A 144,179-nucleotide genomic window follows, 5' to 3' on the forward strand; every position below is an offset into this window, starting at 1 on the left:
CAGTGAGCAAGGGACTCATGTCTGAGCATACCCTTCCACACTTATGGTTGCCAAAATAATTTCAAAAAGGGGGTGGTGATGGACAGAGTATCTGAGTTAATCAGAACACTCCTACCCAGTCAACAGATCAGGGCTTGATCCATCACCGTTTTTTAGCTCACTGCACCATCCCAGTTCAGAACCTGGCTATATGCAAATTAGTATGTCCCTGGCCCAGTGCATCATGGGAACAGGGCAGACCAAACTACCAAGCCAATTCTTCACTGGAAAGGAAACAAGCTTCCGGGGACCGGTTTCTGGCATTACAGCCGTCTTCGGCCCGGCTTGCTTGAATCCTGATGGTGCAGTGAGCAAGGGACTCATGTCTGAGCATACCCTTCCACACTTATGGTGGCCAAAATAATTTCAAAAAGGGGGTGGTGATGGACAGAGTATCTGAGTTAATCACAACACTCCTACCCAGTCAACAGATCAGGGCTTGATCCATCACCGTTTTTTAGCTCACTGCACCATCCCAGTTCAGAACCTGGCTATATGCAAATGAGTCTGTCCCTGGCCCAGTGCATCATGGGAACAGGGCAGACCAAACTACCAAGCCAATTCTTCACTGGAAAGGAAACAAGCTTCCGGGGACCGGTTTCTGGCATTACAGCCGTCTTCGGCCCGGCTTGCTTGAATCCTGATGGTGCAGTGAGCAAGGGACTCATGTCTGAGCATACCCTTCCACACTTATGGTGGCCAAAATAATTTCAAAAAGGGGGTGGTGATGGACAGAGTATCTGAGTTAATCAGAATACTCCTACCCAGTCAACAGATCAGGGCTTGATCCATCACCTTTTTTTAGCTCACTGCACCATCCCAGTTCAGAACCTGGCTATATGCAAATTAGTCTGTCCCTGGCCCAGTGCATCAAGGGAACAGGGCAGACCAAACTACCAAGCCAATTCTTCACTGGAAAGGAAACAAGCTTCCGGGGACCGGTTTCTGGCATTACAGCCGTCTTCGGCCCGGCTTGCTTGAATCCTGATAGTGCAGTGAGCAAGGGACTCATGTCTGAGCATACCCTTCCACACTTATGGTGGCCAAGATAATTTCAAAAAGGGGGTGGTGATGGACAGAGTATCTGAGTTAATCAGAACACTCCTACCCAGTCAACAGATCAGGGCTTGATCCATCAACGTTTTTTAGCTCACTGCACCATCCCAGTTCAGAACCTGGCTGTATGCAAATTAGTCTGTCCCTGGCCCAGTGCATCATGGGAACAGGGCAGACCAAACTACCAAGCCAATTCTTCACTGGAAAGGAAACAAGCTTCCGGGGACCGGTTTCTGCCATTACAGCCGTCTTCGGCCCGGCTTGCTTGAATCCTGATGGTGCAGTGAGCAAGGGACTCATGTCTGAGCATACCCTTCCACACTTATGGTGGTCAAAATAATTTCAAAAAGGGGGTGGTGATGGACAGAGTATCTGAGTTAATCAGAACACTCCTACCCAGTCAACAGATCAGGGCTTGATCCATCACCGTTTTTTAGCTCACTGCACCATCCCAGTTCAGAACCTGGCTATATGCAAATTAGTCTGTCCCTGGCCCAGTGCATCATGGGAACAGGGCAGACCAAACTACCAAGCCAATTCTTCACTGGAAAGGAAACAAGCTTCCGGGGACCGGTTTCTGGCATTACAGCCGTCTTCGGCCCGGCTTGCTTGAATCCTGATGGTGCAGTGAGCAAGGGACTCATGTCTGAGCATACCCTTCCACACTTATGGTGGCCAAAATAATTTCAAAAAGGGGGTGGTGAAGGACAGAGTATCTGAGTTAATCAGAACACTCCTACCCAGTCAACAGATCAGGGTTTGATCCATCACCGTTTTTTAGCTCACTGCACCATCCCAGTTCAGAACCTGGCTATATGCAAATTAGTCTGTCCCTGGCCCAGTGCATCTTGGGAACAGGGCAGACCAAACTACCAAGCCAATTCTTCACTGGAAAGGAAACAAGCTTCCGGGGACCGGTTTCTGGCATTACAGCCGTCTTCGGCCCGGTTTGCTTGAATCCTGATGGTGCAGTGAGCAAGGGACTCATGTCTGAGCATACCCTTCCCCACTTATGGTGGCAAAGATAATTTCAAAAAGGGGGTGGTGATGGACGGAGTATCTGAGTTAATCAGAACACTCCTACCCAGTCAACAGATCAGGGCTTGATCCATCAACGTTTTTTAGCTCACTGCACCATCCCAGTTCAGAACCTGGCTATATGCAAATTAGTCTGTCCCTGGCCCAGTGCATCATGGGAACAGGGCAGACCAAACTACCAAGCCAATTCTTCACTGGAAAGGAAACAAGCTTCCGGGGACCGGTTTCTGGCATTACAGCCGTCTTCGGCCCGGCTTGCTTGAATCCTGATGGTGCAGTGAGCAGGGGACTCATGTCTGAGCATACCCTTCCACACTTATGGTGGCCAAAATAATTTCAAAAAGGGGGTGGTGATGGACAGAGTATCTGAGTTAATCAGAACACTCCTACCCAGTCAACAGATCAGGGCTTGATCCATCACCGTTTTTTAGCTCACTGCACCATCCCAGTTCAGAACCTGGCTATATGCAAATTAGTCTGTCCCTGGCCCAGTGCATCATGGGAACAGGGCAGACCAAACTACCAAGTCAATTCTTCACTGGAAAGGAAACAAGCTTCCGGGGACCGGTTTCTGGCATTACAGCCGTCTTCGGCCCGGCTTGCTTGAATCCTGATGGTGCAGTGAGCAAGGGACTCATGTCTGAGCATACCCTTCCACACTTATGGTGGCCAAAATAATTTCAAAAAGGGGGTGGTGATGGACAGAGAATCTGAGTTAATCAGAACACTCCTACCCAGTCAACAGATCAGGGCTTGATCCATCACCGTTTTTTAGCTCACTGCACCATCCCAGTTCAGAACCTGGCTATATGCAAATTAGTCTGTCCCTGGCCCAGTGCATCATGGGAACAGGGCAGACCAAACTACCAAGCCAATTCTTCACTGGAAAGGAAACAAGCTTCCGGTGACCGGTTTCTGGCATTACAGCCGTCTTCGGCCCGGCTTGCTTGAATCCTGATGGTGCAGTGAGCAAGGGACTCATGTCTGAGCATACCCTTCCACACTTATGGTGGCCAAAATAATTTCAAAAAGGGGGTGGTGATGGACAGAGTATCTGAGTTAATCAGAACACTCCTACCCAGTCAACAGATCAGGACTTGATCCATCACCGTTTTTTAGCTCACTGCACCATCCCAGTTCAGAACCTGGCTATATGCAAATTAGTCTGTCCCTGGCCCAGTGCATCATGGGAACAGGGCAGACCAAACTACCAAGCCAATTCTTCACTGGAAAGGAAACAAGCTTCCGGGGACTGGTTTCTGGCATTACAGCCGTCTTCGGCCCGGTTTGCTTGAATCCTGATGGTGCAGTGAGCAAGGGACTCATGCCTGAGCATACCCTTCCACACTTATGGTGGCCAAAATAATTTCAAAAAGGGGGTGGTGATGGACAGAGTATCTGAGTTAATCAGAACACTCCTACCCAGTCAACAGATCAGGGTTTGATCCATCACCGTTTTTTAGCTCACTGCACCATCCCAGTTCAGAACCTGGCTATATGCAAATTAGTCTGTCCCTGGCCCAGTGCATCTTGGGAACAGGGCAGACCAAACTACCAAGCCAATTCTTCACTGGAAAGGAAACAAGCTTCCGGGGACCGGTTTCTGGCATTACAGCCGTCTTCGGCCCGGTTTGCTTGAATCCTGATGGTGCAGTGAGCAAGGGACTCATGTCTGAGCATACCCTTCCACACTTATGGTGGCCAAAATAATTTCAAAAAGGGGGTGGTGATGGACAGAGAATCTGAGTTAATCAGAACACTCCTACCCAGTCAACAGATCAGGGCTTGATCCATCACCGTTTTTTTAGCTCACTGCACCATCCCAGTTCAGAACCTGGCTATTTGCAAATTAGTCTGTCCCTGGCCCAGTGCATCATGGGAACAGGGCAGACCAAACTACCAAGCCAATTCTTCACTGGAAAGGAAACAAGCTTCCGGGGACCGGTTTCTGGCATTACAGCCGTCTTCGGCCCGGCTTGCTTGAATCCTGATAGTGCAGTGAGCAAGGGACTCATGTCTGAGCATACCCTTCCCCACTTATGGTGGCAAAAATAATTTCAAAAAGGGGGTGGTGATGGACGGAGTATCTGAGTTAATCAGAACACTCCTACCCAGTCAACAGATCAGGGCTTGATCCATCAACGTTTTTTAGCTCACTGCACCATCCCAGTTCAGAACCTGGCTATATGCAAATTAGTCTGTCCCTGGCCCAGTGCATCATGGGAACAGGGCAGACCAAACTACCAAGCCAATTCTTCACTGGAAAGGAAACAAGCTTCCGGGGACCGGTTTCTGGCATTACAGCCGTCTTCGGCCCGGCTTGCTTGAATCCTGATGGTGCAGTGAGCAGGGGACTCATGTCTGAGCATACCCTTCCACACTTATGGTGGCCAAAATAATTTCAAAAAGGGGGTGGTGATGGACAGAGTATCTGAGTTAATCAGAACACTCCTACCCAGTCAACAGATCAGGGCTTGATCCATCACCGTTTTTTAGCTCACTGCACCATCCCAGTTCAGAACCTGGCTATATGCAAATTAGTCTGTCCCTGGCCCAGTGCATCATGGGAACAGGGCAGACCAAACTACCAAGTCAATTCTTCACTGGAAAGGAAACAAGCTTCCGGGGACCGGATTCTGGCATTACAGCCGTCTTCGGCCCGGCTTGCTTGAATCCTGATGGTGCAGTGAGCAAGGGACTCATGTCTGAGCATACCCTTCCACTTATGGTGGCCAAAATAATTTCAAAAAGGGGGTGGTGATGGACAGAGTATCTGAGTTAATCAGAACACTCCTACCCAGTCAACAGATCAGGGCTTGATCCATCACCGTTTTTTAGCTCACTGCACCATCCCAGTTCAGAACCTGGCTATATGCAAATTAGTCTGTCCCTGGCCCAGTGCATCATGGGAACAGGGCAGACCAAACTACCAAGCCAATTCTTCACTGGAAAGGAAACAAGCTTCCGGGGACCGGTTTCTGGCATTACAGCCGTCTTCGGCCCGGCTTGCTTGAATCCTGATAGTGCAGTGAGCAAGGGACTCATGTCTGAGCATACCCTTCCACACTTATGGTGGCCAAAATAATTTCAAAAAGGGGGTGGTGATGGACAGAGTATCTGAGTTAATCAGAACACTCCTACCCAGTCAACAGATCAGGGCTTGATCCATCAACGTTTTTTAGCTCACTGCACCATCCCAGTTCAGAACCTGGCTATATTCAAATTAGTCTGTCCCTGGCCCAGTGCATCATGGGAACAGGGCAGACCAAACTACCAAGTCAATTCTTCGCTGGAAAGGAAACAAGCTTCCGGGGACCGGTTTCTGGCATTACAGCCGTCTTCGGCCCGGCTTGCTTGAATCCTGATGGTGCAGTGAGCAAGGGACTCATGTCTGAGCATACCCTTCCACACTTATGGTGGCCAAAATAATTTCAAAAAGGGGGTGGTGATGGACAGAGTATCTGAGTTAATCAGAACACTCCTACCCAGTCAACAGATCAGGGCTTGATCCATCACCGTTTTTTAGCTCACTGCACCATCCCAGTTCAGAACCTGGCTATATGCAAATTAGTATGTCCCTGGCCCAGTGCATCATGGGAACAGGGCAGACCAAACTACCAAGCCAATTCTTCACTGGAAAGGAAACAAGCTTCCGGGGACCGGTTTCTGGCATTACAGCCGTCTTCGGCCCGGCTTGCTTGAATCCTGATGGTGCAGTGAGCAAGGGACTCATGTCTGAGCATACCCTTCCACACTTATGGTGGCCAAAATAATTTCAAAAAGGGGGTGGTGATGGACAGAGTATCTGAGTTAATCACAACACTCCTACCCAGTCAACAGATCAGGGCTTGATCCATCACCGTTTTTTAGCTCACTGCACCATCCCAGTTCAGAACCTGGCTATATGCAAATGAGTCTGTCCCTGGCCCAGTGCATCATGGGAACAGGGCAGACCAAACTACCAAGCCAATTCTTCACTGGAAAGGAAACAAGCTTCCGGGGACCGGTTTCTGGCATTACAGCCGTCTTCGGCCCGGCTTGCTTGAATCCTGATGGTGCAGTGAGCAAGGGACTCATGTCTGAGCATACCCTTCCACACTTATGGTGGCCAAAATAATTTCAAAAAGGGGGTGGTGATGGACAGAGTATCTGAGTTAATCAGAATACTCCTACCCAGTCAACAGATCAGGGCTTGATCCATCACCTTTTTTTAGCTCACTGCACCATCCCAGTTCAGAACCTGGCTATATGCAAATTAGTCTGTCCCTGGCCCAGTGCATCAAGGGAACAGGGCAGACCAAACTACCAAGCCAATTCTTCACTGGAAAGGAAACAAGCTTCCGGGGACCGGTTTCTGGCATTACAGCCGTCTTCGGCCCGGCTTGCTTGAATCCTGATAGTGCAGTGAGCAAGGGACTCATGTCTGAGCATACCCTTCCACACTTATGGTGGCCAAGATAATTTCAAAAAGGGGGTGGTGATGGACAGAGTATCTGAGTTAATCAGAACACTCCTACCCAGTCAACAGATCAGGGCTTGATCCATCAACGTTTTTTAGCTCACTGCACCATCCCAGTTCAGAACCTGGCTGTATGCAAATTAGTCTGTCCCTGGCCCAGTGCATCATGGGAACAGGGCAGACCAAACTACCAAGCCAATTCTTCACTGGAAAGGAAACAAGCTTCCGGGGACCGGTTTCTGGCATTACAGCCGTCTTCGGCCCGGCTTGCTTGAATCCTGATGGTGCAGTGAGCAAGGGACTCATGTCTGAGCATACCCTTCCACACTTATGGTGGTCAAAATAATTTCAAAAAGGGGGTGGTGATGGACAGAGTATCTGAGTTAATCAGAACACTCCTACCCAGTCAACAGATCAGGGCTTGATCCATCACCGTTTTTTAGCTCACTGCACCATCCCAGTTCAGAACCTGGCTATATGCAAATTAGTCTGTCCCTGGCCCAGTGCATCATGGGAACAGGGCAGACCAAACTACCAAGCCAATTCTTCACTGGAAAGGAAACAAGCTTCCGGGGACCGGTTTCTGGCATTACAGCCGTCTTCGGCCCGGCTTGCTTGAATCCTGATGGTGCAGTGAGCAAGGGACTCATGTCTGAGCATACCCTTCCACACTTATGGTGGCCAAAATAATTTCAAAAAGGGGGTGGTGAAGGACAGAGTATCTGAGTTAATCAGAACTCTCCTACCCAGTCAACAGATCAGGGCTTGATCCATCACCGTTTTGTAGCTCACTGCACCATCCCAGTTCAGAACCTGGCTATATGCAAATTAGTCTGTCCCTGGCCCAGTGCATCATGGGAACAGGGCAGACCAAACTACCAAGCCAATTCTTCACTGGAAAGGAAACAAGCTTCCGGGGACCGATTTCTGGCATTACAGCCGTCTTCGGCCCGGCTTGCTTGAATCCTGATGGTGCAGTGAGCAAGGGACTCATGTCCGAGCATACCCTTCCACATTTATGGTGGCCAAAATAATTTCAAAAAGGGGGTGGTGATGGACAGAGTATCTGAGTTAATCAGAACACTCCTACCCAGTCAACAGATCAGGGCTTGTTCAATCACCATTTTTTAGCTCACTGCACCATCCCAGTTCAGAACCTGGCTATATGCAAATTAGTCTGTCCTTGGCCCAGTGCATCATGGGAACAGGGCAGACCAAACTACCAAGCCAATTCTTCACTGGAAAGGAAACAAGCTTCCGGGGACCGGTTTCTGGCATAACAGCCATCTTCGGCCCGGCTTGCTTGAATCCTGATGGTGCAGTGAGCAAGGGACTCATGTCTGAGCATACCCTTCCACACTTATGGTGGCCAAAATAATTTCAAAAAGGGGGTGGTGATGGACAGAGTATCTGAGTTAATCAGAACACTCCTACCCAGTCAACAGATCAGGGCTTGATCCATCACCGTTTTTTAGCTCACTGCACCATCCCAGTTCAGAACCTGGCTATATGCAAATTAGTCTGTCCCTGGCCCAGTGCATCATGGGAACAGGGCAGACCAAACTACCAAGCCAATTCTTCACTGGAAAGGAAACAAGCTTCCGGGGACCGGTTTCTGGCATTACAGCCGTCTTCGGCCCAGCTTGCTTGAATCCTGATGGTGCAGTGAGCAAGGGACTCATGTCTGAGCATACCCTTCCACACTTATGGTGGCCAAAATAATTTCAAAAAGGGGGTGGTGATGGACAGAGTATCTGAGTTAATCAGAACACTCCTACCCAGTCAACAGATCAGGGCTTGATCCATCACCGTTTTTTAGCTCACTGCACCATCCCAGTTCAGAACCTGGCTATATGCAAATTATTCTGTCCCTGGCCCAGTGCATCATGGGAACAGGGCAGACCAAACTACCAAGCCAATTCTTCACTGGAAAGGAAACAAGCTTCCGGGGACCGGTTTCTGACATTACAGCCGTCTTTGGCCCGGCTTGCTTGAATCCTGATGGAGCAGTGAGCAAGGGACTCATGTCTGAGCATACCCTTCCACACTTATGGTGGCCAAAATGATTTCAAAAAGGGGGTGGTGATGGACGGAGTAGCTGAGTTAATCAGAACACTCCTACCCAGTCAACAGATCAGGGCTTGATCAATCACCGTTTTTTAGCTCACTGCACCATCCATGTTCAGAACCTGGCTATATGCAAATTAGTCTGTCCCTGGCCCAGTGCATCATGGGAACAGGGCAGACCAAACTACCAAGCCAATTCTTCACTGGAAAGGAAACAAGCTTCCGGGGACCGGTTTCTGGCATCACAGCCGTCTTCGGCCCGGCTTGCTTGAATCCTGATGGTGCAGTGAGCAAGGGACTCATGTCTGAGCATACCCTTCCACACTTATGGTGGCCAAAATAATTTGAAAAAGGGGGTGGTGATGAACAGAGTATCTGAGTTAATCAGAACACTCCTACCCAGTCAACAGATCAGGGCTTGATCCATCACCGTTTTTTAGCTCACTGCACCATCCCAGTTCAGAACCTGGCTATATGAAAATTAGTCTGTCCCTGGCCCAGTGCATCATGGGAACAGGGCAGACCAAACTATCAAAGCCAATTCTTCACTGGAAAGGAAACAAGCTTCCGGGGACCGGTTTCTGGCATTACAGCCATCTTCGGCCCGGCTTGCTTGAATCCTGATGGTGCAGTGAGCAAGGGACTCATGTCTGAGCATACCCTTCAACACTTATGGTGGCCAAAATAATTTCAAAAAGGGGGTGGTGATGGACAGAGTGTCTGAGTTATTCAGAACACTCCTACCCAGTCAACAGATCAGGGCTTGATCCATTACCGTTTTTTAGCTCACTGCACCATCCCAGTTCAGAACCTGGCTATATGCAAATTAGTCTGTCCCTGGCCCAGTGCATCATGGGAACAGGGCAGACCAAACTACCAAGCCAATTCTTCACTGGAAAGGAAACAAGCTTCCGGGGACCGGTTTCTGGCATTACAGCCGTCTTCGGCCCGGCTTGCTTGAATCCTGATAGTGCAGTGAGCAAGGGACTCATGTCTGAGCATACCCTTCCACACTTATGGTGGCCAAGATAATTTCAAAAAGGGGGTGGTGATGGACAGAGTATCTGAGTTAATCAGAACACTCCTACCCAGTCAACAGATCAGGGCTTGATCCATCAACGTTTTTTAGCTCACTGCACCATCCCAGTTCAGAACCTGGCTGTATGCAAATTAGTCTGTCCCTGGCCCAGTGCATCATGGGAACAGGGCAGACCAAACTACCAAGCCAATTCTTCACTGGAAAGGAAACAAGCTTCCGGGGACCGGTTTCTGGCATTACAGCCGTCTTCGGCCCGGCTTGCTTGAATCCTGATGGTGCAGTGAGCAAGGGACTCATGTCTGAGCACACCCTTCCACACTTATGGTGGCCAAAATAATTTCAAAAAGGGGGTGGTGATGGACAGAGTATCTGAGTTAATCAGAACACTCCTACCCAGTCAACAGATCAGGGCTTGATCCATCACCGTTTTTTAGCTCACTGCACCATCCCAGTTCAGAACCTGGCTATATGCAAATTAGTCTGTCCCTGGCCCAGTGCATCATGGGAACAGGGCAGACCAAACTACCAAGCCAATTCTTCACTGGAAAGGAAACAAGCTTCCGGGGACCGGTTTCTGGCATTACAGCCGTCTTCGGCCCGGCTTGCTTGAATCCTGATGGTGCAGTGAGCAAGGGACTCATGTCTGAGCATACCCTTCCACACTTATGGTGGCCAAAATAATTTCAAAAAGGGGGTGGTGAAGGACAGAGTATCTGAGTTAATCAGAACACTCCTACCCAGTCAACAGATCAGGGCTTGATCCATCACCGTTTTGTAGCTCACTGCACCATCCCAGTTCAGAACCTGGCTATATGCAAATTAGTCTGTCCCTGGCCCAGTGCATCATGGGAACAGGGCAGACCAAACTACCAAGCCAATTCTTCACTGGAAAGGAAACAAGCTTCCGGGGACCAATTTCTGGCATTACAGCCGTCTTCGGCCCGGCTTGCTTGAATCCTGATGGTGCAGTGAGCAAGGGACTCATGTCCGAGCATACCCTTCCACACTTATGGTGGCCAAAATAATTTCAAAAAGGGGGTGGTGATGGACAGAGTATCTGAGTTAATCAGAACACTCCTACCCAGTCAACAGATCAGGGCTTGTTCAATCACCATTTTTTAGCTCACTGCACCATCCCAGTTCAGAACCTGGCTATATGCAAATTAGTCTGTCCCTGGCCCAGTGCATCATGGGAACAGGGCAGACCAAACTACCAAGCCAATTCTTCACTGGAAAGGAAACAAGCTTCCGGGGACCGGTTTCTGGCATAACAGCCATCTTCGGCCCGGCTTGCTTGAATCCTGATGGTGCAGTGAGCAAGGGACTCATGTCTGAGCATACCCTTCCACACTTATGGTGGCCAAAATAATTTCAAAAAGGGGGTGGTGATGGACAGAGTATCTGAGTTAATCAGAACACTCCTACCCAGTCAACAGATCAGGGCTTGATCCATCACCGTTTTTTAGCTCACTGCACCATCCCAGTTCAGAACCTGGCTATATGCAAATTAGTCTGTCCCTGGCCCAGTGCATCATGGGAACAGGGCAGACCAAACTACCAAGCCAATTCTTCACTGGAAAGGAAACAAGCTTCCGGGGACCGGTTTCTGGCATTACAGCCGTCTTCAGCCCAGCTTGCTTGAATCCTGATGGTGCAGTGAGCAAGGGACTCATGTCTGAGCATACCCTTCCACACTTATGGTGGCCAAAATAATTTCAAAAAGGGGGTGGTGATGGACAGAGTATCTGAGTTAATCAGAACACTCCTACCCAGTCAACAGATCAGGGCTTGATCCATCACCGTTTTTTAGCTCACTGCACCATCCCAGTTCAGAACCTGGCTATATGCAAATTAGTCTGTCCCTGGCCCAGTGCATCATGGGAACAGGGCAGACCAAACTACCAAGCCAATTCTTCACTGGAAAGGAAACAAGCTTCCGGGGACCGGTTTCTGACATTACAGCCGTCTTTGGCCCGGCTTGCTTGAATCCTGATGGTGCAGTGAGCAAGGGACTCATGTCTGAGCATACCCTTCCACACTTATGGTGGCCAAAATGATTTCAAAAAGGGGGTGGTGATGGACAGAGTAGCTGAGTTAATCAGAACACTCCTACCCAGTCAACAGATCAGGGCTTGATCAATCACCGTTTTTTAGCTCACTGCACCATCCATGTTCAGAACCTGGCTATATGCAAATTAGTCTGTCCCTGGCCCAGTGCATCATGGGAACAGGGCAGACCAAACTACCAAGCCAATTCTTCACTGGAAAGGAAACAAGCTTCCGGGGACCGGTTTCTGGCATTACAGCCGTCTTCAGCCCGGCTTGCTTGAATCCTGATGGTGCAGTGAGCAAGGGACTCATGTCTGAGCATACCCTTCCACACTTATGGTGGCCAAAATAATTTGAAAAAGGGGGTGGTGATGAACAGAGTATCTGAGTTAATCAGAACACTCCTACCCAGTCAACAGATGAGGGCTTGATCCATCACCGTTTTTTAGCTCACTGCACCATCCCAGTTCAGAACCTGGCTATATGAAAATTAGTCTGTCCCTGGCCCAGTGCATCATGGGAACAGGGCAGACCAAACTATCAAAGCCAATTCTTCACTGGAAAGGAAACAAGCTTCCGGGGACCGGTTTCTGGCATTGCAGCCATCTTCGGCCCGGCTTGCTTGAATCCTGATGGTGCAGTGAGCAAGGGACTCATGTCTGAGCATACCCTTCAACACTTATGGTGGCCAAAATAATTTCAAAAAGGGGGTGGTGATGGACAGAGTGTCTGAGTTATTCAGAACACTCCTACCCAGTCAACAGATCAGGGCTTGATCCATTACCGTTTTTTTAGCTCACTGCACCATCCCAGTTCAGAACCTGGCTATATGCAAATTAGTCTGTCCCTGGCCCAGTGCATCATGGGAACAGGGCAGACCAAACTACCAAGCAAATTCTTCACTGGAAAGGAAACAAGCTTCCGGGGACCGGTTTCTGGCATTACAGCCGTCTTTGGCCCGGCTTGCTTGAATCCTGATAGTGCAGTGAGCAAGGGACTCATGTCTGAGCATACCCTTCCACACTTATGGTGGCCAAAATAATTTCAAAAAGGGGGTGGTGATGGACAGAGTATCTGAGTTAATCAGAACACTCCTACCCAGTCAACAGATCAGGTCTTGATCCATCAACGTTTTTTAGCTCACTGCACCATCCCAGTTCAGAACCTGGCTATCTGCAAATGAGTCTGTCCCTGGCCCAGTGCATCATGGGAACAGGGCAGACCAAACTACCAAGCCAATTCTTCACTGGAAAGGAAACAAGCTTCCGGGGACCGGTTTCTGGCATTACAGCCGTCTTCGGCCCGGCTTGCTTGAATCCTGATGGTGCAGTGAGCAGGGGACTCATGTCTGAGCATACCCTTCCACACTTATGGTGGCCAAAATAATTTCAAAAAGGGGGTGGTGATGGACAGAGTATCTGAGTTAATCAGAACACTCCTACCCAGTCAACAGATCAGGGCTTGATCCATCACCGTTTTTTAGCTCACTGCACCATCCCAGTTCAGAACCTGGCTATATGCAAATTAGTCTGTCCCTGGCCCAGTGCATCATGGGAACAGGGCAGACCAAACTACCAAGCCAATTCTTCACTGGAAAGGAAACAAGCTTCCGGGGACCGGTTTCTGGCATTACAGCCGTCTTCGGCCCGGCTTGCTTGAATCCTGATGGTGCAGTGAGCAAGGGACTCATGTCTGAGCATACCCTTCCACACTTATGGTGGCCAAAATAATTTCAAAAAGGGGGTGGTGAAGGACAGAGTATCTGAGTTAATCAGAACACTCCTACCCAGTCAACAGATCAGGGCTTGATCCATCACCGTTTTGTAGCTCACTGCACCATCCCAGTTCAGAACCTGGCTATATGCAAATTAGTCTGTCCCTGGCCCAGTGCATCATGGGAACAGGGCAGACCAAACTACCAAGCCAATTCTTCACTGGAAAGGAAACAAGCTTCCGGGGACCGATTTCTGGCATTACAGCCGTCTTCGGCCCGGCTTGCTTGAATCCTGATGGTGCAGTGAGCAAGGGACTCATGTCCGAGCATACCCTTCCACACTTATGGTGGCCAAAATAATTTCAAAAAGGGGGTGGTGATGGACAGAGTATCTGAGTTAATCAGAACACTCCTACCCAGTCAACAGATCAGGGCTTGTTCAATCACCATTTTTTAGCTCACTGCACCATCCCAGTTCAGAACCTGGCTATATGCAAATTAGTCTGTCCCTGGCCCAGTGCATCATGGGAACAGGGCAGACCAAACTACCAAGCCAATTCTTCACTGGAAAGGAAACAAGCTTCCGGGGACCGGTTTCTGGCATAACAGCCATCTTCGGCCCGGCTTGCTTGAATCCTGATGGTGCAGTGAGCAAGGGACTCATGTCTGAGCATACCCTTCCACACTTATGGTGGCCAAAATAATTTCAAAAAGGGGGTGGTGATGGACAGAGTATCTGAGTTAATCAGAACACTCCTACCCAGTCAACAGATCAGGGCTTGATCCATCACCGTTTTTTAGCTCACTGCACCATCCCAGTTCAGAACCTGGCTATATGCAAATTAGTCTGTCCCTGGCCCAGTGCATCATGGGAACAGGGCAGACCAAACTACCAAGCCAATTCTTCACTGGAAAGGAAACAAGCTTCCGGGGACCGGTTTCTGGCATTACAGCCGTCTTCAGCCCAGCTTGCTTGAATCCTGATGGTGCAGTGAGCAAGGGACTCATGTCTGAGCATACCCTTCCACACTTATGGTGGCCAAAATAATTTCAAAAAGGGGGTGGTGATGGACAGAGTATCTGAGTTAATCAGAACACTCCTACCCAGTCAACAGATCAGGGCTTGATCCATCACCGTTTTTTAGCTCACTGCACCATCCCAGTTCAGAACCTGGCTATATGCAAATTAGTCTGTCCCTGGCCCAGTGCATCATGGGAACAGGGCAGACCAAACTACCAAGCCAATTCTTCACTGGAAAGGAAACAAGCTTCCGGGGACCGGTTTCTGACATTACAGCCGTCTTTGGCCCGGCTTGCTTGAATCCTGATGGTGCAGTGAGCAAGGGACTCATGTCTGAGCATACCCTTCCACACTTATGGTGGCCAAAATGATTTCAAAAAGGGGGTGGTGATGGACAGAGTAGCTGAGTTAATCAGAACACTCCTACCCAGTCAACAGATCAGGGCTTGATCAATCACCGTTTTTTAGCTCACTGCACCATCCATGTTCAGAACCTGGCTATATGCAAATTAGTCTGTCCCTGGCCCAGTGCATCATGGGAACAGGGCAGACCAAACTACCAAGCCAATTCTTCACTGGAAAGGAAACAAGCTTCCGGAGACCGGTTTCTGGCATTACAGCCGTCTTCGGCCCGGCTTGCTTGAATCCTGATGGTGCAGTGAGCAAGGGACTCATGTCTGAGCATACCCTTCCACACTTATGGTGGCCAAAATAATTTGAAAAAGGGGGTGGTGATGAACAGAGTATCTGAGTTAATCAGAACACTCCTACCCAGTCAACAGATGAGGGCTTGATCCATCACCGTTTTTTAGCTCACTGCACCATCCCAGTTCAGAACCTGGCTATATGAAAATTAGTCTGTCCCTGGCCCAGTGCATCATGGGAACAGGGCAGACCAAACTATCAAAGCCAATTCTTCACTGGAAAGGAAACAAGCTTCCGGGGACCGGTTTCTGGCATTGCAGCCATCTTCGGCCCGGCTTGCTTGAATCCTGATGGTGCAGTGAGCAAGGGACTCATGTCTGAGCATACCCTTCAACACTTATGGTGGCCAAAATAATTTCAAAAAGGGGGTGGTGATGGACAGAGTGTCTGAGTTATTCAGAACACTCCTACCCAGTCAACAGATCAGGGCTTGATCCATTACCGTTTTTTTAGCTCACTGCACCATCCCAGTTCAGAACCTGGCTATATGCAAATTAGTCTGTCCCTGGCCCAGTGCATCATGGGAACAGGGCAGACCAAACTACCAAGCCAATTCTTCACTGGAAAGGAAACAAGCTTCCGGGGACCGGTTTCTGGCATTACAGCCGTCTTTGGCCCGGCTTGCTTGAATCCTGATAGTGCAGTGAGCAAGGGACTCATGTCTGAGCATACCCTTCCACACTTATGGTGGCCAAAATAATTTCAAAAAGGGGGTGGTGATGGACAGAGTATCTGAGTTAATCAGAACACTCCTACCCAGTCAACAGATCAGGTCTTGATCCATCAACGTTTTTTAGCTCACTGCACCATCCCAGTTCAGAACCTGGCTATCTGCAAATGAGTCTGTCCCTGGCCCAGTGCATCATGGGAACAGGGCAGACCAAACTACCAAGCCAATTCTTCACTGGAAAGGAAACAAGCTTCCGGGGACCGGTTTCTGGCATTACAGCCGTCTTCGGCCCGGCTTGCTTGAATCCTGATGGTGCAGTGAGCAGGGGACTCATGTCTGAGCATACCCTTCCACACTTATGGTGGCCAAAATAATTTCAAAAAGGGGGTGGTGATGGACAGAGTATCTGAGTTAATCAGAACACTCCTACCCAGTCAACAGATCAGGGCTTGATCCATCACCGTTTTTTAGCTCACTGCACCATCCCAGTTCAGAACCTGGCTATATGCAAATTAGTCTGTCCCTGGCCCAGTGCATCATGGGAACAGGGCAGACCAAACTACCAAGCCAATTCTTTACTGGAAAGGAAACAAGCTTCCGGGGACCGGTTTCTGGCATTACAGCCGTCTTCGGCCCAGCTTGCTTGAATCCTGATGGTGCAGTGAGCAAGGGACTCATGTCTGAGCATACCCTTCCACACTTATGGTGGCCAAAATAATTTCAAAAAGGGGGTGGTGATGGACAGAGTATCTGAGTTAATCAGAACACTCCTACCCAGTCAACAGATCAGGGCTTGATCCATCACCGTTTTTTAGCTCACTGCACCATCCCAGTTCAGAACCTGGCTGTATGCAAATTAGTCTGTCCCTGGCCCAGTGCATCATGGGAACAGGGCAGACCAAACTACCAAGCCAATTCTTCACTGGAAAGGAAACAAGCTTCCGGGGACCGGTTTCTGGCATTACAGCCGTCTTCGGCCCGGCTTGCTTGAATCCTGATGGTGCAGTGAGCAAGGGACTCATGTCTGAGCACACCCTTCCACACTTATGGTGGCCAAAATAATTTCAAAAAGGGGGTGGTGATGGACAGAGTATCTGAGTTAATCAGAACACTCCTACCCAGTCAACAGATCAGGGCTTGATCCATCACCGTTTTTTAGCTCACTGCACCATCCCAGTTCAGAACCTGGCTATATGCAAATTAGTCTGTCCCTGGCCCAGTGCATCATGGGAACAGGGCAGACCAAACTACCAAGCCAATTCTTCACTGGAAAGGAAACAAGCTTCCGGGGACCGGTTTCTGGCATTACAGCCGTCTTCGGCCCGGCTTGCTTGAATCCTGATGGTGCAGTGAGCAAGGGACTCATGTCTGAGCATACCCTTCCACACTTATGGTGGCCAAAATAATTTCAAAAAGGGGGTGGTGAAGGACAGAGTATCTGAGTTAATCAGAACACTTCTACCCAGTCAACAGATCAGGGCTTGATCCATCACCGTTTTGTAGCTCACTGCACCATCCCAGTTCAGAACCTGGCTATATGCAAATTAGTCTGTCCCTGGCCCAGTGCATCATGGGAACAGGGCAGACCAAACTACCAAGCCAATTCTTCACTGGAAAGGAAACAAGCTTCCGGGGACCGATTTCTGGCATTACAGCCGTCTTCGGCCCGGCTTGCTTGAATCCTGATGGTGCAGTGAGCAAGGGACTCATGTCCGAGCATACCCTTCCACACTTATGGTGGCCAAAATAATTTCAAAAAGGGGGTGGTGATGGACAGAGTATCTGAGTTAATCAGAACACTCCTACCCAGTCAACAGATCAGGGCTTGTTCAATCACCATTTTTTAGCTCACTGCACCATCCCAGTTCAGAACCTGGCTATATGCAAATTAGTCTGTCCCTGGCCCAGTGCATCATGGGAACAGGGCAGACCAAACTACGAAGCCAATTCTTCACTGGAAAGGAAACAAGCTTCCGGGGACCGGTTTCTGGCATAACAGCCATCTTCGGCCCGGCTTGCTTGAATCCTGATGGTGCAGTGAGCAAGGGACTCATGTCTGAGCATACCCTTCCACACTTATGGTGGCCAAAATAATTTCAAAAAGGGGGTGGTGATGGACAGAGTATCTGAGTTAATCAGAACACTCCTACCCAGTCAACAGATCAGTGCTTGATCCATCACCGTTTTTTAGCTCACTGCACCATCCCAGTTCAGAACCTGGCTATATGCAAATTAGTCTGTCCCTGGCCCAGTGCATCATGGGAACAGGGCAGACCAAACTACCAAGCCAATTCTTCACTGGAAAGGAAACAAGCTTCCGGGGACCGGTTTCTGGCATTACAGCCGTCTTCGGCCCAGCTTGCTTGAATCCTGATGGTGCAGTGAGCAAGGGACTCATGTCTGAGCATACCCTTCCACACTTATGGTGGCCAAAATAATTTCAAAAAGGGGGTGGTGATGGACAGAGTATCTGAGTTAATCAGAACACTCATACCCAGTCAACAGATCAGGGCTTGATCCATCACCGTTTTTTAGCTCACTGCACCATCCCAGTTCAGAACCTGGCTATATGCAAATTAGTCTGTCCCTGGCCCAGTGCATCATGGGAACAGGGCAGACCAAACTACCAAGCCAATTCTTCACTGGAAAGGAAACAAGCTTTCGGGGACCGGTTTCTGACATTACAGCCATCTTTGGCCCGGCTTGCTTGAATCCTGATGGTGCAGTGAGCAAGGGACTCATGTCTGAGCATACCCTTCCACACTTATGGTGGCCAAAATGATTTCAAAAAGGGGGTGGTGATGGACAGAGTAGCTGAGTTAATCAGAACACTCCTACCCAGTCAACAGATCAGGGCTTGATCAATCACAGTTTTTTAGCTCACTGCACCATCCATGTTCAGAACCTGGCTATATGCAAATTAGTCTGTCCCTGGCCCAGTGCATCATGGGAACAGGGCAGACCAAACTACCAAGCCAATTCTTCACTGGAAAGGAAACAAGCTTCCGGGGACCGGTTTCTGGCATTACAGCCGTCTTCGGCCCGGCTTGCTTGAATCCTGATGGTGCAGTGAGCAAGGGACTCATGTCTGAGCATACCCTTCCACACTTATGGTGGCCAAAATAATTTGAAAAAGGGGGTGGTGATGAACAGAGTATCTGAGTTAATCAGAACACTCCTACCCAGTCAACAGATCAGGGCTTGATCCATCACCGTTTTTTAGCTCACTGCACCATCCCAGTTCAGAACCTGGCTATATGAAAATTAGTCTGTCCCTGGCCCAGTGCATCATGGGAACAGGGCAGACCAAACTATCAAAGCCAATTCTTCACTGGAAAGGAAACAAGCTTCCGGGGACCGGTTTCTGGCATTGCAGCCATCTTCGGCCCGGCTTGCTTGAATCCTCATGGTGCAGTGAGCAAGGGACTCATGTCTTAGCATACCCTTCAACACTTATGGTGGCCAAAATAATTTCAAAAAGGGGGTGGTGATGGACAGAGTGTCTGAGTTATACAGAACACTCCTACCCAGTCAACAGATCAGGGCTTGATCCATTACCGTTTTTTAGCTCACTGCACCATCCCAGTTCAGAACCTGGCTATATGCAAATTAGTCTGTCCCTGGCCCAGTGCATCATGGGAACAGGGCAGACCAAACTACCAAGCCAATTCTTCACTGGAAAGGAAACAAGCTTCCGGGGACCGGTTTCTGGCATTACAGCCGTCTTCGGCCCGGCTTGCTTGAATCCTGATAGTGCAGTGAGCAAGGGACTCATGTCTGAGCATACCCTTCCACACTTATGGTGGCCAAAATAATTTCAAAAAGGGGGTGGTGATGGACAGAGTATCTGAGTTAATCAGAACACTCCTACCCAGTCAACAGATCAGGTCTTGATCCATCAACGTTTTTTAGCTCACTGCACCATCCCAGTTCAGAACCTGGCTATCTGCAAATGAGTCTGTCCCTGGCCCAGTGCATCATGGGAACAGGGCAGACCAAACTACCAAGCCAATTCTTCACTGGAAAGGAAACAAGCTTCCGGGGACCGGTTTCTGGCATTACAGCCGTCTTCGGCCCGGCTTGCTTGAATCCTGATGGTGCAGTGAGCAGGGGACTCATGTCTGAGCATACCCTTCCACACTTATGGTGGCCAAAATAATTTCAAAAAGGGGGTGGTGATGGACAGAGTATCTGAGTTAATCAGAACACTCCTACCCAGTCAACAGATCAGGGCTTGATCCATCACCGTTTTTTAGCTCACTGCACCATCCCAGTTCAGAACCTGGCTATATGCAAATTAGTCTGTCCCTGGCCCAGTGCATCATGGGAACAGGGCAGACCAAACTACCAAGCCAATTCTTTACTGGAAAGAAAACAAGCTTCCGGGGACCGGTTTCTGGCATTACAGCCGTCTTCGGCCCGGCTTGCTTGAATCCTGATGGTGCAGTGAGCAAGGGACTCATGTCTGAGCATACCCTTCCACACTTATGGTGGCCAAAATAATTTCAAAAAGGGGGTGGTGATGGACAGAGTATCTGAGTTAATCAGAACACTCCTACCCAGTCAACAGATCAGGGCATGATCCATCACCGTTTTTCAGCTCACTGCACCATCCCAGTTCAGAACCTGGCTATATGCAAATTAGTCTGTCCCTGGCCCAGTGCATCATGGGAACAGGGCAGACCAAACTACCAAGCCAATTCTTCACTGGAAAGGAAACAAGCTTCCGGGGACCGGTTTCTGGCATTACAGCCGTCTTCGGCCCGGCTTGCTTGAATCCTGATGGTGCAGTGAGCAAGGGACTCATGTCTCAGCATACCCTTCCACACTTATGGTGGCCAAAATAATTTCAAAAAGGGGGTGGTGATGGACAGAGTATCTGAGTTAATCAGAACACTCCTACCCAGTCAACAGATCAGGACTTGATCCATCACCGTTTTTTAGCTCACTGCACCATCCCAGTTCAGAACCTGGCTATATGCAAATTAGTCTGTCCCTGGCCCAGTGCATCATGGGAACAGGGCAGACCAAACTACCAAGCCAATTCTTCACTGGAAAGGAAACAAGCTTCCGGGGAATGGTTTCTGGCATTACAGCCGTCTTCGGCCCGGCTTGCTTGAATCCTGATGGTGCAGTGAGCAAGGGACTCATGTCTGAGCATACCCTTCAACACTTATGGTGGCCAAAATAATTTCAAAAAGGGGGTGGTGATGGACAGAGTGTCTGAGTTATTCAGAACACTCCTACCCAGTCAACAGATCAGGGCTTGATCCATTACCGTTTTTTAGCTCACTGCACCATCCCAGTTCAGAACCTGGCTATATGCAAATTAGTCTGTCCCTGGCCCAGTGCATCATGGGAACAGGGCAGACCAAACTACCAAGCCAATTCTTCACTGGAAAGGAAACAAGCTTCCGGGGACCGGTTTCTGGCATTACAGCCGTCTTCGGCCCGGCTTGCTTGAATCCTGATGGTGCAGTGAGCAAGGGACTCATGTCTGAGCATACCCTTCCACACTTATGGTGGGCAAGATAATTTCAAAAAGGGGGTGGTGATGGACAGAGTATCTGAGTTAATCAGAACACTCCTACCCAGTCAACAGATCAGGGCTTGATCCATCAACGTTTTTTAGCTCACTGCACCATCCCAGTTCAGAACCTGGCTGTATGCAAATTAGTCTGTCCCTGGCCCAGTGCATCATGGGAACAGGGCAGACCAAACTACCAAGCCAATTCTTCACTGGAAAGGAAACAAGCTTCCGGGGACCGGTTTCTGGCATTACAGCCGTCTTCGGCCCGGCTTGCTTGAATCCTGATGGTGCAGTGAGCAAGGGACTCATGTCTGAGCACACCCTTCCACACTTATGGTGGCCAAAATAATTTCAAAAAGGGGGTGGTGATGGACAGAGTATCTGAGTTAATCAGAACACTCCTACCCAGTCAACAGATCAGGGCTTGATCCATCACCGTTTTTTAGCTCACTGCACCATCCCAGTTCAGAACCTGGCTATATGCAAATTAGTCTGTCCCTGGCCCAGTGCATCATGGGAACAGGGCAGACCAAACTACCAAGCCAATTCTTCACTGGAAAGGAAACAAGCTTCCGGGGACCGGTTTCTGGCATTACAGCCGTCTTCGGCCCGGCTTGCTTGAATCCTGATGGTGCAGTGAGCAAGGGACTCATGTCTGAGCATACCCTTCCACACTTATGGTGGCCAAAATAATTTCAAAAAGGGGGTGGTGATGGACAGAGTATCTGAGTTAATCAGAACACTCCTACCCAGTCAACAGATCAGGGCTTGATCCATCACCGTTTTTTAGCTCACTGCACCATCCCAGTTCAGAACCTGGCTATATGCAAATTAGTCTGTCCCTGGCCCAGTGCATCATGGGAACAGGGCAGACCAAACTACCAAGCCAATTCTTTACTGGAAAGAAAACAAGCTTCCGGGGACCGGTTTCTGGCATTACAGCCGTCTTCGGCCCGGCTTGCTTGAATCCTGATGGTGCAGTGAGCAAGGGACTCATGTCTGAGCATACCCTTCCACACTTATGGTGGCCAAAATAATTTCAAAAAGGGGGTGGTGATGGACAGAGTATCTGAGTTAATCAGAACACTCCTACCCAGTCAACAGATCAGGGCATGATCCATCACCGTTTTTCAGCTCACTGCACCATCCCAGTTCAGAACCTGGCTATATGCAAATTAGTCTGTCCCTGGCCCAGTGCATCATGGGAACAGGGCAGACCAAACTACCAAGCCAATTCTTCACTGGAAAGGAAACAAGCTTCCGGGGACCGGTTTCTGGCATTACAGCCGTCTTCGGCCCGGCTTGCTTGAATCCTGATGGTGCAGTGAGCAAGGGACTCATGTCTCAGCATACCCTTCCACACTTATGGTGGCCAAAATAATTTCAAAAAGGGGGTGGTGATGGACAGAGTATCTGAGTTAATCAGAACACTCCTACCCAGTCAACAGATCAGGACTTGATCCATCACCGTTTTTTAGCTCACTGCACCATCCCAGTTCAGAACCTGGCTATATGCAAATTAGTCTGTCCCTGGCCCAGTGCATCATGGGAACAGGGCAGACCAAACTACCAAGCCAATTCTTCACTGGAAAGGAAACAAGCTTCCGGGGAATGGTTTCTGGCATTACAGCCGTCTTCGGCCCGGCTTGCTTGAATCCTGATGGTGCAGTGAGCAAGGGACTCATGTCTGAGCATACCCTTCAACACTTATGGTGGCCAAAATAATTTCAAAAAGGGGGTGGTGATGGACAGAGTGTCTGAGTTATTCAGAACACTCCTACCCAGTCAACAGATCAGGGCTTGATCCATTACCGTTTTTTAGCTCACTGCACCATCCCAGTTCAGAACCTGGCTATATGCAAATTAGTCTGTCCCTGGCCCAGTGCATCATGGGAACAGGGCAGACCAAACTACCAAGCCAATTCTTCACTGGAAAGGAAACAAGCTTCCGGGGACCGGTTTCTGGCATTACAGCCGTCTTCGGCCCGGCTTGCTTGAATCCTGATAGTGCAGTGAGCAAGGGACTCATGTCTGAGCATACCCTTCCACACTTATGGTGGGCAAGATAATTTCAAAAAGGGGGTGGTGATGGACAGAGTATCTGAGTTAATCAGAACACTCCTACCCAGTCAACAGATCAGGGCTTGATCCATCAACGTTTTTTAGCTCACTGCACCATCCCAGTTCAGAACCTGGCTGTATGCAAATTAGTCTGTCCCTGGCCCAGTGCATCATGGGAACAGGGCAGACCAAACTACCAAGCCAATTCTTCACTGGAAAGGAAACAAGCTTCCGGGGACCGGTTTCTGGCATTACAGCCGTCTTCGGCCCGGCTTGCTTGAATCCTGATGGTGCAGTGAGCAAGGGACTCATGTCTGAGCACACCCTTCCACACTTATGGTGGCCAAAATAATTTCAAAAAGGGGGTGGTGATGGACAGAGTATCTGAGTTAATCAGAACACTCCTACCCAGTCAACAGATCAGGGCTTGATCCATCACCGTTTTTTAGCTCACTGCACCATCCCAGTTCAGAACCTGGCTATATGCAAATTAGTCTGTCCCTGGCCCAGTGCATCATGGGAACAGGGCAGACCAAACTACCAAGCCAATTCTTCACTGGAAAGGAAACAAGCTTCCGGGGACCGGTTTCTGGCATTACAGCCGTCTTCGGCCCGGCTTGCTTGAATCCTGATGGTGCAGTGAGCAAGGGACTCATGTCTGAGCATACCCTTCCACACTTATGGTGGCCAAAATAATTTCAAAAAGGGGGTGGTGATGGACAGAGTATCTGAGTTAATCAGAACACTCCTACCCAGTCAACAGATCAGGGCTTGTTCAATCACCATTTTTTAGCTCACTGCACCATCCCAGTTCAGAACCTGGCTATATGCAAATTAGTCTGTCCCTGGCCCAGTGCATCATGGGAACAGGGCAGACCAAACTACCAAGCCAATTCTTCACTGGAAAGGAAACAAGCTTCCGGGGACCGGTTTCTGGCATAACAGCCATCTTCGGCCCGGCTTGCTTGAATCCTGATGGTGCAGTGAGCAAGGGACTCATGTCTGAGCATACCCTTCCACACTTATGGTGGCCAAAATAATTTCAAAAAGGGGGTGGTGATGGACAGAGTATCTGAGTTAATCAGAACACTCATACCCAGTCAACAGATCAGGGCTTGATCCATCACCGTTTTTTAGCTCACTGCACCATCCCAGTTCAGAACCTGGCTATATGCAAATTAGTCTGTCCCTGGCCCAGTGCATCATGGGAACAGGGCAGACCAAACTACCAAGCCAATTCTTCACTGGAAAGGAAACAAGCTTCCGGGGACCGGTTTCTGACATTACAGCCATCTTTGGCCCGGCTTGCTTGAATCCTGATGGTGCAGTGAGCAAGGGACTCATGTCTGAGCATACCCTTCCACACTTATGGTGGCCAAAATGATTTCAAAAAGGGGGTGGTGATGGACAGAGTAGCTGAGTTAATCAGAACACTCCTACCCAGTCAACAGATCAGGGCTTGATCAATCACAGTTTTTTAGCTCACTGCACCATCCATGTTCAGAACCTGGCTATATGCAAATTAGTCTGTCCCTGGCCCAGTGCATCATGGGAACAGGGCAGACCAAACTACCAAGCCAATTCTTCACTGGAAAGGAAACAAGCTTCCGGGGACCGGTTTCTGGCATTACAGCCGTCTTCGGCCCGGCTTGCTTGAATCCTGATGGTGCAGTGAGCAAGGGACTCATGTCTGAGCATACCCTTCCACACTTATGGTGGCCAAAATAATTTGAAAAAGGGGGTGGTGATGAACAGAGTATCTGAGTTAATCAGAACACTCCTACCCAGTCAACAGATCAGGGCTTGATCCATCACCGTTTTTTAGCTCACTGCACCATCCCAGTTCAGAACCTGGCTATATGAAAATTAGTCTGTCCCTGGCCCAGTGCATCATGGGAACAGGGCAGACCAAACTATCAAAGCCAATTCTTCACTGGAAAGGAAACAAGCTTCCGGGGACCGGTTTCTGGCATTGCAGCCATCTTCGGCCCGGCTTGCTTGAATCCTCATGGTGCAGTGAGCAAGGGACTCATGTCTTAGCATACCCTTCAACACTTATGGTGGCCAAAATAATTTCAAAAAGGGGGTGGTGATGGACAGAGTGTCTGAGTTATTCAGAACACTCCTACCCAGTCAACAGATCAGGGCTTGATCCATTACCGTTTTTTAGCTCACTGCACCATCCCAGTTCAGAACCTGGCTATATGCAAATTAGTCTGTCCCTGGCCCAGTGCATCATGGGAACAGGGCAGACCAAACTACCAAGCCAATTCTTCACTGGAAAGGAAACAAGCTTCCGGGGACCGGTTTCTGGCATTACAGCCGTCTTCGGCCCGGCTTGCTTGAATCCTGATAGTGCAGTGAGCAAGGGACTCATGTCTGAGCATACCCTTCCACACTTATGGTGGCCAAAATAATTTCAAAAAGGGGGTGGTGATGGACAGAGTATCTGAGTTAATCAGAACACTCCTACCCAGTCAACAGATCAGGTCTTGATCCATCAACGTTTTTTAGCTCACTGCACCATCCCAGTTCAGAACCTGGCTATCTGCAAATGAGTCTGTCCCTGGCCCAGTGCATCATGGGAACAGGGCAGACCAAACTACCAAGCCAATTCTTCACTGGAAAGGAAACAAGCTTCCGGGGACCGGTTTCTGGCATTACAGCCGTCTTCGGCCCGGCTTGCTTGAATCCTGATGGTGCAGTGAGCAGGGGACTCATGTCTGAGCATACCCTTCCACACTTATGGTGGCCAAAATAATTTCAAAAAGGGGGTGGTGATGGACAGAGTATCTGAGTTAATCAGAACACTCCTACCCAGTCAACAGATCAGGGCTTGATCCATCACCGTTTTTTAGCTCACTGCACCATCCCAGTTCAGAACCTGGCTATATGCAAATTAGTCTGTCCCTGGCCCAGTGCATCATGGGAACAGGGCAGACCAAACTACCAAGCCAATTCTTTACTGGAAAGAAAACAAGCTTCCGGGGACCGGTTTCTGGCATTACAGCCGTCTTCGGCCCGGCTTGCTTGAATCCTGATGGTGCAGTGAGCAAGGGACTCATGTCTGAGCATACCCTTCCACACTTATGGTGGCCAAAATAATTTCAAAAAGGGGGTGGTGATGGACAGAGTATCTGAGTTAATCAGAACACTCCTACCCAGTCAACAGATCAGGGCATGATCCATCACCGTTTTTCAGCTCACTGCACCATCCCAGTTCAGAACCTGGCTATATGCAAATTAGTCTGTCCCTGGCCCAGTGCATCATGGGAACAGGGCAGACCAAACTACCAAGCCAATTCTTCACTGGAAAGGAAACAAGCTTCCGGGGACCGGTTTCTGGCATTACAGCCGTCTTCGGCCCGGCTTGCTTGAATCCTGATGGTGCAGTGAGCAAGGGACTCATGTCTCAGCATACCCTTCCACACTTATGGTGGCCAAAATAATTTCAAAAAGGGGGTGGTGATGGACAGAGTATCTGAGTTAATCAGAACACTCCTACCCAGTCAACAGATCAGGACTTGATCCATCACCGTTTTTTAGCTCACTGCACCATCCCAGTTCAGAACCTGGCTATATGCAAATTAGTCTGTCCCTGGCCCAGTGCATCATGGGAACAGGGCAGACCAAACTACCAAGCCAATTCTTCACTGGAAAGGAAACAAGCTTCCGGGGAATGGTTTCTGGCATTACAGCCGTCTTCGGCCCGGCTTGCTTGAATCCTGATGGTGCAGTGAGCAAGGGACTCATGTCTGAGCATACCCTTCAACACTTATGGTGGCCAAAATAATTTCAAAAAGGGGGTGGTGATGGACAGAGTGTCTGAGTTATTCAGAACACTCCTACCCAGTCAACAGATCAGGGCTTGATCCATTACCGTTTTTTAGCTCACTGCACCATCCCAGTTCAGAACCTGGCTATATGCAAATTAGTCTGTCCCTGGCCCAGTGCATCATGGGAACAGGGCAGACCAAACTACCAAGCCAATTCTTCACTGGAAAGGAAACAAGCTTCCGGGGACCGGTTTCTGGCATTACAGCCGTCTTCGGCCCGGCTTGCTTGAATCCTGATGGTGCAGTGAGCAAGGGACTCATGTCTGAGCATACCCTTCCACACTTATGGTGGGCAAGATAATTTCAAAAAGGGGGTGGTGATGGACAGAGTATCTGAGTTAATCAGAACACTCCTACCCAGTCAACAGATCAGGGCTTGATCCATCAACGTTTTTTAGCTCACTGCACCATCCCAGTTCAGAACCTGGCTGTATGCAAATTAGTCTGTCCCTGGCCCAGTGCATCATGGGAACAGGGCAGACCAAACTACCAAGCCAATTCTTCACTGGAAAGGAAACAAGCTTCCGGGGACCGGTTTCTGGCATTACAGCCGTCTTCGGCCCGGCTTGCTTGAATCCTGATGGTGCAGTGAGCAAGGGACTCATGTCTGAGCACACCCTTCCACACTTATGGTGGCCAAAATAATTTCAAAAAGGGGGTGGTGATGGACAGAGTATCTGAGTTAATCAGAACACTCCTACCCAGTCAACAGATCAGGGCTTGATCCATCACCGTTTTTTAGCTCACTGCACCATCCCAGTTCAGAACCTGGCTATATGCAAATTAGTCTGTCCCTGGCCCAGTGCATCATGGGAACAGGGCAGACCAAACTACCAAGCCAATTCTTCACTGGAAAGGAAACAAGCTTCCGGGGACCGGTTTCTGGCATTACAGCCGTCTTCGGCCCGGCTTGCTTGAATCCTGATGGTGCAGTGAGCAAGGGACTCATGTCTGAGCATACCCTTCCACACTTATGGTGGCCAAAATAATTTCAAAAAGGGGGTGGTGATGGACAGAGTATCTGAGTTAATCAGAACACTCCTACCCAGTCAACAGATCAGGGCTTGTTCAATCACCATTTTTTAGCTCACTGCACCATCCCAGTTCAGAACCTGGCTATATGCAAATTAGTCTGTCCCTGGCCCAGTGCATCATGGGAACAGGGCAGACCAAACTACCAAGCCAATTCTTCACTGGAAAGGAAACAAGCTTCCGGGGACCGGTTTCTGGCATAACAGCCATCTTCGGCCCGGCTTGCTTGAATCCTGATGGTGCAGTGAGCAAGGGACTCATGTCTGAGCATACCCTTCCACACTTATGGTGGCCAAAATAATTTCAAAAAGGGGGTGGTGATGGACAGAGTATCTGAGTTAATCAGAACACTCCTACCCAGTCAACAGATCAGGGCTTGATCCATCACCGTTTTTTAGCTCACTGCACCATCCCAGTTCAGAACCTGGCTATATGCAAATTAGTCTGTCCCTGGCCCAGTGCATCATGGGAACAGGGCAGACCAAACTACCAAGCCAATTCTTCACTGGAAAGGAAACAAGCTTCCGGGGACCGGTTTCTGGCATTACAGCCGTCTTCGGCCCAGCTTGCTTGAATCCTGATGGTGCAGTGAGCAAGGGACTCATGTCTGAGCATACCCTTCCACACTTATGGTGGCCAAAATAATTTCAAAAAGGGGGTGGTGATGGACAGAGTATCTGAGTTAATCAGAACACTCCTACCCAGTCAACAGATCAGGGCTTGATCCATCACCGTTTTTTAGCTCACTGCACCATCCCAGTTCAGAACCTGGCTATATGCAAATTAGTCTGTCCCTGGCCCAGTGCATCATGGGAACAGGGCAGACCAAACTACCAAGCCAATTCTTCACTGGAAAGGAAACAAGCTTCCGGGGACCGGTTTCTGACATTACAGCCGTCTTTGGCCCGGCTTGCTTGAATCCTGATGGTGCAGTGAGCAAGGGACTCATGTCTGAGCATACCCTTCCACACTTATGGTGGCCAAAATGATTTCAAAAAGGGGGTGGTGATGGACAGAGTAGCTGAGTTAATCAGAACACTCCTACCCAGTCAACAGATCAGGGCTTGATCAATCACCGTTTTTTAGCTCACTGCACCATCCATGTTCAGAACCTGGCTATATGCAAATTAGTCTGTCCCTGGCCCAGTGCATCATGGGAACAGGGCAGACCAAACTACCAAGCCAATTCTTCACTGGAAAGGAAACAAGCTTCCGGGGACCGGTTTCTGGCATTACAGCCGTCTTCGGCCCGGCTTGCTTGAATCCTGATGGTGCAGTGAGCAAGGGACTCATGTCTGAGCATACCCTTCCACACTTATGGTGGCCAAAATAATTTGAAAAAGGGGGTGGTGTTGAACAGAGTATCTGAGTTAATCAGAACACTCCTACCCAGTCAACAGATGAGGGCTTGATCCATCACCGTTTTTTAGCTCACTGCACCATCCCAGTTCAGAACCTGGCTATATGAAAATTAGTCTGTCCCTGGCCCAGTGCATCATGGGAACAGGGCAGACCAAACTATCAAAGCCAATTCTTCACTGGAAAGGAAACAAGCTTCCGGGGACCGGTTTCTGGCATTGCAGCCATCTTCGGCCCGGCTTGCTTGAATCCTGATGGTGCAGTGAGCAAGGGACTCATGTCTGAGCATACCCTTCAACACTTATGGTGGCCAAAATAATTTCAAAAAGGGGGTGGTGATGGACAGAGTGTCTGAGTTATTCAGAACACTCCTACCCAGTCAACAGATCAGGGCTTGATCCATTACCGTTTTTTAGCTCACTGCACCATCCCAGTTCAGAACCTGGCTATATGCAAATTAGTCTGTCCCTGGCCCAGTGCATCATGGGAACAGGGCAGACCAAACTACCAAGCCAATTCTTCACTGGAAAGGAAACAAGCTTCCGGGGACCGGTTTCTGGCATTACAGCCGTCTTCGGCCCGGCTTGCTTGAATCCTGATAGTGCAGTGAGCAAGGGACTCATGTCTGAGCATACCCTTCCACACTTATGGTGGCCAAAATAATTTCAAAAAGGGGGTGGTGATGGACAGAGTATCTGAGTTAATCAGAACACTCCTACCCAGTCAACAGATCAGGTCTTGATCCATCAACGTTTTTTAGCTCACTGCACCATCCCAGTTCAGAACCTGGCTATCTGCAAATGAGTCTGTCCCTGGCCCAGTGCATCATGGGAACAGGGCAGACCAAACTACCAAGCCAATTCTTCACTGGAAAGGAAACAAGCTTCCGGGGACCGGTTTCTGGCATTACAGCCGTCTTCGGCCCGGCTTGCTTGAATCCTGATGGTGCAGTGAGCAGGGGACTCATGTCTGAGCATACCCTTCCACACTTATGGTGGCCAAAATAATTTCAAAAAGGGGGTGGTGATGGACAGAGTATCTGAGTTAATCAGAACACTCCTACCCAGTCAACAGATCAGGGCTTGATCCATCACCGTTTTTTAGCTCACTGCACCATCCCAGTTCAGAACCTGGCTATATGCAAATTAGTCTGTCCCTGGCCCAGTGCATCATGGGAACAGGGCAGACCAAACTACCAAGCCAATTCTTTACTGGAAAGGAAACAAGCTTCCGGGGACCGGTTTCTGGCATTACAGCCGTCTTCGGCCCAGCTTGCTTGAATCCTGATGGTGCAGTGAGCAAGGGACTCATGTCTGAGCATACCCTTCCACACTTATGGTGGCCAAAATAATTTCAAAAAGGGGGTGGTGATGGACAGAGTATCTGAGTTAATCAGAACACTCCTACCCAGTCAACAGATCAGGGCTTGATCCATCACCGTTTTTTAGCTCACTGCACCATCCCAGTTCAGAACCTGGCTGTATGCAAATTAGTCTGTCCCTGGCCCAGTGCATCATGGGAACAGGGCAGACCAAACTACCAAGCCAATTCTTCACTGGAAAGGAAACAAGCTCCTGGGGACCGGTTTCTGGCATTACAGCCGTCTTCGGCCCGGCTTGCTTGAATCCTGATGGTGCAGTGAGCAAGGGACTCATGTCTGAGCACACCCTTCCACACTTATGGTGGCCAAAATAATTTCAAAAAGGGGGTGGTGATGGACAGAGTATCTGAGTTAATCAGAACACTCCTACCCAGTCAACAGATCAGGGCTTGATCCATCACCGTTTTTTAGCTCACTGCACCATCCCAGTTCAGAACCTGGCTATATGCAAATTAGTCTGTCCCTGGCCCAGTGTATCATGGGAACAGGGCAGACCAAACTACCAAGCCAATTCTTCACTGGAAAGGAAACAAGGTTCCGGGGACCGATTTCTGGCATTACAGCCGTCTTCGGCCCGGCTTGCTTGAATCCTGATGGTGCAGTGAGCAAGGGACTCATGTCCGAGCATACCCTTCCACACTTATGGTGGCCAAAATAATTTCAAAAAGGGGGTGGTGATGGACAGAGTATCTGAGTTAATCAGAACACTCCTACCCAGTCAACAGATCAGGGCTTGTTCAATCACCATTTTTTAGCTCACTGCACCATCCCAGTTCAGAACCTGGCTATATGCAAATTAGTCTGTCCCTGGCCCAGTGCATCATGGGAACAGGGCAGACCAAACTACGAAGCCAATTCTTCACTGGAAAGGAAACAAGCTTCCGGGGACCGGTTTCTGGCATAACAGCCATCTTCGGCCCGGCTTGCTTGAATCCTGATGGTGCAGTGAGCAAGGGACTCATGTCTGAGCATACCCTTCCACACTTATGGTGGCCAAAATAATTTCAAAAAGGGGGTGGTGATGGACAGAGTATCTGAGTTAATCAGAACACTCCTACCCAGTCAACAGATCAGGGCTTGATCCATCACCGTTTTTTAGCTCACTGCACCATCCCAGTTCAGAACCTGGCTATATGCAAATTAGTCTGTCCCTGGCCCAGTGCATCATGGGAACAGGGCAGACCAAACTACCAAGCCAATTCTTCACTGGAAAGGAAACAAGCTTCCGGGGACCGGTTTCTGGCATTACAGCCGTCTTCGGCCCAGCTTGCTTGAATCCTGATGGTGCAGTGAGCAAGGGACTCATGTCTGAGCATACCCTTCCACACTTATGGTGGCCAAAATAATTTCAAAAAGGGGGTGGTGATGGACAGAGTATCTGAGTTAATCAGAACACTCCTACCCAGTCAACAGATCAGGGCTTGATCCATCACCGTTTTTTAGCTCACTGCACCATCCCAGTTCAGAACCTGGCTATATGCAAATTAGTCTGTCCCTGGCCCAGTGCATCATGGGAACAGGGCAGACCAAACTACCAAGCCAATTCTTCACTGGAAAGGAAACAAGCTTCCGGGGACCGGTTTCTGACATTACAGCCATCTTTGGCCCGGCTTGCTTGAATCCTGATGGTGCAGTGAGCAAGGGACTCATGTCTGAGCATACCCTTCCACACTTATGGTGGCCAAAATGATTTCAAAAAGGGGGTGGTGATGGACAGAGTAGCTGAGTTAATCAGAACACTCCTACCCAGTCAACAGATCAGGGCTTGATCAATCACAGTTTTTTAGCTCACTGCACCATCCATGTTCAGAACCTGGCTATATGCAAATTAGTCTGTCCCTGGCTCAGTGCATCATGGGAACAGGGCAGACCAAACTACCAAGCCAATTCTTCACTGGAAAGGAAACAAGCTTCCGGGGACCGGTTTCTGGCATTACAGCCGTCTTCGGCCCGGCTTGCTTGAATCCTGATGGTGCAGTGAGCAAGGGACTCATGTCTGAGCATACCCTTCCACACTTATGGTGGCCAAAATAATTTGAAAAAGGGGGTGGTGATGAACAGAGTATCTGAGTTAATCAGAACACTCCTACCCAGTCAACAGATCAGGGCTTGATCCATCACCGTTTTTTAGCTCACTGCACCATCCCAGTTCAGAACCTGGCTATATGAAAATTAGTCTGTCCCTGGCCCAGTGCATCATGGGAACAGGGCAGACCAAACTATCAAAGCCAATTCTTCACTGGAAAGGAAACAAGCTTCCGGGGACCGGTTTCTGGCATTGCAGCCATCTTCGGCCCGGCTTGCTTGAATCCTCATGGTGCAGTGAGCAAGGGACTCATGTCTGAGCATACCCTTCAACACTTATGGTGGCCAAAATAATTTCAAAAAGGGGGTGGTGATGGACAGAGTGTCTGAGTTATTCAGAACACTCCTACCCAGTCAACAGATCAGGGCTTGATCCATTACCGTTTTTTAGCTCACTGCACCATCCCAGTTCAGAACCTGGCTATATGCAAATTAGTCTGTCCCTGGCCCAGTGCATCATGGGAACAGGGCAGACCAAACTACCAAGCCAATTCTTCACTGGAAAGGAAACAAGCTTCCGGGGACCGGTTTCTGGCATTACAGCCGTCTTCGGCCCGGCTTGCTTGAATCCTGATAGTGCAGTGAGCAAGGGACTCATGTCTGAGCATACCCTTCCACACTTATGGTGGCCAAAATAATTTCAAAAAGGGGGTGGTGATGGACAGAGTATCTGAGTTAATCAGAACACTCCTACCCAGTCAACAGATCAGGTCTTGATCCATCAACGTTTTTTAGCTCACTGCACCATCCCAGTTCAGAACCTGGCTATCTGCAAATGAGTCTGTCCCTGGCCCAGTGCATCATGGGAACAGGGCAGACCAAACTACCAAGCCAATTCTTCACTGGAAAGGAAACAAGCTTCCGGGGACCGGTTTCTGGCATTACAGCCGTCTTCGGCCCGGCTTGCTTGAATCCTGATGGTGCAGTGAGCAGGGGACTCATGTCTGAGCATACCCTTCCACACTTATGGTGGCCAAAATAATTTCAAAAAGGGGGTGGTGATGGACAGAGTATCTGAGTTAATCAGAACACTCCTACCCAGTCAACAGATCAGGGCTTGATCCATCACCGTTTTTTAGCTCACTGCACCATCCCAGTTCAGAACCTGGCTATATGCAAATTAGTCTGTCCCTGGCCCAGTGCATCATGGGAACAGGGCAGACCAAACTACCAAGCCAATTCTTCACTGGAAAGGAAACAAGCTTCCGGGGACCGGTTTCTGACATTACAGCCGTCTTTGGCCCGGCTTGCTTGAATCCTGATGGTGCAGTGAGCAAGGGACTCATGTCTGAGCATACCCTTCCACACTTATGGTGGCCAAAATGATTTCAAAAAGGGGGTGGTGATGGACAGAGTAGCTGAGTTAATCAGAACACTCCTACCCAGTCAACAGATCAGGGCTTGATCCATCACCGTTTTTTAGCTCACTGCACCATCCCAGTTCAGAACCTGGCTATATGCAAATTAGTCTGTCCCTAGCCCAGTGCATCATGGGAACAGGGCAGACCAAACTACCAAGCCAATTCTTCACTGGAAAGGAAACAAGCTTCCGGGGACCGGTTTCTGGCATTACAGCCGTCTTCGGCCCGGCTTGCTTGAATCCTGATGGTGCAGTGAGCAAGGGACTCATGTCTGAGCATACCCTTCCACACTTATGGTGGCCAAAATAATTTCAAAAAGGGGGTGGTGATGGACAGAGTATCTGAGTTAATCAGAACACTCCTACCCAGTCAACAGATCAGGGCATGATCCATCACCGTTTTTCAGCTCACTGCACCATCCCAGTTCAGAACCTGGCTATATGCAAATTAGTCTGTCCCTGGCCCAGTGCATCATGGGAACAGGGCAGACCAAACTACCAAGCCAATTCTTCACTGGAAAGGAAACAAGCTTCCGGGGACCGGTTTCTGGCATTACAGCCGTCTTCGGCCCGGCTTGCTTGAATCCTGATGGTGCAGTGAGAAAGGGACTCATGTCTGAGCATACCCTTCCACACTTATGGTGGCCAAAATAATTTCAAAAAGGGGGTGGTGATGGACAGAGTATCTGAGTTAATCAGAACACTCCTACCCAGTCAACAGATCAGGACTTGATCCATCACCGTTTTTTAGCTCACTGCACCATCCCAGTTCAGAACCTGGCTATATGCAAATTAGTCTGTCCCTGGCCCAGTGCATCATGGGAACAGGGCAGACCAAACTACCAAGCCAATTCTTCACTGGAAAGGAAACAAGCTTCCGGGGAATGGTTTCTGGCATTACAGCCGTCTTCGGCCCGGCTTGCTTGAATCCTGATGGTGCAGTGAGCAAGGGACTCATGTCTGAGCATACCCTTCCACACTTATGGTGGCCAAAATAATTTCAAAAAGGGGGTGGTGATGGACAGAGTATCTGAGTTAATCAGAACACTCCTACCCAGTCAACAGATCAGGGCTTGATCCATCACCGTTTTTTAGCTCACTGCACCATCCCAGTTCAGAACCTGGCTATATGCAAATTAGTCTGTCCCTGGCCCAGTGCATCATGGGAACAGGGCAGACCAAACTACCAAGCCAATTCTTCACTGGAAAGGAAACAAGCTTCCGGGGACCGGTTTCTGGCATTACAGCCGTCTTCGGCCCGGCTTGCTTGAATCCTGATGGTGCAGTGAGCAAGGGACTCATGTCTGAGCATACCCTTCCACACTTATGGTGGCCAAAATAATTTCAAAAAGGGGGTGGTGATGGACAGAGTATCTGAGTTAATCAGAACACTCCTACCCAGTCAACAGATCAGGGTTTGATCCATCACCGTTTTTTAGCTCACTGCACCATCTCAGTTCAGAACCTGGCTATATGCAAATTAGTCTGTCCCTGGCCCAGTGCATCATGGGAACAGGGCAGACCAAACTACCAAGCCAATTCTTCACTGGAAAGGAAACAAGCTTCCGGGGACCGGTTTCTGGCATTACAGCCGTCTTCGGCCCGGCTTGCTTGAATCCTGATGGTGCAGTGAGCAAGGGACTCATGTCTGAGCATACCCTTCCACACTTATGGTGGCCAAAATAATTTCAAAAAGGGGGTGGTGATGGACAGAGAATCTGAGTTAATCAGAACACTCCTACCTAGTCAACAAACCAGGGCTTGATCCATCACGTTTTTTAGCTCACTGCACCATCCCAGTTCAGAACCTGGCTGTATGCAAATTAGTCTGTCCCTGGCCCAGTGCATCATGGGAACAGGGCAGACCAAACTACCAAGCCAATTCTTCACTGGAAAGGAAACAAGCTTCTGGGGACCGGTTTCTGGCAATACAGCCGTCTTCGGCCCGGCTTGCTTGAATCCTGATAGTGCAGTGAGCAAGGGACTCATGTCTGAGCATGCCCTTCCCCACTTATGGTGGCAAAGATAATTTCAAAAAGGGGGTGGTGATGGACGGAGTATCTGAGTTAATCAGAACACTCCTACCCAGTCAACAGATCAGGGCTTGATCCATCAACTTTTTTTAGCTCACTGCACCATCCCAGTTCAGAACCTGGCTATATGCAAATTAGTCTGTCCCTGGCCCAGTGCATCATGGGAACAGGGCAGACCAAACTACCAAGCCAATTCTTCACTGGAAAGGAAACAAGCTTCCGGGGACCGGTTTCTGGCATTACAGCCGTCTTCGGCCCGGCTTGCTTGAATCCTGATGGTGCAGTGAGCAAGGGACTCATGTCTGAGCATACCCTTCCACACTTATGGTGGCCAAAATAATTTGAAAAAGGGGGTGGTGATGAACAGAGTATCTGAGTTAATCAGAACACTCCTACCCAGTCAACAGATCAGGGCTTGATCCATCACCGTTTTTTAGCTCACTGCACCATCCCAGTTCAGAACCTGGCTATATGAAAATTAGTCTGTCCCTGGCCCAGTGCATCATGGGAACAGGGCAGACCAAACTATCAAAGCCAATTCTTCACTGGAAAGGAAACAAGCTTCCGGGGACCGGTTTCTGGCATTGCAGCCATCTTCGGCCCGGCTTGCTTGAATCCTCATGGTGCAGTGAGCAAGGGACTCATGTCTGAGCATACCCTTCAACACTTATGGTGGCCAAAATAATTTCAAAAAGGGGGTGGTGATGGACAGAGTGTCTGAGTTATTCAGAACACTCCTACCCAGTCAACAGATCAGGGCTTGATCCATTACCGTTTTTTAGCTCACTGCACCATCCCAGTTCAGAACCTGGCTATATGCAAATTAGTCTGTCCCTGGCCCAGTGCATCATGGGAACAGGGCAGACCAAACTACCAAGCCAATTCTTCACTGGAAAGGAAACAAGCTTCCGGGGACCGGTTTCTGGCATTACAGCCGTCTTCGGCCCGGCTTGCTTGAATCCTGATAGTGCAGTGAGCAAGGGACTCATGTCTGAGCATACCCTTCCACACTTATGGTGGCCAAAATAATTTCAAAAAGGGGGTGGTGATGGACAGAGTATCTGAGTTAATCAGAACACTCCTACCCAGTCAACAGATCAGGTCTTGATCCATCAACGTTTTTTAGCTCACTGCACCATCCCAGTTCAGAACCTGGCTATCTGCAAATGAGTCTGTCCCTGGCCCAGTGCATCATGGGAACAGGGCAGACCAAACTACCAAGCCAATTCTTCACTGGAAAGGAAACAAGCTTCCGGGGACCGGTTTCTGGCATTACAGCCGTCTTCGGCCCGGCTTGCTTGAATCCTGATGGTGCAGTGAGCAGGGGACTCATGTCTGAGCATACCCTTCCACACTTATGGTGGCCAAAATAATTTCAAAAAGGGGGTGGTGATGGACAGAGTATCTGAGTTAATCAGAACACTCCTACCCAGTCAACAGATCAGGGCTTGATCCATCACCGTTTTTTAGCTCACTGCACCATCCCAGTTCAGAACCTGGCTATATGCAAATTAGTCTGTCCCTGGCCCAGTGCATCATGGGAACAGGGCAGACCAAACTACCAAGCCAATTCTTCACTGGAAAGGAAACAAGCTTCCGGGGACCGGTTTCTGACATTACAGCCGTCTTTGGCCCGGCTTGCTTGAATCCTGATGGTGCAGTGAGCAAGGGACTCATGTCTGAGCATACCCTTCCACACTTATGGTGGCCAAAATGATTTCAAAAAGGGGGTGGTGATGGACAGAGTAGCTGAGTTAATCAGAACACTCCTACCCAGTCAACAGATCAGGGCTTGATCCATCACCGTTTTTTAGCTCACTGCACCATCCCAGTTCAGAACCTGGCTATATGCAAATTAGTCTGTCCCTAGCCCAGTGCATCATGGGAACAGGGCAGACCAAACTACCAAGCCAATTCTTCACTGGAAAGGAAACAAGCTTCCGGGGACCGGTTTCTGGCATTACAGCCGTCTTCGGCCCGGCTTGCTTGAATCCTGATGGTGCAGTGAGCAAGGGACTCATGTCTGAGCATACCCTTCCACACTTATGGTGGCCAAAATAATTTCAAAAAGGGGGTGGTGATGGACAGAGTATCTGAGTTAATCAGAACACTCCTACCCAGTCAACAGATCAGGGCATGATCCATCACCGTTTTTCAGCTCACTGCACCATCCCAGTTCAGAACCTGGCTATATGCAAATTAGTCTGTCCCTGGCCCAGTGCATCATGGGAACAGGGCAGACCAAACTACCAAGCCAATTCTTCACTGGAAAGGAAACAAGCTTCCGGGGACCGGTTTCTGGCATTACAGCCGTCTTCGGCCCGGCTTGCTTGAATCCTGATGGTGCAGTGAGAAAGGGACTCATGTCTGAGCATACCCTTCCACACTTATGGTGGCCAAAATAATTTCAAAAAGGGGGTGGTGATGGACAGAGTATCTGAGTTAATCAGAACACTCCTACCCAGTCAACAGATCAGGACTTGATCCATCACCGTTTTTTAGCTCACTGCACCATCCCAGTTCAGAACCTGGCTATATGCAAATTAGTCTGTCCCTGGCCCAGTGCATCATGGGAACAGGGCAGACCAAACTACCAAGCCAATTCTTCACTGGAAAGGAAACAAGCTTCCGGGGAATGGTTTCTGGCATTACAGCCGTCTTCGGCCCGGCTTGCTTGAATCCTGATGGTGCAGTGAGCAAGGGACTCATGTCTGAGCATACCCTTCCACACTTATGGTGGCCAAAATAATTTCAAAAAGGGGGTGGTGATGGACAGAGTATCTGAGTTAATCAGAACACTCCTACCCAGTCAACAGATCAGGGCTTGATCCATCACCGTTTTTTAGCTCACTGCACCATCCCAGTTCAGAACCTGGCTATATGCAAATTAGTCTGTCCCTGGCCCAGTGCATCATGGGAACAGGGCAGACCAAACTACCAAGCCAATTCTTCACTGGAAAGGAAACAAGCTTCCGGGGACCGGTTTCTGGCATTACAGCCGTCTTCGGCCCGGCTTGCTTGAATCCTGATGGTGCAGTGAGCAAGGGACTCATGTCTGAGCATACCCTTCCACACTTATGGTGGCCAAAATAATTTCAAAAAGGGGGTGGTGATGGACAGAGTATCTGAGTTAATCAGAACACTCCTACCCAGTCAACAGATCAGGGTTTGATCCATCACCGTTTTTTAGCTCACTGCACCATCTCAGTTCAGAACCTGGCTATATGCAAATTAGTCTGTCCCTGGCCCAGTGCATCATGGGAACAGGGCAGACCAAACTACCAAGCCAATTCTTCACTGGAAAGGAAACAAGCTTCCGGGGACCGGTTTCTGGCATTACAGCCGTCTTCGGCCCGGCTTGCTTGAATCCTGATGGTGCAGTGAGCAAGGGACTCATGTCTGAGCATACCCTTCCACACTTATGGTGGCCAAAATAATTTCAAAAAGGGGGTGGTGATGGACAGAGAATCTGAGTTAATCAGAACACTCCTACCTAGTCAACAAACCAGGGCTTGATCCATCACCGTTTTTTAGCTCACTGCACCATCCCAGTTCAGAACCTGGCTGTATGCAAATTAGTCTGTCCCTGGCCCAGTGCATCATGGGAACAGGGCAGACCAAACTACCAAGCCAATTCTTCACTGGAAAGGAAACAAGCTTCTGGGGACCGGTTTCTGGCAATACAGCCGTCTTCGGCCCGGCTTGCTTGAATCCTGATAGTGCAGTGAGCAAGGGACTCATGTCTGAGCATGCCCTTCCCCACTTATGGTGGCAAAGATAATTTCAAAAAGGGGGTGGTGATGGACGGAGTATCTGAGTTAATCAGAACACTCCTACCCAGTCAACAGATCAGGGCTTGATCCATCAACTTTTTTTAGCTCACTGCACCATCCCAGTTCAGAACCTGGCTATATGCAAATTAGTCTGTCCCTGGCCCAGTGCATCATGGGAACAGGGCAGACCAAACTACCAAGCCAATTCTTCACTGGAAAGGAAACAAGCTTCCGGGGACCGGTTTCTGGCATTACAGCCGTCTTCGGCCCGGCTTGCTTGAATCCTGATGGTGCAGTGAGCAGGGGACTCATGTCTGAGCATACCCTTCCACACTTATGGTGGCCAAAATAATTTCAAAAAGGGGGTGGTGATGGACAGAGTATCTGAGTTAATCAGAACACTCCTACCCAGTCAACAGATCAGGGCTTGATCCATCACCGTTTTTTAGCTCACTGCACCATCCCAGTTCAGAACCTGGCTATATGCAAATTAGTCTGTCCCTGGCCCAGTGCATCATGGGAACAGGGCAGACCAAACTACCAAGTCAATTCTTCACTGGAAAGGAAACAAGCTTCCGGGGACCGGTTTCTGGCATTACAGCCGTCTTCGGCCCGGCTTGCTTGAATCCTGATGGTGCAGTGAGCAAGGGACTCATGTCTGAGCATACCCTTCCACAATTATGGTGGCCAAAATAATTTCAAAAAGGGGGTGGTGATGGACAGAGAATCTGAGTTAATCAGAACACTCCTACCCAGTCAACAGATCAGGGCTTGATCCATCACCGTTTTTTAGCTCACTGCACCATCCCAGTTCAGAACCTGGCTATATGCAAATTAGTCTGTCCCTGGCCCAGTGCATCATGGGAACAGGGCAGACCAAACTACCAAGCCAATTCTTTACTGGAAAGGAAACAAGCTTCCGGGGACCGGTTTCTGGCATTACAGCCGTCTTCGGCCCGGCTTGCTTGAATCCTGATGGTGCAGTGAGCAAGGGACTCATGTCTGAGCATACCCTTCCACACTTATGGTGGCCAAAATAATTTCAAAAAGGGGGTGGTGATGGACAGAGTATCTGAGTTAATCAGAACACTCCTACCCAGTCAACAGATCAGGGTTTGATCCATCACCGTTTTTTAGCTCACTGCACCATCCCAGTTCAGAACCTGGCTATATGCAAATTAGTCTGTCCCTGGCCCAGTGCATCTTGGGAACAGGGCAGACCAAACTAGCAAGCCAATTCTTCACTGGAAAGGAAACAAGCTTCCGGGGACCGGTTTCTGGCATTACAGCCGTCTTCGGCCCGGTTTGCTTGAATCCTGATGGTGCAGTGAGCAAGGGACTCATGTCTGAGCATACCCTTCCACACTTATGGTGGCCAAAATAATTTCAAAAAGGGGGTGGTGATGGACAGAGAATCTGAGTTAATCAGAACACTCCTACCCAGTCAACAGATCAGGGCTTGATCCATCACCGTTTTTTTAGCTCACTGCACCATCCCAGTTCAGAACCTGGCTATTTGCAAATTAGTCTGTCCCTGGCCCAGTGCATCATGGGAACAGGGCAGACCAAACTACCAAGCCAATTCTTCACTGGAAAGGAAACAAGCTTCCGGGGACCGGTTTCTGGCATTACAGCCGTCTTCGGCCCGGCTTGCTTGAATCCTGATAGTGCAGTGAGCAAGGGACTCATGTCTGAGCATACCCTTCCCCACTTATGGTGGCAAAAATAATTTCAAAAAGGGGGTGGTGATGGACGGAGTATCTGAGTTAATCAGAACACTCCTACCCAGTCAACAGATCAGGGCTTGATCCATCAACTTTTTTTAGCTCACTGCACCATCCCAGTTCAGAACCTGGCTATATGCAAATTAGTCTTTCCCTGGCCCAGTGCATCATGGGATCAGGGCAGACCAAACTACCAAGCCAATTCTTCACTGGAAAGGAAACAAGCTTCCGGGGACCGGTTTCTGGCATTACAGCCGTCTTCGGCCCGGCTTGCTTGAATCCTGATGGTGCAGTGAGCAGGGGACTCATGTCTGAGCATACCCTTCCACACTTATGGTGGCCAAAATAATTTCAAAAAGGGGGTGGTGATGGACAGAGTATCTGAGTTAATCAGAACACTCCTACCCAGTCAACAGATCAGGGCTTGATCCATCACCGTTTTTTAGCTCACTGCACCATCCCAGTTCAGAACCTGGCTATATGCAAATTAGTCTGTCCCTGGCCCAGTGCATCATGGGAACAGGGCAGACCAAACTACCAAGTCAATTCTTCACTGGAAAGGAAACAAGCTTCCGGGGACCGGTTTCTGGCATTACAGCCGTCTTCGGCCCGGCTTGCTTGAATCCTGATGGTGCAGTGAGCAAGGGACTCATGTCTGAGCATACCCTTCCACTTATGGTGGCCAAAATAATTTCAAAAAGGGGGTGGTGATGGACAGAGTATCTGAGTTAATCAGAACACTCCTACCCAGTCAACAGATCAGGGCTTGATCCATCACCGTTTTTTAGCTCACTGCACCATCCCAGTTCAGAACCTGGCTATATGCAAATTAGTCTGTCCCTGGCCCAGTGCATCATGGGAACAGGGCAGACCAAACTACCAAGCCAATTCTTCACTGGAAAGGAAACAAGCTTCCGGGGACCGGTTTCTGGCATTACAGCCGTCTTCGGCCCGGCTTGCTTGAATCCTGATAGTGCAGTGAGCAAGGGACTCATGTCTGAGCATACCCTTCCACACTTATGGTGGCCAAAATAATTTCAAAAAGGGGGTGGTGATGGACAGAGTATCTGAGTTAATCAGAACACTCCTACCCAGTCAACAGATCAGGTCTTGATCCATCAACTTTTTTTAGCTCACTGCACCATCCCAGTTCAGAACCTGGCTATCTGCAAATGAGTCTGTCCCTGGCCCAGTGCATCATGGGAACAGGGCAGACCAAACTACCAAGCCAATTCTTCACTGGAAAGGAAACAAGCTTCCGGGGACCGGTTTCTGGCATTACAGCCGTCTTCGGCCCGGCTTGCTTGAATCCTGATGGTGCAGTGAGCAGGGGACTCATGTCTGAGCATACCCTTCCACACTTATGGTGGCCAAAATAATTTCAAAAAGGGGGTGGTGATGGACAGAGTATCTGAGTTAATCAGAACACTCCTACCCAGTCAACAGATCAGGGCTTGATCCATCACCGTTTTTTAGCTCACTGCACCATCCCAGTTCAGAACCTGGCTATATGCAAATTAGTCTGTCCCTGGCCCAGTGCATCATGGGAACAGGGCAGACCAAACTACCAAGCCAATTCTTCACTGGAAAGGAAACAAGCTTCTGGGGACCGGTTTCTGGCAATACAGCCGTCTTCGGCCCGGCTTGCTTGAATCCTGATAGTGCAGTGAGCAAGGGACTCATGTCTGAGCATGCCCTTCCCCACTTATGGTGGCAAAGATAATTTCAAAAAGGGGGTGGTGATGGACGGAGTATCTGAGTTAATCAGAACACTCCTACCCAGTCAACAGATCAGGGCTTGATCCATCAACTTTTTTTAGCTCACTGCACCATCCCAGTTCAGAACCTGGCTATATGCAAATTAGTCTGTCCCTGGCCCAGTGCATCATGGGAACAGGGCAGACCAAACTACCAAGCCAATTCTTCACTGGAAAGGAAACAAGCTTCCGGGGACCGGTTTCTGGCATTACAGCCGTCTTCGGCCCGGCTTGCTTGAATCCTGATGGTGCAGTGAGCAGGGGACTCATGTCTGAGCATACCCTTCCACACTTATGGTGGCCAAAATAATTTCAAAAAGGGGGTGGTGATGGACAGAGTATCTGAGTTAATCAGAACACTCCTACCCAGTCAACAGATCAGGGCTTGATCCATCACCGTTTTTTAGCTCACTGCACCATCCCAGTTCAGAACCTGGCTATATGCAAATTAGTCTGTCCCTGGCCCAGTGCATCATGGGAACAGGGCAGACCAAACTACCAAGTCAATTCTTCACTGGAAAGGAAACAAGCTTCCGGGGACCGGTTTCTGGCATTACAGCCGTCTTCGGCCCGGCTTGCTTGAATCCTGATGGTGCAGTGAGCAAGGGACTCATGTCTGAGCATACCCTTCCACAATTATGGTGGCCAAAATAATTTCAAAAAGGGGGTGGTGATGGACAGAGAATCTGAGTTAATCAGAACACTCCTACCCAGTCAACAGATCAGGGCTTGATCCATCACCGTTTTTTAGCTCACTGCACCATCCCAGTTCAGAACCTGGCTATATGCAAATTAGTCTGTCCCTGGCCCAGTGCATCATGGGAACAGGGCAGACCAAACTACCAAGCCAATTCTTTACTGGAAAGGAAACAAGCTTCCGGGGACCGGTTTCTGGCATTACAGCCGTCTTCGGCCCGGCTTGCTTGAATCCTGATGGTGCAGTGAGCAAGGGACTCATGTCTGAGCATACCCTTCCACACTTATGGTGGCCAAAATAATTTCAAAAAGGGGGTGGTGATGGACAGAGTATCTGAGTTAATCAGAACACTCCTACCCAGTCAACAGATCAGGGTTTGATCCATCACCGTTTTTTAGCTCACTGCACCATCCCAGTTCAGAACCTGGCTATATGCAAATTAGTCTGTCCCTGGCCCAGTGCATCTTGGGAACAGGGCAGACCAAACTAGCAAGCCAATTCTTCACTGGAAAGGAAACAAGCTTCCGGGGACCGGTTTCTGGCATTACAGCCGTCTTCGGCCCGGTTTGCTTGAATCCTGATGGTGCAGTGAGCAAGGGACTCATGTCTGAGCATACCCTTCCACACTTATGGTGGCCAAAATATTTCAAAAAGGGGGTGGTGATGGACAGAGAATCTGAGTTAATCAGAACACTCCTACCCAGTCAACAGATCAGGGCTTGATCCATCACCGTTTTTTTAGCTCACTGCACCATCCCAGTTCAGAACCTGGCTATTTGCAAATTAGTCTGTCCCTGGCCCAGTGCATCATGGGAACAGGGCAGACCAAACTACCAAGCCAATTCTTCACTGGAAAGGAAACAAGCTTCCGGGGACCGGTTTCTGGCATTACAGCCGTCTTCGGCCCGGCTTGCTTGAATCCTGATAGTGCAGTGAGCAAGGGACTCATGTCTGAGCATACCCTTCCCCACTTATGGTGGCAAAAATAATTTCAAAAAGGGGGTGGTGATGGACGGAGTATCTGAGTTAATCAGAACACTCCTACCCAGTCAACAGATCAGGGCTTGATCCATCAACTTTTTTTAGCTCACTGCACCATCCCAGTTCAGAACCTGGCTATATGCAAATTAGTCTTTCCCTGGCCCAGTGCATCATGGGATCAGGGCAGACCAAACTACCAAGCCAATTCTTCACTGGAAAGGAAACAAGCTTCCGGGGACCGGTTTCTGGCATTACAGCCGTCTTCGGCCCGGCTTGCTTGAATCCTGATGGTGCAGTGAGCAGGGGACTCATGTCTGAGCATACCCTTCCACACTTATGGTGGCCAAAATAATTTCAAAAAGGGGGTGGTGATGGACAGAGTATCTGAGTTAATCAGAACACTCCTACCCAGTCAACAGATCAGGGCTTGATCCATCACCGTTTTTTAGCTCACTGCACCATCCCAGTTCAGAACCTGGCTATATGCAAATTAGTCTGTCCCTGGCCCAGTGCATCATGGGAACAGGGCAGACCAAACTACCAAGTCAATTCTTCACTGGAAAGGAAACAAGCTTCCGGGGACCGGTTTCTGGCATTACAGCCGTCTTCGGCCCGGCTTGCTTGAATCCTGATGGTGCAGTGAGCAAGGGACTCATGTCTGAGCATACCCTTCCACTTATGGTGGCCAAAATAATTTCAAAAAGGGGGTGGTGATGGACAGAGTATCTGAGTTAATCAGAACACTCCTACCCAGTCAACAGATCAGGGCTTGATCCATCACCGTTTTTTAGCTCACTGCACCATCCCAGTTCAGAACCTGGCTATATGCAAATTAGTCTGTCCCTGGCCCAGTGCATCATGGGAACAGGGCAGACCAAACTACCAAGCCAATTCTTCACTGGAAAGGAAACAAGCTTCCGGGGACCGGTTTCTGGCATTACAGCCGTCTTCGGCCCGGCTTGCTTGAATCCTGATAGTGCAGTGAGCAAGGGACTCATGTCTGAGCATACCCTTCCACACTTATGGTGGCCAAAATAATTTCAAAAAGGGGGTGGTGATGGACAGAGTATCTGAGTTAATCAGAACACTCCTACCCAGTCAACAGATCAGGTCTTGATCCATCAACTTTTTTTAGCTCACTGCACCATCCCAGTTCAGAACCTGGCTATCTGCAAATGAGTCTGTCCCTGGCCCAGTGCATCATGGGAACAGGGCAGACCAAACTACCAAGCCAATTCTTCACTGGAAAGGAAACAAGCTTCCGGGGACCGGTTTCTGGCATTACAGCCGTCTTCGGCCCGGCTTGCTTGAATCCTGATGGTGCAGTGAGCAGGGGACTCATGTCTGAGCATACCCTTCCACACTTATGGTGGCCAAAATAATTTCAAAAAGGGGGTGGTGATGGACAGAGTATCTGAGTTAATCAGAACACTCCTACCCAGTCAACAGATCAGGGCTTGATCCATCACCGTTTTTTAGCTCACTGCACCATCCCAGTTCAGAACCTGGCTATATGCAAATTAGTCTGTCCCTGGCCCAGTGCATCATGGGAACAGGGCAGACCAAACTACCAAGCCAATTCTTTACTGGAAAGGAAACAAGCTTCCGGGGACCGGTTTCTGGCATTACAGCCGTCTTCGGCCCAGCTTGCTTGAATCCTGATGGTGCAGTGAGCAAGGGACTCATGTCTGAGCATACCCTTCCACACTTATGGTGGCCAAAATAATTTCAAAAAGGGGGTGGTGATGGACAGAGTATCTGAGTTAATCAGAACACTCCTACCCAGTCAACAGATCAGGGCTTGATCCATCACCGTTTTTTAGCTCACTGCACCATCCCAGTTCAGAACCTGGCTGTATGCAAATTAGTCTGTCCCTGGCCCAGTGCATCATGGGAACAGGGCAGACCAAACTACCAAGCCAATTCTTCACTGGAAAGGAAACAAGCTTCCGGGGACCGGTTTCTGGCATTACAGCCGTCTTCGGCCCGGCTTGCTTGAATCCTGATGGTGCAGTGAGCAAGGGACTCATGTCTGAGCACACCCTTCCACACTTATGGTGGCCAAAATAATTTCAAAAAGGGGGTGGTGATGGACAGAGTATCTGAGTTAATCAGAACACTCCTACCCAGTCAACAGATCAGGGCTTGATCCATCACCGTTTTTTAGCTCACTGCACCATCCCAGTTCAGAACCTGGCTATATGCAAATTAGTCTGTCCCTGGCCCAGTGCATCATGGGAACAGGGCAGACCAAACTACCAAGCCAATTCTTCACTGGAAAGGAAACAAGCTTCCGGGGACCGGTTTCTGGCATTACAGCCGTCTTCGGCCCGGCTTGCTTGAATCCTGATGGTGCAGTGAGCAAGGGACTCATGTCTGAGCATACCCTTCCACACTTATGGTGGCCAAAATAATTTCAAAAAGGGGGTGGTGAAGGACAGAGTATCTGAGTTAATCAGAACACTCCTACCCAGTCAACAGATCAGGGCTTGATCCATCACCGTTTTGTAGCTCACTGCACCATCCCAGTTCAGAACCTGGCTATATGCAAATTAGTCTGTCCCTGGCCCAGTGCATCATGGGAACAGGGCAGACCAAACTACCAAGCCAATTCTTCACTGGAAAGGAAACAAGCTTCCGGGGACCGATTTCTGGCATTACAGCCGTCTTCGGCCCGGCTTGCTTGAATCCTGATGGTGCAGTGAGCAAGGGACTCATGTCCGAGCATACCCTTCCACACTTATGGTGGCCAAAATAATTTCAAAAAGGGGGTGGTGATGGACAGAGTATCTGAGTTAATCAGAACACTCCTACCCAGTCAACAGATCAGGGCTTGTTCAATCACCATTTTTTAGCTCACTGCACCATCCCAGTTCAGAACCTGGCTATATGCAAATTAGTCTGTCCCTGGCCCAGTGCATCATGGGAACAGGGCAGACCAAACTACGAAGCCAATTCTTCACTGGAAAGGAAACAAGCTTCCGGGGACCGGTTTCTGGCATAACAGCCATCTTCGGCCCGGCTTGCTTGAATCCTGATGGTGCAGTGAGCAAGGGACTCATGTCTGAGCATACCCTTCCACACTTATGGTGGCCAAAATAATTTCAAAAAGGGGGTGGTGATGGACAGAGTATCTGAGTTAATCAGAACACTCCTACCCAGTCAACAGATCAGGGCTTGATCCATCACCGTTTTTTAGCTCACTGCACCATCCCAGTTCAGAACCTGGCTATATGCAAATTAGTCTGTCCCTGGCCCAGTGCATCATGGGAACAGGGCAGACCAAACTACCAAGCCAATTCTTCACTGGAAAGGAAACAAGCTTCCGGGGACCGGTTTCTGGCATTACAGCCGTCTTCGGCCCAGCTTGCTTGAATCCTGATGGTGCAGTGAGCAAGGGACTCATGTCTGAGCATACCCTTCCACACTTATGGTGGCCAAAATAATTTCAAAAAGGGGGTGGTGATGGACAGAGTATCTGAGTTAATCAGAACACTCCTACCCAGTCAACAGATCAGGGCTTGATCCATCACCGTTTTTTAGCTCACTGCACCATCCCAGTTCAGAACCTGGCTATATGCAAATTAGTCTGTCCCTGGCCCAGTGCATCATGGGAACAGGGCAGACCAAACTAGAAAGCCAAATCTTCACTGGAAAGGAAACAAGCTTCCGGGGACCGGTTTCTGACATTACAGCCATCTTTGGCCCGGCTTGCTTGAATCCTGATGGTGCAGTGAGCAAGGGACTCATGTCTGAGCATACCCTTCCACACTTATGGTGGCCAAAATGATTTCAAAAAGGGGGTGGTGATGGACAGAGTAGCTGAGTTAATCAGAACACTCCTACCCAGTCAACAGATCAGGGCTTGATCAATCACAGTTTTTTAGCTCACTGCACCATCCATGTTCAGAACCTGGCTATATGCAAATTAGTCTGTCCCTGGCCCAGTGCATCATGGGAACAGGGCAGACCAAACTACCAAGCCAATTCTTCACTGGAAAGGAAACAAGCTTCCGGGGACCGGTTTCTGGCATTACAGCCGTCTTCGGCCCGGCTTGCTTGAATCCTGATGGTGCAGTGAGCAAGGGACTCATGTCTGAGCATACCCTTCCACACTTATGGTGGCCAAAATAATTTGAAAAAGGGGGTGGTGATGAACAGAGTATCTGAGTTAATCAGAACACTCCTACCCAGTCAACAGATCAGGGCTTGATCCATCACCGTTTTTTAGCTCACTGCACCATCCCAGTTCAGAACCTGGCTATATGAAAATTAGTCTGTCCCTGGCCCAGTGCATCATGGGAACAGGGCAGACCAAACTATCAAAGCCAATTCTTCACTGGAAAGGAAACAAGCTTCCGGGGACCGGTTTCTGGCATTGCAGCCATCTTCGGCCCGGCTTGCTTGAATCCTCATTGTGCAGTGAGCAAGGGACTCATGTCTGAGCATACCCTTCAACACTTATGGTGGCCAAAATAATTTCAAAAAGGGGGTGGTGATGGACAGAGTGTCTGAGTTATTCAGAACACTCCTACCCAGTCAACAGATCAGGGCTTGATCCATTACCGTTTTTTAGCTCACTGCACCATCCCAGTTCAGAACCTGGCTATATGCAAATTAGTCTGTCCCTGGCCCAGTGCATCATGGGAACAGGGCAGACCAAACTACCAAGCCAATTCTTCACTGGAAAGGAAACAAGCTTCCGGGGACCGGTTTCTGGCATTACAGCCGTCTTCGGCCCGGCTTGCTTGAATCCTGATAGTGCAGTGAGCAAGGGACTCATGTCTGAGCATACCCTTCCACACTTATGGTGGCCAAAATAATTTCAAAAAGGGGGTGGTGATGGACAGAGTATCTGAGTTAATCAGAACACTCCTACCCAGTCAACAGATCAGGTCTTGATCCATCAACGTTTTTTAGCTCACTGCACCATCCCAGTTCAGAACCTGGCTATCTACAAATGAGTCTGTCCCTGGCCCAGTGCATCATGGGAACAGGGCAGACCAAACTACCAAGCCAATTCTTCACTGGAAAGGAAACAAGCTTCCGGGGACCGGTTTCTGGCATTACAGCCGTCTTCGGCCCGGCTTGCTTGAATCCTGATGGTGCAGTGAGCAGGGGACTCATGTCTGAGCATACCCTTCCACACTTATGGTGGCCAAAATAATTTCAAAAAGGGGGTGGTGATGGACAGAGTATCTGAGTTAATCAGAACACTCCTACCCAGTCAACAGATCAGGGCTTGATCCATCACCGTTTTTTAGCTCACTGCACCATCCCAGTTCAGAACCTGGCTATATGCAAATTAGTCTGTCCCTGGCCCAGTGCATCATGGGAACAGGGCAGACCAAACTACCAAGCCAATTCTTTACTGGAAAGAAAACAAGCTTCCGGGGACCGGTTTCTGGCATTACAGCCGTCTTCGGCCCGGCTTGCTTGAATCCTGATGGTGCAGTGAGCAGGGGACTCATGTCTGAGCATACCCTTCCACACTTATGGTGGCCAAAATAATTTCAAAAAGGGGGTGGTGATGGACAGAGTATCTGAGTTAATCAGAACACTCCTACCCAGTCAACAGATCAGGGCATGATCCATCACCGTTTTTCAGCTCACTGCACCATCCCAGTTCAGAACCTGGCTATATGCAAATTAGTCTGTCCCTGGCCCAGTGCATCATGGGAACAGGGCAGACCAAACTACCAAGCCAATTCTTCACTGGAAAGGAAACAAGCTTCCGGGGACCGGTTTCTGGCATTACAGCCGTCTTCGGCCCGGCTTGCTTGAATCCTGATGGTGCAGTGAGCAAGGGACTCATGTCTGAGCATACCCTTCCACACTTATGGTGGCCAAAATAATTTCAAAAAGGGGGTGGTGATGGACAGAGAATCTGAGTTAATCAGAACACTCCTACCCAGTCAACAGATCAGGGCTTGATCCATCACCGTTTTTTAGCTCACTGCACCATCCCAGTTCAGAACCTGGCTATATGCAAATTAGTCTGTCCCTGGCCCAGTGCATCATGGGAACAGGGCAGACCAAACTACCAAGCCAATTCTTTACTGGAAAGGAAACAAGCTTCCGGGGACCGGTTTCTGGCATTACAGCCGTCTTCGGCCCGGCTTGCTTGAATCCTGATGGTGCAGTGAGCAAGGGACTCATGTCTGAGCATACCCTTCCACACTTATGGTGGCCAAAATAATTTCAAAAAGGGGGTGGTGATGGACAGAGTATCTGAGTTAATCAGAACACTCCTACCCAGTCAACAGATCAGGGCTTGATCCATCACCGTTTTTCAGCTCACTGCACCATCCCAGTTCAGAACCTGGCTATATGCAAATTAGTCTGTCCCTGGCCCAGTGCATCATGGGAACAGGGCAGACCAAACTACCAAGCCAATTCTTCACTGGAAAGGAAACAAGCTTCCGGGGACCAGTTTCTGGCATTACAGCCGTCTTCGGCCCGGCTTGCTTGAATCCTGATGGTGCAGTGAGCAAGGGACTCATGTCTGAGCATACCCTTCCACACTTATGGTGGCCAAAATAATTTCAAAAAGGGGGTGGTGATGGACAGAGTATCTGAGTTAATCAGAAATCTCCTACCCAGTCAACAGATCAGGACTTGATCCATCACCGTTTTTTAGCTCACTGCACCATCCCAGTTCAGAACATGGCTATATGCAAATTAGTCTGTCCCTGGCCCAGTGCATCATGGGAACAGGGCAGACCAAACTACCAAGCCAATTCTTCACTGGAAAGGAAACAAGCTTCCGGGGACTGGTTTCTGGCATTACAGCCGTCTTCGGCCCGGTTTGCTTGAATCCTGATGGTGCAGTGAGCAAGGGACTCATGTCTGAGCATACCCTTCCACACTTATGGTGGCCAAAATAATTTCAAAAAGGGGGTGGTGATGGACAGAGTATCTGAGTTAATCAGAACACTCCTACCCAGTCAACAGATCAGGGTTTGATCCATCACCGTTTTTTATCTCACTGCACCATCCCAGTTCAGAACCTGGCTATATGCAAATTAGTCTGTCCCTGGCCCAGTGCATCTTGGGAACAGGGCAGACCAAACTACCAAGCCAATTCTTCACTGGAAAGGAAACAAGCTTCCGGGGACCGGTTTCTGGCATTACAGCCGTCTTCGGCCCGGTTTGCTTGAATCCTGATGGTGCAGTGAGCAAGGGACTCATGTCTGAGCATACCCTTCCACACTTATGGTGGCCAAAATAATTTCAAAAAGGGGGTGGTGATGGACAGAGAATCTGAGTTAATCAGAACACTCCTACCAAGTCAACAGATCAGGGCTTGATCCATCACCGTTTTTTTAGCTCACTGCACCATCCCAGTTCAGAACCTGGCTATTTGCAAATTATTCTGTCCCTGGCCCAGTGCATCATGGGAACAGGGCAGACCAAACTACCAAGCCAATTCTTCACTGGAAAGGAAACAAGCTTCCGGGGACCGGTTTCTGGCATTACAGCCGTCTTCGGCCCGGCTTGCTTGAATCCTGATAGTGCAGTGAGCAAGGGACTCATGTCTGAGCATACCCTTCCCCACTTATGGTGGCAAAAATAATTTCAAAAAGGGGGTGGTGATGGACGGAGTATCTGAGTTAATCAGAACACTCCTACCCAGTCAACAGATCAGGGCTTGATCCATCAACGTTTTTTAGCTCACTGCACCATCCCAGTTCAGAACCTGGCTATATGCAAATTAGTCTTTCCCTGGCCCAGTGCATCATGGGATCAGGGCAGACCAAACTACCAAGCCAATTCTTCACTGGAAAGGAAACAAGCTTCCGGGGACCGGTTTCTGGCATTACAGCCGTCTTCGGCCCGGCTTGCTTGAATCCTGATGGTGCAGTGAGCAGGGGACTCATGTCTGAGCATACCCTTCCACACTTATGGTGGCCAAAATAATTTCAAAAAGGGGGTGGTGATGGACAGAGTATCTGAGTTAATCAGAACACTCCTACCCAGTCAACAGATCAGGGCTTGATCCATCACCGTTTTTTAGCTCACTGCACCATCCCAGTTCAGAACCTGGCTATATGCAAATTAGTCTGTCCCTGGCCCAGTGCATCATGGGAACAGGGCAGACCAAACTACCAAGTCAATTCTTCACTGGAAAGGAAACAAGCTTCCGGGGACCGGTTTCTGGCATTACAGCCGTCTTCGGCCCGACTTGCTTGAATCCTGATGGTGCAGTGAGCAAGGGACTCATGTCTGAGCATACCCTTCCACTTATGGTGGCCAAAATAATTTCAAAAAGGGGGTGGTGATGGACAGAGTATCTGAGTTAATCAGAACACTCCTACCCAGTCAACAGATCAGGGCTTGATCCATCACCGTTTTTTAGCTCACTGCACCATCCCAGTTCAGAACCTGGCTATATGCAAATTAGTCTGTCCCTGGCCCAGTGCATCATGGGAACAGGGCAGACCAAACTACCAAGCCAATTCTTCACTGGAAAGGAAACAAGCTTCCGGGGACCGGTTTCTGGCATTACAGCCGTCTTCGGCCCGGCTTGCTTGAATCCTGATAGTGCAGTGAGCAAGGGACTCATGTCTGAGCATACCCTTCCACACTTATGGTGGCCAAAATAATTTCAAAAAGGGGGTGGTGATGGACAGAGTATCTGAGTTAATCAGAACACTCCTACCCAGTCAACAGATCAGGGCTTGATCCATCAACGTTTTTTAGCTCACTGCACCATCCCAGTTCAGAACCTGGCTATATTCAAATTAGTCTGTCCCTGGCCCAGTGCATCATGGGAACAGGGCAGACCAAACTACCAAGCCAATTCTTCACTGGAAAGGAAACAAGCTTCCGGGGACCCGTTTCTGGCATTACAGCCGTCTTCGGCCCGGCTTGCTTGAATCCTGATGGTGCAGTGAGCAAGGGACTCATGTCTGAGCATACCCTTCCACACTTATGGTGGCCAAAATAATTTCAAAAAGGGGGTGGTGATGGACAGAGAATCTGAGTTAATCAGAACACTCCTACCCAGTCAACAGATCAGGGCTTGATCCATCACCGTTTTTTGGCTCACTGCACCATCCCAGTTCAGAACCTGGCTATATGCAAATTAGTCTGTCCCTGGCCCAGTGCATCATGGGAACAGGGCAGACCAAACTACCAAGTCAATTCTTCGCTGGAAAGGAAACAAGCTTCCGGGGACCGGTTTCTGGCATTACAGCCGTCTTCGGCCCGGCTTGCTTGAATCCTGATGGTGCAGTGAGCAAGGGACTCATGTCTGAGCATACCCTTCCACACTTATGGTGGCCAAAATAATTTCAAAAAGGGGGTGGTGATGGACAGAGTATCTGAGTTAATCAGAACACTCCTACCCAGTCAACAGATCAGGGCTTGATCCATCACCGTTTTTTAGCTCACTGCACCATCCCAGTTCAGAACCTGGCTATATGCAAATTAGTCTGTCCCTGGCCCAGTGCATCATGGGAACAGGGCAGACCAAACTACCAAGCCAATTCTTCACTGGAAAGGAAACAAGCTTCCGGGGACCGGTTTCTGGCATTACAGCCGTCTTCGGCCCGGCTTGCTTGAATCCTGATAGTGCAGTGAGCAAGGGACTCATGTCTGAGCATACCCTTCCACACTTATGGTGGCCAAAATAATTTCAAAAAGGGGGTGGTGATGGACAGAGTATCTGAGTTAATCAGAACACTCCTACCCAGTCAACAGATCAGGGCTTGATCCATCAACGTTTTTTAGCTCACTGCACCATCCCAGTTCAGAACCTGGCTATATTCAAATTAGTCTGTCCCTGGCCCAGTGCATCATGGGAACAGGGCAGACCAAACTACCAAGCCAATTCTTCACTGGAAAGGAAACAAGCTTCCGGGGACCCGTTTCTGGCATTACAGCCGTCTTCGGCCCGGCTTGCTTGAATCCTGATGGTGCAGTGAGCAAGGGACTCATGTCTGAGCATACCCTTCCACACTTATGGTGGCCAAAATAATTTCAAAAAGGGGGTGGTGATGGACAGAGAATCTGAGTTAATCAGAACACTCCTACCCAGTCAACAGATCAGGGCTTGATCCATCACCGTTTTTTGGCTCACTGCACCATCCCAGTTCAGAACCTGGCTATATGCAAATTAGTCTGTCCCTGGCCCAGTGCATCATGGGAACAGGGCAGACCAAACTACCAAGTCAATTCTTCGCTGGAAAGGAAACAAGCTTCCAGGGACCGGTTTCTGGCTTTACAGCCGTCTTCGGCCCGGCTTGCTTGAATCCTGATGGTGCAGTGAGCAAGGGACTCATGTCTGAGCATACCCTTCCACACTTATGGTGGCCAAAATAATTTCAAAAAGGGGGTGGTGATGGACAGAGTATCTGAGTTAATCAGAACACTCCTACCCAGTCAACAGATCAGGGCTTGATCCATCACCGTTTTTTAGCTCACTGCACCATCCCAGTTCAGAACCTGGCTATATGCAAATTAGTCTGTCCCTGGCCCAGTGCATCATGGGAACAGGGCAGACCAAACTACCAAGCCAATTCTTCACTGGAAAGGAAACAAGCTTCCGGGGACCGGTTTCTGGCATTACAGCCGTCTTCGGCCCGGCTTGCTTGAATCCTGATGGTGCAGTGAGCAAGGGACTCATGTCTGAGCATACCCTTCCACACTTATGGTGGCCAAAATAATTTCAAAAAGGGGGTGGTGATGGACAGAGTATCTGAGTTAATCAGAACACTCCTACCCAGTCAACAGATCAGGGCTTGATCCATCACCGTTTTTTAGCTCACTGCACCATCCCAGTTCAGAACCTGGCTATATGCAAATTAGTCTGTCCCTGGCCCAGTGCATCATGGGAACAGGGCAGACCAAACTACCAAGCCAATTCTTCACTGGAAAGGAAACAAGCTTCCGGGGACCGGTTTCTGGCATTACAGCCGTCTTCGGCCCGGCTTGCTTGAATCCTGATGGTGCAGTGAGCAAGGGACTCATGTCTGAGCATACCCTTCCACACTTATGGTGGCCAAAATAATTTCAAAAAGGGGGTGGTGATGGACAGAGTATCTGAGTTAATCAGAACACTCCTACCCAGTCAACAGATCAGGGCTTGATCCATCACCGTTTTTTAGCTCACTGCACCATCCCAGTTCAGAACCTGGCTATATGCAAATGAGTCTGTCCCTGGCCCAGTGCATCATGGGAACAGGGCAGACCAAACTACCAAGCCAATTCTTCACTGGAAAGGAAACAAGCTTCCGGGGACCGGTTTCTGGCATTACAGCCGTCTTCGGCCCGGCTTGCTTGAATCCTGATGGTGCAGTGAGCAAGGGACTCATGTCTGAGCATACCCTTCCACACTTATGGTGGCCAAAATAATTTCAAAAAGGGGGTGGTGATGGACAGAGTATCTGAGTTAATCAGAACACTCCTACCCAGTCAACAGATCAGGGCTTGATCCATCAACGTTTTTTAGCTCACTGCACCATCCCAGTTCAGAACCTGGCTGTATGCAAATTAGTCTGTCCCTGGCCCAGTGCATCATGGGAACAGGGCAGACCAAACTACCAAGCCAATTCTTCACTGGAAAGGAAACAAGCTTCCGGGGACCGGTTTCTGGCATTACAGCCGTCTTCGGCCCGGCTTGCTTGAATCCTGATGGTGCAGTGAGCAAGGGACTCATGTCTGAGCATACCCTTCCACACTTATGGTGGCCAAAATAATTCCAAAAAGGGGGTGGTGATGGACAGAGTATCTGAGTTAATCAGAACACTCCTACCCAGTCAACAGATCAGGGCTTGATCCATCACCGTTTTTTAGCTCACTGCACCATCCCAGTTCAGAACCTGGCTATATGCAAATTAGTCTGTCCCTGGCCCAGTGCATCATGGGAACAGGGCAGACCAAACTACCAAGCCAATTCTTCACTGGAAAGGAAACAAGCTTCCGGGGACCGGTTTCTGGCATTACAGCCGTCTTCGGCCCGGCTTGCTTGAATCCTGATGGTGCAGTGAGCAAGGGACTCATGTCTGAGCATACCCTTCCACACTTATGGTGGCCAAAATAATTTCAAAAAGGGGGTGGTGAAGGACAGAGTATCTGAGTTAATCAGAACACTCCTACCCAGTCAACAGATCAGGGCTTGATCCATCACCGTTTTGTAGCTCACTGCACCATCCCAGTTCAGAACCTGGCTATATGCAAATTAGTCTGTCCCCGGCCCAGTGCATCATGGGAACAGGGCAGACCAAACTACCAAGCCAATTCTTCACTGGAAAGGAAACAAGCTTCCGGGGACCGATTTCTGGCATTACAGCCGTCTTCGGCCCGGCTTGCTTGAATCCTGATGGTGCAGTGAGCAAGGGACTCATGTCCGAGCATACCCTTCCACACTTATGGTGGCCAAAATAATTTCAAAAAGGGGGTGGTGATGGACAGAGTATCTGAGTTAATCAGAACACTCCAACCCAGTCAACAGATCAGGGCTTGTTCAATCACCATTTTTTAGCTCACTGCACCATCCCAGTTCAGAACCTGGCTATATGCAAATTAGTCTGTCCCTGGCCCAGTGCATCATGGGAACAGGGCAGACCAAACTACCAAGCCAATTCTTCACTGTAAAGGAAACAAGCTTCCGGGGACCGGTTTCTGGCATAACAGCCATCTTCGGCCCGGCTTGCTTGACTCCTGATGGTGCAGTGAGCAAGGGACTCATGTCTGAGCATACCCTTCCACACTTATGGTGGCCAAAATAATTTCAAAAAGGGGGTGGTGATGGACAGAGTATCTGAGTTAATCAGAACACTCCTACCCAGTCAACAGATCAGGGCTTGATCCATCACCGTTTTTTAGCTCACTGCACCATCCCAGTTCAGAACCTGGCTATATGCAAATTAGTCTGTCCCTGGCCCAGTGCATCATGGGAACAGGGCAGACCAAACTACCAACCCAATTCTTCACTGGAAAGGAAACAAGCTTCCGGGGACCGGTTTCTGACATTACAGCCGTCTTTGGCCCGGCTTGCTTGAATCCTGATGGTGCAGTGAGCAAGGGACTCATGTCTGAGCATACCCTTCCACACTTATGGTGGCCAAAATGATTTCAAAAAGGGGGTGGTGATGGACAGAGTAGCTGAGTTAATCAGAACACTCCTACCCAGTCAACAGATCAGAGCTTGATCAATCACCGTTTTTTAGCTCACTGCACCATCCATGTTCAGAACCTGGCTATATGCAAATTAGTCTGTCCCTGGCCCAGTGCATCATGGGAACAGGGCAGACCAAACTACCAAGCCAATTCTTCACTGGAATGGAAACAAGCTTCCGGGGACCAGTTTCTGGCATTACAGCCGTCTTCGGCCCGGCTTGCTTGAATCCTGATGGTGCAGTGAGCAAGGGACTCATGTCTGAGCATTCCCTTCCACACTTATGGTGGCCAAAATAATTTGAAAAAGGGGGTGGTGATGAACAGAGTATCTGAGTTAATCAGAACACTCCTACCCAGTCAACAGATCAGGGCTTGATCCATCACCGTTTTTTAGCTCACTGCACCATCGCAGTTCAGAACCTGGCTATATGAAAATTAGTCTGTCCCTGGCCCAGTGCATCATGGGAACAGGGCAGACCAAACTATCAAAGCCAATTCTTCACTGGAAAGGAAACAAGCTTCCGGGGACCGGTTTCTGGCATTACAGCCATCTTCGGCCCGGCTTGCTTGAATCCTGATGGTGCAGTGAGCAAGGGACTCATGTCTGAGCATACCCTTCAACACTTATGGTGGCCAAAATAATTTCAAAAAGGGGGTGGTGATGGACAGAGTATATGAGTTATTCAGAACACTCCTACCCAGTCAACAGATCAGGGCTTGATCCATTACCGTTTTTTAGCTCACTGCACCATCCCAGTTCAGAACCTGGCTATATGCAAATTAGTCTGTCCCTGGCCCAGTGCATCATGGGAACAGGGCAGACCAAACTACCAAGCCAATTCTTCACTGGAAAGGAAACAAGCTTCCGGGGACCGGTTTCTGGCATTACAGCCGTCTTCGGCCCGGCTTGCTTGAATCCTGATGGTGCAGTGAGCAAGGGACTCATGTCTGAGCATACCCTTCCACACTTATGGTGGCCAAAATAATTTCAAAAAGGGGGTGGTGATGGACAGAGTATATGAGTTAATCAGAACACTCCTACCCAGTCAACAGATCAGGGCTTGATCCATCACCGTTTTTTAGCTCACTGCACCATCCCAGTTCAGAACCTGGCTATATGCAAATTAGTCTGTCCCTGGCCCAGTGCATCATGGGAACAGGGCAGACCAAACTACCAAGCCAATTCTTCACTGGAAAGGAAACAAGCTTCCGGGGACCGGTTTCTGGCATTACAGCCGTCTTCGGCCCAGCTTGCTTGAATCCTGATGGTGCAGTGAGCAAGGGACTCATGTCTGAGCATACCCTTCCACACTTATGGTGGCCAAAATAATTTCAAAAAGGGGGTGGTGATGGACAGAGTATCTGAGTTAATCAGAACACTCCTACCCAGTCAACAGATCAGGGCTTGATCCATCACCGTTTTTTAGCTCACTGCACCATCCCAGTTCAGAACCTGGCTATATGCAAATTAGTCTGTCCCTGGCCCAGTGCATCATGGGAACAGGGCAGACCAAACTACCAACCCAATTCTTCACTGGAAAGGAAACAAGCTTCCGGGGACCGGTTTCTGACATTACAGCCGTCTTTGGCCCGGCTTGCTTGAATCCTGATGGTGCAGTGAGCAAGGGACTCATGTCTGAGCATACCCTTCCACACTTATGGTGGCCAAAATGATTTCAAAAAGGGGGTGGTGATGGACAGAGTAGCTGAGTTAATCAGAACACTCCTACCCAGTCAACAGATCAGAGCTTGATCAATCACCGTTTTTTAGCTCACTGCACCATCCATGTTCAGAACCTGGCTATATGCAAATTAGTCTGTCCCTGGCCCAGTGCATCATGGGAACAGGGCAGACCAAACTACCAAGCCAATTCTTCACTGGAATGGAAACAAGCTTCCGGGGACCAGTTTCTGGCATTACAGCCGTCTTCGGCCCGGCTTGCTTGAATCCTGATGGTGCAGTGAGCAAGGGACTCATGTCTGAGCATACCCTTCCACACTTATGGTGGCCAAAATAATTTGAAAAAGGGGGTGGTGATGAACAGAGTATCTGAGTTAATCAGAACACTCCTACCCAGTCAACAGATCAGGGCTTGATCCATCACCGTTTTTTAGCTCACTGCACCATCGCAGTTCAGAACCTGGCTATATGAAAATTAGTCTGTCCCTGGCCCAGTGCATCATGGGAACAGGGCAGACCAAACTATCAAAGCCAATTCTTCACTGGCATTACAGCCATCTTCGGCCCGGCTTGCTTGAATCCTGATGGTGCAGTGAGCAAGGGACTCATGTCTGAGCATACCCTTCAACACTTATGGTGGCCAAAATAATTTCAAAAAGGGGGTGGTGATGGACAGAGTATATGAGTTATTCAGAACACTCCTACCCAGTCAACAGATCAGGGCTTGATCCATTACCGTTTTTTAGCTCACTGCACCATCCCAGTTCAGAACCTGGCTATATGCAAATTAGTCTGTCCCTGGCCCAGTGCATCATGGGAACAGGGCAGACCAAACTACCAAGCCAATTCTTCACTGGAAAGGAAACAAGCTTCTGGGGACCGGTTTCTGGCATTACAGCCGTCTTCGGCCCGGCTTGCTTGAATCCTGATGGTGCAGTGAGCAAGGGACTCATGTCTGAGCATACCCTTCCACACTTATGGTGGCCAAAATAATTTCAAAAAGGGGGTGGTGATGGACAGAGTATATGAGTTAATCAGAACACTCCTACCCAGTCAACAGATCAGGGCTTGATCCATCACCGTTTTTTAGCTCACTGCACCATCCCAGTTCAGAACCTGGCTATATGCAAATTAGTCTGTCCCTGGCCCAGTGCATCATGGGAACAGGGCAGACCAAACTACCAAGCAAATTCTTCACTGGAAAGGAAACAAGCTTCCGGGGACCGGTTTCTGGCATTACAGCCGTCTTCGGCCCGGCTTGCTTGAATCCTGATGGTGCAGTGAGCAAGGGACTCATGTCTGAGCATACCCTTCCACACTTATGGTGGCCAAAATAATTTCAAAAAGGTGGTTGTGATGAACAGAGTATCTGAGTTAATCAGAACACTCCTACCCAGTCAACAGATCAGGGCTTGATCCATCACCGTTTTTTAGCTCACTGCACCATCCCAGTTCAGACCCTGGCTATATGCAAATTAGTCTGTCCCTGGCCCAGTGCATCATGGGAACAGGGCAGACCAAACTACCAAGCCAATTCTTCACTGGAAAGGAAACAAGCTTCTGGGGACCGGTTTCAGGCATTACAGCCATCTTCGGCCCGGCTTGCTTGAATCCTGATGGTGCAGTGAGCAAGGGACTCATGTCTGAGCATACCCTTCCACACTTATGGTGGCCAAAATAATTTCAAAAAGGGGGTGGTGATGGACAGAGTGTCTGAGTTAATCAGAACACTCCTACCCAGTCAACAGATCAGGGCTTGATCCATTATCGTTTTTTAGCTCACTGCACCATCCCAGTTCAGAACCTGGCTATATGCAAATTAGTCTGTCCTTGGCCCAGTGCATCATGGGAACAGGGCAGACCAAACTACCAAGCCAATTCTTCACTGGAAAGGAAACAAGCTTCCGGGGACCGGTTTCTGGCATTACAGCCGTCTTCGGCCCGGCTTGCTTGAATCCTGATGGTGCAGTGAGCAAGGGACTCATGTCTGAGCATACCCTTCCACACTTATGGTGGCCAAAATAATTTCAAAAAGGGGGTGGTGATGGACAGAGTATCTGAGTTAATCAGAACACTCCTACCCAGTCAACAGATCAGGGCTTGATCCATCACCGTTTTTTAGCTCACTGCACCATCCCAGTTCAGAACCTGGCTATATGCAAATTAGTCTGTCCCTGGGCCAGTGCAACATGGGAACAGGGCAGACCAAACTACCAAGCCAATTCTTCACTGGAAAGGAAACAAGCTTCCGGGGACCGGTTTCTGGCATTACAGCCATCTTCGGCCCGGCTTGCTTGAATCCTGATGGTGCAGTGAGCAAGGGACTCATGTCTGAGCATACACTTCCACACTTATGGTGGCCAAAATAATTTCAAAAAGGGGGTGGTGATGGACAGAGTATCTGAGTTCATCAGAACACTCCTACCCAGTCAACAGATCAGGGCTTGATCCATCACCATTTTTTAGCTCACTGCACCATCCCAATTCAGAACCTGGCTATATGCAAATTAGTCTGTCCCTGGCCCAGTGCATCATGGGAACAGGGCAGACCAAACTACCAAGCCAATTCTTCACTGGAAAGGAAACAAGCTTCCGGGGACCGGTTTCCGGCATTACAGCCGTCTTCGGCCCGGCTTGCTTGAATTCTGATGGTGCAGTGAGCAAGGGACTCATGTCTGAGCATACCCTTCCACACTTATGGTGGCCAAAATAATTTCAAAAAGGGGGTGGTGATGGACAGAGTATCTGAGTTAATCAGAACACTCCTACCCAGTCAACAGATCAGGGCTTTATCCATCACCGTTTTTTAGCTCACTGCACCATCCCAGTTTAGAACCTGGCTATATGCAAATTAGTCTGTCCCTGGCCCAGTGCATCATGGGAACAGGGCAGACCAAACTACCAAGCCAATTCTTCGCTGGAAAGGAAACAAGCTTCCGGGGACCGGTTTCTGGCACTACAGCCATCTTCGGCCCGGCTTGCTTGAATCCTGATGGTGCAGTGAGCAAGGGACTCATGTCTTAGCATACCCTTCCACACTTATGGTGGCCAAAATAATTTCAAAAAGGGGGTGGTGATGGAAAGAGTATGTGAGTTAATCAGAACACTCCTACCCAGTCAACAGATCAGGGCTTGATCCATCACCGTTTTTTAGCTCACTGCACCATCCCAGTTCAGAACCTGGCTATATGCAAATTAGTCTGTCCCTGGCCCAGTGCATCATGGGAACAGGGCAGACCAAACTACCAAGCCAATTCTTCACTGGAAAGGAAACAAGCTTCCGGGGACCGGTTTCTGGCATTACAGCCGTCTTCGGCCCGGCTTGCTTGAATCCTGATGGTGCAGTGAGCAAGGGACTCATGTCTGAGCATACCCTTCCACACTTATGGTGGCCAAAATAATTTCAAAAAGGGGGTGGTGATGAACAGAGTATCTGAGTTAATCAGAACACTCCTACCCAGTCAACAGATCAGGGCTTGATCCATCACCGTTTTTTAGCTCACTGCACCATCCCAGTTCAGAAACTGGCTATATGCAAATTAGTCTGTCCCTGGCCCAGTGCATCATGGTAACAGGGCAGACCAAACTACCAAGCCAATTCTTCACTGGAAAGGAAACAAGCTTCTGGGGACCGGTTTCTGGCATTACAGCCATCTTCGGCCCGGCTTGCTTGAATCCTGATGGTGCAGTGAGCAAGGGACTCATGTCTGAGCATACCCTTCCACACTTATGGTGGCCAAAATAATTTCAAAAAGGGGGTGGTGATGGACAGAGTGTCTGAGTTAATCAGAACACTCCTACCCAGTCAACAGATCAGGGCTTGATCCATTACCGTTTTTTAGCTCACTGCACCATCCCAGTTCAGAACCTGGCTATATGCAAATTAGTCTGTCCCTGGCCCAGTGCATCATGGGAACAGGGCAGACCAAACTACCAAGCCAATTCTTCACTGGAAAGGAAACAAGCTTCCGGGGACCGGTTTCTGGCATTACAGCCGTCTTCGGCCCGGCTTGCTTGAATCCTGATGGTGCAGTGAGCAAGGGACTCATGTCTGAGCATACCCTTCCACACTTATGGTGGCCAAAATAATTTCAAAAAGGGGGTGGTGATGGACAGAGTATCTGAGTTAATCAGAACACTCCTACCCAGTCAACAGATCAGGGCTTGATCCATCCCAGTTCAGAACCTGGCTATATGCAAATTAGTCTGTCCCTGGCCCAGTGCATCATGGGAACAGGGCAGACCAAACTACCAAGCCAATTCTTCACTGGAAAGGAAACAAGCTTCCGGGGACCGGTTTCTGGCATTACAGCCATCTTCGGCCCGGCTTGCTTGAATCCTGATGGTGCAGTGAGCAAGGGACTCATGTCTGAGCATACCCTTCCACACTTATGGTGGCCAAAATAATTTCAAAAAGGGGGTGGTGATGCACAGAGTATCTGAGTTAATCAGAACACTCCTACCCAGTCAACAGATCAGGGCTTGATCCTTCACCGTTTTTTAGCTCACTGCACCATCCCAATTCAGAACCTGGCTATATGCAAATTAGTCTGTCCCTGGCCCAGTGCATCATGGGAACAGAGCAGACCAAACTACCAAGCCAATTTTTCACTGGAAAGGAAACAAGCTTCCGGGGACCGGTTTCTGGCATTACAGCCGTCTTCGGCCCGGCTTGCTTGAATTCTGATGGTGCAGTGAGCAAGGGACTCATGTCTGAGCATACCCTTCCACACTTATGGTGGCCAAAATAATTTCAAAAAGGGGGTGGTGATGCACAGAGTATCTGAGTTAATCAGAACACTCCTACCCAGTCAACAGATCAGGGCTTGATCCATCACCGTTTTTTAGCTCACTGCACCATCCCAGTTCAGAACGTGGCTATATGCAAATTAGTCTGTCCCTGGCCCAGTGCATCATGGGAACAGGGCAGACCAAACTACCAAGCCAATTCTTCATTGGAAAGGAAACAAGCTTCCGGGGACCGGTTTCTGGCATTACAGCCGTCTTTGACCCCGCTTGCTTGAATCCAGATGGTGCAGTGAGCAAGGGACTCATGTCTGAGCATACCCTTCCACACTTATGGTGGCCAAAATAATTTCAAAAAGGGGGTGGTGATGGACAGAGTATCTGAGTTTATCAGAACACTCCTACCCAGTCAACAGATCAGGGCTTGATCGATCACCGTTTTTTAGCTCACTGCACCATCCCAGTTCAGAACCTGGCTATATGCAAATTAGTCTGTCCTTGGTCCAGTGCATCATAGGAACAGGGCAGACCAAACTACCAAGCCAATTCTTCACTGGAAAGGAAACAAGCTTCCGGGGACCGGTTTCTGGCATTACAGCCGTCTTTGGCCCGGCTTGCTTGAATCCTGATGGTGCAGTGAGCAAGGGACTCATGTCTAAGCATACCCTTCCACACTTATGGTGGCCAAAATAATTTCAAAAAGGGGGTGGTGATGGACAGAGTATCTGAGTTAATCAGAACACTCCTACCCAGTCAACAGATCAGGGCTTGATCCATCACCGTTTTTTAGCTCACTGCACCATCCCAGTTCAGAACCTGGCTATATGCAAATTAGTCTGTCCCTGGCCCAGTGCATCATGGGAACAGGGCAGACCAAACTACCAAGCCAATTCTTCACTGGAAAGGAAACAAGCTTCCGGGGACCGGTTTCTGGCATTACAGCCGTCTTCGGCCCGGCTTGCTTGAATCCTGATAGTGCAGTGAGCAAGGGACTCATGTCTGAGCATACCCTTCCACACTTATGGTGGCCAAAATAATTTCAAAAAGGGGGTGGTGATGGACAGAGTATCTGAGTTAATCAGAACACTCCTACCCAGTCAACAGATCAGGGCTTGATCCATCAACGTTTTTTAGCTCACTGCACCATCCCAGTTCAGAACCTGGCTATATTCAAATTAGTCTGTCCCTGGCCCAGTGCATCATGGGAACAGGGCAGACCAAACTACCAAGCCAATTCTTCACTGGAAAGGAAACAAGCTTCCGGGGACCCGTTTCTGGCATTACAGCCGTCTTCGGCCCGGCTTGCTTGAATCCTGATGGTGCAGTGAGCAAGGGACTCATGTCTGAGCATACCCTTCCACACTTATGGTGGCCAAAATAATTTCAAAAAGGGGGTGGTGATGGACAGAGAATCTGAGTTAATCAGAACACTCCTACCCAGTCAACAGATCAGGGCTTGATCCATCACCGTTTTTTGGCTCACTGCACCATCCCAGTTCAGAACCTGGCTATATGCAAATTAGTCTGTCCCTGGCCCAGTGCATCATGGGAACAGGGCAGACCAAACTACCAAGTCAATTCTTCGCTGGAAAGGAAACAAGCTTCCGGGGACCGGTTTCTGGCATTACAGCCGTCTTCGGCCCGGCTTGCTTGAATCCTGATGGTGCAGTGAGCAAGGGACTCATGTCTGAGCATACCCTTCCACACTTATGGTGGCCAAAATAATTTCAAAAAGGGGGTGGTGATGGACAGAGTATCTGAGTTAATCAGAACACTCCTACCCAGTCAACAGATCAGGGCTTGATCCATCACCGTTTTTTAGCTCACTGCACCATCCCAGTTCAGAACCTGGCTATATGCAAATTAGTCTGTCCCTGGCCCAGTGCATCATGGGAACAGGGCAGACCAAACTACCAAGCCAATTCTTCACTGGAAAGGAAACAAGCTTCCGGGGACCGGTTTCTGGCATTACAGCCGTCTTCGGCCCGGCTTGCTTGAATCCTGATAGTGCAGTGAGCAAGGGACTCATGTCTGAGCATACCCTTCCACACTTATGGTGGCCAAAATAATTTCAAAAAGGGGGTGGTGATGGACAGAGTATCTGAGTTAATCAGAACACTCCTACCCAGTCAACAGATCAGGGCTTGATCCATCAACGTTTTTTAGCTCACTGCACCATCCCAGTTCAGAACCTGGCTATATTCAAATTAGTCTGTCCCTGGCCCAGTGCATCATGGGAACAGGGCAGACCAAACTACCAAGCCAATTCTTCACTGGAAAGGAAACAAGCTTCCGGGGACCCGTTTCTGGCATTACAGCCGTCTTCGGCCCGGCTTGCTTGAATCCTGATGGTGCAGTGAGCAAGGGACTCATGTCTGAGCATACCCTTCCACACTTATGGTGGCCAAAATAATTTCAAAAAGGGGGTGGTGATGGACAGAGAATCTGAGTTAATCAGAACACTCCTACCCAGTCAACAGATCAGGGCTTGATCCATCACCGTTTTTTGGCTCACTGCACCATCCCAGTTCAGAACCTGGCTATATGCAAATTAGTCTGTCCCTGGCCCAGTGCATCATGGGAACAGGGCAGACCAAACTACCAAGTCAATTCTTCGCTGGAAAGGAAACAAGCTTCCGGGGACCGGTTTCTGGCATTACAGCCGTCTTCGGCCCGGCTTGCTTGAATCCTGATGGTGCAGTGAGCAAGGGACTCATGTCTGAGCATACCCTTCCACACTTATGGTGGCCAAAATAATTTCAAAAAGGGGGTGGTGATGGACAGAGTATCTGAGTTAATCAGAACACTCCTACCCAGTCAACAGATCAGGGCTTGATCCATCACCGTTTTTTAGCTCACTGCACCATCCCAGTTCAGAACCTGGCTATATGCAAATTAGTCTGTCCCTGGCCCAGTGCATCATGGGAACAGGGCAGACCAAACTACCAAGCCAATTCTTCACTGGAAAGGAAACAAGCTTCCGGGGACCGGTTTCTGGCATTACAGCCGTCTTCGGCCCGGCTTGCTTGAATCCTGATGGTGCAGTGAGCAAGGGACTCATGTCTGAGCATACCCTTCCACACTTATGGTGGCCAAAATAATTTCAAAAAGGGGGTGGTGATGGACAGAGTATCTGAGTTAATCAGAACACTCCTACCCAGTCAACAGATCAGGGCTTGATCCATCACCGTTTTTTAGCTCACTGCACCATCCCAGTTCAGAACCTGGCTATATGCAAATTAGTCTGTCCCTGGCCCAGTGCATCATGGGAACAGGGCAGACCAAACTACCAAGCCAATTCTTCACTGGAAAGGAAACAAGCTTCCGGGGACCGGTTTCTGGCATTACAGCCGTCTTCGGCCCGGCTTGCTTGAATCCTGATGGTGCAGTGAGCAAGGGACTCATGTCTGAGCATACCCTTCCACACTTATGGTGGCCAAAATAATTTCAAAAAGGGGGTGGTGATGGACAGAGTATCTGAGTTAATCAGAACACTCCTACCCAGTCAACAGATCAGGGCTTGATCCATCACCGTTTTTTAGCTCACTGCACCATCCCAGTTCAGAACCTGGCTATATGCAAATGAGTCTGTCCCTGGCCCAGTGCATCATGGGAACAGGGCAGACCAAACTACCAAGCCAATTCTTCACTGGAAAGGAAACAAGCTTCCGGGGACCGGTTTCTGGCATTACAGCCGTCTTCGGCCCGGCTTGCTTGAATCCTGATGGTGCAGTGAGCAAGGGACTCATGTCTGAGCATACCCTTCCACACTTATGGTGGCCAAAATAATTTCAAAAAGGGGGTGGTGATGGACAGAGTATCTGAGTTAATCAGAACACTCCTACCCAGTCAACAGATCAGGGCTTGATCCATCACCTTTTTTTAGCTCACTGCACCATCCCAGTTCAGAACCTGGCTATATGCAAATTAGTCTGTCCCTGGCCCAGTGCATCATGGGAACAGGGCAGACCAAACTACCAAGCCAATTCTTCACTGGAAAGGAAACAAGCTTCCGGGGACCGGTTTCTGGCATTACAGCCGTCTTCGGCCCGGCTTGCTTGAATCCTGATAGTGCAGTGAGCAAGGGACTCATGTCTGAGCATACCCTTCCACACTTATGGTGGCCAAGATAATTTCAAAAAGGGGGTGGTGATGGACAGAGTATCTGAGTTAATCAGAACACTCCAACCCAGTCAACAGATCAGGGCTTGATCCATCAACGTTTTTTAGCTCACTGCACCATCCCAGTTCAGAACCTGGCTGTATGCAAATTAGTCTGTCCCTGGCCCAGTGCATCATGGGAACAGGGCAGACCAAACTACCAAGCCAATTCTTCACTGGAAAGGAAACAAGCTTCCGGGGACTGGTTTCTGGCATTACAGCCATCTTCGGCCCGGCTTGCTTGAATCCTGATGGTGCAGTGAGCAAGGGACTCATGTCTGAGCATACCCTTCCACACTTATGGTGGCCAAAATAATTCCAAAAAGGGGGTGGTGATGGACAGAGTATCTGAGTTAATCAGAACACTCCTACCCAGTCAACAGATCAGGGCTTGATCCATCACCGTTTTTTAGCTCACTGCACCATCCCAGTTCAGAACCTGGCTATATGCAAATTAGTCTGTCCCTGGCCCAGTGCATCATGGGAACAGGGCAGACCAAACTACCAAGCCAATTCTTCACTGGAAAGGAAACAAGCTTCCGGGGACCGGTTTCTGGCATTACAGCCGTCTTCGGCCCGGCTTGCTTGAATCCTGATGGTGCAGTGAGCAAGGGACTCATGTCTGAGCATACCCTTCCACACTTATGGTGGCCAAAATAATTTCAAAAAGGGGGTGGTGAAGGACAGAGTATCTGAGTTAATCAGAACACTCCTACCCAGTCAACAGATCAGGGCTTGATCCATCACCGTTTTGTAGCTCACTGCACCATCCCAGTTCAGAACCTGGCTATATGCAAATTAGTCTGTCCCTGGCCCAGTGCATCATGGGAACAGGGCAGACCAAACTACCAAGCCAATTCTTCACTGGAAAGGAAACAAGCTTCCGGGGACCGATTTCTGGCATTACAGCCGTCTTCGGCCCGGCTTGCTTGAATCCTGATGGTGCAGTGAGCAAGGGACTCATGTCCGAGCATACCCTTCCACACTTATGGTGGCCAAAATAATTTCAAAAAGGGGGTGGTGATGGACAGAGTATCTGAGTTAATCAGAACACTCCAACCCAGTCAACAGATCAGGGCTTGTTCAATCACCATTTTTTAGCTCACTGCACCATCCCAGTTCAGAACCTGGCTATATGCAAATTAGTCTGTCCCTGGCCCAGTGCATCATGGGAACAGGGCAGACCAAACTACCAAGCCAATTCTTCACTGTAAAGGAAACAAGCTTCCGGGGACCGGTTTCTGGCATAACAGCCATCTTCGGCCCGGCTTGCTTGACTCCTGATGGTGCAGTGAGCAAGGGACTCATGTCTGAGCATACCCTTCCACACTTATGGTGGCCAAAATAATTTCAAAAAGGGGGTGGTGATGGACAGAGTATATGAGTTAATCAGAACACTCCTACCCAGTCAACAGATCAGGGCTTGATCCATCACCGTTTTTTAGCTCACTGCACCATCCCAGTTCAGAACCTGGCTATATGCAAATTAGTCTGTCCCTGGCCCAGTGCATCATGGGAACAGGGCAGACCAAACTACCAAGCCAATTCTTCACTGGAAAGGAAACAAGCTTCCGGGGACCGGTTTCTGGCATTACAGCCGTCTTCGGCCCAGCTTGCTTGAATCCTGATGGTGCAGTGAGCAAGGGACTCATGTCTGAGCATACCCTTCCACACTTATGGTGGCCAAAATAATTTCAAAAAGGGGGTGGTGATGGACAGAGTATCTGAGTTAATCAGAACACTCCTACCCAGTCAACAGATCAGGGCTTGATCCATCACCGTTTTTTAGCTCACTGCACCATCCCAGTTCAGAACCTGGCTATATGCAAATTAGTCTGTCCCTGGCCCAGTGCATCATGGGAACAGGGCAGACCAAACTACCAACCCAATTCTTCACTGGAAAGGAAACAAGCTTCCGGGGACCGGTTTCTGACATTACAGCCGTCTTTGGCCCGGCTTGCTTGAATCCTGATGGTGCAGTGAGCAAGGGACTCATGTCTGAGCATACCCTTCCACACTTATGGTGGCCAAAATGATTTCAAAAAGGGGGTGGTGATGGACAGAGTAGCTGAGTTAATCAGAACACTCCTACCCAGTCAACAGATCAGAGCTTGATCAATCACCGTTTTTTAGCTCACTGCACCATCCATGTTCAGAACCTGGCTATATGCAAATTAGTCTGTCCCTGGCCCAGTGCATCATGGGAACAGGGCAGACCAAACTACCAAGCCAATTCTTCACTGGAATGGAAACAAGCTTCCGGGGACCAGTTTCTGGCATTACAGCCGTCTTCGGCCCGGCTTGCTTGAATCCTGATGGTGCAGTGAGCAAGGGACTCATGTCTGAGCATACCCTTCCACACTTATGGTGGCCAAAATAATTTGAAAAAGGGGGTGGTGATGAACAGAGTATCTGAGTTAATCAGAACACTCCTACCCAGTCAACAGATCAGGGCTTGATCCATCACCGTTTTTTAGCTCACTGCACCATCCCAGTTCAGAACCTGGCTATATGAAAATTAGTCTGTCCCTGGCCCAGTGCATCATGGGAACAGGGCAGACCAAACTATCAAAGCCAATTCTTCACTGGAAAGGAAACAAGCTTCCGGGGACCGGTTTCTGGCATTACAGCCATCTTCGGCCCGGCTTGCTTGAATCCTGATGGTGCAGTGAGCAAGGGACTCATGTCTGAGCATACCCTTCAACACTTATGGTGGCCAAAATAATTTCAAAAAGGGGGTGGTGATGGACAGAGTATATGAGTTATTCAGAACACTCCTACCCAGTCAACAGATCAGGGCTTGATCCATTACCGTTTTTTAGCTCACTGCACCATCCCAGTTCAGAACCTGGCTATATGCAAATTAGTCTGTCCCTGGCCCAGTGCATCATGGGAACAGGGCAGACCAAACTACCAAGCCAATTCTTCACTGGAAAGGAAACAAGCTTCCGGGGACCGGTTTCTGGCATTACAGCCGTCTTCGGCCCGGCTTGCTTGAATCCTGATGGTGCAGTGAGCAAGGGACTCATGTCTGAGCATACCCTTCCACACTTATGGTGGCCAAAATATTTTCAAAAAGGGGGTGGTGATGGACAGAGTATATGAGTTAATCAGAACACTCCTACCCAGTCAACAGATCAGGGCTTGATCCATCACCGTTTTTTAGCTCACTGCACCATCCCAGTTCAGAACCTGGCTATATGCAAATTAGTCTGTCCCTGGCCCAGTGCATCATGGGAACAGGGCAGACCAAACTACCAAGCAAATTCTTCACTGGAAAGGAAACAAGCTTCCGGGGACCGGTTTCTGGCATTACAGCCGTCTTCGGCCCGGCTTGCTTGAATCCTGATGGTGCAGTGAGCAAGGGACTCATGTCTGAGCATACCCTTCCACACTTATGGTGGCCAAAATAATTTCAAAAAGGTGGTTGTGATGAACAGAGTATCTGAGTTAATCAGAACACTCCTACCCAGTCAACAGATCAGGGCTTGATCCATCACCGTTTTTTAGCTCACTGCACCATCCCAGTTCAGACCCTGGCTATATGCAAATTAGTCTGTCCCTGGCCCAGTGCATCATGGGAACAGGGCAGACCAAACTACCAAGCCAATTCTTCACTGGAAAGGAAACAAGCTTCTGGGGACCGGTTTCAGGCATTACAGCCATCTTCGGCCCGGCTTGCTTGAATCCTGATGGTGCAGTGAGCAAGGGACTCATGTCTGAGCATACCCTTCCACACTTATGGTGGCCAAAATAATTTCAAAAAGGGGGTGGTGATGGACAGAGTGTCTGAGTTAATCAGAACACTCCTACCCAGTCAACAGATCAGGGCTTGATCCATTATCGTTTTTTAGCTCACTGCACCATCCCAGTTCAGAACCTGGCTATATGCAAATTAGTCTGTCCTTGGCCCAGTGCATCATGGGAACAGGGCAGACCAAACTACCAAGCCAATTCTTCACTGGAAAGGAAACAAGCTTCCGGGGACCGGTTTCTGGCATTACAGCCGTCTTCGGCCCGGCTTGCTTGAATCCTGATGGTGCAGTGAGCAAGGGACTCATGTCTGAGCATACCCTTCCACACTTATGGTGGCCAAAATAATTTCAAAAAGGGGGTGGTGATGGACAGAGTATCTGAGTTAATCAGAACACTCCTACCCAGTCAACAGATCAGGGCTTGATCCATCACCGTTTTTTAGCTCACTGCACCATCCCAGTTCAGAACCTGGCTATATGCAAATTAGTCTGTCCCTGGGCCAGTGCAACATGGGAACAGGGCAGACCAAACTACCAAGCCAATTCTTCACTGGAAAGGAAACAAGCTTCCGGGGACCGGTTTCTGGCATTACAGCCATCTTCGGCCCGGCTTGCTTGAATCCTGATGGTGCAGTGAGCAAGGGACTCATGTCTGAGCATACCCTTCCACACTTATGGTGGCCAAAATAATTTCAAAAAGGGGGTGGTGATGGACAGAGTGTCTGAGTTAATCAGAACACTCCTACCCAGTGAACAGATCAGGGCTTGATCCATTACCGTTTTTTAGCTCACTGCACCATGCCAGTTCAGAACCTGGCTATATGCAAATTAGTCTGTCCCTGGCCCAGTGCATCATGGGAACAGGGCAGACCAAACTACCAAGCCAATTCTTCACTGGAAAGGAAACAAGCTTCCGGGGACCGGTTTCTGGCATTACAGCCATCTTCGGCCCGGCTTGCTTGAATCCTGATGGTGCAGTGAGCAAGGGACTCATGTCTGAGCATACACTTCCACACTTATGGTGGCCAAAATAATTTCAAAAAGGGGGTGGTGATGGACAGAGTATCTGAGTTCATCAGAACACTCCTACCCAGTCAACAGATCAGGGCTTGATCCATCACCATTTTTTAGCTCACTGCACCATCCCAATTCAGAACCTGGCTATATGCAAATTAGTCTGTCCCTGGCCCAGTGCATCATGGGAACAGGGCAGACCAAACTACCAAGCCAATTCTTCACTGGAAAGGAAACAAGCTTCCGGGGACCGGTTTCCGGCATTACAGCCGTCTTCGGCCCGGCTTGCTTGAATTCTGATGGTGCAGTGATCAAGGGACTCATGTCTGAGCATACCCTTCCACACTTATGGTGGCCAAAATAATTTCAAAAAGGGGGTGGTGATGGACAGAGTATCTGAGTTAATCAGAACACTCCTACCCAGTCAACAGATCAGGGCTTTATCCATCAGCGTTTTTTAGCTCACTGCACCATCCCAGTTTAGAACCTGGCTGTATGCAAATTAGTCTGTCCCTGGCCCAGTGCATCATGGGAACAGGGCAGACCAAACTACCAAGCCAATTCTTCGCTGGAAAGGAAACAAGCTTCCGGGGACCGGTTTCTGGCACTACAGCCATCTTCGGCCCGGCTTGCTTGAATCCTGATGGTGCAGTGAGCAAGGGACTCATGTCTTAGCATACCCTTCCACACTTATGGTGGCCAAAATAATTTCAAAAAGGGGGTGGTGATGGAAAGAGTATGTGAGTTAATCAGAACACTCCTACCCAGTCAACAGATCAGGGCTTGATCCATCACCGTTTTTTAGCTCACTGCACCATCCCAGTTCAGAACCTGGCTATATGCAAATTAGTCTGTCCCTGGCCCAGTGCATCATGGGAACAGGGCAGACCAAACTACCAAGCCAATTCTTCACTGGAAAGGAAACAAGCTTCCGGGGACCGGTTTCTGGCATTACAGCCGTCTTCGGCCCGGCTTGCTTGAATCCTGATGGTGCAGTGAGCAAGGGACTCATGTCTGAGCATACCCTTCCACACTTATGGTGGCCAAAATAATTTCAAAAAGGGGGTGGTGATGAACAGAGTATCTGAGTTAATCAGAACACTCCTACCCAGTCAACAGATCAGGGCTTGATCCATCACCGTTTTTTAGCTCACTGCACCATCCCAGTTCAGAAACTGGCTATATGCAAATTAGTCTGTCCCTGGCCCAGTGCATCATGGTAACAGGGCAGACCAAACTACCAAGCCAATTCTTCACTGGAAAGGAAACAAGCTTCTGGGGACCGGTTTCTGGCATTACAGCCATCTTCGGCCCGGCTTGCTTGAATCCTGATGGTGCAGTGAGCAAGGGACTCATGTCTGAGCATACCCTTCCACACTTATGGTGGCCAAAATAATTTCAAAAAGGGGGTGGTGATGGACAGAGTGTCTGAGTTAATCAGAACACTCCTACCCAGTCAACAGATCAGGGCTTGATCGATCACCGTTTTTTAGCTCACTGCACCATCCCAGTTCAGAACCTGGCTATATGCAAATTAGTCTGTCCTTGGTCCAGTGCATCATAGGAACAGGGCAGACCAAACTACCAAGCCAATTCTTCACTGGAAAGGAAACAAGCTTCCGGGGACTGGTTTCTGGCATTACAGCCGTCTTTGGCCCGGCTTGCTTGAATCCTGATGGTGCAGTGAGCAAGGGACTCATGTCTAAGCATACCCTTCCACACTTATGGTGGCCAAAATAATTTCAAAAAGGGGGTGGTGATGGACAGAGTATCTGAGTTAATCAGAACACTCCTACCCAGTCAACAGATCAGGGCTTGATCCATCACCGTTTTTTAGCTCACTGCACCATCCCAGTTCAGAACCTGGCTATATGCAAATTAGTCTGTCCCTGGCCCAGTGCATCATGGGAACAGGGCAGACCAAACTACCAAGCCAATTCTTCACTGGAAAGGAAACAAGCTTCCGGGGACCGGTTTCTGGCATTACAGCCGTCTTCGGCCCGGCTTGCTTGAATCCTGATGGTGCAGTGAGCAAGGGACTCATGTCTGAGCATACCCTTCCACACTTATGGTGGCCAAAATAATTTCAAAAAGGGGTTGGTGATGGACAGAGTATCTGAGTTAATCAGAACACTCCTACCCAGTCAACAGATCAGGGCTTGATCAATCACCGTTTTTTAGCTAACTGCACCATCCCAGTTCCGAACCTGGCTATATGCAAATTAGTCTGTCCCTGGCCCAGTGCATCATGGGAACAGGGCAGACCAAACTACCAAGCCAATTCTTCACTGGAAAGGAAACAAGCTTCCGGGGACCGGTTTCTGGCATTACAGCCGTCTTCGGCCCGGCTTGCTTGAATCCTGATGGTGCAGTGAGCAAGGGACTCATGTCTGAGCATACCCTTCCACACTTATGGTGGCCAAAATAATTTCAAAAAGGGGGTGGTGATGGACAGAGTATCTGAGTTAATCAGAACACTCCTACCCAGTCAACAGATCAGGGCTTGATCAATCATCGTTTTTTAGCTCACAGCACCATCCAAGTTCAGAACCTGGCTATTTGCAAATTAGTCTGTCCCTGGCCCAGTGCATCATGGGAACAGGGCAGACCAAACTACCTAGCCAATTCTTCACTGGAAAGGAAACAAGCTTCCGGGGACCGGTTTCTGGCATTACAGCCGTCTTCGGCCCGGCTTGCTTGAATCCTGATGGTGCAGTGAGCAAGGGACTCATGTCTGAGCATACCCTTCCACACTTATGGTGGCCAAAATAATTTCAAAAAGGGGGTGGTGATGGACAGAGTATCTGAGTTAATCAGAACACTCCTACCCAGTCAACAGATCAGGGCTTGATCCATCACCGTTTTTTAGCTCACTGCACCATCTCAGTTCAGAACCTGGCTATATGCAAATTAGTCTGTCCCTGGGCCAGTGCAACATGGGAACAGGGCAGACCAAACTACCAAGCCAATTCTTCACTGGAAAGGAAACAAGCTTCCGGGGACCGGTTTCTGGCATTACAGCCATCTTCGGCCCGGCTTGCTTGAATCCTGATGGTGCAGTGAGCAAGGGACTCATGTCTGAGCATACACTTCCACACTTATGGTGGCCAAAATAATTTCAAAAAGGGGGTGGTGATGGACAGAGTATCTGAGTTCATCAGAACACTCCTACCCAGTCAACAGATCAGGGCTTGATCCATCACCATTTTTTAGCTCACTGCACCATCCCAATTCAGAACCTGGCTATATGCAAATTAGTCTGTCCCTGGCCCAGTGCATCATGGGAACAGGGCAGACCAAACTACCAAGCCAATTCTTCACTGGAAAGGAAACAAGCTTCCGGGGACCGGTTTCCGGCATTACAGCCGTCTTCGGCCCGGCTTGCTTGAATCCTGATGGTGCAGTGAGCAAGGGACTCATGTCTGAGCATACACTTCCACACTTATGGTGGCCAAAATAATTTCAAAAAGGGGGTGGTGATGGACAGAGTGTCTGAGTTAATCAGAACACTCCTACCCAGTCAACAGATCAGGGCTTGATCCATTATCGTTTTTTAGCTCACTGCACCATCCCAGTTCAGAACCTGGCTATATGCAAATTAGTCTGTCCTTGGCCCAGTGCATCATGGGAACAGGGCAGACCAAACTACCAAGCCAATTCTTCACTGGAAAGGAAACAAGCTTCCGGGGACCGGTTTCTGGCATTACAGCCGTCTTCGGCCCGGCTTGCTTGAATCCTGATGGTGCAGTGAGCAAGGGACTCATGTCTGAGCATACCCTTCCACACTTATGGTGGCCAAAATAATTTCAAAAAGGGGGTGGTGATGGACAGAGTATCTGAGTTAATCAGAACACTCCTACCCAGTCAACAGATCAGGGCTTGATCCATCACCGTTTTTTAGCTCACTGCACCATCCCAGTTCAGAACCTGGCTATATGCAAATTAGTCTGTCCCTGGGCCAGTGCAACATGGGAACAGGGCAGACCAAACTACCAAGCCAATTCTTCACTGGAAAGGAAACAAGCTTCCGGGGACCGGTTTCTGGCATTACAGCCATCTTCGGCCCAGCTTGCTTGAATCCTGATGGTGCAGTGAGCAAGGGACTCATGTCTGAGCATACACTTCCACACTTATGGTGGCCAAAATAATTTCAAAAAGGGGGTGGTGATGGACAGAGTATCTGAGTTCATCAGAACACTCCTACCCAGTCAACAGATCAGGGCTTGATCCATCACCATTTTTTAGCTCACTGCACCATCCCAATTCAGAACCTGGCTATATGCAAATTAGTCTGTCCCTGGCCCAGTGCATCATGGGAACAGGGCAGACCAAACTACCAAGCCAATTCTTCACTGGAAAGGAAACAAGCTTCCGGGGACCGGTTTCCGGCATTACAGCCGTCTTCGGCCCGGCTTGCTTGAATTCTGATGGTGCAGTGAGCAAGGGACTCATGTCTGAGCATACCCTTCCACACTTATGGTGGCCAAAATAATTTCAAAAAGGGGGTGGTGATGGACAGAGTATCTGAGTTAATCAGAACACTCCTACCCAGTCAACAGATCAGGGCTTTATCCATCAGCGTTTTTTAGCTCACTGCACCATCCCAGTTCAGAACCTGGCTATATGCAAATTAGTCTGTCCCTGGCCCAGTGCATCATGGGAACAGGGCAGACCAAACTACCAAGCCAATTCTTCACTGGAAAGGAAACAAGCTTCCGGGGACCGGTTTCTGGCATTACAGCCGTCTTCGGCCCGGCTTGCTTGAATCCTGATGGTGCAGTGAGCAAGGGACTCATGTCTGAGCATACCCTTCCACACTTATGGTGGCCAAAATAATTTCAAAAAGGGGGTGGTGATGAACAGAGTATCTGAGTTAATCAGAACACTCCTACCCAGTCAACAGATCAGGGCTTGATCCATCACCGTTTTTTAGCTCACTGCACCATCCCAGTTCAGAAACTGGCTATATGCAAATTAGTCTGTCCCTGGCCCAGTGCATCATGGGAACAGGGCAGACCAAACTACCAAGCAAATTCTTCACTGGAAAGGAAACAAGCTTCCGGGGACCGGTTTCTGGCATTACAGCCGTCTTCGGCCCGGCTTGCTTGAATCCTGATGGTGCAGTGAGCAAGGGACTCATGTCTGAGCATACCCTTCCACACTTATGGTGGCCAAAATAATTTCAAAAAGGTGGTTGTGATGAACAGAGTATCTGAGTTAATCAGAACACTCCTACCCAGTCAACAGATCAGGGCTTGATCCATCACCGTTTTTTAGCTCACTGCACCATCCCAGTTCAGACCCTGGCTATATGCAAATTAGTCTGTCCCTGGCCCAGTGCATCATGGGAACAGGGCAGACCAAACTACCAAGCCAATTCTTCACTGGAAAGGAAACAAGCTTCTGGGGACCGGTTTCAGGCATTACAGCCATCTTCGGCCCGGCTTGCTTGAATCCTGATGGTGCAGTGAGCAAGGGACTCATGTCTGAGCATACCCTTCCACACTTATGGTGGCCAAAATAATTTCAAAAAGGGGGTGGTGATGGACAGAGTGTCTGAGTTAATCAGAACACTCCTACCCAGTCAACAGATCAGGGCTTGATCCATTATCGTTTTTTAGCTCACTGCACCATCCCAGTTCAGAACCTGGCTATATGCAAATTAGTCTGTCCTTGGCCCAGTGCATCATGGGAACAGGGCAGACCAAACTACCAAGCCAATTCTTCACTGGAAAGGAAACAAGCTTCCGGGGACCGGTTTCTGGCATTACAGCCGTCTTCGGCCCGGCTTGCTTGAATCCTGATGGTGCAGTGAGCAAGGGACTCATGTCTGAGCATACCCTTCCACACTTATGGTGGCCAAAATAATTTCAAAAAGGGGGTGGTGATGGACAGAGTATCTGAGTTAATCAGAACACTCCTACCCAGTCAACAGATCAGGGCTTGATCCATCACCGTTTTTTAGCTCACTGCACCATCCCAGTTCAGAACCTGGCTATATGCAAATTAGTCTGTCCCTGGGCCAGTGCAACATGGGAACAGGGCAGACCAAACTACCAAGCCAATTCTTCACTGGAAAGGAAACAAGCTTCCGGGGACCGGTTTCTGGCATTACAGCCATCTTCGGCCCGGCTTGCTTGAATCCTGATGGTGCAGTGAGCAAGGGACTCATGTCTGAGCATACACTTCCACACTTATGGTGGCCAAAATAATTTCAAAAAGGGGGTGGTGATGGACAGAGTATCTGAGTTCATCAGAACACTCCTACCCAGTCAACAGATCAGGGCTTGATCCATCACCATTTTTTAGCTCACTGCACCATCCCAATTCAGAACCTGGCTATATGCAAATTAGTCTGTCCCTGGCCCAGTGCATCATGGGAACAGGGCAGACCAAACTACCAAGCCAATTCTTCACTGGAAAGGAAACAAGCTTCCGGGGACCGGTTTCTGGCATTACAGCCATCTTCGGCCCGGCTTGCTTGAATTCTGATGGTGCAGTGAGCAAGGGACTCATGTCTGAGCATACCCTTCCACACTTATGGTGGCCAAAATAATTTCAAAAAGGGGGTGGTGATGGACAGAGTATCTGAGTTAATCAGAACACTCCTACCCAGTCAACAGATCAGGGCTTGATCCATCACCATTTTTTAGCTCACTGCACCATCCCAATTCAGAACCTGGCTATATGCAAATTAGTCTGTCCCTGGCCCAGTGCATCATGGGAACAGGGCAGACCAAACTACCAAGCCAATTCTTCACTGGAAAGGAAACAAGCTTCCGGGGACCGGTTTCCGGCATTACAGCCGTCTTCGGCCCGGCTTGCTTGAATTCTGATGGTGCAGTGAGCAAGGGACTCATGTCTGAGCATACCCTTCCACACTTATGGTGGCCAAAATAATTTCAAAAAGGGGGTGGTGATGGACAGAGTATCTGAGTTAATCAGAACACTCCTACCCAGTCAACAGATCAGGGCTTTATCCATCAGCGTTTTTTAGCTCACTGCACCATCCCAGTTTAGAACCTGGCTATATGCAAATTAGTCTGTCCCTGGCCCAGTGCATCATGGGAACAGGGCAGACCAAACTACCAAGCCAATTCTTCGCTGGAAAGGAAACAAGCTTCCGGGGACCGGTTTCTGGCACTACAGCCATCTTCGGCCCGGCTTGCTTGAATCCTGATGGTGCAGTGAGCAAGGGACTCATGTCTTAGCATACCCTTCCACACTTATGGTGGCCAAAATAATTTCAAAAAGGGGGTGGTGATGGAAAGAGTATGTGAGTTAATCAGAACACTCCTACCCAGTCAACAGATCAGGGCTTGATCCATCACCGTTTTTTAGCTCACTGCACCATCCCAGTTCAGAACCTGGCTATATGCAAATTAGTCTGTCCCTGGCCCAGTGCATCATGGGAACAGGGCAGACCAAACTACCAAGCCAATTCTTCACTGGAAAGGAAACAAGCTTCCGGGGACCGGTTTCTGGCATTACAGCCGTCTTCGGCCCGGCTTGCTTGAATCCTGATGGTGCAGTGAGCAAGGGACTCATGTCTGAGCATACCCTTCCACACTTATGGTGGCCAAAATAATTTCAAAAAGGGGGTGGTGATGAACAGAGTATCTGAGTTAATCAGAACACTCCTACCCAGTCAACAGATCAGGGCTTGATCCATCACCGTTTTTTAGCTCACTGCACCATCCCAGTTCAGAAACTGGCTATATGCAAATTAGTCTGTCCCTGGCCCAGTGCATCATGGTAACAGGGCAGACCAAACTACCAAGCCAATTCTTCACTGGAAAGGAAACAAGCTTCTGGGGACCGGTTTCTGGCATTACAGCCATCTTCGGCCCGGCTTGCTTGAATCCTGATGGTGCAGTGAGCAAGGGACTCATGTCTGAGCATACCCTTCCACACTTATGGTGGCCAAAATAATTTCAAAAAGGGGGTGGTGATGGACAGAGTGTCTGAGTTAATCAGAACACTCCTACCCAGTCAACAGATCAGGGCTTGATCCATTACCGTTTTTTAGCTCACTGCACCATCCCAGTTCAGAACCTGGCTATATGCAAATTAGTCTGTCCCTGGCCCAGTGCATCATGGGAACAGGGCAGACCAAACTACCAAGCCAATTCTTCACTGGAAAGGAAACAAGCTTCCGGGGACCGGTTTCTGGCATTACAGCCGTCTTCGGCCCGGCTTGCTTGAATCCTGATGGTGCAGTGAGCAAGGGACTCATGTCTGAGCATACCCTTCCACACTTATGGTGGCCAAAATAATTTCAAAAAGGGGGTGGTGATGGACAGAGTATCTGAGTTAATCAGAACACTCCTACCCAGTCAACAGATCAGGGCTTGATCCATCCCAGTTCAGAACCTGGCTATATGCAAATTAGTCTGTCCCTGGCCCAGTGCATCATGGGAACAGGGCAGACCAAACTACCAAGCCAATTCTTCACTGGAAAGGAAACAAGCTTCCGGGGACCGGTTTCTGGCATTACAGCCATCTTCGGCCCGGCTTGCTTGAATCCTGATGGTGCAGTGAGCAAGGGACTCATGTCTGAGCATACCCTTCCACACTTATGGTGGCCAAAATAATTTCAAAAAGGGGGTGGTGATGGACAGAGTATCTGAGTTAATCAGAACACTCCTACCCAGTCAACAGATCAGGGCTTGATCCATCACCGTTTTTTAGCTCACTGCACCATCCCAATTCAGAACCTGGCTATATGCAAATTAGTCTGTCCCTGGCCCAGTGCATCATGGGAACAGGGCAGACCAAACTACCAAGCCAATTCTTCACAGGAAAGGAAACAAGCTTCCGGGGACCGGTTTCTGGCATTACAGCCGTCTTCGGCCCGGCTTGCTTGAATCCTGATGGTGCAGTGAGCAAGGGACTCATGTCTGAGCATACCCTTCCACACTTATGGTGGCCAAAATAATTTCAAAAAGGGGTTGGTGATGGACAGAGTATCTGAGTTAATCAGAACACTCCTACCCAGTCAACAGATCAGGGCTTGATCAATCACTGTTTTTTAGCTCACTGCACCATCCCAGTTCAGAACCTGGCTATATGCAAATTAGTCTGTCCTTGGTCCAGTGCATCATGGGAACAGGGCAGACCAAACTACCAAGCCAATTCTTCACTGGAAAGGAAACAAGCTTCCGGGGACCGGTTTCTGGCATTACAGCCGTCTTCGGCCCGGCTTGCTTGAATCCTGATGGTGCAGTGAGCAAGGGACTCATGTCTGAGCATACCCTTCCACACTTATGGTGGCCAAAATAATTTCAAAAAGGGGGTGGTGATGGACAGAGTATCTGAGTTAATCAGAACACTCCTACCCAGTCAACAGATCAGGGCTTGATCAATCATCGTTTTTTAGCTCACAGCACCATCCAAGTTCAGAACCTGGCTATTTGCAAATTAGTCTGTCCCTGGCCCAGTGCATCATGGGAACAGGGCAGACCAAACTACCTAGCCAATTCTTCACTGGAAAGGAAACAAGCTTCCGGGGACCGGTTTCTGGCATTACAGCCGTCTTCGGCCCAGCTTGCTTGAATCCTGATGGTGCAGTGAGCAAGGGACTCATGTCTGAGCATACCCTTCCACACTTATGGTGGCCAAAATAATTTCAAAAAGGGGGTGGTGATGAACAGAGTATCTGAGTTAATCAGAACACTCCTACCCAGTCAACAGATCAGGGCTTGATCCATCACCGTTTTTTAGCTCACTGCACCATCCCAGTTCAGAACCTGGCTATTTGCAAATTAGTCTGTCCCTAGCCCAGTGCATCATGGGAACAGGGCAGACCAAACTACCTAGCCAATTCTTCACTGGAAAGGAAACAAGCTTCCGGGGACCGGTTTCTGGCATTACAGCCGTCTTCGGCCCAGCTTGCTTGAATCCTGATGGTGCAGTGAGCAAGGGACTCATGTCTGAGCATACCCTTCCACACTTATGGTGGCCAAAATTATTTCAAAAAGGGGGTGGTGATGAACAGAGTATCTGAGTTAATCAGAACACTCCTACCCAGTCAACAGATCAGGGCTTGATCCATCACCGTTTTTTAGCTCACTGCACCATCCCAGTTCAGAACCTGGCTATATGCAAATTAGTCTGTTCCTGGCCCAGTGCATCATGGTAACAGGGCAGACCAAACTACCAAGCCAATTCTTCACTGGAAAGGAAACAAGCTTCCGGGGACCGGTTTCTGGCATTACAGCCATCTTCGGCCCGGCTTGCTTGAATCCTGATGGTGCAGTGAGCAAGGGACTCATGTCTGAGCATACCCTTCCACACTTATGGTGGCCAAAATAATTTCAAAAACGGGGTGGTGATGGACAGAGTGTCTGAGTTAATCAGAACACTCCTACCCAGTCAACAGATCAGGGCTTGATCCATTACCGTTTTTTAGCTCACTGCACCATCCCAGTTCAGAACCTGGCTATATGCAAATTAGTCTGTACCTGGCCCAGTGCATCATGGGAACAGGGCAGACCAAACTACCAAGCCAATTCTTCACTGGAAAGGAAACAAGCTTCCGGGGACCGGTTTCTGGCATTACAGCCATCTTCGGCCCGGCTTGCTTGAATCCTGATGGTGCAGTGAGCAAGGGACTCATGTCTGAGCATACCCTTCCACACTTATGGTTGCCAAAATAATTTCAAAAAGGGGGTGGTGATGGACAGAGTATCTGAGTTAATCAGAACACTCCTACCCAGTCAACAGATCAGGGCTTGATCCATCACCGTTTTTTAGCTCACTGCACCATCCCAATTCAGAACCTGGCTATATGCAAATTAGTCTGTCCCTGGCCCAGTGCATCATGAGAACAGGGCAGACCAAACTACCAAGCCAATTCTTCACTGGAAAGGAAACAAGCTTCCGGGGACCGGTTTCTGGCATTACAGCCGTCTTCGGCCCGGCTTGCTTGAATTCTGATGGTGCAGTGAGCAAGGGACTCATGTCTGAGCATACCCTTCCACACTTATGGTGGCCAAAATAATTTCAAAAAGGGGGTGGTGATGCACAGAGTATCTGAGTTAATCAGAACACTCCTACCCAGTCAACAGATCAGGGCTTGATCCATCACCGTTTTTTAGCTCACTGCACCATCCCAGTTCAGAACGTGGCTATATGCAAATTAGTCTGTCCCTGGCCCAGTGCATCATGGGAACAGGGCAGACCAAACTACCAAGCCAATTCTTCATTGGAAAGGAAACAAGCTTCCGGGGACCGGTTTCTGGCATTACAGCCGTCTTTGACCCCGCTTGCTTGAATCCAGATGGTGCAGTGAGCAAGGGACTCATGTCTGAGCATACCCTTCCACACTTATGGTGGCCAAAATAATTTCAAAAAGGGGGTGGTGATGGACAGAGTATCTGAGTTTATCAGAACACTCCTACCCAGTCAACAGATCAGGGCTTGATCCATCACCGTTTTTTAGCTCACTGCACCATCCCAGTTCAGAACCTGGCTATATGCAAATTAGTCTGTCCTTGGCCCAGTGCATCATGGGAACAGGGCAGACCAAACTACCAAGCCAATTCTTCACTGGAAAGGAAACAAGCTTCCGGGGACCGGTTTCTGGCATTACAGCCGTCTTTGGCCCGGCTTGCTTGAATCCTGATGGTGCAGTGAGCAAGGGACTCATGTCTGAGCATACCCTTCCACACTTATGGTGGCCAAAATAATTTCAAAAAGGGGGTGGTGAGGGACAGAGTATCTGAGTTAATCAGAACACTCCTACCCAGTCAACAGATCAGGGCTTGATCCATCACCGTTTTTTAGCTCACTGCACCATCCCAGTTCAGAACCTGGCTATATGCAAATTAGTCTGTCCCTGGCCCAGTGCATCATGGAAACAGGGCAGACCAAACTACCAAGCCAATTCTTCACTGGAAAGGAAACAAGCTTCCGGGGACCGGTTTCTGGCATTACAGCCGTCTTCGGCCCGGCTTGCTTGAATCCTGATGGTGCAGTGAGCAAGGGACTCATGTCTGAGCATACCCTTCCACACTTATGGTGGCCAAAATAATTTCAAAAAGGGGTTGGTGATGGACAGAGTATCTGAGTTAATCAGAACACTCCTACCCAGTCAACAGATCAGGGCTTGATCAATCACCGTTTTTTAGCTAACTGCACCATCCCTGTTCCGAACCTGGCTATATGCAAATTAGTCTGTCCCTGGCCCAGTGCATCATGGGAACAGGGCAGACCAAACTACCAAGCCAATTCTTCACTGGAAAGGAAACAAGCTTCCGGGGACCGGTTTCTGGCATTACAGCCGTCTTCGGCCCGGCTTGCTTGAATCCTGATGGTGCAGTGAGCAAGGGACTCATGTCTGAGCATACCCTTCCACACTTATGGTGGCCAAAATAATTTCAAAAAGGGGGTGGTGATGGACAGAGTATCTGAGTTAATCAGAACACTCCTACCCAGTCAACAGATCAGGGCTTGATCAATCATCTTTTTTTAGCTCACTGCACCATCCCAGTTCAGAACCTGGCTATATGCAAATTAGTCTGTCCCTGGCCCAGTACATCATGGGAACAGGGCAGACCAAACTACCAAGCCAATTCTTCACTGGAAAGGAAACAAGCTTCCGGGGACCGGTTTCTGGCATTACAGCCATCTTCGGCCCGGCTTGCTTGAATCCTGATGGTGCAGTGAGCAAGGGACTCATGTCTGAGCATACCCTTCCACACTTATGGTGGCCAAAATAATTTCAAAAAGGGGGTGGTGATGGACAGAGTATCTGAGTTAATCAGAACACTCCTACCCAGTCAACAGATCAGGGCTTGATCCATCACCGTTTTTTAGCTCACTGCACCATCCCAGTTCAGAACCTGGCTATATGCAAATTAGTCTGTCCCTGGCCCAGTGCATCATGGGAACAGGGCAGACCAAACTACCAAGCCAATTCTTCGCTGGAAAGGAAACAAGCTTCCGGGGACCGGTTTCTGGCATTACAGCCGTCTTCGGCCCGGCTTGCTTGAATCCTGATGGTGCAGTGAGCAAGAGACTCATGTCAGAGCATACCCTTCCACACTTATGGTGGCCAAAATAATTTCTAAAAGGGGGTGGTGATGGATAGAGTATCTGAGTTAATCAGAACACTCCTACCCAGTCAACAGATCAGGGCTTGATCCATCACCGTTTTTTAGCTCACTGCACCATCCCAGTTCAGAACCTGGCTATATGCAAATTAGTCTGTCCCTGGCCCAGTGCATCATGGGAACAGGGCAGACCAAACTACCAAGCCAATTCTTCACTGGAAAGGAAACAAGCTTCCGGGACCGGTTTCTGGCATTACAGCCGTCTTCGGCCCGGCTTGCTTGAATCCTGATGGTGCAGTGAGCAAGGGACTCATGTCTGAGCATACCCTTCCACACTTATGGTGGCCAAAATATTTTCAAAAAGGGGGTGGTGATGAACAGAGTATCTGAGTTAATCAGAACACTCCTACCCAGTCAACAGATCAGGGCTTGATCCATCACGGTTTTTTAGCTCACTGCACCATCCCAGTTCAGAACCTGGCTATATGCAAATTAATCTGTCCCTGGCCCAGTGCATCATGGGAACAGGGGAGACCAAACTACCAAGCCAATTCTTCACTGGAAAGGAAACAAGCTTCCGGGGACCGGTTTCTGGCATTACAGCCATCTTCGGCCCAGCTTGCTTAAATCCTGATGGTGCAGTGAGCAAGGGACTCATGTCTGAGCATATCCTTCCACACTTATGGTGGCCAAAATAATTTCAAAAAGGGGGTGGTGATGGACAGAGTGTCTGAGTTAATCAGAACACTCCTACCCAGTGAACAAATCAGGGCTTGATCCATTACCGTTTTTTAGCTCACTGCACCATGCCAGTTCAGAACCTGGCTATATGCAAATTAGTCTGTCCCTGGCCCAGTGCATCATGGGAACAGGGCAGACCAAACTACCAAGCCAATTCTTCACTGGAAAGGAAACAAGCTTCCGGGGACCGGTTTCTGGCATTACAGCCATCTTCGGCCCGGCTTGCTTGAATCCTGATGGTGCAGTGAGCAAGAACTCATGTCTGAGCATACCCTTCCACACTTATGGTGGCCAAAATAATTTCAAAAAGGGGGTGGTGATGGACAGTGTATCTGAGTTAATCAGAACACTCCTACCCAGTAAACAGATCAGGGCTTGATCCATCACCGTTTTTTAGCTCACTGCACCATCCCAGTTCAGAACCTGGCTATATGCAAATTAGTCTGTCCCTGGCCCAGTGCATCATGGGAACAGGGCAGACCAAACTACCAAGCCAATTCTTCACTGGAAAGGAAACAAGCTTCCGGGGACCGGTTTCTGGCATTACAGCCATCTTCGGCCCGGCTTGCTTGAATCCTGATGGTGCAGTGAGCAAGGGACTCATGTCTGAGCATACCCTTCCACACTTATGGTGGCCAAAATAAATTCAAAAAGGGGGTGGTGATGAACAGAGTATCTGAGTTAATCAGAACACTCCTACCCAGTCAACAGATCAGGGCTTGATCCATCACGGTTTTTTAGCTCACTGCACCATCCCAGTTCAGAACCTGGCTATATGCAAATTAATCTGTCCCTGGCCCAGTGCATCATGGGAACAGGGGAGACCAAACTACCAAGCCAATTCTTCACTGGAAAGGAAACAAGCTTCCGGGGACCAGTTTCTGGCATTACAGCCATCTTCGGCCCGGCTTGCCTAAATCCTGACGGTGCAGTGAGCAAGGGACTCATGTCTGAGCATACCCTTCCACACTTATGGTGGCCAAAATAATTTCTAAAAGGGGGTGGTGATGGACAGAGTGTCTGAGTTAATCAGAACACTCCTACCCAGTGAACAGATCAGGGCTTGATCCATTACCGTTTTTTAGCTCACTGCACCATCCCAGTTCAGAACCTGGCTATATGCAAATTAGTCTGTCCCTGGCCCAGTGCATCATGGGAACAGGGCAGACCAAACTACCAAGCCAATTCTTCACTGGAAAGGAAACAAGCTTCCGGGGACCGGTTTCTGGCATTACAGCCATCTTCGGCCCGGCTTGCTTGAATCCTGATGGTGCAGTGAGCAAGAACTCATGTCTGAGCATACCCTTCCACACTTATGGTGGCCAAAATAATTTCAAAAAGGGGGTGGTGATGGACAGTGTATCTGAGTTAATCAGAACACTCCTACCCAGTCAACAGATCAGGGCTTGATCCATCACCGTTTTTTAGCTCACTGCACCATCCCAGTTCAGAACCTGGCTATATGCAAATTAGTCTGTCCCTGGCCCAGTGCATCATGGGAACAGGGCAGACCAAACTACCAAGCCAATTCTTCACTGGAAAGGAAACAAGCTTCCGGGGACCGGTTTCTGGCATTACAGCCATCTTCGGCCCGGCTTGCTTGAATCCTGATGGTGCAGTGAGCAAGGGACTCATGTCTGAGCATACTCTTCCACACTTATGGTGGCCAAAATAATTTCAAAAAGGGGGTGGTGATAGACAGAGTATCTGAGTTAATCAGAACACTCCTACCCAGTCAACAGATCAGGGCTTGATCCATCACCGTTTTTTAGCTCACTGCACCATCCCAGTTCAGAACCTGGCTATATGCAAATTAGTCTGTCCCTGGCCCAGTCCATCATGGGAACAGGGCAGACCAAACTACCAAGCCAATTCTTCACTGGAAAGGAAACAAGCTTCCGGGGACCGGTTTCTGGCATTACAGCCGTCTTCCGCCCAGCTTGCTTGAATCCTGATGGTGCAGTGAGCAAGGGACTGATGTCTGAGCATACCCTTCCACACTTATGGTGGCCAAAATAATTTCAAAAAGGGGGTGGTGATGGACAGAGTATCTGAGTTTATCAGAACACTCCTACCCAGTCAACAGATCAGGGCTTGATCCATCACCGTTTTTTAGCTCACTGCACCATCCCGGTTCAGAATCTGGCTATATGCAAATTAGTCTGTCCTTGGCCCAGTGCATCATGGGAACAGGGCAGACCAAACTACCAAGCCAATTCTTCGCTGGAAAGGAAACAAGCTTCCGGGGACCGGTTTCTGGCATTACAGCGGTCTTCGGCCCGGCTTGCTTGAATCCTGATGGTGCAGTGAGCAAGGGACTCATGTCTGAGCATACCCTTCCACACTTATGGTGGCCAAAATAATTTCAAAAAGGGGGTGGTGATGGACAGAGTATCTGAGTTAATCAGAACACTCCTACCCAGTCAACAGATCAGGGCTTGGTCCATCACCGTTTTTTAGCTCACTGCACCATCCCAGTTCAGAACCTGGCTATATGCAAATTAGTCTGTCCCTGGCCCAGTGCATCATGGGAACAGGGCAGACCAAACTACCAAGCCAATTCTTCACTGGAAAGGAAACAAGCTTCCGGGGACTGGTTTCTGGCATTACAGCCATCTTCGGCCCGGCTTGCTTGAATCCTGATGGTGCAGTGAGCAAGGGACTCATGTCTGAGCCTACCCTTCCACACTTATGGTGGCCAAAATAATTTCAAAAAGGGGGTGGTGATGAACAGAGTATCTGAGTTAATCAGAACACTCCTACCCAGTCAACAGATCAGGGCTTGATCCATCACCGTTTTTTAGCTCACTGCACCATCCCAGTTCAGAACCTGGCTATATGCAAATTAGTCTGTCCCTGGCCCAGTGCATCATGGGAACAGGGCAGACCAAACTACCAAGCCAATTCTTCACTGGAAAGGAAACAAGCTTCCGGGGACCGGTTTCTGGCATTACAGCCATCTTCGGCCCGGCTTGCTTGAATCCTGATGGTGCAGTGAGCAAGGGACTCATGTCTGAGCATACCCTTCCACACTTATGGTGGCCAAAATAATTTCAAAAAGGGGGTGGTGATGGACAGAGTGTCTGAGTTAATCAGAACACTCCTACCCAGTGAACAGATCAGGGCTTGATCCATCACCGTTTTTTAGCTCACTGCACCATGCCAGTTCAGAACCTGGCTATATGCAAATTAGTCTGTCCCTGGCCCAGTGCATCATGGGAACAGGGCAGACCAAACTACCAAGCCAATTCTTCACTGGAAAGGAAACAAGCTTCCGGGGACCGGTTTCTGGCATTACAGCCATCTTCGGCCCGGCTTGCTTGAATCCTGATGGTGCAGTGAGCAAGAACTCATGTCTGAGCATACCCTTCCACACTTATGGTGGCCAAAATAATTTCAAAAAGGGGGTGGTGATGGACAGTGTATCTGAGTTAATCAGAACACTCCTACCCAGTCAACAGATCAGGGCTTGATCCATCACCGTTTTTTAGCTCACTGCACCATCCCAGTTCAGAACCTGGCTATATGCAAATTAGTCTGTCCCTGGCCCAGTGCATCATGGGAACAGGGCAGACCAAACTACCAAGCCAATTCTTCACTGGAAAGGAAACAAGCTTCCGGGGACCGGTTTCTGGCATTACAGCCATCTTCGGCCCGGCTTGCTTGAATCCTGATGGTGCAGTGAGCAAGGGACTCATGTCTGAGCATACCCTTCCACACTTATGGTGGCCAAAATAAATTCAAAAAGGGGGTGGTGATGAACAGAGTATCTGAGTTAATCAGAACACTCCTACCCAGTCAACAGATCAGGGCTTGATCCATCACGGTTTTTTAGCTCACTGCACCATCCCAGTTCAGAACCTGGCTATATGCAAATTAATCTGTCCCTGGCCCAGTGCATCATGGGAACAGGGGAGACCAAACTACCAAGCCAATTCTTCACTGGAAAGGAAACAAGCTTCCGGGGACCAGTTTCTGGCATTACAGCCATCTTCGGCCCGGCTTGCCTAAATCCTGACGGTGCAGTGAGCAAGGGACTCATGTCTGAGCATACCCTTCCACACTTATGGTGGCCAAAATAATTTCAAAAAGGGGGTGGTGATGGACAGAGTGTCTGAGTTAATCAGAACACTCCTACCCAGTGAACAGATCAGGGCTTGATCCATTACCGTTTTTTAGCTCACTGCACCATCCCAGTTCAGAACCTGGCTATATGCAAATTAGTCTGTCCCTGGCCCAGTGCATCATGGGAACAGGGCAGACCAAACTACCAAGCCAATTCTTCACTGGAAAGGAAACAAGCTTCCGGGGACCGGTTTCTGGCATTACAGCCATCTTCGGCCCGGCTTGCTTGAATCCTGATGGTGCAGTGAGCAAGAACTCATGTCTGAGCATACCCTTCCACACTTATGGTGGCCAAAATAATTTCAAAAAGGGGGTGGTGATGGACAGTGTATCTGAGTTAATCAGAACACTCCTACCCAGTCAACAGATCAGGGCTTGATCCATCACCGTTTTTTAGCTCACTGCACCATCCCAGTTCAGAACCTGGCTATATGCAAATTAGTCTGTCCCTGGCCCAGTGCATCATGGGAACAGGGCAGACCAAACTACCAAGCCAATTCTTCACTGGAAAGGAAACAAGCTTCCGGGGACCGGTTTCTGGCATTACAGCCATCTTCGGCCCGGCTTGCTTGAATCCTGATGGTGCAGTGAGCAAGGGACTCATGTCTGAGCATACTCTTCCACACTTATGGTGGCCAAAATAATTTCAAAAAGGGGGTGGTGATAGACAGAGTATCTGAGTTAATCAGAACACTCCTACCCAGTCAACAGATCAGGGCTTGATCCATCACCGTTTTTTAGCTCACTGCACCATCCCAGTTCAGGACCTGGCTATATGCAAATTAGTCTGTCCCTGGCCCAGTGCATCATGGGAACAGGGCAGACCAAACTACCAAGCCAATTCTTCACTGGAAAGGAAACAAGCTTCCGGGACCGGTTTCTGGCATTACAGCCGTCTTCGGCCCGGCTTGCTTGAATCCTGATGGTGCAGTGAGCAAGGGACTCATGTCTGAGCATACCCTTCCACACTTATGGTGGCCAAAATATTTTCAAAAAGGGGGTGGTGATGAACAGAGTATCTGAGTTAATCAGAACACTCCTACCCAGTCAACAGATCAGGGCTTGATCCATCACGGTTTTTTAGCTCACTGCACCATCCCAGTTCAGAACCTGGCTATATGCAAATTAATCTGTCCCTGGCCCAGTGCATCATGGGAACAGGGGAGACCAAACTACCAAGCCAATTCTTCACTGGAAAGGAAACAAGCTTCCGGGGACCGGTTTCTGGCATTACAGCCATCTTCGGCCCAGCTTTCTTAAATCCTGATGGTGCAGTGAGCAAGGGACTCATGTCTGAGCATATCCTTCCACACTTATGGTGGCCAAAATAATTTCAAAAAGGGGGTGGTGATGGACAGAGTGTCTGAGTTAATCAGAACACTCCTACCCAGTGAACAAATCAGGGCTTGATCCATTACCGTTTTTTAGCTCACTGCACCATGCCAGTTCAGAACCTGGCTATATGCAAATTAGTCTGTCCCTGGCCCAGTGCATCATGGGAACAGGGCAGACCAAACTACCAAGCCAATTCTTCACTGGAAAGGAAACAAGCTTCCGGGGACCGGTTTCTGGCATTACAGCCATCTTCGGCCCGGCTTGCTTGAATCCTGATGGTGCAGTGAGCAAGAACTCATGTCTGAGCATACCCTTCCACACTTATGGTGGCCAAAATAATTTCAAAAAGGGGGTGGTGATGGACAGTGTATCTGAGTTAATCAGAACACTCCTACCCAGTAAACAGATCAGGGCTTGATCCATCACCGTTTTTTAGCTCACTGCACCATCCCAGATCAGAACCTGGCTATATGCAAATTAGTCTGTCCCTGGCCCAGTGCATCATGGGAACAGGGCAGACCAAACTACCAAGCCAATTCTTCACTGGAAAGGAAACAAGCTTCCGGGGACCGGTTTCTGGCATTACAGCCATCTTCGGCCCGGCTTGCTTGAATCCTGATGGTGCAGTGAGCAAGGGACTCATGTCTGAGCATACCCTTCCACACTTATGGTGGCCAAAATAAATTCAAAAAGGGGGTGGTGATGAACAGAGTATCTGAGTTAATCAGAACACTCCTACCCAGTCAACAGATCAGGGCTTGATCCATCACGGTTTTTTAGCTCACTGCACCATCCCAGTTCAGAACCTGGCTATATGCAAATTAATCTGTCCCTGGCCCAGTGCATCATGGGAACAGGGGAGACCAAACTACCAAGCCAATTCTTCACTGGAAAGGAAACAAGCTTCCGGGGACCAGTTTCTGGCATTACAGCCATCTTCGGCCCGGCTTGCCTAAATCCTGACGGTGCAGTGAGCAAGGGACTCATGTCTGAGCATACCCTTCCACACTTATGGTGGCCAAAATAATTTCTAAAAGGGGGTGGTGATGGACAGAGTGTCTGAGTTAATCAGAACACTCCTACCCAGTGAACAGATCAGGGCTTGATCCATTACCGTTTTTTAGCTCACTGCACCATCCCAGTTCAGAACCTGGCTATATGCAAATTAGTCTGTCCCTGGCCCAGTGCATCATGGGAACAGGGCAGACCAAACTACCAAGCCAATTCTTCACTGGAAAGGAAACAAGCTTCCGGGGACCGGTTTCTGGCATTACAGCCATCTTCGGCCCGGCTTGCTTGAATCCTGATGGTGCAGTGAGCAAGAACTCATGTCTGAGCATACCCTTCCACACTTATGGTGGCCAAAATAATTTCAAAAAGGGGGTGGTGATGGACAGTGTATCTGAGTTAATCAGAACACTCCTACCCAGTCAACAGATCAGGGCTTGATCCATCACCGTTTTTTAGCTCACTGCACCATCCCAGTTCAGAACCTGGCTATATGCAAATTAGTCTGTCCCTGGCCCAGTGCATCATGGGAACAGGGCAGACCAAACTACCAAGCCAATTCTTCACTGGAAAGGAAACAAGCTTCCGGGGACCGGTTTCTGGCATTACAGCCATCTTCGGCCCGGCTTGCTTGAATCCTGATGGTGCAGTGAGCAAGGGACTCATGTCTGAGCATACTCTTCCACACTTATGGTGGCCAAAATAATTTCAAAAAGGGGGTGGTGATAGACAGAGTATCTGAGTTAATCAGAACACTCCTACCCAGTCAACAGATCAGGGCTTGATCCATCACCGTTTTTTAGCTCACTGCACCATCCCAGTTCAGAACCTGGCTATATGCAAATTAGTCTGTCCCTGGCCCAGTCCATCATGGGAACAGGGCAGACCAAACTACCAAGCCAATTCTTCACTGGAAAGGAAACAAGCTTCCGGGGACCGGTTTCTGGCATTACAGCCGTCTTCCGCCCAGCTTGCTTGAATCCTGATGGTGCAGTGAGCAAGGGACTGATGTCTGAGCATACCCTTCCACACTTATGGTGGCCAAAATAATTTCAAAAAGGGGGTGGTGATGGACAGAGTATCTGAGTTTATCAGAACACTCCTACCCAGTCAACAGATCAGGGCTTGATCCATCACCGTTTTTTAGCTCACTGCACCATCCCGGTTCAGAACCTGGCTATATGCAAATTAGTCTGTCCTTGGCCCAGTGCATCATGGGAACAGGGCAGACCAAACTACCAAGCCAATTCTTCGCTGGAAAGGAAACAAGCTTCCGGGGACCGGTTTCTGGCATTACAGCGGTCTTCGGCCCGGCTTGCTTGAATCCTGATGGTGCAGTGAGCAAGGGACTCATGTCTGAGCATACCCTTCCACACTTATGGTGGCCAAAATAATTTCAAAAAGGGGGTGGTGATGGACAGAGTATCTGAGTTAATCAGAACACTCCTACCCAGTCAACAGATCAGGGCTTGGTCCATCACCGTTTTTTAGCTCACTGCACCATCCCAGTTCAGAACCTGGCTATATGCAAATTAGTCTGTCCCTGGCCCAGTGCATCATGGGAACAGGGCAGACCAAACTACCAAGCCAATTCTTCACTGGAAAGGAAACAAGCTTCCGGGGACTGGTTTCTGGCATTACAGCCATCTTCGGCCCGGCTTGCTTGAATCCTGATGGTGCAGTGAGCAAGGGACTCATGTCTGAGCCTACCCTTCCACACTTATGGTGGCCAAAATAATTTCAAAAAGGGGGTGGTGATGAACAGAGTATCTGAGTTAATCAGAACACTCCTACCCAGTCAACAGATCAGGGCTTGATCCATCACCGTTTTTTAGCTCACTGCACCATCCCAGTTCAGAACCTGGCTATATGCAAATTAGTCTGTCCCTGGCCCAGTGCATCATGGGAACAGGGCAGACCAAACTACCAAGCCAATTCTTCACTGGAAAGGAAACAAGCTTCCGGGGACCGGTTTCTGGCATTACAGCCATCTTCGGCCCGGCTTGCTTGAATCCTGATGGTGCAGTGAGCAAGGGACTCATGTCTGAGCATACCCTTCCACACTTATGGTGGCCAAAATAATTTCAAAAAGGGGGTGGTGATGGACAGAGTGTCTGAGTTAATCAGAACACTCCTACCCAGTGAACAGATCAGGGCTTGATCCATCACCGTTTTTTAGCTCACTGCACCATGCCAGTTCAGAACCTGGCTATATGCAAATTAGTCTGTCCCTGGCCCAGTGCATCATGGGAACAGGGCAGACCAAACTACCAAGCCAATTCTTCACTGGAAAGGAAACAAGCTTCCGGGGACCGGTTTCTGGCATTACAGCCATCTTCGGCCCGGCTTGCTTGAATCCTGATGGTGCAGTGAGCAAGAACTCATGTCTGAGCATACCCTTCCACACTTATGGTGGCCAAAATAATTTCAAAAAGGGGGTGGTGATGGACAGTGTATCTGAGTTAATCAGAACACTCCTACCCAGTCAACAGATCAGGGCTTGATCCATCACCGTTTTTTAGCTCACTGCACCATCCCAGTTCAGAACCTGGCTATATGCAAATTAGTCTGTCCCTGGCCCAGTGCATCATGGGAACAGGGCAGACCAAACTACCAAGCCAATTCTTCACTGGAAAGGAAACAAGCTTCCGGGGACCGGTTTCTGGCATTACAGCCATCTTCGGCCCGGCTTGCTTGAATCCTGATGGTGCAGTGAGCAAGGGACTCATGTCTGAGCATACCCTTCCACACTTATGGTGGCCAAAATAAATTCAAAAAGGGGGTGGTGATGAACAGAGTATCTGAGTTAATCAGAACACTCCTACCCAGTCAACAGATCAGGGCTTGATCCATCACGGTTTTTTAGCTCACTGCACCATCCCAGTTCAGAACCTGGCTATATGCAAATTAATCTGTCCCTGGCCCAGTGCATCATGGGAACAGGGGAGACCAAACTACCAAGCCAATTCTTCACTGGAAAGGAAACAAGCTTCCGGGGACCAGTTTCTGGCATTACAGCCATCTTCGGCCCGGCTTGCCTAAATCCTGACGGTGCAGTGAGCAAGGGACTCATGTCTGAGCATACCCTTCCACACTTATGGTGGCCAAAATAATTTCAAAAAGGGGGTGGTGATGGACAGAGTGTCTGAGTTAATCAGAACACTCCTACCCAGTGAACAGATCAGGGCTTGATCCATTACCGTTTTTTAGCTCACTGCACCATCCCAGTTCAGAACCTGGCTATATGCAAATTAGTCTGTCCCTGGCCCAGTGCATCATGGGAACAGGGCAGACCAAACTACCAAGCCAATTCTTCACTGGAAAGGAAACAAGCTTCCGGGGACCGGTTTCTGGCATTACAGCCATCTTCGGCCCGGCTTGCTTGAATCCTGATGGTGCAGTGAGCAAGAACTCATGTCTGAGCATACCCTTCCACACTTATGGTGGCCAAAATAATTTCAAAAAGGGGGTGGTGATGGACAGTGTATCTGAGTTAATCAGAACATTCCTACCCAGTCAACAGATCAGGGCTTGATCCATCACCGTTTTTTAGCTCACTGCACCATCCCAGTTCAGAACCTGGCTATATGCAAATTAGTCTGTCCCTGGCCCAGTGCATCATGGGAACAGGGCAGACCAAACTACCAAGCCAATTCTTCACTGGAAAGGAAACAAGCTTCCGGGGACCGGTTTCTGGCATTACAGCCATCTTCGGCCCGGCTTGCTTGAATCCTGATGGTGCAGTGAGCAAGGGACTCATGTCTGAGCATACTCTTCCACACTTATGGTGGCCAAAATAATTTCAAAAAGGGGGTGGTGATAGACAGAGTATCTGAGTTAATCAGAACACTCCTACCCAGTCAACAGATCAGGGCTTGATCCATCACCGTTTTTTAGCTCACTGCACCATCCCAGTTCAGAACCTGGCTATATGCAAATTAGTCTGTCCCTGGCCCAGTCCATCATGGGAACAGGGAAGACCAAACTACCAAGCCAATTCTTCACTGGAAAGGAAACAAGCTTCCGGGGACCGGTTTCTGGCATTACAGCCGTCTTCGGCCCAGCTTGCTTGAATCCTGATGGTGCAGTGAGCAAGGGACTGATGTCTGAGCATACCCTTCCACACTTATGGTGGCCAAAATAATTTCAAAAAGGGGGTGGTGATGGACAGAGTATCTGAGTTTATCAGAACACTCCTACCCAGTCAACAGATCAGGGCTTGATCCATCACCGTTTTTTAGCTCACTGCACCATCCCAGTTCAGAACCTGGCTATATGCAAATTAGTCTGTCCTTGGCCCAGTGCATCATGGGAACAGGGCAGACCAAACTACCAAGCCAATTCTTCGCTGGAAAGGAAACAAGCTTCCGGGGACCGGTTTCTGGCATTACAGCGGTCTTCGGCCCGGCTTGCTTGAATCCTGATGGTGCAGTGAGCAAGGGACTCATGTCTGAGCATACCCTTCCACACTTATGGTGGCCAAAATAATTTCAAAAAGGGGGTGGTGATGGACAGAGTATCTGAGTTAATCAGAACACTCCTACCCAGTCAACAGATCAGGGCTTGGTCCATCACCGTTTTTTAGCTCACTGCACCATCCCAGTTCAGAACCTGGCTATATGCAAATTAGTCTGTCCCTGGCCCAGTGCATCATGGGAACAGGGCAGACCAAACTACCAAGCCAATTCTTCACTGGAAAGGAAACAAGCTTCCGGGGACTGGTTTCTGGCATTACAGCCGTCTTCGGCCCGGTTTGCTTGAATCCTGATGGTGCAGTGAGCAAGGGACTCATGCCTGAGCATACCCTTCCACACTTATGGTGGCCAAAATAATTTCAAAAAGGGGGTGGTGATGGACAGAGTATCTGAGTTAATCAGAACACTCCTACCCAGTCAACAGATCAGGGTTTGATCCATCACCGTTTTTTAGCTCACTGCACCATCCCAGTTCAGAACCTGGCTATATGCAAATTAGTCTGTCCCTGGCCCAGTGCATCTTGGGAACAGGGCAGACCAAACTACCAAGCCAATTCTTCACTGGAAAGGAAACAAGCTTCCGGGGACCGGTTTCTGGCATTACAGCCGTCTTCGGCCCGGTTTGCTTGAATCCTGATGGTGCAGTGAGCAAGGGACTCATGTCTGAGCATACCCTTCCACACTTATGGTGGCCAAAATAATTTCAAAAAGGGGGTGGTGATGGACAGAGAATCTGAGTTAATCAGAACACTCCTACCCAGTCAACAGATCAGGGCTTGATCCATCACCGTTTTTTTAGCTCACTGCACCATCCCAGTGCAGAACCTGGCTATTTGCAAATTAGTCTGTCCCTGGCCCAGTGCATCATGGGAACAGGGCAGACCAAACTACCAAGCCAATTCTTCGCTGGAAAGGAAACAAGCTTCCGGGGACCGGTTTCTGGCATTACAGCGGTCTTCGGCCCGGCTTGCTTGAATCCTGATGGTGCAGTGAGCAAGGGACTCATGTCTGAGCATACCCTTCCACACTTATGGTGGCCAAAATAATTTCAAAAAGGGGGTGGTGATGGACAGAGTATCTGAGTTAATCAGAACACTCCTACCCAGTCAACAGATCAGGGCTTGGTCCATCACCGTTTTTTAGTTCACTGCACCATCCCAGTTCAGAACCTGGCTATATGCAAATTAGTCTGTCCCTGGCCCAGTGCATCATGGGAACAGGGCAGACCAAACTACCAAGCCAATTCTTCACTGGAAAGGAAACAAGCTTCCGGGGACTGGTTTCTGGCATTACAGCCGTCTTCGGCCCGGTTTGCTTGAATCCTGATGGTGCAGTGAGCAAGGGACTCATGCCTGAGCATACCCTTCCACACTTATGGTGGCCAAAATAATTTCAAAAAGGGGGTGGTGATGGACAGAGTATCTGAGTTAATCAGAACACTCCTACCCAGTCAACAGATCAGGGTTTGATCCATCACCGTTTTTTAGCTCACTGCACCATCCCAGTTCAGAACCTGGCTATATGCAAATTAGTCTGTCCCTGGCCCAGTGCATCTTGGGAACAGGGCAGACCAAACTACCAAGCCAATTCTTCACTGGAAAGGAAACAAGCTTCCGGGGACCGGTTTCTGGCATTACAGCCGTCTTCGGCCCGGTTTGCTTGAATCCTGATGGTGCAGTGAGCAAGGGACTCATGTCTGAGCATACCCTTCCACACTTATGGTGGCCAAAATAATTTCAAAAAGGGGGTGGTGATGGACAGAGAATCTGAGTTAATCAGAACACTCCTACCCAGTCAACAGATCAGGGCTTGATCCATCACCGTTTTTTTAGCTCACTGCACCATCCCAGTTCAGAACCTGGCTATTTGCAAATTAGTCTGTCCCTGGCCCAGTGCATCATGGGAACAGGGCAGACCAAACTACCAAGCCAATTCTTCACTGGAAAGGAAACAAGCTTCCGGGGACCGGTTTCTGGCATTACAGCCGTCTTCGGCCCGGCTTGCTTGAATCCTGATAGTGCAGTGAGCAAGGGACTCATGTCTGAGCATACCCTTCCCCACTTATGGTGGCAAAAATAATTTCAAAAAGGGGGTGGTGATGGACGGAGTATCTGAGTTAATCAGAACACTCCTACCCAGTCAACAGATCAGGGCTTGATCCATCAACGTTTTTTAGCTCACTGCACCATCCCAGTTCAGAACCTGGCCATATGCAAATTAGTCTGTCCCTGGCCCAGTGCATCATGGGAACAGGGGAGACCAAACTACCAAGCCAATTCTTCACTGGAAAGGAAACAAGCTTCCGGGGACCAGTTTCTGGCATTACAGCCATCTTCGGCCCGGCTTGCCTAAATCCTGACGGTGCAGTGAGCAAGGGACTCATGTCTGAGCATACCCTTCCACACTTATGGTGGCCAAAATAATTTCAAAAAGGGGGTGGTGATGGACAGAGTATCTGAGTTAATCAGAACACTCCTACCCAGTCAACAGATCAGGGCTTGATCAATCATCGTTTTTTAGCTCACAGCACCATCCAAGTTCAGAACCTGGTTATTTGCAAATTAGTCTGTCCCTGGCCCAGTGCATCATGGGAACAGGGCAGACCAAACTACCTAGCCAATTCTTCACTGGAAAGGAAACAAGCTTCCGGGGACCGGTTTCTGGCATTACAGCCGTCTTCGGCCCAGCTTGCTTGAATCCTGATGGTGCAGTGAGCAAGGGACTCATGTCTGAGCATACCCTTCCACACTTATGGTGGCCAAAATAATTTCAAAAAGGGGGTGGTGATGAACAGAGTATCTGAGTTAATCAGAACACTCCTACCCAGTCAACAGATCAGGGCTTGATCCATCACCGTTTTTTAGCTCACTGCACCATCCCAGTTCAGAACCTGGCTATTTGCAAATTAGTCTGTCCCTGGCCCAGTGCATCATGGGAACAGGGCAGACCAAACTACCTAGCCAATTCTTCACTGGAAAGGAAACAAGCTTCCGGGGACCGGTTTCTGGCATTACAGCCGTCTTCGGCCCAGCTTGCTTGAATCCTGATGGTGCAGTGAGCAAGGGACTCATGTCTGAGCATACCCTTCCACACTTATGGTGGCCAAAATAATTTCAAAAAGGGGGTGATGATGAACAGAGTATCTGAGTTAATCAGAACACTCCTACCCAGTCAACAGATCAGGGCTTGATCCATCACCGTTTTTTAGCTCACTGCACCATCCCAGTTCAGAACCTGGCTATATGCAAATTAGTCTGTCCCTGGCCCAGTGCATCATGGTAACAGGGCAGACCAAACTACCAAGCCAATTCTTCACTGGAAAGGAAACAAGCTTCCGGGGACCGGTTTCTGGCATTACAGCCATCTTCGGCCCGGCTTGCTTGAATCCTGATGGTGCAGTGAGCAAGGGACTCATGTCTGAGCATACCCTTCCACACTTATGGTGGCCAAAATAATTTCAAAAACGGGGTGGTGATGGACAGAGTGTCTGAGTTAATCAGAACACTCCTACCCAGTCAACAGATCAGGGCTTGATCCATTACCGTTTTTTAGCTCACTGCACCATCCCAGTTCAGAACCTGGCTATATGCAAATTAGTCTGTACCTGGCCCAGTGCATCATGGGAACAGGGCAGACCAAACTACCAAGCCAATTCTTCACTGGAAAGGAAACAAGCTTCCGGGGACCGGTTTCTGGCATTACAGCCATCTTCGGCCCGGCTTGCTTGAATCCTGATGGTGCAGTGAGCAAGGGACTCATGTCTGAGCATACCCTTCCACACTTATGGTTGCCAAAATAATTTCAAAAAGGGGGTGGTGATGGACAGAGTATCTGAGTTAATCAGAACACTCCTACCCAGTCAACAGATCAGGGCTTGATCCATCACCGTTTTTTAGCTCACTGCACCATCCCAATTCAGAACCTGGCTATATGCAAATTAGTCTGTCCCTGGCCCAGTGCATTGTGGAAAAGTAAATTTTGCCATGTTCTGTGTCCCTACGTGTCATCCATCATATGTTATGTGTGCATGATCAATATGCATATGTACTCCCCATGTCTGATTAATGACGCAATTACAGTTGTGTCCACCTCTAGTATGCCAGTTTCCAGGCCTCGTGAATACTACGAATATCAGGCCTATGTAAAGTAATGTTGCCACGTTTCTCAGTGTGCACGTTATTCCATTATAAAGTCCCCGTTTCTAGGCCTCAAAAGGGCCTGGACATCAGATTCAGCTCCTGTCTCCTGAAGTCCTCGCTGAGGAGCGATACAGCCCCCACCTGTATCCTCGACCTTTCACTTACTTCCTGCCTCGCAGTGCCCGGTGCAGCTTGGCTCTGCCTCTGCCTCTGAGTCTGCCAAAAGTATGTTATAGTTCCAGTTATCAGTTCAGTCCTCCTTCTCTGCATTCCTAAGCTACTGAACTGCATCAATAGTTTCCGTCATTGTCTAGCCTTCACGGCTCCATGTTAAGAGAAATACTGTATTTAATGGTCATTTAATATTCTTCATCACGCACTACATGTAGAATAATGCATGCTCCAGTCTTAGAGTCCGTTAGCCTCTCCCCTCCTGACTCTTAGTTTATATCAACATGTTCCCTAAGCATCAGATACTAGATAGAGTTTAGGTACATGTCGCTCCGACCCTCCAGACTTTAGTCTCTGCTCCTAGCACAGAGTTCATAGCCCCCAGCTTCTCCTAGTAACACGTCATTGCCAGTTTGCGCGCACCACCAGGTTAGAGGTCCCGGCTCCTTAGGTGGCCCCCTCCAATGTTTCCGCCCCATTCATGACATATTCTGTTACGTCTGCACCACATGTCTATGTATACGCCCAGTTACACCTACTTTTACTCTTATCTTTCGCGACTGCTACGCGTCACGCCTTCTGCTCCACCCACTGCTACGCCTACTGCAATGTAATGCTATGTGTTTGCGTTTTGTATATAAGCTCATGTATTGTTATTAAAAGTTAGCGCGCTCATCCCAGACCCAGCCCCAGCAGCTGCTGGGCCCCTGTTCCTATGCAGGTCGTCCTGTTCCTGTCCTTATGCTGTATTAAACCTGCAAAAACTCCTACTACCTCGAATCTTGACTCTTATTTATTGAGCTATCTGTTATGATATATGTCTAGTCAAAAATAGGGTATTATTTATTTATTTACCACATAATGGCGCCCGAACAGGGACTTGCCCTTTCCCCACGCGTCGGTGAAGCCACGCCGACCCCCTGACCCTCTGCAGTCGTGACGGAACTCTTCTGCGCAGTGGCAGATATTTCTGCTCAAGTATCCCTCAGGCCCACGGAGGAGACGGAGGAGGCGGTCCAGCATCCAAACGAGACGGTGGAGGAACGCGGCGAGTCCCGACCAGAGCCCAAGCCAAGAGTCCAAGGTCCGAGGTATCCGGAGGCAAAAACTCCTACTACCTCGAATCTTGACTCTTATTTATTGAGCTATCTGTTATGATATATGTCTAGTCAAAAATAGGGTATTATTTATTTATTTACCACATAATGGCGCCCGAACAGGGACTTGCCCTTTCCCCACGCGTCGGTGAAGCCACGCCGACCCCCTGACCCTCTGCAGTCGTGACGGAACTCTTCTGCGCAGTGGCAGATATTTCTGCTCAAGTATCCCTCAGGCCCACGGAGGAGACGGAGGAGGCGGTCCAGCATCCAAACGAGACGGTGGAGGAACGCGGCGAGTCCCGACCAGAGCCCAAGCCAAGAGTCCAAGGTCCGAGGTATCCGGAGGCCCACCCGTAACTGAAGTCCGAAGTTCGTCGTCCGTCGTCGTAGCAGTCCAGTCCAGTCCAAGGCCTTCCGTTCTTGCTGCCCGGTGAGTACCATTGCTGGGGTAGTATCTAGACAGGGTCAATCTAAATTGACTCTGGTCCGTGGGTAGGTGGTACCCAGGCCCACAAACGAAGTGTTCACCTAGGTGGATACGGGTCTTGATGCGTCCCTTTATGGGACCGGTATGTTCCGTACTGTTTCAGCAGTGCATCCAGTAACTCTAGTCTGTTCCGTTCTCGAGAAATTCTTGTGTTTCTGTTCTCAGTATTCCAGGTAATATTTCTGTCCGAACTGTAATGTTATGATGTTGTTCAATGTATTTCCAATGTCGTGGTATGCCTGAATTGTTCTCCCAATTGTTATTGTTTCTCGTTTATTGTATTGTGTTACAATGTCTCTCTTTTCGAGACTACGTCAGTTAAAAACTAGAAAGGGTTTGTTAGAAGAAGCAGTTCCTGTCCCGCCCAGGGACAGTCCAGGTCATTTTATGTATCAGAAGCATGGCATAAGCGCCATATTGTATCTAGATTTATGGGTAGATTATACCAAACAGTTAGAAGAAAAGTATAGATGGCCCGTATCGGGTACATGGGATGCTGAATGCATCATGCGAGTAGAAGAAGCATTATGGAAAAAGAAAGCCAGACAGTCACAGAAAGACGCCATCGAGTTATGGCGCAAAGAAGCTCATAAAAGAACCGAAAAAGAAATCAGAAAGTCAGAACTAAGTAGAGAATCCCAAGAACGAGCCCAAGAAAGAGAATTAATCGAGATAGGTGAACAAGTCAAAGCCGAACAGTCAGACAGACAGAGGCATGCCCTTATTAAGGGTATGTATCCTCTTCTTGCTGAGGGCTTGCCAAAAGCGACCCCAGAGGCATCCAGTAATTTCCCGCCACCATTAGTTCCGACCAAGCTACGTCACAAACAGACCGCAGCTGATATTTTTATTTCGTCCTATCTGGACGACACAGTCCCCGAATATGCAAATCCTGTTCGCGCTCCGCCAGTCCCTGTAAATCAGGTAATTCCTGCTCCTCCAGACACCGGGGTGCCCTTAACAGCCCCCCCGGGTCAGCCCGCCATACAAGTCCAGCCCACGTTACAATTACCGACCCTGCCAGGACGAAAAGCATCAGTTGATGATTCCAGTTTAGGGGCCGCAGGAGGAGGTCTTCCTCAAACCCCGCCGCCATACAAGCGTTTATCAGCACTCGAATTACATGCTCAAGCATCACAGCGTACTCCTGAAAGTAATAAGTCTGTTGCAGAAATCAGGCAAACCCTTGGCGAATGTGTCTATGACCCAGTTCCAGGCGAATTTAATATGGTTTTATATTCAGTACGCGTAAGGAGGGTGACCGAGTATCTAGTCACCTTGCCGAATATGAAAGAAGATCTAGACAGAATATATCGTTTCATCCGTACAGGGGATGATCCAGAAAGTATTAGTGATGCCATGTCTCAAAGGAAAGCCGAGATTCAGCGTATGATATTAAAGTTCTTAATTAATTGTCTAATAAGAGAACAAGATTACCCGTCAAAAGATCCAGCCGAAATGAAAACTCTGACAAAGTGGAGTGATAATATAGCCGAAGGAAAGCACAATACCATTAGTGCCATGGAAAGTATGTACAAGAAAATCCGTAGAGAGATAATAAAGATACACGAACAGCGTAAAGCAGCACAAGTAAGCGAGAAAGAAAGTACCTCTGATCCTGAAGAGGAAGACGACGAGAATACTGCCAGAATAGCGTATGTAGGAAAACCTAGATTTCCAGATCGCCATTTACGTCTAGAACCCAAGTCTATTTTCCATCATCCAGCACCAGAACAAGGTTCCCTAGAACAAGTATTTCAAGCTACCGATCACATTCTGAAATCACGAATTGGTTATAGTGAGTTAAGTACTATGCATGAACAAGAAATAGCCCGATCAGCAGTCAGATGGATTACTGATTCTACCACTTTTCCAGACGAAATAGTGGCACAAATGTTTCTGAAAATGCCCCCAGCCGAGCAGCGACTGGTGGGTATGTATATGATTCAGCACCTCATTACTCTGTATGAGGGTCAGCACTCTGATCCAGGTCCGTTACATGATGTCCTGAACGAGTTACTCCAGTACAGATGGAGAGGTCTAGGTACCGATTTAATTAGTGTCATTCTAGAACAACGTCACAAATATAGAACGTTTTTGAACCCGCATTTTGTTCATGTCTCACCCCCAGAAAGTAAATCATTCTACATAGACAGACAGAATCCGCTACGAGAAGTCCACCCAGTCAGAGGAACGGGTGGCGAAATGCAACGAGTGTTTGTATACACTCCAATCACAAAGATGGAACTCCTTGAAATGAAGAAATTAATTCCCTGTCATGACAAAGATCCAGCAGGGTTCCATAGAGAATTAAAAGACATGCTCCGTATGGGAGAATACACTTACCCAGATATCATTAAAATGTTAAAGGTCCTGTTGCCCGCAGGGGTGTATGAAAAGCTAAAGGAAAAAGAATGGGAGGTGGGAGAGAAAAAGATCGATTGGACAGTTCTAGAAGCTGAAGACAAGGCACGAGTACCAGGTACCGGTCTTGGAGATAAATGTAAAGAATTACCAGAATTATTGATTCAAGTTTTACCCAGATTATTGACAACCAGAAAAGAAGACTGGGATGCAATCTCAGCCTGTAAACAGAAGCAAGATGAAGATATTAGTGATTTTTATTCTAGATTTGAAAAATGTTTCAGTATCAACAGTGGTCTCAAGACAAGTAGTGAGTCATACCCTCACCTTTTTGTTACTAAATTAGTCGAGAATTCAAGTCCATCAATTAAAAATCGAGTTTTGAAAGTCGAAAGCACCTGGCAAGCTAATACTCCGTCCCAGATGCTCCAGATGCTCCAGTACCACCAGAATAGAATCAGGGAAGAGCAAGAACACGAGAGAAAACGTATGAAAGACACGAAAATGAAAGTGCTAGTTGCACAATCTGTTCCTCAAGACAGTCAGAAGAGGGGTCCGAATCAAGCCAGTCAGCCTGCAGCTCCCGTTAAAGGGAATTGCAATTATTGTAAACAGCCAGGTCATTTTATAAATGATTGTGCAGTTCTGAAACACAACATAGCTACTGGTAAGACTAAAGAAAGACCACGTCCGCCTAGACAAGAACAAGTTTCACAGACTCCTCAGTCACAGAATGCACCACAGACAGTTACAGTACCGCAGCCTATCGCTGCAACACAGCATGTTACATCGCAGATGTACCAGTATGCACAGTCTGAGTATCCAGAGTACCAGCCATATTCATGAAACAGCCTAGAGAGGGAGGTAGGCTTGCCTCTCATCGAGATACCTGTAGATCAAGAAGGTCCCTATGTTCACAGTCAAGTATTAGGGAAAGACAGAAAGTTTTTGATTGATACAGGGGCAAGTAGGACCACAATTAGTCACGCCGAAGTTCCAGGGGCTCCGCTCTCAGGCTCAAGAAATGTTTCCCTTGGATTTTCAGGAAAGCCTATCGTTAATGAGATTTCAAAGCCAGTTACTCTAGAAGTAGGTCCATTGTCCCGTACTACTGATCTGTTACTTACTAAGTCATGTCCAGAAAACCTATTAGGCATTAAGACACTGAAAGAGTTAGGTGCAGTCATTTGCTGTTCCCCAGAGGGAATACGTCTGTTCCTACGTGACTTTAAGGGTCACTATGTATTACGAGATTTTGATTCCAGACTGTCTAATGTTCCGCAGCATCTATGGGCACAAGGTCCAACTGATGTAGGTTACATGCAAATCACACCCTATCGTGTGACTCTCAAACCAGGTGTAGTGTTACCCCGAATCAGACAGTACAGATTGCCACCCGAGGCTGTAGCAGCCTTATCCAAAATTATTGACGAGCTCATGGCTCAAGGAGTAGTTGTAGAAACTGACTCCAATGTATGTAATTCTCCGATCATTCCAGTCATGAAACGTACTGATCCAAATGCACCCCCAGTATATCGATTAGTGATTGATTTACGAGAGCTTAATAAATGTATTATTCCGCAGTACCCAGTTGTCCCAGACATCTCTTCCCTATTGACAGCCATTGATTCCGAAGCCATGTTCTTTACTGTCATAGACCTCAAGAACGCATTTTTTAGTGTTCCAATTCATCCAGACAGCCAGTTTCTTTTCGGATTTTGTTTAAATGGAAGGAGCTATATGTTTACACGCGCTCCTCAAGGTTTCACAGAAAGCCCTAGTATTTACAGTCAAGCACTTAAGAGACAACTAGATAACATTCACATGCCAACTGACACTGCCCTGCTCCAGTATGTCGATGATCTACTGATCACAGCCCGTTCTGAACGTGATTGCGAGCGAGCGTCACTGACGGTTCTGTATTTCCTAGCCGAGATGGGGCACAAGGTGTCCCCTTCGAAGCTTCAATTCTGTGTCCAGCAAGTGGTATACTTAGGACACTTGCTGTCCAAGAGGGGTAGGCAGTTGACACCAGACCGCATCCAGTTAATAGCGAGTCTTCCCCAGCCCAGAACCCAGAAGGAGGTACGTGCCTTTATCGGCCTTACTTCTTATTGTAGACAATGGATTCCTCAGTATGCATTTCTAGCCAAGCCACTGATACAGTTAACGACACAGGAGGCAGCCGTATCGACTGTTCTCCCTTGGACATCTGAACATACACTTAGATTCAACGAGTTAAAGAAAGCCCTATGCCAAGCTCCAGTTCTAGCTACACCGAACTACAATAAGCCTTTTACACTTTTCGTTACTGAACGCGAAGGTACAGCGTTATCTGTTCTCACACAAGATCAAGCAGGACAATACAAGCCCTGTGCTTATTTTTCTAGCACATTAGATCCAGTCGCCCAGGCTTTGCCTGCGTGCCTCAAGTCAGTTGCAGCCACAGCACTAGCTATCAGACAAAGTGATTCCATAGTCTTAGGACACTCCCTGACAGTACAAGTCCCACACTCCGTGGAAGTCCTTTTAAACCGAACACAAACTCAGCACTTGACAATTGCACGTTTAACAGGTTATGAATTGACATTGTTCCAGCCACACATAGAAATTAGACGCTGCAACGTCCTGAATCCTGCTACACTGTTACCATCAGTTAATTCAAATCCTGACCCACATGACTGTGTGGAAGTAGTTAACATTACGACAAAGCCAAGACAAGATCTGACAGATATTCCGTTGCCAGATCCTGACCTGACACTTTATGTGGATGGTTCATGTATGAGAACTAGTACAGGAGAACTAGTCGCCGCGTATGCAGTGACTACTGACACCGAAGTTATTGAAACACACCGTATTGATACCCTGTCCGCTCAAGCAGCAGAGCTAGTTGCTCTGACACAAGCCTGCATACACGCCAAGAACCTGAAAGTTAATGTTTACACAGATTCACGTTACGCATTTGGAGTTGTACACGACTTCGGAGTGCTCTGGCAGGAGAGAGGTTTCATGACTTCTCATGGAACCAAGATTCAGCATGGTCTCCTCATTCAGGCTCTGTTAGATGCCATACATTTACCGACATCCATTGCTATCATGAAATGCAAAGCACATACGAAAGTTACTGACATTATTTCTCAAGGTAACGATCTAGCAGATCGCACAGCCAAGCTTACAGCACAGACTCCAGACATTCCAGTTAACCTGACACATACTCCAGATCCGGCTACATGTATGACAGTTAAGGACCCTACACAAGATGTCATAGATATCCAGTTACATGCTACTCCTGAAGAAATCAAGAAATGGTCTGAACAAGGAGGGGTCCAGACAGATCAAGGATGGTTAACGAAGGGTAGAGCCACATGGTTTCTCCCCGACTCTATGGTTCAAGTCATCATTAATACCGCACATAGTCCAGCACATTTAGGAGAAAAAGCAATGTTAGACAGTATCCAGAACATTTGGTTCAACAAGCATTTACGAGCTGCAGCCAAGCAGAAAGTCCGTACCTGTATGATATGTTGTCAGTTTAATCCAGGTAAAAGCGTCCCGGTGGAACAAGGTGGTTTCCAGCCTCCTGACCACCCTTTTGAAGTCCTCCAGATGGATTATATTCAGATGGAGCGATGTCGAGGTTTCAAGTATGTCCTTGTAGTTGTATGCGCTTTGTCCAGATGGACAGAAGCATATCCAGTCCCAGATTACACAGCCGCGACCACTGCCAAGCAGTTGGTTCGTGAGTTTTTCCCTCGATATGGACTCCCTAGAGTCGTATATTCTGATAACGGTCAGCCATTCTCATCTGAGTTGATGAAGCACGTTTCCCTGTTGTTAGGGTACCAGTGGAAGTTTCATTGTGTACGCCATCCTGAAGCAGCCGGTCTAGTCGAGAGACATAATCAGACTCTGAAAATCCGCATCGCCAAAGTATGTAAAGATAAGGGTGTGGACTGGCTAGTAGCTCTGCCAGTCGCTTTGTTTTATATGCGCATGGTCGCACATTCCAGATCAGGTCTGTCCCCGTATGAGGTCGTATTCGGCCGCCCCCCTAACATGTGGGGTACTCCTAGACCCCGAAGTATTACTGATGTTTCATGTAATATGCTGACAGATTACCTAGCTTCCTTGATGTCTGCCCTCAACTCATGTCGTTCACAGGTTGCTGCCGCATTTCCAGACAATACCGAGGTGGCACCGCACGAAATCGTTCCAGGTTCGATGGTGATGGTCCGAAACTTTGACAGATCAAGTCCGCTGGAGCCTCGATGGAAAGAGCCCCGTCAGGTCCTCCTCACCACCCGTACAGCCGTGAAGTTGGAAGGCCGAAAAGGATGGATACACCTTTCTCACGTTAAACTTTTTAAAGGACTGAAACCTGTCTTTAAAAACATTTCCCAGGATATCAAGACTTGCCAGAACATTGTTCCTAAGGACTGTCCCGCAAATGACATTGATATAACCCCTCCCTTGGTAGAGAAAACTCCGCAGCAGGAGTATAAGCATAAACTACGGTCTAGTAAAATAAGTCAGTCAGTTTGATTGTATAAGTCCTCCCCTAGGTGAAACGGTTAGACTGTTTCTGACATGTATAAAATAGACCCCCATAGTGAGAGAGTTAGTAAAAACTCAATCAGATGTATCGTTTTTCTAAGTTTCATATTATTCATCAGCATTATGATTTCCTGCACCAGTTATGCCTTTTTCCTATATTTCCCAGTTCTTCATGTAAATAAGCCTCCTAATGTTACAGTAGAGCACACGTTTAGTGATCTGCCTCCTCACGAATATTCATACCGCCTCGCTATGCGTAATAACTCATTTATCCGTATGTTACATTACTCACACCAGACCAGCAATGCCACTAATTGTTGGGTGTGTGGTCGACTCCCCCCTTTCCAGACCTCGAAGGGAGTTCTGCCACTTTTTCCTTATCCTTTTTCACATAATGGTTCGTGTGGAGCATGGTGCACGTTAACGTCATCCTCAACAGATATGTCTTTTCTTAACAGCACATGTTTCCCAGACAAGCAAGGTTTCCCCCACAGAACCGGGTTAGATCTAGAAAATGAAGTGTATAATTTAGGTAATTATTCGTCGAATTTTATGGTCCTGAATGTTCAGTCTGATACTACTTCAGACTCACCCGCTATTTCAGTACTACCAGTCAAAGGCGAATTATGTGTCCGAAATAAGGGTTCCGTACATATAGGACATAGTGAATGTACTACTATTGTCAAGTATAGTGACAGTGGGAAATCTATTTTTAAAGCTTCACGTCATTCTTATTTTGTTTGTGGTCAGACCGCATATGTTCGTCTGCCCCTCGATTGGGAGGGAACCTGTTATATTGCTTTCCTACTGCCACCTGTTTTTCTAGCCCCACCTGATTATCATAGAAATACACATCTAGTACATACTAGACATAAGAGAAACCTCCCGATTGTCGATTATACTGAAACTGCTGCAGAACAATTCATTGATATTGATAAAGGTGTTTTCCCTTATTTAGGCACAATTGTAAATAGTAAGCTAATTCGTAGATTAACAAGAACCCTTGAAGCTGTAGTAGATGAGACTGCCTCTGCTCTAGGTAACTTAACCGAAGAGCAATCCTTTATGAGAATTGTCGTTTTACAGAATCGTCTCGTCCTTGACGTCATACTGGCCGAAGGGGCGGGGCCTGTAGAGTGATCGGATCTAGTTGCTGCATTTTCATTCCAAATAACGCGCCGTCTGTTTATTCAGCTATAACCAGACTCCATAAAATTGCCCATCTGTTACACCAAGATCCAGGCACCTGGACATGGTCCGGTTGGTTCTGGAATATAATTTCCGCATGGGGATGGAAAGTCCTGTCCTTTCTAGGTATTGCAGTAGCGATCATATTTAGCTGCTGTCTCTGTATACAATGTGGCCCTGCGATTTGCGGCATTTGTGCTACCTCTTGTATTCCTAGTCCTAAGCCCCGTTCTAAATCCCGTTCCAAGACAATTCGAGATGAACAAATGGTACTGTATGAAATGATAGATGGTATCATGAATATTGATGTTTCCTGATGGAAACGTAGTGACAAGGAGGGAATGTGGAAAAGTAAATTTTGCCATGTTCTGTGTCCCTACGTGTCATCCATCATATGTTATGTGTGCATGATCAATATGCATATGTACTCCCCATGTCTGATTAATGACGCAATTACAGTTGTGTCCACCTCTAGTATGCCAGTTTCCAGGCCTCGTGAATACTACGAATATCAGGCCTATGTAAAGTAATGTTGCCACGTTTCTCAGTGTGCACGTTATTCCATTATAAAGTCCCCGTTTCTAGGCCTCAAAAGGGCCTGGACATCAGATTCAGCTCCTGTCTCCTGAAGTCCTCGCTGAGGAGCGATACAGCCCCCACCTGTATCCTCGACCTTTCACTTACTTCCTGCCTCGCAGTGCCCGGTGCAGCTTGGCTCTGCCTCTGCCTCTGAGTCTGCCAAAAGTATGTTATAGTTCCAGTTATCAGTTCAGTCCTCCTTCTCTGCATTCCTAAGCTACTGAACTGCATCAATAGTTTCCGTCATTGTCTAGCCTTCACGGCTCCATGTTAAGAGAAATACTGTATTTAATGGTCATTTAATATTCTTCATCACGCACTACATGTAGAATAATGCATGCTCCAGTCTTAGAGTCCGTTAGCCTCTCCCCTCCTGACTCTTAGTTTATATCAACATGTTCCCTAAGCATCAGATACTAGATAGAGTTTAGGTACATGTCGCTCCGACCCTCCAGACTTTAGTCTCTGCTCCTAGCACAGAGTTCATAGCCCCCAGCTTCTCCTAGTAACACGTCATTGCCAGTTTGCGCGCACCACCAGGTTAGAGGTCCCGGCTCCTTAGGTGGCCCCCTCCAATGTTTCCGCCCCATTCATGACATATTCTGTTACGTCTGCACCACATGTCTATGTATACGCCCAGTTACACCTACTTTTACTCTTATCTTTCGCGACTGCTACGCGTCACGCCTTCTGCTCCACCCACTGCTACGCCTACTGCAATGTAATGCTATGTGTTTGCGTTTTGTATATAAGCTCATGTATTGTTATTAAAAGTTAGCGCGCTCATCCCAGACCCAGCCCCAGCAGCTGCTGGGCCCCTGTTCCTATGCAGGTCGTCCTGTTCCTGTCCTTATGCTGTATTAAACCTGCAAAAACTCCTACTACCTCGAATCTTGACTCTTATTTATTGAGCTATCTGTTATGATATATGTCTAGTCAAAAATAGGGTATTATTTATTTATTTACCACAGCATCATGAGAACAGGGCAGACCAAACTACCAAGCCAATTCTTCACTGGAAAGGAAACAAGCTTCCGGGGACCGGTTTCTGGCATTACAGCCGTCTTCGGCCCGGCTTGCTTGAATTCTGATGGTGCAGTGAGCAAGGGACTCATGTCTGAGCATACCCTTCCACACTTATGGTGGCCAAAATAATTTCAAAAAGGGGGTGGTGATGCACAGAGTATCTGAGTTAATCAGAACACTCCTACCCAGTCAACAGATCAGGGCTTGATCCATCACCGTTTTTTAGCTCACTGCACCATCCCAGTTCAGAACGTGGCTATATGCAAATTAGTCTGTCCCTGGCCCAGTGCATCATGGGAACAGGGCAGACCAAACTACCAAGCCAATTCTTCATTGGAAAGGAAACAAGCTTCCGGGGACCGGTTTCTGGCATTACAGCCGTCTTTGACCCCGCTTGCTTGAATCCAGATGGTGCAGTGAGCAAGGGACTCATGTCTGAGCATACCCTTCCACACTTATGGTGGCCAAAATAATTTCAAAAAGGGGGTGGTGATGGACAGAGTATCTGAGTTTATCAGAACACTCCTACCCAGTCAACAGATCAGGGCTTGATCCATCACCGTTTTTTAGCTCACTGCACCATCCCAGTTCAGAACCTGGCTATATGCAAATTAGTCTGTCCTTGGCCCAGTGCATCATGGGAACAGGGCAGACCAAACTACCAAGCCAATTCTTCACTGGAAAGGAAACAAGCTTCCGGGGACCGGTTTCTGGCATTACAGCCGTCTTTGGCCCGGCTTGCTTGAATCCTGATGGTGCAGTGAGCAAGGGACTCATGTCTAAGCATACCCTTCCACACTTATGGTGGCCAAAATAATTTCAAAAAGGGGGTGGTGAGGGACAGAGTATCTGAGTTAATCAGAACACTCCTACCCAGTCAACAGATCAGGGCTTGATCCATCACCGTTTTTTAGCTCACTGCACCATCCCAGTTCAGAACCTGGCTATATGCAAATTAGTCTGTCCCTGGCCCAGTGCATCATGGAAACAGGGCAGACCAAACTACCAAGCCAATTCTTCACTGGAAAGGAAACAAGCTTCCGGGGACCGGTTTCTGGCATTACAGCCGTCTTCGGCCCGGCTTGCTTGAATCCTGATGGTGCAGTGAGCAAGGGACTCATGTCTGAGCATACCCTTCCACACTTATGGTGGCCAAAATAATTTCAAAAAGGGGTTGGTGATGGACAGAGTATCTGAGTTAATCAGAACACTCCTACCCAGTCAACAGATCAGGGCTTGATCAATCACCGTTTTTTAGCTAACTGCACCATCCCTGTTCCGAACCTGGCTATATGCAAATTAGTCTGTCCCTGGCCCAGTGCATCATGGGAACAGGGCAGACCAAACTACCAAGCCAATTCTTCATTGGAAAGGAAACAAGCTTCCGGGGACCGGTTTCTGGCATTACAGCCGTCTTTGACCCCGCTTGCTTGAATCCAGATGGTGCAGTGAGCAAGGGACTCATGTCTGAGCATACCCTTCCACACTTATGGTGGCCAAAATAATTTCAAAAAGGGGGTGGTGATGGACAGAGTATCTGAGTTTATCAGAACACTCCTACCCAGTCAACAGATCAGGGCTTGATCCATCACCGTTTTTTAGCTCACTGCACCATCCCAGTTCAGAACCTGGCTATATGCAAATTAGTCTGTCCTTGGCCCAGTGCATCATGGGAACAGGGCAGACCAAACTACCAAGCCAATTCTTCACTGGAAAGGAAACAAGCTTCCGGGGACCGGTTTCTGGCATTACAGCCGTCTTTGGCCCGGCTTGCTTGAATCCTGATGGTGCAGTGAGCAAGGGACTCATGTCTAAGCATACCCTTCCACACTTATGGTGGCCAAAATAATTTCAAAAAGGGGGTGGTGAGGGACAGAGTATCTGAGTTAATCAGAACACTCCTACCCAGTCAACAGATCAGGGCTTGATCCATCACCGTTTTTTAGCTCACTGCACCATCCCAGTTCAGAACCTGGCTATATGCAAATTAGTCTGTCCCTGGCCCAGTGCATCATGGGAACAGGGCAGACCAAACTACCAAGCCAATTCTTCATTGGAAAGGAAACAAGCTTCCGGGGACCGGTTTCTGGCATTACAGCCGTCTTTGACCCCGCTTGCTTGAATCCAGATGGTGCAGTGAGCAAGGGACTCATGTCTGAGCATACCCTTCCACACTTATGGTGGCCAAAATAATTTCAAAAAGGGGGTGGTGATGGACAGAGTATCTGAGTTTATCAGAACACTCCTACCCAGTCAACAGATCAGGGCTTGATCCATCACCGTTTTTTAGCTCACTGCACCATCCCAGTTCAGAACCTGGCTATATGCAAATTAGTCTGTCCTTGGCCCAGTGCATCATGGGAACAGGGCAGACCAAACTACCAAGCCAATTCTTCACTGGAAAGGAAACAAGCTTCCGGGGACCGGTTTCTGGCATTACAGCCGTCTTTGGCCCGGCTTGCTTGAATCCTGATGGTGCAGTGAGCAAGGGACTCATGTCTAAGCATACCCTTCCACACTTATGGTGGCCAAAATAATTTCAAAAAGGGGGTGGTGAGGGACAGAGTATCTGAGTTAATCAGAACACTCCTACCCAGTCAACAGATCAGGGCTTGATCCATCACCGTTTTTTAGCTCACTGCACCATCCCAGTTCAGAACCTGGCTATATGCAAATTAGTCTGTCCCTGGCCCAGTGCATCATGGAAACAGGGCAGACCAAACTACCAAGCCAATTCTTCACTGGAAAGGAAACAAGCTTCCGGGGACCGGTTTCTGGCATTACAGCCGTCTTCGGCCCGGCTTGCTTGAATCCTGATGGTGCAGTGAGCAAGGGACTCATGTCTGAGCATACCCTTCCACACTTATGGTGGCCAAAATAATTTCAAAAAGGGGTTGGTGATGGACAGAGTATCTGAGTTAATCAGAACACTCCTACCCAGTCAACAGATCAGGGCTTGATCAATCACCGTTTTTTAGCTAACTGCACCATCCCTGTTCCGAACCTGGCTATATGCAAATTAGTCTGTCCCTGGCCCAGTGCATCATGGGAACAGGGCAGACCAAACTACCAAGCCAATTCTTCATTGGAAAGGAAACAAGCTTCCGGGGACCGGTTTCTGGCATTACAGCCGTCTTTGACCCCGCTTGCTTGAATCCAGATGGTGCAGTGAGCAAGGGACTCATGTCTGAGCATACCCTTCCACACTTATGGTGGCCAAAATAATTTCAAAAAGGGGGTGGTGATGGACAGAGTATCTGAGTTTATCAGAACACTCCTACCCAGTCAACAGATCAGGGCTTGATCCATCACCGTTTTTTAGCTCACTGCACCATCCCAGTTCAGAACCTGGCTATATGCAAATTAGTCTGTCCTTGGCCCAGTGCATCATGGGAACAGGGCAGACCAAACTACCAAGCCAATTCTTCACTGGAAAGGAAACAAGCTTCCGGGGACCGGTTTCTGGTATTACAGCCGTCTTTGGCCCGGCTTGCTTGAATCCTGATGGTGCAGTGAGCAAGGGACTCATGTCTAAGCATACCCTTCCACACTTATGGTGGCCAAAATAATTTCAAAAAGGGGGTGGTGAGGGACAGAGTATCTGAGTTAATCAGAACACTCCTACCCAGTCAACAGATCAGGGCTTGATCCATCACCGTTTTTTAGCTCACTGCACCATCCCAGTTCAGAACCTGGCTATATGCAAATTAGTCTGTCCCTGGCCCAGTGCATCATGGAAACAGGGCAGACCAAACTACCAAGCCAATTCTTCACTGGAAAGGAAACAAGCTTCCGGGGACCGGTTTCTGGCATTACAGCCGTCTTCGGCCCGGCTTGCTTGAATCCTGATGGTGCAGTGAGCAAGGGACTCATGTCTGAGCATACCCTTCCACACTTATGGTGGCCAAAATAATTTCAAAAAGGGGTTGGTGATGGACAGAGTATCTGAGTTAATCAGAACACTCCTACCCAGTCAACAGATCAGGGCTTGATCAATCACCGTTTTTTAGCTAACTGCACCATCCCTGTTCCGAACCTGGCTATATGCAAATTAGTCTGTCCCTGGCCCAGTGCATCATGGGAACAGGGCAGACCAAACTACCAAGCCAATTCTTCACTGGAAAGGAAACAAGCTTCCGGGGACCGGTTTCTGGCATTACATCCGTCTTCGGCCCGGCTTGCTTGAATCCTGATGGTGCAGTGAGCAAGGGACTCATGTCTGAGCATACCCTTCCACACTTATGGTGGCCAAAATAATTTCAAAAAGGGGGTGGTGATGGACAGAGTATCTGAGTTAATCAGAACACTCCTACCCAGTCAACAGATCAGGGCTTGATCAATCATCTTTTTTTAGCTCACTGCACCATCCCAGTTCAGAACCTGGCTATATGCAAATTAGTCTGTCCCTGGCCCAGTACATCATGGGAACAGGGCAGACCAAACTACCAAGCCAATTCTTCACTGGAAAGGAAACAAGCTTCCGGGGACCGGTTTCTGGCATTACAGCCATCTTCGGCCCGGCTTGCTTGAATCCTGATGGTGCAGTGAGCAAGGGACTCATGTCTGAGCATACCCTTCCACACTTATGGTGGCCAAAATAATTTCAAAAAGGGGGTGGTGATGGACAGAGTATCTGAGTTAATCAGAACACTCCTACCCAGTCAACAGATCAGGGCTTGATCCATCACCGTTTTTTAGCTCACTGCACCATCCCAGTTCAGAACCTGGCTATATGCAAATTAGTCTGTCCCTGGCCCAGTGCATCATGGGAACAGGGCAGACCAAACTACCAAGCCAATTCTTCGCTGGAAAGGAAACAAGCTTCCGGGGACCGGTTTCTGGCATTACAGCCGTCTTCGGCCCGGCTTGCTTGAATCCTGATGGTGCAGTGAGCAAGAGACTCATGTCAGAGCATACCCTTCCACACTTATGGTGGCCAAAATAATTTCTAAAAGGGGGTGGTGATGGACAGAGTATCTGAGTTAATCAGAACACTCCTACCCAGTCAACAGATCAGGGCTTGATCCATCACCGTTTTTTAGCTCACTGCACCATCCCAGTTCAGAACCTGGCTATATGCAAATTAGTCTGTCCCTGGCCCAGTGCATCATGGGAACAGGGCAGACCAAACTACCAAGCCAATTCTTCACTGGAAAGGAAACAAGCTTCCGGGACCGGTTTCTGGCATTACAGCCGTCTTCGGCCCGGCTTGCTTGAATCCTGATGGTGCAGTGAGCAAGGGACTCATGTCTGAGCATACCCTTCCACACTTATGGTGGCCAAAATATTTTCAAAAAGGGGGTGGTAATGAACAGAGTATCTGAGTTAATCAGAACACTCCTACCCAGTCAACAGATCAGGGCTTGATCCATCACGGTTTTTTAGCTCACTGCACCATCCCAGTTCAGAACCTGGCTATATGCAAATTAATCTGTCCCTGGCCCAGTGCATCATGGGAACAGGGGAGACCAAACTACCAAGCCAATTCTTCACTGGAAAGGAAACAAGCTTCCGGGGACCGGTTTCTGGCATTACAGCCATCTTCGGCCCAGCTTGCTTAAATCCTGATGGTGCAGTGAGCAAGGGACTCATGTCTGAGCATACCCTTCCACACTTATGGTGGCCAAAATAATTTCAAAAAGGGGGTGGTGATGGACAGAGTCTCTGAGTTAATCAGAACACTCCTACCCAGTGAACAGATCAGGGCTTGATCCATTACCGTTTTTTAGCTCACTGCACCATGCCAGTTCAGAACCTGGCTATATGCAAATTAGTCTGTCCCTGGCCCAGTGCATCATGGGAACAGGGCAGACCAAACTACCAAGCCAATTCTTCACTGGAAAGGAAACAAGCTTCCGGGGACCGGTTTCTGGCATTACAGCCATCTTCGGCCCGGCTTGCTTGAATCCTGATGGTGCAGTGAGCAAGAACTCATGTCTGAGCATACCCTTCCACACTTATGGTGGCCAAAATAATTTCAAAAAGGGGGTGGTGATGGACAGTGTATCTGAGTTAATCAGAACACTCCTACCCAGTCAACAGATCAGGGCTTGATCCATCACTGTTTTTTAGCTCACTGCACCATCCCAGTTCAGAACCTGGCTATATGCAAATTAGTCTGTCCCTGGCCCAGTGCATCATGGGAACAGGGCAGACCAAACTACCAAGCCAATTCTTCACTGGAAAGGAAACAAGCTTCCGGGGACCGGTTTCTGGCATTACAGCCATCTTCGGCCCGGCTTGCTTAAATCCTGATGGTGCAGTGAGCAAGGGACTCATGTCTGAGCATACCCTTCCACACTTATGGTGGCCAAAATAAATTCAAAAAGGGGGTGGTGATGAACAGAGTATCTGAGTTAATCAGAACACTCCTACCCAGTCAACAGATCAGGGCTTGATCCATCACGGTTTTTTAGCTCACTGCACCATCCCAGTTCAGAACCTGGCTATATGCAAATTAATCTGTCCCTGGCCCAGTGCATCATGGGAACAGGGGAGACCAAACTACCAAGCCAATTCTTCACTGGAAAGGAAACAAGCTTCCGGGGACCAGTTTCTGGCATTACAGCCATCTTCGGCCCGGCTTGCCTAAATCCTGACGGTGCAGTGAGCAAGGGACTCATGTCTGAGCATACCCTTCCACACTTATGGTGGCCAAAATAATTTCAAAAAGGGGGTGGTGATGGACAGAGTGTCTGAGTTAATCAGAACACTCCTACCCAGTGAACAGATCAGGGCTTGATCCATTACCGTTTTTTAGCTCACTGCACCATCCCAGTTCAGAACCTGGCTATATGCAAATTAGTCTGTCCCTGGCCCAGTGCATCATGGGAACAGGGCAGACCAAACTACCAAGCCAATTCTTCACTGGAAAGGAAACAAGCTTCCGGGGACCGGTTTCTGGCATTACAGCCATCTTCGGCCCGGCTTGCTTGAATCCTGATGGTGCAGTGAGCAAGAACTCATGTCTGAGCATACCCTTCCACACTTATGGTGGCCAAAATAATTTCAAAAAGGGGGTGGTGATGGACAGTGTATCTGAGTTAATCAGAACACTCCTACCCAGTCAACAGATCAGGGCTTGATCCATCACCGTTTTTTAGCTCACTGCACCATCCCAGTTCAGAACCTGGCTATATGCAAATTAGTCTGTCCCTGGCCCAGTGCATCATGGGAACAGGGCAGACCAAACTACCAAGCCAATTCTTCACTGGAAAGGAAACAAGCTTCCGGGGACCGGTTTCTGGCATTACAGCCATATTCGGCCCGGCTTGCTTGAATCCTGATGGTGCAGTGAGCAAGGGACTCATGTCTGAGCATACTCTTCCACACTTATGGTGGCCAAAATAATTTCAAAAAGGGGGTGGTGATAGACAGAGTATCTGAGTTAATCAGAACACTCCTACCCAGTCAACAGATCAGGGCTTGATCCATCACCGTTTTTTAGCTCACTGCACCATCCCAGTTCAGAACCTGGCTATATGCAAATTAGTCTGTCCCTGGCCCAGTCCATCATGGGAACAGGGCAGACCAAACTACCAAGCCAATTCTTCACTGGAAAGGAAACAAGCTTCCGGGGACCGGTTTCTGGCATTACAGCCGTCTTCGGCCCAGCTTGCTTGAATCCTGATGGTGCAGTGAGCAAGGGACTGATGTCTGAGCATACCCTTCCACACTTATGGTGGCCAAAATAATTTCAAAAAGGGGGTGGTGATGGACAGAGTATCTGAGTTTATCAGAACACTCCTACCCAGTCAACAGATCAGGGCTTGATCCATCACCGTTTTTTAGCTCACTGCACCATCCCAGTTCAGAACCTGGCTATATGCAAATTAGTCTGTCCTTGGCCCAGTGCATCATGGGAACAGGGCAGACCAAACTACCAAGCCAATTCTTCGCTGGAAAGGAAACAAGCTTCCGGGGACCGGTTTCTGGCATTACAGCGGTCTTCGGCCCGGCTTGCTTGAATCCTGATGGTGCAGTGAGCAAGGGACTCATGTCTGAGCATACCCTTCCACACTTATGGTGGCCAAAATAATTTCAAAAAGGGGGTGGTGATGGACAGAGTATCTGAGTTAATCAGAACACTCCTACCCAGTCAACAGATCAGGGCTTGGTCCATCACCGTTTTTTAGCTCACTGCACCATCCCAGTTCAGAACCTGGCTATATGCAAATTAGTCTGTCCCTGGCCCAGTGCATCATGGGAACAGGGCAGACCAAACTACCAAGCCAATTCTTCACTGGAAAGGAAACAAGCTTCCGGGGACCGGTTTCTGGCATTACAGCCATCTTCGGCCCGGCTTGCTTGAATCCTGATGGTGCAGTGAGCAAGGGACTCATGTCTGAGCCTACCCTTCCACACTTATGGTGGCCAAAATAATTTCAAAAAGGGGGTGGTGATGAACAGAGTATCTGAGTTAATCAGAACACTCCTACCCAGTCAACAGATCAGGGCTTGATCAATCACCGTTTTTTAGCTAACTGCACCATCCCTGTTCCGAACCTGGCTATATGCAAATTAGTCTGTCCCTGGCCCAGTGCATCATGGGAACAGGGCAGACCAAACTACCAAGCCAATTCTTCATTGGAAAGGAAACAAGCTTCCGGGGACCGGTTTCTGGCATTACAGCCGTCTTTGACCCCGCTTGCTTGAATCCAGATGGTGCAGTGAGCAAGGGACTCATGTCTGAGCATACCCTTCCACACTTATGGTGGCCAAAATAATTTCAAAAAGGGGGTGGTGATGGACAGAGTATCTGAGTTTATCAGAACACTCCTACCCAGTCAACAGATCAGGGCTTGATCCATCACCGTTTTTTAGCTCACTGCACCATCCCAGTTCAGAACCTGGCTATATGCAAATTAGTCTGTCCTTGGCCCAGTGCATCATGGGAACAGGGCAGACCAAACTACCAAGCCAATTCTTCACTGGAAAGGAAACAAGCTTCCGGGGACCGGTTTCTGGCATTACAGCCGTCTTTGGCCCGGCTTGCTTGAATCCTGATGGTGCAGTGAGCAAGGGACTCATGTCTAAGCATACCCTTCCACACTTATGGTGGCCAAAATAATTTCAAAAAGGGGGTGGTGAGGGACAGAGTATCTGAGTTAATCAGAACACTCCTACCCAGTCAACAGATCAGGGCTTGATCCATCACCGTTTTTTAGCTCACTGCACCATCCCAGTTCAGAACCTGGCTATATGCAAATTAGTCTGTCCCTGGCCCAGTGCATCATGGGAACAGGGCAGACCAAACTACCAAGCCAATTCTTCATTGGAAAGGAAACAAGCTTCCGGGGACCGGTTTCTGGCATTACAGCCGTCTTTGACCCCGCTTGCTTGAATCCAGATGGTGCAGTGAGCAAGGGACTCATGTCTGAGCATACCCTTCCACACTTATGGTGGCCAAAATAATTTCAAAAAGGGGGTGGTGATGGACAGAGTATCTGAGTTTATCAGAACACTCCTACCCAGTCAACAGATCAGGGCTTGATCCATCACCGTTTTTTAGCTCACTGCACCATCCCAGTTCAGAACCTGGCTATATGCAAATTAGTCTGTCCTTGGCCCAGTGCATCATGGGAACAGGGCAGACCAAACTACCAAGCCAATTCTTCACTGGAAAGGAAACAAGCTTCCGGGGACCGGTTTCTGGCATTACAGCCGTCTTTGGCCCGGCTTGCTTGAATCCTGATGGTGCAGTGAGCAAGGGACTCATGTCTAAGCATACCCTTCCACACTTATGGTGGCCAAAATAATTTCAAAAAGGGGGTGGTGATGGACAGTGTATCTGAGTTAATCAGAACACTCCTACCCAGTCAACAGATCAGGGCTTGATCCATCACCGTTTTTTAGCTCACTGCACCATCCCAGTTCAGAACCTGGCTATATGCAAATTAGTCTGTCCCTGGCCCAGTGCATCATGGGAACAGGGCAGACCAAACTACCAAGCCAATTCTTCACTGGAAAGGAAACAAGCTTCCGGGGACCGGTTTCTGGCATTACAGCCATATTCGGCCCGGCTTGCTTGAATCCTGATGGTGCAGTGAGCAAGGGACTCATGTCTGAGCATACTCTTCCACACTTATGGTGGCCAAAATAATTTCAAAAAGGGGGTGGTGATAGACAGAGTATCTGAGTTAATCAGAACACTCCTACCCAGTCAACAGATCAGGGCTTGATCCATCACCGTTTTTTAGCTCACTGCACCATCCCAGTTCAGAACCTGGCTATATGCAAATTAGTCTGTCCCTGGCCCAGTCCATCATGGGAACAGGGCAGACCAAACTACCAAGCCAATTCTTCACTGGAAAGGAAACAAGCTTCCGGGGACCGGTTTCTGGCATTACAGCCGTCTTCGGCCCAGCTTGCTTGAATCCTGATGGTGCAGTGAGCAAGGGACTGATGTCTGAGCATACCCTTCCACACTTATGGTGGCCAAAATAATTTCAAAAAGGGGGTGGTGATGGACAGAGTATCTGAGTTTATCAGAACACTCCTACCCAGTCAACAGATCAGGGCTTGATCCATCACCGTTTTTTAGCTCACTGCACCATCCCAGTTCAGAACCTGGCTATATGCAAATTAGTCTGTCCTTGGCCCAGTGCATCATGGGAACAGGGCAGACCAAACTACCAAGCCAATTCTTCGCTGGAAAGGAAACAAGCTTCCGGGGACCGGTTTCTGGCATTACAGCGGTCTTCGGCCCGGCTTGCTTGAATCCTGATGGTGCAGTGAGCAAGGGACTCATGTCTGAGCATACCCTTCCACACTTATGGTGGCCAAAATAATTTCAAAAAGGGGGTGGTGATGGACAGAGTATCTGAGTTAATCAGAACACTCCTACCCAGTCAACAGATCAGGGCTTGGTCCATCACCGTTTTTTAGCTCACTGCACCATCCCAGTTCAGAACCTGGCTATATGCAAATTAGTCTGTCCCTGGCCCAGTGCATCATGGGAACAGGGCAGACCAAACTACCAAGCCAATTCTTCACTGGAAAGGAAACAAGCTTCCGGGGACCGGTTTCTGGCATTACAGCCATCTTCGGCCCGGCTTGCTTGAATCCTGATGGTGCAGTGAGCAAGGGACTCATGTCTGAGCCTACCCTTCCACACTTATGGTGGCCAAAATAATTTCAAAAAGGGGGTGGTGATGAACAGAGTATCTGAGTTAATCAGAACACTTCTACCCAGTCAACAGATCAGGGCTTGATCAATCACCGTTTTTTAGCTAACTGCACCATCCCTGTTCCGAACCTGGCTATATGCAAATTAGTCTGTCCCTGGCCCAGTGCATCATGGGAACAGGGCAGACCAAACTACCAAGCCAATTCTTCATTGGAAAGGAAACAAGCTTCCGGGGACCGGTTTCTGGCATTACAGCCGTCTTTGACCCCGCTTGCTTGAATCCAGATGGTGCAGTGAGCAAGGGACTCATGTCTGAGCATACCCTTCCACACTTATGGTGGCCAAAATAATTTCAAAAAGGGGGTGGTGATGGACAGAGTATCTGAGTTTATCAGAACACTCCTACCCAGTCAACAGATCAGGGCTTGATCCATCACCGTTTTTTAGCTCACTGCACCATCCCAGTTCAGAACCTGGCTATATGCAAATTAGTCTGTCTTTGGCCCAGTGCATCATGGGAACAGGGCAGACCAAACTACCAAGCCAATTCTTCACTGGAAAGGAAACAAGCTTCCGGGGACCGGTTTCTGGCATTACAGCCGTCTTTGGCCCGGCTTGCTTGAATCCTGATGGTGCAGTGAGCAAGGGACTCATGTCTAAGCATACCCTTCCACACTTATGGTGGCCAAAATAATTTCAAAAAGGGGGTGGTGCGGGACAGAGTATCTGAGTTAATCAGAACACTCCTACCCAGTCAACAGATCAGGGCTTGATCCATCACCGTTTTTTAGCTCACTGCACCATCCCAGTTCAGAACCTGGCTATATGCAAATTAGTCTGTCCCTGGCCCAGTGCATCATGGGAACAGGGCAGACCAAACTACCAAGCCAATTCTTCATTGGAAAGGAAACAAGCTTCCGGGGACCGGTTTCTGGCATTACAGCCGTCTTTGACCCCGCTTGCTTGAATCCAGATGGTGCAGTGAGCAAGGGACTCATGTCTGAGCATACCCTTCCACACTTATGGTGGCCAAAATAATTTCAAAAAGGGGGTGGTGATGGACAGAGTATCTGAGTTTATCAGAACACTCCTACCCAGTCAACAGATCAGGGCTTGATCCATCACCGTTTTTTAGCTCACTGCACCATCCCAGTTCAGAACCTGGCTATATGCAAATTAGTCTGTCCTTGGCCCAGTGCATCATGGGAACAGGGCAGACCAAACTACCAAGCCAATTCTTCACTGGAAAGGAAACAAGCTTCCGGGGACCGGTTTCTGGCATTACAGCCGTCTTTGGCCCGGCTTGCTTGAATCCTGATGGTGCAGTGAGCAAGGGACTCATGTCTAAGCATACCCTTCCACACTTATGGTGGCCAAAATAATTTCAAAAAGGGGGTGGTGAGGGACAGAGTATCTGAGTTAATCAGAACACTCCTACCCAGTCAACAGATCAGGGCTTGATCCATCACCGTTTTTTAGCTCACTGCACCATCCCAGTTCAGAACCTGGCTATATGCAAATTAGTCTGTCCCTGGCCCAGTGCATCATGGAAACAGGGCAGACCAAACTACCAAGCCAATTCTTCACTGGAAAGGAAACAAGCTTCCGGGGACCGGTTTCTGGCATTACAGCCGTCTTCGGCCCGGCTTGCTTGAATCCTGATGGTGCAGTGAGCAAGGGACTCATGTCTGAGCATACCCTTCCACACTTATGGTGGCCAAAATAATTTCAAAAAGGGGTTGGTGATGGACAGAGTATCTGAGTTAATCAGAACACTCCTACACAGTCAACAGATCAGGGCTTGATCAATCACCGTTTTTTAGCTAACTGCACCATCCCTGTTCCGAACCTGGCTATATGCAAATTAGTCTGTCCCTGGCCCAGTGCATCATGGGAACAGGGCAGACCAAACTACCAAGCCAATTCTTCATTGGAAAGGAAACAAGCTTCCGGGGACCGGTTTCTGGCATTACAGCCGTCTTTGACCCCGCTTGCTTGAATCCAGATGGTGCAGTGAGCAAGGGACTCATGTCTGAGCATACCCTTCCACACTTATGGTGGCCAAAATAATTTCAAAAAGGGGGTGGTGATGGACAGAGTATCTGAGTTTATCAGAACACTCCTACCCAGTCAACAGATCAGGGCTTGATCCATCACCGTTTTTTAGCTCACTGCACCATCCCAGTTCAGAACCTGGCTATATGCAAATTAGTCTGTCCTTGGCCCAGTGCATCATGGGAACAGGGCAGACCAAACTACCAAGCCAATTCTTCACTGGAAAGGAAACAAGCTTCCGGGGACCGGTTTCTGGCATTACAGCCGTCTTTGGCCCGGCTTGCTTGAATCCTGATGGTGCAGTGAGCAAGGGACTCATGTCTAAGCATACCCTTCCACACTTATGGTGGCCAAAATAATTTCAAAAAGGGGGTGGTGAGGGACAGAGTATCTGAGTTAATCAGAACACTCCTACCCAGTCAACAGATCAGGGCTTGATCCATCACCGTTTTTTAGCTCACTGCACCATCCCAGTTCAGAACCTGGCTATATGCAAATTAGTCTGTCCCTGGCCCAGTGCATCATGGGAACAGGGCAGACCAAACTACCAAGCCAATTCTTCATTGGAAAGGAAACAAGCTTCCGGGGACCGGTTTCTGGCATTACAGCCGTCTTTGACCCCGCTTGCTTGAATCCAGATGGTGCAGTGAGCAAGGGACTCATGTCTGAGCATACCCTTCCACACTTATGGTGGCCAAAATAATTTCAAAAAGGGGGTGGTGATGGACAGAGTATCTGAGTTTATCAGAACACTCCTACCCAGTCAACAGATCAGGGCTTGATCCATCACCGTTTTTTAGCTCACTGCACCATCCCAGTTCAGAACCTGGCTATATGCAAATTAGTCTGTCCTTGGCCCAGTGCATCATGGGAACAGGGCAGACCAAACTACCAAGCCAATTCTTCACTGGAAAGGAAACAAGCTTCCGGGGACCGGTTTCTGGCATTACAGCCGTCTTTGGCCCGGCTTGCTTGAATCCTGATGGTGCAGTGAGCAAGGGACTCATGTCTAAGCATACCCTTCCACACTTATGGTGGCCAAAATAATTTCAAAAAGGGGGTGGTGAGGGACAGAGTATCTGAGTTAATCAGAACACTCCTACCCAGTCAACAGATCAGGGCTTGATCCATCACCGTTTTTTAGCTCACTGCACCATCCCAGTTCAGAACCTGGCTATATGCAAATTAGTCTGTCCCTGGCCCAGTGCATCATGGAAACAGGGCAGACCAAACTACCAAGCCAATTCTTCACTGGAAAGGAAACAAGCTTCCGGGGACCGGTTTCTGGCATTACAGCCGTCTTCGGCCCGGCTTGCTTGAATCCTGATGGTGCAGTGAGCAAGGGACTCATGTCTGAGCATACCCTTCCACACTTATGGTGGCCAAAATAATTTCAAAAAGGGGTTGGTGATGGACAGAGTATCTGAGTTAATCAGAACACTCCTACCCAGTCAACAGATCAGGGCTTGATCAATCACCGTTTTTTAGCTAACTGCACCATCCCTGTTCCGAACCTGGCTATATGCAAATTAGTCTGTCCCTGGCCCAGTGCATCATGGGAACAGGGCAGACCAAACTACCAAGCCAATTCTTCATTGGAAAGGAAACAAGCTTCCGGGGACCGGTTTCTGGCATTACAGCCGTCTTTGACCCCGCTTGCTTGAATCCAGATGGTGCAGTGAGCAAGGGACTCATGTCTGAGCATACCCTTCCACACTTATGGTGGCCAAAATAATTTCAAAAAGGGGGTGGTGATGGACAGAGTATCTGAGTTTATCAGAACACTCCTACCCAGTCAACAGATCAGGGCTTGATCCATCACCGTTTTTTAGCTCACTGCACCATCCCAGTTCAGAACCTGGCTATATGCAAATTAGTCTGTCCTTGGCCCAGTGCATCATGGGAACAGGGCAGACCAAACTACCAAGCCAATTCTTCACTGGAAAGGAAACAAGCTTCCGGGGACCGGTTTCTGGCATTACAGCCGTCTTTGGCCCGGCTTGCTTGAATCCTGATGGTGCAGTGAGCAAGGGACTCATGTCTAAGCATACCCTTCCACACTTATGGTGGCCAAAATAATTTCAAAAAGGGGGTGGTGAGGGACAGAGTATCTGAGTTAATCAGAACACTCCTACCCAGTCAACAGATCAGGGCTTGATCCATCACCGTTTTTTAGCTCACTGCACCATCCCAGTTCAGAACCTGGCTATATGCAAATTAGTCTGTCCCTGGCCCAGTGCATCATGGAAACAGGGCAGACCAAACTACCAAGCCAATTCTTCACTGGAAAGGAAACAAGCTTCCGGGGACCGGTTTCTGGCATTACAGCCGTCTTCGGCCCGGCTTGCTTGAATCCTGATGGTGCAGTGAGCAAGGGACTCATGTCTGAGCATACCCTTCCACACTTATGGTGGCCAAAATAATTTCAAAAAGGGGTTGGTGATGGACAGAGTATCTGAGTTAATCAGAACACTCCTACCCAGTCAACAGATCAGGGCTTGATCAATCACCGTTTTTTAGCTAACTGCACCATCCCTGTTCCGAACCTGGCTATATGCAAATTAGTCTGTCCCTGGCCCAGTGCATCATGGGAACAGGGCAGACCAAACTACCAAGCCAATTCTTCACTGGAAAGGAAACAAGCTTCCGGGGACCGGTTTCTGGCATTACATCCGTCTTCGGACCGGCTTGCTTGAATCCTGATGGTGCAGTGAGCAAGGGACTCATGTCTGAGCATACCCTTCCACACTTATGGTGGCCAAAATAATTTCAAAAAGGGGGTGGTGATGGACAGAGTATCTGAGTTAATCAGAACACTCCTACCCAGTCAACAGATCAGGGCTTGATCAATCATCTTTTTTTAGCTCACTGCACCATCCCAGTTCAGAACCTGGCTATATGCAAATTAGTCTGTCCCTGGCCCAGTACATCATGGGAACAGGGCAGACCAAACTACCAAGCCAATTCTTCACTGGAAAGGAAACAAGCTTCCGGGGACCGGTTTCTGGCATTACAGCCATCTTCGGCCCGGCTTGCTTGAATCCTGATGGTGCAGTGAGCAAGGGACTCATGTCTGAGCATACCCTTCCACACTTATGGTGGCCAAAATAATTTCAAAAAGGGGGTGGTGATGGACAGAGTATCTGAGTTAATCAGAACACTCCTACCCAGTCAACAGATCAGGGCTTGATCCATCACCGTTTTTTAGCTCACTGCACCATCCCAGTTCAGAACCTGGCTATATGCAAATTAGTCTGTCCCTGGCCCAGTGCATCATGGGAACAGGGCAGACCAAACTACCAAGCCAATTCTTCGCTGGAAAGGAAACAAGCTTCCGGGGACCGGTTTCTGGCATTACAGCCGTCTTCGGCCCGGCTTGCTTGAATCCTGATGGTGCAGTGAGCAAGAGACTCATGTCAGAGCATACTCTTCCACACTTATGGTGGCCAAAATAATTTCTAAAAGGGGGTGGTGATGGACAGAGTATCTGAGTTAATCAGAACACTCCTACCCAGTCAACAGATCAGGGCTTGATCCATCACTGTTTTTTAGCTCACTGCACCATCCCAGTTCAGAACCTGGCTATATGCAAATTAGTCTGTCCCTGGCCCAGTGCATCATGGGAACAGGGCAGACCAAACTACCAAGCCAATTCTTCACTGGAAAGGAAACAAGCTTCCGGGACCGGTTTCTGGCATTACAGCCGTCTTCGGCCCGGCTTGCTTGAATCCTGATGGTGCAGTGAGCAAGGGACTCATGTCTGAGCATACCCTTCCACACTTATGGTGGCCAAAATATTTTCAAAAAGGGGGTGGTGATGAACAGAGTATCTGAGTTAATCAGAACACTCCTACCCAGTCAACAGATCAGGGCTTGATCCATCACGGTTTTTTAGCTCACTGCACCATCCCAGTTCAGAACCTGGCTATATGCAAATTAATCTGTCCCTGGCCCAGTGCATCATGGGAACAGGGGAGACCAAACTACCAAGCCAATTCTTCACTGGAAAGGAAACAAGCTTCCGGGGACCGGTTTCTGGCATTACAGCCATCTTCGGCCCAGCTTGCTTAAATCCTGATGGTGCAGTGAGCAAGGGACTCATGTCTGAGCATACCCTTCCACACTTATGGTGGCCAAAATAATTTCAAAAAGGGGGTGGTGATGGACAGAGTGTCTGAGTTAATCAGAACACTCCTACCCAGTGAACAGATCAGGGCTTGATCCATTACCGTTTTTTAGCTCACTGCACCATGCCAGTTCAGAACCTGGCTATATGCAAATTAGTCTGTCCCTGGCCCAGTGCATCATGGGAACAGGGCAGACCAAACTACCAAGCCAATTCTTCACTGGAAAGGAAACAAGCTTCCGGGGACCGGTTTCTGGCATTACAGCCATCTTCGGCCCGGCTTGCTTGAATCCTGATGGTGCAGTGAGCAAGAACTCATGTCTGAGCATACCCTTCCACACTTATGGTGGCCAAAATAATTTCAAAAAGGGGGTGGTGATGGACAGTGTATCTGAGTTAATCAGAACACTCCTACCAGTCAACAGATCAGGGCTTGATCCATCACTGTTTTTTAGCTCACTGCACCATCCCAGTTCAGAACCTGGCTATATGCAAATTAGTCTGTCCCTGGCCCAGTGCATCATGGGAACAGGGCAGACCAAACTACCAAGCCAATTCTTCACTGGAAAGGAAACAAGCTTCCGGGGACCGGTTTCTGGCATTACAGCCATCTTCGGCCCGGCTTGCTTGAATCCTGATGGTGCAGTGAGCAAGGGACTCATGTCTGAGCATACCCTTCCACACTTATGGTGGCCAAAATAAATTCAAAAAGGGGGTGGTGATGAACAGAGTATCTGAGTTAATCAGAACACTCCTACCCAGTCAACAGATCAGGGCTTGATCCATCACGGTTTTTTAGCTCACTGCACCATCCCAGTTCAGAACCTGGCTATATGCAAATTAATCTGTCCCTGGCCCAGTGCATCATGGGAACAGGGGAGACCAAACTACCAAGCCAATTCTTCACTGGAAAGGAAACAAGCTTCCGTGGACCAGTTTCTGGCATTACAGCCATCTTCGGCCCGGCTTGCCTAAATCCTGACGGTGCAGTGAGCAAGGGACTCATGTCTGAGCATACCCTTCCACACTTATGGTGGCCAAAATAATTTCAAAAAGGGGGTGGTGATGGACAGAGTGTCTGAGTTAATCAGAACACTCCTACCCAGTGAACAGATCAGGGCTTGATCCATTACCGTTTTTTAGCTCACTGCACCATCCCAGTTCAGAACCTGGCTATATGCAAATTAGTCTGTCCCTGGCCCAGTGCATCATGGGAACAGGGCAGACCAAACTACCAAGCCAATTCTTCACTGGAAAGGAAACAAGCTTCCGGGGACCGGTTTCTGGCATTACAGCCATCTTCGGCCCGGCTTGCTTGAATCCTGATGGTGCAGTGAGCAAGAACTCATGTCTGAGCATACCCTTCCACACTTATGGTGGCCAAAATAATTTCAAAAAGGGGGTGGTGATGGACAGTGTATCTGAGTTAATCAGAACACTCCTACCCAGTCAACAGATCAGGGCTTGATCCATCACCGTTTTTTAGCTCACTGCACCATCCCAGTTCAGAACCTGGCTATATGCAAATTAGTCTGTCCCTGGCCCAGTGCATCATGGGAACAGGGCAGACCAAACTACCAAGCCAATTCTTCACTGGAAAGGAAACAAGCTTCCGGGGACCGGTTTCTGGCATTACAGCCATCTTCGGCCCGGCTTGCTTGAATCCTGATGGTGCAGTGAGCAAGGGACTCATGTCTGAGCATACTCTTCCACACTTATGGTGGCCAAAATAATTTCAAAAAGGGGGTGGTGATAGACAGAGTATCTGAGTTAATCAGAACACTCCTACCCAGTCAACAGATCAGGGCTTGATCCATCACCGTTTTTTAGCTCACTGCACCATCCCAGTTCAGAACCTGGCTATATGCAAATTAGTCTGTCCCTGGCCCAGTCCATCATGGGAACAGGGCAGACCAAACTACCAAGCCAATTCTTCACTGGAAAGGAAACAAGCTTCCGGGGACCGGTTTCTGGCATTACAGCCGTCTTCGGCCCAGCTTGCTTGAATCCTGATGGTGCAGTGAGCAAGGGACTCATGTCTGAGCATACCCTTCCACACTTATGGTGGCCAAAATAATTTCAAAAAGGGGGTGGTGATGGACAGAGTATCTGAGTTAATCAGAACACTCCTACCCAGTCAACAGATCAGGGCTTGGTCCATCACCGTTTTTTAGCTCACTGCACCATCCCAGTTCAGAACCTGGCTATATGCAAATTAGTCTGCCCCTGGCCCAGTGCATCATGGGAACAGGGCAGACCAAACTACCAAGCCAATTCTTCACTGGAAAGGAAACAAGCTTCCGGGGACCGGTTTCTGGCATTACAGCCATCTTCGGCCCGGCTTGCTTGAATCCTGATGGTGCAGTGAGCAAGGGACTCATGTCTGAGCCTACCCTTCCACACTTATGGTGGCCAAAATAATTTCAAAAAGGGGGTGGTGATGAACAGAGTATCTGAGTTAATCAGAACACTCCTACCCAGTCAACAGATCAGGGCTTGATCCATCACCGTTTTTTAGCTCACTGCACCATCCCAGTTCAGAACCTGGCTATATGCAAATTAGTCTGTCCCTGGCCCAGTGCATCATGGGAACAGGGCAGACCAAACTACCAAGCCAATTCTTCACTGGAAAGGAAACAAGCTTCCGGGGACCGGTTTCTGGCATTACAGCCATCTTCGGCCCGGCTTGCTTGAATCCTGATGGTGCAGTGAGCAAGGGACTCATGTCTGAGCATACCCTTCCACACTTATGGTGGCCAAAATAATTTCAAAAAGGGGGTGGTGATGGACAGAGTGTCTGAGTTAATCAGAACACTCCTACCCAGTGAACAGATCAGGGCTTGATCCATCACCGTTTTTTAGCTCACTGCACCATGCCAGTTCAGAACCTGGCTATATGCAAATTAGTCTGTCCCTGGCCCAGTGCATCATGGGAACAGGGCAGACCAAACTACCAAGCCAATTCTTCACTGGAAAGGAAACAAGCTTCCGGGGACCGGTTTCTGGCATTACAGCCATCTTCGGCCCGGCTTGCTTGAATCCTGATGGTGCAGTGAGCAAGAACTCATGTCTGAGCATACCCTTCCACACTTATGGTGGCCAAAATAATTTCAAAAAGGGGGTGGTGATGGACAGTGTATCTGAGTTAATCAGAACACTCCTACCCAGTCAACAGATCAGGGCTTGATCCATCACCGTTTTTTAGCTCACTGCACCATCCCAGTTCAGAACCTGGCTATATGCAAATTAGTCTGTCCCTGGCCCAGTGCATCATGGGAACAGGGCAGACCAAACTACCAAGCCAATTCTTCACTGGAAAGGAAACAAGCTTCCGGGGACCGGTTTCTGGCATTACAGCCATCTTCGGCCCGGCTTGCTTGAATCCTGATGGTGCAGTGAGCAAGGGACTCATGTCTGAGCATACCCTTCCACACTTATGGTGGCCAAAATAAATTCAAAAAGGGGGTGGTGATGAACAGAGTATCTGAGTTAATCAGAACACTCCTACCCAGTCAACAGATCAGGGCTTGATCCATCACGGTTTTTTAGCTCACTGCACCATCCCAGTTCAGAACCTGGCTATATGCAAATTAATCTGTCCCTGGCCCAGTGCATCATGGGAACAGGGGAGACCAAACTACCAAGCCAATTCTTCACTGGAAAGGAAACAAGCTTCCGGGGACCAGTTTCTGGCATTACAGCCATCTTCGGCCCGGCTTGCCTAAATCCTGACGGTGCAGTGAGCAAGGGACTCATGTCTGAGCATACCCTTCCACACTTATGGTGGCCAAAATAATTTCAAAAAGGGGGTGGTGATGGACAGAGTGTCTGAGTTAATCAGAACACTCCTACCCAGTGAACAGATCAGGGCTTGATCCATTACCGTTTTTTAGCTCACTGCACCATCCCAGTTCAGAACCTGGCTATATGCAAATTAGTCTGTCCCTGGCCCAGTGCATCATGGGAACAAGCCAGACCAAACTACCAAGCCAATTCTTCACTGGAAAGGAAACAAGCTTCCGGGGACCGGTTTCTGGCATTACAGCCATCTTCGGCCCGGCTTGCTTGAATCCTGATGGTGCAGTGAGCAAGAACTCATGTCTGAGCATACCCTTCCACACTTATGGTGGCCAAAATAATTTCAAAAAGGGGGTGGTGATGGACAGTGTATCTGAGTTAATCAGAACACTCCTACCCAGTCAACAGATCAGGGCTTGATCCATCACCGTTTTTTAGCTCACTGCACCATCCCAGTTCAGAACCTGGCTATATGCAAATTAGTCTGTCCCTGGCCCAGTGCATCATGGGAACAGGGCAGACCAAACTACCAAGCCAATTCTTCACTGGAAAGGAAACAAGCTTCCGGGGACCGGTTTCTGGCATTACAGCCATCTTCGGCCCGGCTTGCTTGAATCCTGATGGTGCAGTGAGCAAGGGACTCATGTCTGAGCATACTCTTCCACACTTATGGTGGCCAAAATAATTTCAAAAAGGGGGTGGTGATAGACAGAGTATCTGAGTTAATCAGAACACTCCTACCCAGTCAACAGATCAGGGCTTGATCCATCACCGTTTTTTAGCTCACTGCACCATCCCAGTTCAGAACCTGGCTATATGCAAATTAGTCTGTCCCTGGCCCAGTCCATCATGGGAACAGGGCAGACCAAACTACCAAGCCAATTCTTCACTGGAAAGGAAACAAGCTTCCGGGGACCGGTTTCTGGCATTACAGCCGTCTTCGGCCCAGCTTGCTTGAATCCTGATGGTGCAGTGAGCAAGGGACTGATGTCTGAGCATACCCTTCCACACTTATGGTGGCCAAAATAATTTCAAAAAGGGGGTGGTGATGGACAGAGTATCTGAGTTTATCAGAACACTCCTACCCAGTCAACAGATCAGGGCTTGATCCATCACCGTTTTTTAGCTCACTGCACCATCCCAGTTCAGAACCTGGCTATATGCAAATTAGTCTGTCCTTGGCCCAGTGCATCATGGGAACAGGGCAGACCAAACTACCAAGCCAATTCTTCGCTGGAAAGGAAACAAGCTTCCGGGGACCGGTTTCTGGCATTACAGCGGTCTTCGGCCCGGCTTGCTTGAATCCTGATGGTGCAGTGAGCAAGGGACTCATGTCTGAGCATACCCTTCCACACTTATGGTGGCCAAAATAATTTCAAAAAGGGGGTGGTGATGGACAGAGTATCTGAGTTAATCAGAACACTCCTACCCAGTCAACAGATCAGGGCTTGGTCCATCACCGTTTTTTAGCTCACTGCACCATCCCAGTTCAGAACCTGGCTATATGCAAATTAGTCTGTCCCTGGCCCAGTGCATCATGGGAACAGGGCAGACCAAACTACCAAGCCAATTCTTCACTGGAAAGGAAACAAGCTTCCGGGGACCGGTTTCTGGCATTACAGCCATCTTCGGCCCGGCTTGCTTGAATCCTGATGGTGCAGTGAGCAAGGGACTCATGTCTGAGCCTACCCTTCCACACTTATGGTGGCCAAAATAATTTCAAAAAGGGGGTGGTGATGAACAGAGTATCTGAGTTAATCAGAACACTCCTACCCAGTCAACAGATCAGGGCTTGATCCATCACCGTTTTTTAGCTCACTGCACCATCCCAGTTCAGAACCTGGCTATATGCAAATTAGTCTGTCCCTGGCCCAGTGCATCATGGGAACAGGGCAGACCAAACTACCAAGCCAATTCTTCACTGGAAAGGAAACAAGCTTCCGGGGACCGGTTTCTGGCATTACAGCCATCTTCGGCCCGGCTTGCTTGAATCCTGATGGTGCAGTGAGCAAGGGACTCATGTCTGAGCATACCCTTCCACACTTATGGTGGCCAAAATAATTTCAAAAAGGGGGTGGTGATGGACAGAGTATCTGAGTTAATCAGAACACTCCTACCCAGTCAACAGATCAGGGCTTGATCCATCACCGTTTTTTAGCTCACTGCACCATCCCGGTTCAGAACCTGGCTATATGCAAATTAGTCTGTCCCTGGCCCAGTGCATCATGGGAACAGGGCAGACCAAACTACCAAGCCAATTCTTCACTGGAAAGGAAACAAGCTTCCGGGGACCTGTTACTGGGATTACAGCCGTCTTCGGCCCGGCTTACTTGAATCCTGATGGTGCAGTGAGCAAAGGACTCATGTCTGAGCATACCCTTCCACACTTATGGTGGCCAAAATAATTTCAAAAAGGGGGTGGTGATGGACAGAGTATCTGAGTTAATCAGAACACTCCTACCCAGTCAACAGATCAGGGCTTGATCCATCACCATTTTTTAGCTCACTGCACCATCCCAGTTCAGAACCTGGCTATATGCAAATTAGTCTGTCCCTGGCCCAGTGCATCATGGGAACAGGGCAGACCAAACTACCAAGCCAATTCTTCACTGGAAAGGAAACAAGCTTCCGGGGACCGGTTTCTGGCATTACAGCCGACTTCGGCCCGGCTTGCTTGAATCCTGATGGTGCAGTGAGCAAGGGACTCATGTCTGAGCATACCCTTCCACACTTATGGTGGCCAAAATAATTTCAAAAAGGGGGTGGTGATGGACAGAGTATCTGAGTTAATCAGAACACTCCTACCCAGTCAACAGATCAGGGCTTGATCCATCACCGTTTTTTAGCTCACTGCACCATCCCAGTTCAGAACCTGGCTATATGCAAATTAGTCTGTCCCTGGCCCAGTGCATCATGGGAACAGGGCAGACCAAACTACCAAGCCAATTCTTCACTGGAAAGGAAACAAGCTTCCGGGGACCGGTTTCTGGCATTACAGCCGTCTTCGGCCCGGCTTGCTTGAATCCTGATGGTGCAGTGAGCAAGGGACTCATGTCTGAGCATACCCTTCCACACTTATGGTGGCCAAAATAATTTCAAAAAGGGGGTGGTGATGGACAGAGTATCTGAGTCACAGAGTTTGCATCCCCCCTCCAGAGGACCAATACGTCGTATATATACCGACGCCACAACCTCATGTAGGACTTCCATGGGCAGGATTCGTGGTAGATGATGTCACGTTCAAATGCGCCCACGTACAAACCTGCTAGGCTTGGCGCAAAAACACTGCCCATGGAGGTCCCATGGGTCTGGAGGTACAAGTTGTTTTCAAATTCGAAAAAGTTTCGAGTTAGTGCAATCTCCGTTAGATGCAGAATAAAGGCTCTCGGTGTTTGATAAGACCAATCCTCCAGGAATAGGATGTCTTCCAGCACACGTAGTGTTTCCCGCTGCGGAATATTTGTATATAAAGCCTCTATGTCGAGCCTGATAAGATATTCAGAATCCGGGCCGAAAGGCATGTCTTTGAGGTGGTTCAAGATGTCTAAAGTATCCCTAAGATAAGCTGGGAGTTTCTGGATCAAAGGTTTACGGTAGAAGTCACAAAATTGTGACAGTGGTTCCAGCAATGACCCCATCCCGGGATGGGGTCGTTGCTGGAACGAAATGTCATGCACTGACATCCCTCATTGATTCCTTGCTGAGATTGGTGGGAAATCCTGACTCGGGTCATGGCTAACAGTAGCTCTTATTATGATGGTCGTCCCAATCTGCCCGATTAGGACAGGACCACCATGCTTTTATCTACTGCAGTTTGTGCTTAGGCCCAGGATCAGGGCTGCAGCTCAAACCGCTGTAGAAAAGGTCACGTTGTGCATAACCAAGTGGTGCATGGTACACGGTGCATGGATGTGTGTGGGGTGGGCACTTGGCTGGAAACCACCTTAACTGAGTTTTAGTTTTTTCGTAACTGAGAATATACATGTAATTTCTATAAAAAAATTCACTCACAGCTCTGAAACACTCTAGGCCTGAATGCCAGAAAGAGGTAAAACATGTGTTGGCTGTGCACTCCTCAGTGTGTTTCTGAAATTAATAAGGTGAGTAAGAAGCCGGAAATTAAGGAAGAAAAGGAAATAGAAAAGATAAACTGTACTATATAATTCTGATACAAGTCTGCGTTATGCATGCTATCTGCATCTTCATGTTAAATGATTTAGTCAGACTCAGGTTACAGATTGTAGAATTCCAATTTGCACATTTACTCAAAACGTATGAATTTATGAATGAGTTAATATACAAAAAGAGGAATCTGCAGCATATCTAGCGGAAAGCAGAACAGATAGTATGATGGAATGAGATGAGGTATTTACCACACAACACAATAACCGGACAAAGATATCCAGGGTGCAGTACTTTCTGGGTGTGGTAAATACCACATGTACAAAACACAGTTGATGGACGGAATGTAGAACAATGTCATACATTCACCCCAGTACAAAGATCTGGGCCTAAATCCATCATTTTTTTGCACTCCACACCACCCTGGGTTAGACACTGGCTATATGCAAATCAGCTCTGATCCTGTGCCTCATGGGAACAGTCCAGTCCGAACTACCAAGCCATGTCTTTCCCAGACTGGAATCAAGCATCCAAGGACCGGTTTCTGGCTATCAGCCTTCATCAGCCTGGATAGCTTGACTCCAGTGGTGAGGAGAGCCTGGGACTCACGTCTGAGCATACCCAGCCCACTCGGGGTGAAAATTGCAAAAAAACACAGTTGATGGACAGAATGTAGAACAATGTCATACATTCACCCCAGTACAAAGATCTGGGCCTAAATCCATTGTTTTTTTGCTCTCCACACCACCCTGGGTTAGACACTGGCTATATGCAAATCAGCTCTGACCCTGTGCCTCATGGGAACAGTCCAGTCCGAACTACCAAGCCATGTCTTTCCCAGACCGGAATCAAGCATCTGAGGACCGGTTTCTGTGGAAAATTAGTGCGTTTTGGTGAACATTATCTGCGCCATCTTGCCTCTTCCCTGATGCCACACTTTTGTCGTGCGCGCCCGCCATTTTAAGATGCCCCGATCAGAACAAACCCTTTTGCATGCCGCTGGCCCCTGACATAGCCCTTTGCCTTCGCTAAGCCTGCACGCTGACCACCCCCTGCTTGCACCTGCCTTGAGTCATAAACCCCTCTTCGGCGCTGCTCTGCCCCAGGCCCTCATCCTGTTCCCAGCGCGACACCTCCCTGCTTTCCTTTCATGATCTCCGGCCCTTAGATGCAACCCCCCTTTTTCCCCGTGTGCCCGTTTTTTCCTCCCCGTTCCCAAGCCGACACCCAGCTCTGCCGATACCATCCTTGCCCCTCCCCGTACAATAGAAAGCTTCCCCCATCAAAGAATCCCCGGGTTGATCAAAGCCCCCCACCCCATGAGATCCGATCAAACTCCCCACATTCCGTGAATCGGCGGATTATCCAGCTGCGCGATGCTCATCACCTGTTGTGACTAGGGTGGGGACTTTAACTGTAAATGTGTGTGGGAACGGGCCCAAAGGGGAGTTCCGAGAATGTCTTTTTCCGTACATCAAAGCTTTAAACATGTATGTGTAATCTGCAATAAAGTCATAAATGTGGATATAAGAGGCCAGGCCTCAGAAATACAGTTAGAGCACCTCAGAACGATACCTTCTGTCCGTTTCGTTGTGTTCTCCTCCGGAGAGAATAAAAAAACCTTGTTTCCTGCTTTTCAGTCTCCAGCGCCTGCCTCTTCATTGATTTAAATAACTAGAGGGTCACAGAGGCAATACCGCCGGGCAAATATCGATTGTCCCCGACCCGATTGAACTTTTTACAATTGGCGCCCAACGTGGGGCCCATCAGCGACTCGTGGATCCAGTGGGAGAGGTCCCGACGACAGAGTGAACGACTGCAACGATCGGGAGAGCTCTTGCCCAATAGACCCTCGTCTGGCAGCCGATCATCCGAACTTCACTAGTTCCGAACAGACCTCTCTCGAGTGATCTACGGTCCTGACTGGGAACCATCAGGAGTGCCGTGAGAAATACGAGAAAAAGAGGACGATCGGGCGCTGGATTCGGAAGACAAGAAACTGTCCACATGGTCCGGGTAAGGTCGTGTTGCCACGACAAGTTGCGAAAGAATTTGTTTTGATTGCTTGATTGTTCAAAATACTAGTATTGCTTTTGTTTATTTTTATTTAGAGATTCACTGTCTGCAAACGGAGAAACAACAGGCTCCCTCTCCCTTTGCAAGCAGTGGAGGATAGGTAGGGTAGCAGCCGTGCTTGTTCTTTTTCTCCCCCACTCAATAATTGCTTGAAACTGAACTGTTGTTCACAAACTATTGTTTCCTGGAGATTCCCTGTCTGCAAGCAGGGAAGAGACCACCCTTTTTGCAGATAGTGAAAAGGGTAGGTAACGCAGATCTTTGCGGTCCTACTCATTCTCCCCATTGTTATTTATTGGTCGTTTGGTTTTATATATTTTTTTTGATCCATGAGGTATTCACTACCTGCAAACAACGTAGAATAGAAATATTCTGTCTAGTCTTTGCACCTAGTGATAAGATAGGCAGTGCTGACTTTTTAGTCCCTCGTTACGAGCCGTCATGTCTGTCTTCTCCCCACTGATAAATAGCCTGTTTAGCCCGGACCGGGTGTTAGAGGTGGACCATATAGCTCCACTAGAAGGCACCCCTAATAAGGACATGTTCATAAACTATGGGTTAGTCACCATAGCTTATAATAAATTATGGCACAGGTATACCGAAGATAGCCAAGACAAACAGTGGCCACTGGCAGGATCCTTTGACCTTGATAAAATAGAAACGTTAGAAATAGCCCTTCGAAATAATAAGACGACGCCAATTATGCTCGACAGTCTCGGTATGTGGCGCAGAGAGGCTACGAAACGACAGAGAAAAGACGAGGATAAACCAAGTAGGGAAATATACCGACAGGACAACCCCAGGACACCGCTACCCACAACTTATCCCCCGACACTATGCAAAGGACGACCAGACTTAGGGTCAGACCAATGCGCTTTTTGTAGGTATGTCGGACACTGGAAAGCCCAATGCCCGACTCTACTGAGCGTGAGTAAAGGCAAAGGGCCGACAAGAACGACAGACCGACAGTACGAGAAAAGGCGCGAGACAGAGAAGAACCCGACTTACATAGACAGACCAGACAGAACCACCACGTTTGATTATGCCCGATGGCACAGATTTCGCCAGGAAAATCTCAGCGGCATGCTCAAGTTCTCCTAGGTCGGGCAATGTCAAGACGGGAACCCAGCCTCGTTTAAAATTCACAGACGGAAAGAGATAATTATGACCAATAACTGTTTTTATATTTTGGGTCTTTGTATGTCGTACTTGTACTGTCCCCCGTCTGAGTTCGTGTGTATGTAATGTACAAATCTGCGTCATCCCTCTACACGTGTTTCCGTGTTACTCGACCCCTGTTAGCAGAAACTTAGCATAAAAGCAACCTGGAAAGAAAGAAATGATAAAACAAAATCCGTAGACCATTAATAAACATGAACTTTTAATTTAACACAACAAACAAGGAATAATAACGATAAACTGTAGAAAATGAAAGTCAAAACAGAACATTCGCCCCCCCCCCATTCTGGAACCTTCCAAAGTAGGGCAGGGTTACGGCTACGCCCAACCAACGGCAACCCATATAAGGCGAGCCCCGCCGCCAACTCTTGGTCAGGAAATCTTAACGTATGGGGGAGCCGGAGGAGAGGCAGGAGCCCGCAGCCTGGGCATTTGCAGGTAGTCCCGCCACATGTCTCCTTGGCCGGCCGCAACGGGCCTGGAAAGACTAAGGTAGTCCCGCCACATGTCAAGAGGAGAGCGAGGCACCTCTTCCTTTTCTCTTCCGTCACAGCCGTAGCAGTCCTGGACGGCGGGATGTCCTGCACGTACCTCCACAACAATTTGTCCAAGTTGGGCTGGGAGGGAGAGGCGACGCGGACGAGCCTCTCCCACCTCCACCGGTAGGAGGTTTCCCAGCCCCCAGCCCGACGCCGAACACCCCCAGTCAGGCGATGGTGCCCATACTTCCACAGCACCGGACACACCATGGTGGCACCCCAGTACTTGCGCAGCACCGAACGTACAATGGTGGCACCCCAGTATTTGCGCAGCACCGAACGTACAATGGTGGCACTTGGGGAACACCGGATGTGGAGAGGCCTTCATGCGGGGCGATGAAAAGGAGCGGCATGGAGTGCACCGGGAGAAGGAGACGATGTGAACGAGTCTCCCTCGCCCCCCCCCAGGTGGGGGCATCACAGCTGCACCCCAGCTGGACGTCCCGCTCTCACAAAACAGGGACCTCTTCCTTTCACTCCGAAGGGTCTCTTCCATTCTTGCAAACTCGACGAGAGTGGCCCCTGTAGGGCCTCAAAATGGCGTCTGGATCCGCTGGAAGGCGGGCCCCGGCCACTAGAGTAACTTTGGCCAGCCGTATAACTCGAACATTTGTCCCATGGAGCACGAGCCCCCATCTCCGACAGCATCTCCGCAGCCTTGAAGATCATACAAAGGTCCCCGGCGGAGCCTTCGGCCTTTGCAGGTTTCCGGTAAGGGACGGCTGCCTCGATCGCCAACGAAACAAACATGACATTGCCACACCTTCTGTTAGCGTGAATTCTAGAACTGCCGAAAAGGACTCTGGTCCAAACTGCCAGTAATGGAAACATTTCCCCCTGATGCTGCTTCCGGACTGTGCC

Source organism: Lissotriton helveticus (assembly GCF_964261635.1).
Source record: "Lissotriton helveticus chromosome 1_1 unlocalized genomic scaffold, aLisHel1.1 SUPER_1_unloc_6, whole genome shotgun sequence".
NCBI classification, from domain to species: domain Eukaryota; kingdom Metazoa; phylum Chordata; class Amphibia; order Caudata; family Salamandridae; genus Lissotriton; species Lissotriton helveticus.